Raw genomic sequence first — 122,805 nt, 5'->3', positions numbered from 1 at the left:
TGGCCAGCTGGGTTGTAACTTTAGGCTTTTTAATAGTTGAGAAAAGATCCTGAAGGTTCCTTGACTTTTTATCTACCAAATTATTTGGTTATGCTAAATTGCTTATCAAGACAGTTTAAGAATAGAACTTAATGGCAACAGATAATACAAAGAATCCAGTTGAAATAGAAACTGCCATTCTAGATCTCTGCTGTGAAGCTGGGCAGGAGAAAACTTAACTATAGCTAGCAGTTCAGATCACAGGATGTGCCAGACACCATGCTGAGTGTTTTATATACATTATAATTTTCATCTTGGCAGCATCCCAATGAGAGAAGTTATAGCTCTTCTCTTACAAATTAAGAAATTGAGGCTTAGAGAAGGTCAAGTAACTTGGCCAAAATGACTCACCTATTAAGTGGCAAAGTCAGAAATGAGACCCTGGCAGCCCAGGGTCATTGTTCCTAACTGCTGGCCACCCTTCATCCATGAGACAATTGGGCCAGTATTTGTTAGGTTGTGCACAGTTTTTTTTTGTTGTTGTTGTTGTTGTTTTGCGGTACGCGGGCCTCTCACTGCTGTGGCCTCTCGCGTTGCAGAGCACAGGCTCCGGATGCACAGGCTCAGCAGCCACGGCTCACGGGCCCAGCCGCTCCGCGGCATGCGGGATCCTCCCGTACCGGGGCAGAAGAGTCGGCAGGCGGACTCTTAACCACTGCGCCACCAGGGAAGCCCTGTGCACAGTTCTTGGACTTGAGGAATTCAGAGTCTCAGGAGAAAAACAGGAAAATAAACAGAGGGAACTGAAGGGAAAGCTTTATATATGCACACATATTATATTTATATACACACACCAATATATAGTGTATGTATTTATTTGTTTTATATATAGTGTATGTGTATCACAGAAGAATGGACAGAGTATATATACACGCACTATGTTTTTAAAGTTAATGAATAACCACAATAATAATAGCTAACCTATAGTGCTTACTATGTGATAGGCACTCTTCTAAACATTTTGCATATATTAACTCATTTAATCCTTGCAACAATCCTATTACTAACCCCATTTTACAGATGAGGAAACAAGTTTAGAGAAATCCAATGACTTGCCAAGGTTAAAGTGCTAGTAAGTAGCTGCAGCTAGACTCCAGTGCATATAGCCTGGCTCCGGTGTCTGTTCTAACCCCCTTTCTGTTTTGTCTCTTAGAGAAGCTCACCAAGTGGAAGGTAGGTTACAGGGCATGCTGACCACAGGACCCATGTGTGCAAAGCATAATAGTAGGAAAGTCTGAGAAGTGTGATGGGCTTGGATTTAGGACACAAGCAGGGCTGGTGAGAAGAGTTTTTCTAGAGCTAGAGATGGCGATGCTCTGCACAGAGCATGGGCTTTCCAGTGGGGAGCCATGAAGAGGCTCGTGCATTTTAGCAGGTATGAATTAGAGGCAGACTGGCTCCTGAAATTAAAATACTGGGATCACTGAAGAAAGCAGGTAGAGGTGCTGGTTTAGAACATTACAGCTTAGAAGCTACCTTAAACGAGCCAGCAGGTAAGAAATGGGATGAAAACAGTTGGGTCAGTGACAAGGGGAAGATTCTAGAAACCCGTAAGGAGACCTCTAGGAAGAATTCACTCAGTGCAGCAGAGCTTTATGAGTGCATTTATGCTGACTCAGAGTACAGCTCAGAGAGGAGTTTTGAAATTGTCTTGGGGAAATACTTTCTTTACTGAGGAGTCAGAAAGCAGGTATAAATAACAGGAGCTAGGGTAGCAGCTAAACCTGAGTTTGACCTGAGCATAAGAAAGGGTAATGGCAAACCCAGGTGATGAAAAGATGCCCAAGATGGGTGAGCTATACTGGTGGCAACAGCCTGGCCATTCTTTGATGAGGCTTCAAAAAACTGAGAAGAAATCTAGTAAATCTTAAAATTATCCAGTTCCTTTTTCATGAAAGTTCCTTTTGAGGAAAGTGTCAGTCAGTCTTTCCTAATCAAGGGAAAAGGGGTTTTTTCACCCTGGGTGAGGAAGCTGAGGCACCATTGCCCTCTGCCTTAAGGGGGTGCCTCTTCCTGCTCAGGCTGCCCCAAAGCTCAGGGCGAAGTTGGGCACTTGGCCAGAGGTGGACCTGACCTGACCCTTCCTCTGGGAGGCTTCTTGCCTCATGACCTCCATACACACACGCTACCACACGTGACTAAAACAAGAACAGCCTACACACGTGGGCAACGAAGAATTGTTCAGAATTCAAGGCACAAATGACTTAATTTCTGTCCCAGAAAAGGGAGTTCTCCAGGATTTTGCTTTTGGTCACAGGCATATCATAACTATAGTGTAGGGAAGTTGTGTCTTAGCAGGTAGGGGTAGTTTATAAAGGCAAAAGACAAAGTGTAGCCCAAATTACATTTGAAAAATCCCTCAAATCCCAGTGAAATGCTGACAGGGGGTATACAGGAGACTGCAACTTACTGAAGAAACGTCAGAGTCATGTACTCCTGTCACTCTTCTAGCAGGGCAGATACTCCTGGTATGGGGTGACAGGCAGACTCACCCCCACTATTTAAATGTTCTCTCTCTCACCCTCCTCTTCCACCTTTCTCTCCTGGCATTTATTGTTGAGTGGGTATAAATGTACATTGAAACTCAGGCTCCCACTCTAAACCGGGCTGGAATCCTCATCAACAGAAGTATTCATGTGCAGCCTAAGACAGACATAAAAGTTCACAGCAGCAGAGCATAGTATTTAGGTTCCTGTCAAGGCCAGCACTGCTAAGCTTTGGGAGAAGCAAATTGAATTTTTATTGACCCTCTGAGTACTTCACCTACACAGCCAGCTAAGTTAACTGAAACAACAAAGCAGCATCTCTTTGGTGCTGTAGACCGATGTGATCCACACATTCGAACATGTAGTCAGGTGACAGAGGTATGAGTCCCAGACCAGCCCCTTCCTGACTCGGTCAGTCACTTACCCTCTCACAACCTCAGTTTCTCAGCAGTGGAATGAAAGTTACAATAATAGCCACACAGGGCTGTGAGAAATAGATGATTTGTGAAGGTGCCTGGCATATAGTGTTACCCAATAATGTTTGTTCCTTCCTTGTATGGAAAGATGGACTGACCTATAAAAGTCCTTCCTAGTGTTGATAATAGGAAAGCCTTGCTCGGGCATCCTTCGGACCAGGAAAGGCTCCACACTGCTGAGGTTTTACAACTGGTCTTCTATTCCATGCTTGGGTCCATTGGGCACCACTGCCTCTCCCTCATGTCTACCCATGCTCATCTTCATCAAGGAACAGGGGTCCTGGGTCCAGGTGAGAACTCATGAAGCCCTTTGAAAGGTCTCTTGGAAAAGCTGTCTCACCTCCAACCACGATCCCTGTTTTACATGAGGAAAGCTTATGTGAAAATTCTGGTCATTTATCACTTTTCAACAGGTGCAACCACCATTAAACCTAAAGCTTTGCTGCTTGTGAGCAAATATTTGCATCTGATCTAGAAATGGGGCCCACAGGCTAGAAATGACGCAAAGAAAATAGGAGGAAAGGGGACTAGGAAGGGGGGTGTAGTAGCCCCCATTCACAGAGCTAAGCACCGTCACCCCTGGAGCCTCACTCCAAGTGAACTCTTGATTCCTCAGGGTAAAGAAGACTTGAACATTGTCTAATTTCTTTAAGAAGACACAAGATAAAGATTTGTAGATTACATTGTTACATTAATTATAGGAATGCAAGGTTTCCATAATGAAAGTAATTCTTAAAATTTGCTGAAAACTTGTGTCTTCACTTATGTTCTATTTTTTTAATTTCTTGAAAAGAAAGAGAAGTAGTAGCAACATTGTATTTTTTTTTTTTTTTTTTTTTGGCTGCGTTGGATTTTCGTTGCTGCGCACGGGCTTTCTCTGTTTGCGGCGAGCAGGGGCTACTCTTCGTTGCGGTGTGTGGGCTTCTCATTGCAGTGGCTTCTCTTGTTGCGGAGCACAGGCTCTAGGCACGCGGGCTTCAGTAGTTGTGGCACACATGCTCAGTAGTTGTGGCTTGCAGGCTCTAGAGCACAGGCTCAGTAGTTGTGGCGCACGGGGCTTAGTTGCTCCACGGCATGTGGGATCTTCCTGGACCAGGGCTCGAACCCGTGTCCCCTGCATTGGCAGGCGGATTCTTAACCACTGCACCCCCAGGGAAGCCCAACATTGTATTTTTTAAATCCAAGTTGTTACCAGGACTTTTGTAAAGTCCTTGGGAAGTTTTTGAAGTTTAATTAAATTTTGATTGCCTCAGAAAAAGTATACCTTCTTATTCACTATTGCCATTTCTTACGCAGCATAAGAAACAAATCAGTTAATGGTGTTGCAACTAGGGTGTTTTAAATTATCATTAAACGTTTTTTGCAGTTTGATCATAACTGTAATCCAAGTTACTTATGTTTTAAGAGTACAAAACTGAAAGATAACTTAAGTTTTGGATTCAGATTTACCAGGATTCAACTTCTAGCTTTATGATCTTGAGCAAGTTTTTTAATCTCTCTGAGCCTTAGTTTCCTCTCTGTGAAATAAGAATAACTTTTCTATCTTATGGGATTGTTGTGAAATTGTATATAAATGTTAAGTTTTCCTGGGACTTCCCTGGTAGTCCAGTGGCTAAGACTCTGTGCTCCCAGTGCAGGGGACCCAGGTTCAATACCTGGTCAGGGAACTAGATCCCACATGCTGCAACTAAGAGTGTGCATGCCACAGCTAAAAACCCGCATGCCACAACGAAGATCCTGCACTCGGCGACGAAGATCTCGCATGCTGCAACTAAAACCCGATGCAGCCAAATAAATAAATAAATAAATATTTTAAAAATAAATGTTAAGTTTTTCCCTTTTATCCCCTTTTTCTTGTACTTAGAAATCATTTTAAATTATTTTTCTGAATAAATAATGTATGTACATGATTTTTTAAAAAGTCAAAATAGTACAGAAGGGTGTAAGGTGAAAAGTACATCTCCCTGTCACCCTGACCCAGTGCCCCAAGCCTCATCCAGCAGTCTCTGTTGCCTACATGTACAGTTCCAGAGAGATTTCATGCAGAGAGAAGCATATTCTTTCACACGCACCTTTTTAAAACAGTTACTAGCATCATATATGATGCTTCCCCCCAACAAAATCTCTCCTACACATAGTTTTAAACATATTATCTATTGGTCACTGATCTATTAATTTTCCTTTATCCCCAAAGGAAAAAAAAGAAAGACATTTCTGAGGCTTTCTGCCAAACCAAAGAATTCCTACCTTACTTATATCCACAGAAAACAGTTAGATGACAAGTTAGCCTAGGGTGTTTCAAGAATTAAATGTTAACATCCCTGAAGAAAACTTTACACCTTTGAAGTAAAGAAATCTCAGAAAGAGACTCACAAATACTGTCACAAGATGCTCTAATGGTTACATTTGTAAACAATTAGGACTTATACTTTTGTGAATGTTTCCTGTCTTCATGTTAACCTTACAAGTGTCCCCTAAATGGCTCTACAGGATTCTCTTTCGTTTTTACATCTGCATCAACTATCCCCTTAACTGTCTAAATTCCTTTTTACAAAAGCTTGCAATGTCAAGGCATAGACAGGCTTCCATTTTCTCTTTGCTAGAACTGAGTCAGAAAACATATACTTAAAACTTGAGACCAAGAATTTAGGAAACAATAGGTTATCCAGAAAAGAATATGCAGACCATTATATTCTTCTCCCCCAATATTTGGAGATTTTCCCACATCAGTGCATACAGATCTGTCTGCCTCATTTTCTTTAATATTAACAAATGCATTGTGTATTGAATCAGTTCTCAATTGATGGACATTTCAGTTACTTAAAATCTTCATAATCTTTATGATAGTCATATAGCTGCCAAAAATCAATGATATACAGAAGTAGCAAGTGGTGGTTAATTACTGGCTTTTTGATTGTATCTTACTGTGAAAGCCCTTTTTATTTCATGCTGAGAGAGTTCCAAGTTAAAACTATTTAAACACTAATTAGTGGTTGCTAATTGGGATAGTATACATCCCAGTCAGCTCAATTTTATGGAGTATTTACTGGCCCAATGTGAAGACACTGAAATAAAATATATCTGAGTTGTATCCATGAGTAGTTTTTGGTCTAATTGGGGAAGGAAGATTAAAAAAAAAAAAAAACAGCAAGTAGGACAACACACATAATCAGGTACTTATATTTTGCAGAGAATTGCAAAATCTTCTCTTTTATCTTTTTAAATTGCATTCATCAATTTCAGGATTTGAAGGTCTAGAAGGGACTTTAAGCCACACTAAGAGAACTCTAAGCCATTGATAATAAATTGATCAGGTTTCCACTCTTGGAAATGTGGTTATGTCATTACTAGCTTGTTGCAGTTCAACCATCATACCAAACACAACCAGCAAATATGGAAAAAGCATTTTTTCAAACATTCTATCTTAAGACATTGAAGAGCTATCAATGCAGTGAGGACTTCAGGAGCCACAAGCCCAGAGAAAAGGAAAGTTCAACAATGAGCATTTGAGGCATTTGCTAATTCATAAACAATAGCCGTGAAGTGACCAAAATGTGGTGGCTGACAGACGGAGATGAGGAGAGCTCAGGCAGTCCTGTTGGGCTCATGAGACAAAACTTAGAGTTCAGGGCCCACCAAGGAGAACAAACCCTGATAAACACCCTAGGCTTTCCATTGGAATCCCCAAAGGGCTACACTCTGCAACTAGAGGATGAACTAGAATTTGACTAGCCTTCTCAAAAACTGAAGTGCAACTCTGAATTTGCTTAATTTCTGATTGGATTAACGTGACATACCCATACCCTAAAAGTGGTATGTTTCCACCCAAGGCAATAGGAAATCCTCTGGAGGAAGGTACCACCATCAGCAGCCTCAGATTATCACTTTTCATATATAATGTCTAGCAATCCATCAAAAGTACCACGCATACCAGATGACCAAATGACCAAAAAAGAGAAAAAGCAAAGAATAGAACTAGATCCACAAGAAATACAAATATTGGAAATATAAGACAGAATTTAAAATAACTTTAAGTATTTTTAGGAAACCAATGACAAGATGGATAATTTCAGCAACTAAATAGAAACAACAAAGAATTATATGGAATGTGAGGACTGAAGAATATACTAGTTGAAAGTAATAACTCAATAGAAGGTTTAACATCAACTTAAACATCACTGAAGAAAGGATTTATGACCTGGAAAGGAGAAAATATGCAACCTGAAACACAAAAAGAAAAAGAGGAGAAAAATACAGAAAAAGGCATAAGAGAGTTTAGATTGTGATGAAAAAAATCTAATTTACATGTAATTCAAGTCATAGAAGGCAAGGAGATAAATTGAGGCAGAGCAATATTTGGATAGATAATGGCTGGGAATTTTCCAGAAGTAACAAAAGACATCAAACCACTGATTCAAGGAAACCACACCAATAGTAAAAGTGAAAAAAAGAAGGGCAAAGAAAAATTTTAAAGCAGGAATAAAAGATACTTCCTTAACTGAGAAGAAATTCACATAACAAAAAATTAGCCATTTTAAAGTGAACAATGGCATTTAGTATATTCACAATATTGTGTAACCACCGCTTCTATCTAGTTTTTTAAAGTTTTCAACATCCCAAAAGGAAATCCCCTACCCATTAAGTCATTGCTCCCTATTCCACTCTCCCCAGCCCCTGGTAACCACCTCATCTGTGTTCTGTCTCCATGGGTATGCCTGTTCTGGATATTTCTAATAATTGAATCATATGGAATACGTGACCTTTTTTGTCTACCTTCTTTCACTTAGCATGTTTCAAGGATCATCCACATCATAGTATGCATGTATCTGTGCTTCATGCCCTTTTATGGTTGAATAATAGTATAATAATTTGTTGTATCTATATATGTGCCACAATTTGTTCATCCATTCATCTATTGATGAACATTTGGTCTACTTCCACCTTTTGGCTGCTGTAAATAATACTGCTATGAATTGGTGTACAAGAATTTGTTTGCATCCCTCTTTTTTTTTTTTTTCGTAGTACACGGGCCTCTCACTGTTGTGGCCTCTCCCGTTGTGGAGCACAGGCTCCAGACTTGCAGGTTCAGCGGCCATGGCTCATGGGCCTAGCCACTCCACGGCATGTGGGATCTTCCCAGACCGGGGCACGAACCCGTGTCCCCTGCATCGGCAGGCAGACTCTCAACCACTGCGCCACCAGGGAAGCCCCTGCATCCCTCTTTTTAATTCTTTTAGGTATATACCTAGGAGTGGAATAGCTGAGTCATATGGTAATTAATTCTACGTTTAACTTTCTGAGGAACCTCCAAACTGTTTTCTACAGTGGCTGAACCATTTTGTATTCCCACCAGCAATGTACAAGGATTCAAATTTCTGTTTTCAAAAACAGTGGGTGTGAAGTAGCACCTCATCATGGTTTTGATTTGACTTTCCTAATGACTAATGACATTGAGCATCTTTTCTTGTGCTTGTTGACCACTTATATGTTCTTTAGAGAAATGTATATTCAAGTCCTTTGCCCATTTTTTATAAATTGATTTATTTTATTTATTTATTTTTGACTACATTGGGTCTTCATTGCTGCATGTGGGCTTTCTCTAGTTACAGCGAGCGGGGGGCTCCGCTTTGTGGCAGTGTACGGGCTTCTCATTGTGGTGGCTTCTCTTGTTGCAGAGCACAGGCTCTAGGCGCGTGGGCTTCAGTAGTTGTGGTGTGCGGGCTCAGTAGTTGTGACTTGTGGGCTCTAGAGTGCAGGCTCAGTAGTCGTGGCGAACAGGCTTAGTTGCTCTGCAGCATGTGGCATCTTCCCAGACCAGGGCTCAAACCCGTGTCCCCTGCATTGGCAAACAGATTCCTAACCACTCTCCCACCAGGAAAGCCCTGCCCATTTTTAAATTGGATTGTTTGTCTTTTTGTTACTGAGTTGTAAGAGTTCCTTATATATTTCAGATACTACACCCTTATCAGATATATGATTTTCAAAGAGTTTCTTTCATTCTTTGTCTATTCACTTTCTTGATAATGTCTTTCAAGCACAAAGTTTTAATTTTGAAGGAGTCTTTTTTTTCTTTCATTGTTTGTGTTTTTAGGTGTCATATCTGAGAGACCATTGCCTAATTCAAAGTCACAAAAACTTCCAGAGTTTTGTAGTTTTAGCTCTTATGTTTAGATCTTCATCCATTTTGAGTCAACATATGTATGTGATGTGAGGTAGAGATGCAAATTCTTTTGCATGTAAATATCCATTTGTCCCAGTACCATTTGTTGAAGAGATTATTCATTTTTCCCTGTTGAATAGTCTTGGTACCCTTGTCAAAATTCAGTTGAGCATAATATATGAGTTTATTCATGGACTCTCAATTCTATTTTATTGACTCTATGTCTGTCCTTGTGCCAGGATCACATGGTATTGATTACTGTTGCTTTGTAGTAACTTTGAAATTGGGAAGTGTGAGTCTTCCAACTCTGTTTTTCCTCCTTCAATATGAACTATATTACTTTCTTAATTTTAATTTTATTGGAGTATCATTGATTTACAATGTTGTGTTAGTTTCAGGTGTACAGCAAAGTGATTCAGTTATACATATAATATATTCATTATTCTTTAGATTCTTTTCTCTTATAGGTTATCCTAGAACATTGAGTACAGTTCCCTGTGCTATACAGTTGGACCTTGCTGGTTATCTATCTTATATGAAATATATTACTTTTAAAGTAGCAACAGAGGACTGACAGTTGGTGTCTTGACAGAAACAATGGAAACCAGAAAACAGTGGAATGAAGTGTTACGGGAAAAACATGCCAACCTAAAAACCTAGGGAAAAAAATTCATCAAAAATAAAGATGAGGGGACTTCCCTGGTGGTCCAGTGGTTAAGAATCCATAGTGCAATGCAGGGGACACCGGTTCAATCCCCGGTCAGGGAACTAAGATCCCACATGCCGCGGGGCAACTAAACCCTCATGCCATAACTACAGAGCCCACTCTGGAGCCTGCACACCACAACTAGAGAGAATCCCTCACACCACAACAAAGAGCCCACAGGCTGCAACTAAGACCCAATACAGCCAATAAATAAATAAATAAATATTTTTTAAAAATTATGATACTTTTAAAAGTTTTTTTAAAAATAAAGATGAAACAAGACATTTTCCAACAAACAGAAACACTGAAAGGGAGTTCTTCAGGCAGAAGAAAATTATTCCAGATAAAAACATTGAGATGCAGGAAAATTCAAGAGCAACATCAAGGGTAAATATTCAGGTAAAATGACAATCGATGTAATATAAAAAACTAATAATAATGTCTTGTGGAAATTAGTTGACATTAATTGCACAAAGATGGGAGAGGATAAATGGAATAAAAGTATTCTTAAGACACTTGTATTTACAGTAATAATTAAAAACACCAATTTATATTAGATGTTAATAAATCAAAGATACATGTTGTGATCCAGGGTAACAACTAAAAAAATAATGGTCTCTAGGTTAGCAAAACCACTAAAAGAATAATAAATAATATATAATAAACTTATGAGGGAGAATGGAATAATAAAGTCATCTTTAAGAAGAGTTAAAAATAAAAAGGAGGAAAATAATATGGAACAGGTCGGATAAATACAAAACAATATAATGATAAATTTAAATCCCAATATGTCAGTAATGAATGTAAATGGATGCTTAAATACTCAAAGATAAATATAGACTAGATTTAAAATTTATATACATATACATCAATGAATGTGTAATAGTTCTTTAATATGAGACAGAAATGTTGAAAGTAAAATGATAGAAAAATATATACCATGTAAATATTAACCAAAAGAAAATTCTTATATAAATATAACAAAATATGCTTTAAGGTAAAGAGAGACACTTCATAATGATGAAGGAGTTAATCCATCATGAAGAAAACAGTTCTAAATTTTTGTACCTAATATAGCTTCAAAATATATGAAGGAAAAATTGACAGATCTAAAATAAGACAGTTCCACTATCACAGTGGGAATTTTATTTTTTTAATTAATTAATTATATTTATTTATTTTTGGCTGTGTTGGGTCTTTGCTGCTGCACTCAGGCTTTCTCTAGTTGCGGCGAGCGGGGGCTACTCTTCATTGTGGTGCACGGGCTTCTCATTGCAGTGGCGCCTCTTGTTCTCTTGTTGAGCACAGGCTCTAGTTACCTGGGCTTCAGTAGTTGTGGCACACGGGCTCAGTAGTTGTGGTTCACGGGCTCTAGAGCGCAGGCTCTGTGTTGTGGCATACAGGCTTAGTTGCTCCGCGGCATGTGAGATCTTCCCAGGCCAGGGATTGAACCCGTGTCCCCTGCATTGGCAGGCAGATTCTTAACCACTGTGCCACCACCAGGGAAGTCCCAGTAGGAATTTTAAACACACCTCTTGGTAACAAGCAGAGAAATACTCATTAAGGATCTAGATTTGAACAACATAATTAATAGACAAAATGTAATTGACATATATATGGCACTCGTCAACTACGGGATATATATTATTTTCAAGTGTACATAGATCATTTACTAGAATAGACCATATTCTGGGTGATAAAGCAAATGTCAACAAATATATAAGGATTGATGTCATACAGAGTATGTTTTCTGACCACTGGAATTAAGTTAGAAATCAATAACAAAAAGATATTGGAATGATAGGAATCAAGTAATAAACTTCTAAAAATAACCTCATGAATCAAGAAATTGCAGTTGTAATTATAAAAAAAATTTTAATTGAATGCCAATAAAATCACAGCATATCAAAACTTGTGTGATGCAGCTAAAGCCATGTTAGAGGGAAATCTGTGGCTTTAAATGCATATATAAGAACAGAAGAAAGGCTAAAAATCAGTTTTGTAAGCATTCCTCTCAGTTAAAGAACAGCAAACTGAATCAAAGGAAATAATAAAAATCATAAATTAATTTACTAGAAAACAAATATACAGTAGAAAAAAAATCAACCAAGTAAAAGTTGTTTCTTTGAAAAGACTAATAAAATTGACAACCTCTGCTGATCAAGAAAAAAGACCCAAATGACCCATAAGAAGAACAAAAAAGAGGACATCAGTACAGAGCTTACATACATTAAAAATAAGAATAATAAAGTTCATAAAAGCAGAAAGTAAAATGTTAGTCACCAGGGATCAGAAGGAGGGGGAAAAATGGAAATTGTTGTTTAATGGGTATAGATTTCAGATCTGCAAGATGAAAAAGTTCTTCAGATGTTTCGCAACAATGTGAATATACTTAACACTACTCAACCATACACTTAAAAATGGTTAAGATGGCAAATTTTATGTTATGTTTTTTACTATAATAAAAAAATTAATAATAAGAGTATTATGACAACTTTGTGTTAAGAATCTCTGAAATTTAAATGAAAATGGACAAATTCCTTGAAAAATACTAATTACCAAAATTGACACAGAAGAAACAGGAAATCTGAATTCTCCTACATCTAAGTAATAAATTAAAGTCATATTTTAAAATCTTCCCTCAAAGAAAAACTCTAGGGGTAGGAGATTAACAGGTACAAACTACTATGTATAAAATAAGCAAGATACAAGGATATAGTATACAGCACAGGGAATATAGCCAAATTTTATAATAACTTTAAATGGAGTATAATCTATAAAAATATTGAATCACTATGCTGTATACCTGAAACTAATGTAACATTATAGATATTATATTATTAATGTTATAACATCAACTATACTTTAATTTTTTAAATAATTAATTAATTTAAAAAAAATTTTTAAACTCTAGGCCTAGGTGGTTTCACTGATGAATTGTTTATAACATCTAAGGAAGAAATAAAACAGTCTTACACAAATTTGTCCAGAGAGTAGAAAAAGAGGAATACTTCCAAGTCCTTCACTGAGACCAGCATAACACTAACACCAAATCATGACAAAGACATTACAAAAAGGAAAATTACAAGTTAATTTACTATATGAATATAGATACAAATATTCTAAATAAAATATTAGCTAAATGAATCTGACAATATATAAGTAGGAAAAATTACAGCCAAGTTAGATTTGTTAAAAAATGCAAGGTTGAAAATCAGTGCGATTCAACACATTAACAGAATGAAAGTGAAAAGTCATATTTTTATCTTAATAGATACAGAAAAGACATTTGCTGTAATTCAGCACCCATTCTTCCTTATCTAATAGTGAGTATTTTCAAAACTACAGCAAACATCATACTAAATAATGAAATATTTAAAACTTTTCCCTAAGATTGGAAATCAAGATACCTCCTGTGATTTCTCCAACATTTTATTGGCAGTCTTAGCCAATATGATAAGGCAAGAAAAAGAAATAGATGTGAGGATTGGAAAGGAATAAATAAAACTGTCACTATTTACAAACAACATAGTAGTATATGTAAAAACTCCAAAAGACTCCACAAATCAGCTCTTAAAATGAGTAAGTAAATTTAGCAAGGTCAATTTTCTTTCTATATGCCAACAATAATCAATTAAAAATTAAATTTTTTAAAAGATACCATTTACAAAAGCATCAAATATACATTAAATACTGAGGAATAAATCTAAAAGAATATGTGCAAGATTTCTACACAGAGAACTATAAAGCATTATTGAGAGAAATTAAAGATGACTGAAATAAATGAATATACCAGGTTGATAGGTTATAAGACTCAATATTATAAAGATGTTAATTCTCCCCAAATTGACCACTGCAGTTTCAAACAGACCCCAGTAGGGGTGTGTGTGTGTGTGTGTGTGTGTGTGTGTGTAAAATTTGACAAGCTGATTGTAAAATTTACATGGAAATTTAAAAGGCCAAAAATAACAAGACAATCTTGAAGAATGATGAAGTGGAGGAATTACTGAACTCGATATTAAGACTTTTTACAAAGGTATAGTAATTAAGATTGTGAGGTATTGATACAAGGATGGACAAATAGCTTAATAGAACAGAATATGGTCCTAAAACGACCATGCATTTATGAACACTTGAATCATGCAAAGGTATCACTGTACCGTAGTGAGTATAAGGATGGTCTTTTCAATAAGTGGTGCTGCATCAACTGAATATCTATAAAGAAAGAATGAATCTTGATTCCTACTTCACACCATACTCAAAAATGAATTTGAAGTGGAGCATAGACCTAAATATGAATGGTAGAACAATGAAGCTTCTGAAAGATAAAGTAGAATATCTTCAAAACCTTGGGATAGGCAGTTTCTTAAACAGGACTCAGAAGAGCACTAACCATAAAATAAAAGATAGATAAATTGGTCCACACTAAAATTAAGAAATTCTGTTCATCACAATATACTATTTTAGAAGAAAACCTATAATATTTATAGCAAAGTAATAACTAATACATATATTACTTACATAATGTCATAAGTAATACTTACGACAAAGGACTCATACTCAGAATAAAGAAGGAAAAGACTGACAACCTGATAGAAAAATGAGCAAAAGAAATAAATACATGTTTCAGGATGAGCAAGATGTACAAATAGCCTAAAAACATATTAAAAAGTGCTCATCCTTTTTAGTCATCAGGGGATGTAAGTTAAAACCACAATGAAATACCATTATATACCCACCAGAAGTGCAAAAATTTAAAAGTCAGAAAATATCAACAATTAGTGTAGATATAGAACAACTGGAATTCTTATCCACTGGTGGGGGTAAAAATTGTTACAGCCACTTTGGAAAACTGCCAGTATCTGCCAAAACTGCCAGTATATGCATACCCTAAGACCCAACAATTTCACCCCTAGTTTACCTAAGAGAATTGCATACACATGTACAAAAAAAAGAAACACAAGAATATTCCTAACAGCAATATTCATAATAGCTCCAAAATGGAAACAAAGCAAACGTCCATCAATAGAAGATTGGATAAATAAATTGTGGGGTAGTCGTACAATGGAATATCATGCAGCAGTGAAAATGAACAAACTACTGCTATATTCAATGACATGGATGAATGTCACAACATAATATTGTCTGAAAGAATCCAGACACAAAAGAAGATATACTCTGTTTCTATTTATGTAAAATTGAAAATAGACAAAACTAAACCATGGTCTGAAAAGTCTGGATTGTGGTTTCCTTTGGAGGAAAAGAGAGGGCCTAGTGACGGATCAATAGAGGTCCTTGTGGGGTGCTTGTAGGGTTCTAGTTCTTGATCCAGTGATTTCATGGGTGTGTTCTCTTTGTAAAAATTCACTGAGCTGTATACTTATACTTTGTGCACATCTGTATATAGGTTATACCTCAAGAGTTTACTTAATAACATTACATAGCCAATAACAAAAATAATAATAATCAGTTAATCAGTAAATAGGATGTTTCCAGGTGTTGAAAAATATGCTGTGCTTTCTTGGCAAAGCCAGCATCATGCCTTTCTCTGAAATTCAGCTGCTTGTGTGTTCCTCTCTTGATATTATATTTTTCTCAAGTAAACTGGTTAATAGCTGGGTAGATTACTGAGTAAATTCTGACCCATTATTTATTACCAAAGATTTAGTGTCAGCTGATCAGTACACTAACACAAAAACTTAGGTCATTTCCACTTCTGGCAGCTTTAGTTCTTCCTGCAGAGCAGGAAGCCTCTTCTTTTGCTGGATTTCTTTTGTTTGTTTGGTTTGGTTTTTAAATCTTTAACCCTGGGACTTCCCTGATGGCACAGTAGATAAGACTCTGAGCTCCCAATTCAGGGGGCCCGGGTTGGATCCCTGGTCAGGGAACTAGATCCCACATGCGTGCCGCAACTAAGAGTTCACATGCCACAACTAAGGAGCCCACATGCCACAACTAAGGAGCCCTGGAGCCACAACTAAGGAGCCTGCCTGCTGCAACTAAGACCCTGTGCAACCAAACTAAAAAAAAAAAATCTTTAACCCTTTAGCCCTGTTGGACTATGCAGATTCCACTGAGGGTTGAGACTCAGCTGTCAGAGATCAAAGATCCCATCTTTTACTTGGGACTCCTCTAAGAGGTCTGCTTATACAGATGGTAAGCATCTTTGAATTCATCCCAGTTTTTTAAATGCAGAAGTTTTTAATATAGGAAAGTTAAACAAGAAAATAGAAATGGTCCTACTACTCATACTAGTGCATGAAATGCTTTCATTTAATACTTGTCTATACTCCTTATAACAGCCTTCCTCTCCTCCCTGCCCATCATATCATTTGAACAATAAGAACAAAGTTACAGAACTTATAATACCTGATTTCAAGATTTAAAAGGCTGTAGTAATCAAGAGAGTGTTATATTAGTGTAAAGATAGACAAACGAATTGCTGGAATAATGCCCAGAAAAAGACCATACACATTGATGAATGGATTTTCAACCAAAGTGCCAAGGCAATTCTATTGGGAAAGGATAATCTTATAAACAAATGATGCTGGAACAATTAAATATCCATAGGCAAAAGCTGAACTTCAACCTTTATTTCTCACCGTATACAAAAATGTATTTGAAGTGGATCATCTAAATGTAAGAGCTAAAAATATAAAACATGAACACATAGGAGAAAATCTTAATGACCTTGGATTTGGCAAATATTTTTTTATTCAGACACAAAAAGCACAAACTATAAAAGGAAAAATCAATAAATTGGATTTTATCAAAATTCAAAACTTTTTGCTTCTCAAAGGGCATTGTTATAAAAATTAAAAGGCAAGCTACAGACCAGGAGAAAATATTTGCAAAACATATATCTGACAAAGGACTTGTTTCTAGAATTTTTTTTAAAAAACTCTTACAAGTCAATAATAGGAAGACAACTAAATTTTTTTAGTGGGCAAAAGATTTGAACAAAAGGCTTCACAAAAGAAGATATACAGTTGGCTAATAAGACAGGAAAAGATGCCAAATATCAGAGAAATGCAAACTAAAACCACAATGAGATACTACTACACTCCTACTAGAATGACTGAAATGTAAAAAATTGACCATGTAAATGCCGACGAGGAGCCAAGGAACTGGAGTTCTCATTCACTGCTGGTGGGGTACAACCATTTTTGAAAAGTAAACATACTTTTCCAGTGATTCCACTCCTAGGTACCTACCAGAGAGAAAGGAAGGCACATGTCCACACTCAGACTTGTACACAGATGTTCATAGCAGCTTTTTATTTGTAAAAGCCAATAAATTACCATATGATTCCACTTAAATCAAATTCTAGAAAGATGCAAACTAATCTGTGGTCTACCTGGAGAGATAGAAGTAGAGTTGGAGAAGTGCAAAAATTATCAGAGACACCAGGAAACTTTTGAAGGTGATGGAGGTGTCCACTATCTTGATTCAGGTGATGGCTTCAGGGGTGCATACATATGTCCAAACTTGTCAAACTGTACACCTTAAATATGTGCATTTTGTTGTATTTTGTTGTATTTCACATATACTTCAATAAGGCTGTAAAAACAAACAGTTGTTCAGAAAAGGAAGGACCAAAGTAAGCATGGCTCAGCTCTGAATAGCACAAATAGTCAAATAATGTAGACACAATCTTTTAAATCTTTTTTTTTAATTAATTAACTTATTTATTTGGCTGTGTTGTGTCTTCGTTGCTGCCTGCGGGCTTCCTCTTGTTGCAGCAAGCAGGGGCTACTCTTCGTTGCAGTGCAAGGGCTTCTCATTGTGGTGGCTTCTCTGGTTGCGGAGCACGGGCTCTAAGTGCGCGGGCTTCAGTAGTTGTGGCACGTGGGCTCAGTAGTTGTGGCTTGCCGGCTCTAGAGCACAGGCTCAGTAGTTGTGGTGCACGGGCTTAGTTGCTCCACAGCATGTGGGATCTTCCCGGACCAGGGCTCGAACCCGTGTCCCCTGCATTGGCAGGCAGATTCTTAACCACTGCGCCACAAGGGAAGCCCTAAATCTTTTTTTAAATTGAAGTATAGTTGATTTACAATGTTGTGTTAGTTTCTGGTATGATTCAGATATATATATGGATATATAGGTATGTATCTATATATATACTTTTTTATATTCTTTTCCATTATAGTTTATTATAAGATATTGAATGTAGTTCCCTGTGCTATACAGTAGGACCTTGTTGTTAACACTGAATTTTTTCATCAAAATATAGTTATATTGGGGCAATGGAAAATATGTGTGGATGTGGTAGAGGGGAGGGGAAAAATCCTCATTTTCCATAGGAGGAGTGCAGTAGATAAAGTCTAAGACTGAAACAATTAGGAAGGATCAACACAGGCATGTTATTTAGGGACATGGATCAGCTCAAAGGGGCTGTCTGAGAAAGGAGGACTGGAGATTACTGGTCTTAACATGTGTAGAATTAACCATGTAAATGAACTTTGATATAAATAAAAACTTCTTAATGCATTATCAGAGCTTCAAAGTCACATCTGTCAGTCTGCTCAGCTGATGACTCTGTGCCCACCCTACCCCCACCATCGGGCTCAGCCCAGAACAGGTGCTCAAACAGGAGGTTTGACAGTTCTCCACGTGACTGTGTGTCCCCAGACAGAAGTCTTCAAATGTATAAGTGGAATCTTTTTCTCTTAAGAAAAAGACAGGCAGCTTTTGCTTGAAGAACTCCAGTGGTTAATCTCTTGGGGATCCAAGCACTGGAATTTACGTGTTTAAAGTGTGCTTACACTGAGGGATGCCTGTATTCTTTTCATGATAAGAGCCCAAAATGGAGATATTTGAGAAAATGTGATCATTTGAAGTAGCCTGTGTTCTTTCCTTCAAGCCATGTGGGGAGTATAGGCCTGACGACCTATTAAGTCTGTTTTTCTTGTTCCTTTTTTAGGCGGTCACTTCTTTCATCGGAACTCTCTGTCCCCTCGGAGCCTGGTGTATGAAAGTGAATTCTCCACAATCGAACCTTCTTTGGACATGTATGATGAGAACAAAACCTGATTTTTAAAAATGGGCTGTCACCTCTTTTGTGATTTGATTTATGATCACCTTTCTTATTTTGTATTCTTCTGTCAGTGTCCATTTTGGAAGAATGGCAGTGCTTTCCAAGCACAGGTTGGGGCTCAGGGTTAAATTGCCAAGTTCCCCCAAGGTGAGGCTTTGAGGACAACGTTATTGCCCAGGTAGCCTCATGGCACCGAAAACCTACCCAAAAAGCTAGCCACTGAATATGGGCCCCAGCAAGCCTGGCTGTTTCCAGAGAAGAGGCGGGGCCCAGGGGTTAATATTGCATTGCCAACATGCTATTCTGTGTTGGGGTGCCGCTGGGGGTTTTTAAATACCTTTTGTGCCCCCCACTTATAATGAATACTAAAGCCTGCAGGCACTGCTTCTTACTGATGTAGGGCACAAGTTGCTGCTCCTTGGCCCCTTCTGTATTTTCCTGTCTCTTACTTTACTTCCTGTTAAAGGACCTCTTTCTAAAGGTTCCTAAGAGAAAGCCTTGCCTTTTGTCCCTCCTCTGAGACTGACCCAGCGCACTGCAGTGGAGCTGCAGGCTGTGCAGGATGGGCAGTTGTCTGTGTTGTTGCCAGCGTCCCTCATAGAGCATGACATAAGGTGACAAGTGCTTATGTGACCACTGAAACACTGAAGGCCCTGTCCCTGAGACCAGTGGACTTGTCTTCTTGGCAATTGCTGAGGTGTATGGGGAGATAGTGCCCAGGAGGCCAGCTGGGCATGGTGATCCCCAGGTGACGGCCAGTGGTTGTCAAAATCAGAATGTTCTGAGTGCTTTCTTGAGAAAACCAAACCACCTCCTTGCTGTTAGATACCATATAAGCACCCGTCTTCAGTCTTCACACATCCAGCCCAGTCCCCTCCCACCAGCCTCAGCTTCAGCATGAAGCAGGCACAGGAGCTTACAGGAAAGCCTTGGTAGCCAGTGTGGCAGACATGAGGGACACACATGCTCTTCCCACATGCCTGGGATGACGTCAAGTTAACATCGCAAGAAACATGTATCTTAAGAGTAATCCCAACACAGAACCACAGTGAGTAAATTTATAAAAATTACTCATCCTTTTTGCTTAAGGACACATCATAGTTCAGCCTGTTTCTCCCATCGATATAAGTAAGCTATGGAGAGATGTAAATGTAAATCCTCACATCCTTGTATGAGAGTGGAAACTTCAGTTCCATATGCCTAGATCCAGCAGCAAGCCATGCAGAGTTGCCCTGTGATTTGTATTGACTCTGTAGGACTTGCCATTTTTCGTGTGCAGCTGGCTTCTCCTCTTGTGATGTGTTGCTAAGATGCCTCAGACACAGTTGTGCCTGGAACAAAACCCCTCAGAGAACCAGGGAGTGACGTCACCTCCGAGTGACCAGCAGCATGTTATTATCATTTGAGGCTGGAACAGTGCAGAGTTTTAAGGTTGTAGCAGCTTTTTCTTTTTACCTTTAACCAAGGGCTTTTGTTTGGTTTTCCTTTGTACTATAGTCTTTATACTGTAAAAATATTTTTGATAAACAGTTCCAAGAGAACACTATTCAGAAAGACAGGTTTGCCCCACTGGCTTTACAGTGAGAGAATATGTCTCAAGGAGATTAGAACTCATTCTGCCAGAGGTTCCAGACACTCAGCTGCGTTTATATTTGGTTTGGCTCACCTGACAGAGAAAATGGCTCAGTTCTGACTATGTCGACCCTACCATGACCTTGTTTTCCTGAACCAGAACTCAGATCCGAATGGAGTGTTTTCTTCTGATTAGTATAATCTTATAAAAGCATATACAGGGGCTTCCCTGGTGGTGCAGTGGTTAAGAATGCACCCGCCAATGCAGGGGGCACGGGTTCGAGCCCTGGGCTGGGGAGATCCCACATGCCACAGAGCAACTAAGCCCGTGCGCCACAACTACTGAGCCCACGCACCTAGAGCCCGCAAGCCACAACTACTTAGCCCACTTGCCACAACTACTGAAGCCCGCGTGCCTAGAGCCCATGCTCCACAACAAGAGAAGCCACTGCAATGAGAAGCCTGCACACCACAATGAAGAGTAGCCCCCGCTCGCCGCAACTAGAGAAAGCCCAGGCACAGCAACGAAGACCCAAGGCAGCCATAAATAAATAAATAAATAAATAAAACAACTACTACATTTCATATATATTAAAAAAAAAAGCATACACATTAAATTTCACTCCAGACATTACTGAAAAGAAATGGAATTACTTGAGATGAAATTAAATATTCAGGTGCCTAAAAGTCCACCTATTAATATAATATTTGAATTTCTGGTAAATCTAGGCACACATTCACTGTCAAATAACCAAGGAGGCATTTCTGACAGGGGAATTCAGATCCCAGCTCAACACCCTTTTCCTAAAAATTGGGGCCACTTTCCTGCTCAGCTAGAGAATGTCCTGCCTTTGTCAGGAGAGGCAGTAACTTCTCCGGGGAGGTCATATACTCCAGGAATAGCGAGGGTAGCATTTTTCATCCCAAACAACAGAGCTTTGCTGTCTGCTGGGCCGAGGGGAAAGCCTTGGCCCAGCCACCCCCAGGACCCTGGCAGGGGATAGGGCACCAGGGCTGCTTGCCCTGTGAGCTTTGTGAGAAGGCACTTCTCAGCGTGGGCAGTCCTGCCTGTGAGAAGCTTGCAGTGCAGGGAACCGAGTGCCTTGGCCATGTGGCAAAGTTGGGGTGTGGAGAGGTGCTTCTGTCCTGTATGAGTATCTCAGTTGTTGCAAGTCTTCCGGCTGCAGTGATCATTAGCCAGGAATAATATGATAACCTCTGATTGTTTTTTGTAGGCTTTGGGGGGAAGGGGGTGGGCAGTACTATTTGAAGAGTGGAAGGGGCAGAGGAGTGAGCTTCTTACACCATAAACCCTCTGTCCCTCCAGTGGACTGCTCTGGGCTGGGCCTGGCTCCAGCCTCTTCCTCCTGGCAAGGCCTCTACCTTGTCTCCAAGCTGAGCTGGGTACAGAACCAGCAGGCACCACAGGACAAGGGTGGGGCAGGGTCCGGAGCAGCCAGAACCATCAGCTGATCTGCGAGGAATTCGGTTGTGACAGTTAAAATGCAAACGCTTACAATTTGGTGATTTTTAACTTCCTAAGGGAAGAACTGCCCATAGCCCTCCTTTCCTGTTATTTTCAGGAGAGCAGAGAGGCGGCTGGCCAGATAACAGCCAAACTGTCCGCAGTACAAGGGTCGGGCTTGGTGGTGTGAGTGGGCAGCATGTCTGTCCAGGGCTGCCTGCCTCTACCCCCTCAGGGATGAAGCACTTCCCTGAACACCAGTTTGAACTGATGCATGCAACAGCCTAGCTTCCGAAAGATGCGGCCGCAAAGGGTTTGAGCAAAATAGGATTACTAAATTTGACTAACTTGATATTTCCTATGGACTTCATAAGCTCTTCTCCTATTTTTATTATCCCTCACATCCAGTTCTTTCCTTGATCTACATGTTAAATGAAACTGGTTTTAATTGAAGAAAAATCAAAATGTTATCTTGCTTGCTGCTCACCTTTATTATCTAGGCAGTGGTTCTGCTGTAGGAAAACAAGGAGATGGTGTTAATGTCAGGTCACCTTGACAATAGTTGCTGCTCATAAATGTCGTGAAACAAAAGCACTATTTCCAGGAAGCAGCATTTAGAAGGAGGAAAGGTAGTAAGTTCTCACTATGTACCAAACACACATACAGGGAGTTAAGTTGAATCCAGTGATTATTAAAATTTTAGCTGTTATGGGAACTGGCACATTAACAACCAACTGGGATATAAGCCCAAATGAAATGATGGTGAATGGTGAAGAGGGGGTTTCAGGGCATAGATGGAAGGGCACGGTGCAGCACAGGGACCCCACCAACAGGACCTGTGGTTGCCGAGGATGCTACACCCCCAGTGAAGACAGGCCAAGAGAAGCTGAGACCAGCAAGGCCGTGCGTTTCACCTCCTGGGCAGGGACAGCTTTGCTATGGGGAGGGCCCAAACCTCTGTTTTGGAAAGAGAGGGAGATGGGGTCAGGGTGAGCCGGGTAGGCCCTGCAATGCCTGAATGCTGGGGTCTGACAGTGGGAAAGGAGGGAGCCATGAGATTGAAGAGGAAGCCCAGGTGCCAGTCTTGGTGACCCAGTGGTTGTTGGTGGGACACAGGGAGAGAGAGCCCTTGTGGGGACACTTTAGATCTCGGGGCTGGCAGGACCTCTAGGGGAGGCACGAAGATGTAACCTTGGATCTCAGGCAGTGGTTTGGTGAGGCCCCTCTGTGCCTCAGAATCCTGGGAAGCTGTGTTTTAAATGTACATGTCACCTACACCTACCAAAGTAGTCTCCATGTAATCCAGTCCCTCAGGTGCCCCAAATCTCTCCCTCTCCCCCCTCCCACACACACTCACTGGAGTTAGAATCTCCCAGAGTGGGTGTCCAGCCAGGCCTGGGGTTCCTAAGCTAAGTTCAGATGATGATGGAAATCAGAATGGGGTGAAAACTGCCCAGTGATTTGAGAAACAGGCTTGGGATAAAGCCCTGGGTACACTGATATTTAAGGACAGAAGGGGCTATAGATAGCAACTGATTTAGAAAAACCACTGAGTGTAACTTCCCTATTCAAGAAAAGTGGTGTTCACCTCACTGCCATGCCAGGAGCAGCCTCACTTATGCCCAGAGATGGGGTTTGGAGTTATTAAACTCAGCATTCACTCCCAACTCCACATACGGGAGTCGACACCCACAGCTTAAAATAAGTGTCTCTTCCCTGTTAAAGGCAGTTGTTACAAGTGGGATGCATCTAGTGTTGCCTTTTCTTTTGGCTTTGTTGGTAAATCATTCCAAAGTCCATTTGGAAAAGGATGAAATGAATGTCGAGTATACAGGTTCATTTGACATCTGTAGATGGTTAAGATCCTTTCAGCAGGACTGGAAAACGCCTTAAAGATTTTGTTTCATAACATCAGAGAAAACTCAGAAAGAAGGATACAGAAGTAAGGTGCCTGTGTTTCCTTCGTGAAACTGTGCTTTTTTTTTTTACTGTCCTGCAAAGCAGCAGGAAAAGCAAAGCATGCCAGTTCCCACAACCAGGGAGAAGGGTTTCTCCCACAGGGGCCATGTCCCCAACTGGCCAGCTTCTATCACTCCTCTGGGAGTCAAGTCAGGAGGTTTGCCCTCTTTCTTAGGGGTGCCCTGAAAGATCCCAAAAGACTGAGCCTTGAAGAAGAGAGTCCAGTGGGTCCTCACCAGACATAGGGTAAAAGCAGTCACCTGTGTTCTCCAGAGCTGCATCCCACCAGCCTTCAGTGACCACGGAGGGGAGGCGATGCTCGACTGCTAAAAGGACATGTCTGCCCAAGACTTGGTTCTAATGGTCTCACAAGGCCCTGGTGGGGGGGCCCAGTCCGTAACCTGGGACTTATCTGGGGTTTTGCCTCTTGCATTTCCACCATAGCTCAAGCCATTTTTTTCTTCACTCTGACTTGGGGAAGAGGGAAGATAATTTATGACAAACAAAAAACAGAGAAACGTTGAACTTCATACAAACTTGAGAATTAAAGTTTCATAAGGATTCAGTGAAGTTGGAGTCACTCAGACCTGTCCCAGGCTTTCCTGGTCCCTCCCACTGACTCTTCCACATACACATACACAAAAAGATGGAGGTTTGAGGTGACACAGACCCAGTTTGGCAGCCTGAAAGGAGTGACTTTCTCAGAAACAACAGGCCTGGGGAAGCATTGCTGGTGGCTCAGAGGCAGCTGCCAGAGCGTGCATGCTCAAGCCAAGGGTGGCATCCAGCTCAGCTGTAAACACCTTTACAAACCACACACATTCTTCTGTGGAAAAGCCAAGAGCTGGAGGATGTCATTAGCACATTTTTCTCAGCTGCAGGGGGCCCTTGATCCCCTGGGACACAGCTTCTAGGGTCCCCCCCTCGTTTAATGCTGGGCTGAAACGGCTTATTTGTCACCAGTCCATTTGGGCAGGCGTGTGTGTAAGGAAGGGTCATGCCGGTCATCTGGCAAGTCTGACTGGCCTTCATCAGCTCCTTATCCCTCAGCTGATTATCACCCTCTCTCTCCAGCTCTCTTTACAGCTATTAGTTACAGATGAATGTTCTGAGCTATTTTTTACAAATTTAACCCAACACAAAGTGAACTCTAATTTGCTCTTAGAATTATCCTTCATCCATAATTTGGTCCAAGGATATTTACACTATGTGATATTAAAGGAGTTTTCTAGTGACTGGGCGGTACTGAGCCAAGATGTTTGTGGAATACAAAAGATGTGGGGTAGGTAGACTATCACACCTCAGGCCATATCTTTCCCAGGTGAGTAAGCTGTTCCTAAGCAGAAAGGCTAACTGCCTACTGCTTACTGCCACTGCATCCCACGTGGACCAGGTCAGTAGGTGCGGCCAGTGCCAGAGTCCCAGCTCCTTTGCTGGGTGCCCGGCCTGAGATGACATGTGCCATCCCAGAGAGAAGTGGAGAGGGCACTATGTCTGTTCATCCCCTAGAAGCCCAGGCCTGTCTTGCTGACCCAGCTGGATGAGGGGTACCCTTGGACTATGCTTGGGGCCAGAATCTGGTGTCTTAAGCTGAGAATGGAAAGCAGGGTCTACTTCTGAGCAGCAATGGCTCTGGCTAAGGAAACTTGACCAGTGTGATTACAGAAACAGGAAAAGACTCCAAGCTAGGACATGCTATTTGGAATATGGGGAACACCATCACCTAATAGAACAATCCTGTTCCTGTATAAGAGAAGGAGTTGGTCCAAGTCCTAGGCCACATATGTCACAATTGTTTTTTTACCTTCAGTAGCTTTTATACTCATATCAAAGTTACTGCTTTCATATTTAGGTCACTCAAAGAGTTCCTCTTACTCTGGGTTCCTGCTAACTATGCACAACACCTCAGAGGGTGAGTTACAAAATTATTTTTCTAACTGTAGCAAAGGTAATTTGGGGTGGGGGAGGCTTGGGATATACCTAAATGTAGCTAATGACATTGTCCACCTTGAGGGATGAAAGGGAAACTGCACTTAAATTTAATTCACCATTGGATAGCTCGTGCCGTAAAGAACACACATCAAATATCCAAGAAGCAAAATTGATCATTAGCTTAATTTGGGGGTTCACTATAGGGGGGTTACTTTGTCTAGAACACAGGCACCTGCAAGTAGAATGTGAGCTGACTTCTTGGCAATCAGATCTTAGCCCTTTGAAATGTATGGTTGATGTAAGTATAATTAAGTAGTAAACTTGTATGGTATATACCTATATTCCAATAGTGTATACCTGTATGTGTGGGATTTGCTAATATAACCATTTCAATAAAAACCTATTGAAAAAGATGCATTGGCCACATGGAGTACTGTTGGTGGTAACCTGTATCAGTGAAGACTCTTGGTTGCAAATGTCAGAAACCCCAACCCAAACTGGCTTAAGCCAAAGAGAAGTATGGTGTCTCACAAAAGCTTAAATGCCATGGGTATGCTTACATCACTTATAGCATGGCTTGGCCCTCAGACACTGACACCAGGACACATTTGCTAGCCTTGCTTCCTCCAAGTAAACTGCATTCTCAGGCTCAGAGAGGTCATAGCCCCATCAGCACAAGAGCTGGTTTACTTCCCCAAGAGACCAGAATGGCATCTCCTTGACCCTGATTGGTTTGGTTGGAAGCACATGGACATCACCAAACCACTATGGTCACAGAGGTAGAATGTGCCATTAGCTAAGGCCAACATGGGCTCTACTTCTGCAGCCCAGGAGTGCATTCAGCTTCACCTGAAAGATAGGAGCTGAGAGTTGTAAGGTGTGGTTGCCACAGCAAAATCATGATGCTGCACAGGAAGAAAAGGATGTTGGGGCAAAAACAGCCAATGTCCAATACATGTAGAATAGAGTTGGAACCTTAAAGGTCTGGACATTAATATTACCTCTGCCACTTATTAGTATGAAATTGGCAAATCACTTCACCTGTCTGGATTTCAGTTTTATCTCTTTAATATGGATCTTAAAATATCTAACTCGTAGGGTAAATGAGTGGGGATTGGATTTAAAATAATGAAAGTAGGCTTAATATCATATATACAATAACAGTCTAGTATCTGGAATATAAAAATAACTCTTACAGCTCAACAATCAAAAAGACAACCGGGGTTTCCTTGGTGGTGCAGTGGTTAAGAATCTGCCTGCCAATGCAGGGAACACGGGTTCGAGCCCTGGTCCAGGAAGATCCCACATGCAGCGGAGCAACTAAGCCCGTGTGCCACAACTACTGCGCCTGTGCTCTAGAGCCCACGAGCCACAACTACTGAGCCCACGTGCCACAAGTACTGAAGCCCGCTCTCCTACAGCCCGTGCTCCGCAACCAGAGAAGCCACCACAATGAGAAGCCCGCGCACTGCAGCGGAGTAGCCCCCACTCAACGCAATTAGAGATAAGCCCATGCAGCAACAAAGACCCAACCAGCCAAAAATAAATAAATTTATTTAAAAAACAAAACACCTTAAGCCTCCAGGGATGATTCTAAAGTGCCCACTTCCCTCTGGCCTCCTTCCGGATTCTGGCGGCCTCAGGCCAGATCCTGCAACCCAATTAGCCCTGGATATTCTGGATTTATGCCTATTGCCCCAGACGGCATTTAACCGCTCTCTCATTCACTCAAAAGGGTCAATGTTTGGACTGTGAGGCGGTCGACCCCTACAGGCCAGCACTGGGAGAGCAGGGATCCACATCCCCAGCCTCCCTTTGCTGCCCGCCCCATACCCGTTCAGAAGCCCCTGCTGGCCCCAGGGCAGGCCCTGCCCCCGACCCCAAGACCACTCAGCCTCAGTGATCCCATCTATAAAGTGAGGGACTGCACTGGTTTCTGAGGACCCTGCCAGCCTCAGAGCTTCCTGACAACCTGTCCTGGACTCCCGGAGGTTCTCTTTGTCTTAGGCCCAAGTGCCAAAATTGAGTTACCAAAATCGACTAACCCTTTTCCAGCCACCCTTTCCAATGTTAACACGCACTGGCTTGCCCTGCACAATCAGCCAAAACTGTATCTCCAAATGCTGTTTCTCTACATTTTCCCCGCAAACCCTGGATGGGTTTTTACAAAAGGCCAGAAGCCCTGCTATCTGTGGACCGTGGACTCAACCATTCCGGCCAAAGGCGCGTGGCCCCGGCATCTGGCCGCTCCTGCTAGATGAGGCTGCAGCGCAGAGGCCTGCAGCGAGAAGGGCGAAAGTGAAGCGGACACGGCCGGGCTAAGCCGGCCTGTGGCCCGAAGACTGGGCGGGTGGGCGGGGCCGGGTGGCGAGAGCGAAGGGCCCGCTGGTCCCGGCGGCCGCAAGGGGGCGCCGCCCGCTCGCCTCGCCCCGCCCCGCCCTCTCGGCTCCGCGCGGCGACTACCGCGGCGCTTCCGCCTGGCTGGCCACGGCCCGGTGTGAACGGCGCCGCGATGTGGCTGGGCCCGGAGGAGGTGCTGGTGGCCAACGCGCTGTGGGTGACGGAGCGGGCCAACCCCTTCTTCGTGCTGCAGCGGCGCCGGGGCCACGGCAAGGGCGGCGGCCTCACGGGTGAGAGGCGCGCGGCGACCGGGCCTGTGGGCGCCGCCGCGGGGCGGGCGAGGAGGGGGCGCCGGGCGGCGGGGCCCAGGACTAGCGGCCCAGGACAGGCCCAGCCTCGGCGCGTCACTGCGGACGCGCACGTCAGCGCGTGCGGCGGGGTCCTGGGGGCGCGAGGCCGGCACTGAGTGGGGGGTGGGAGGTAGGAACGCGAGCCGCCCGTGGGAGGCAGGGACGGGGTGGGGTGGTGCGAGGTGAGGACGGGGCCAGGGACTCGAGGAAGACAGATGCGCTCGCGTTAGGAGGCGGTTGGGGAGACTTCGGTCAACCAGGGCAGCCAGGAGAAGGCTGGAGGCGGCCTCTGCCCGGACTCGCTGCCCGTGAGCTTCCCGGTGCTTAGCGGAGGCGTGTACCGCTTCCTGGAAGGGGATTTCACAGCTGAAAGTCCGCGAGATCTTCTGGTCTTCTGCTTCAGTTTCTCCAAGTGCCTCCAAGGAGGGGTCAAGTGATACAAGCATTCGTTTTCTTTTGCCTCCTTCATTCCCAACTTACCAAAGAATTGCCTTTTCAGCAAGATCAGAGTTCTCCCAGCTAATGCTGGCCTCAGCCCCCATCCCTCCAGCTTCTCCTCACCCACCTTTCCTGCTTCTTGGTGCGTTGGAGCTGCAGACCGAGGCTTAGCCGAATCACCAGTATATGTGTTCCGGTGAACCAGCCAAGGTGCCTCTTTGCCCGTCTGGATACTACACAGGACTAGACTAGACCGGCACCTCCTGGAGTGTGTGGCATTTGGGATCCAGGGGATGCCTACTGGGCATTCCCTCTACAGGGGTTGTCCAAGGTCCCGCCTGCTCCAGGACCTGCCCCAGGCACTCCCAAGCAGACCTGGGTCAGTCTTAGGGCCAGACCAGTGCCTGCGCTCCTCGGGTGGCCCATTGTTGCCATTTAGGACCTCAGGCCCAATGTTGACAGGTCTTCCAGTTATCAAGAGAATTTTCTGTGAAATGTCCTAATTTTAAACATTAGCAGCTAATGCAGTCCTACCAGATGCATATAGAAGCTTCCCATAGGAGACCTCTTCCGTCAGTCTTTCCTGGGCCACACCTCCTGATGTGGAAGAGACTGTACCATTCCCAAGAAACCTGTTCCTTTGGTGCCTTGAGCTCTTTCCCAAAGGCCTCTAGAATCACAGGAGCCAGTGCTGGACCTGCCTCCTGGACGAGACTGTTCAGTGGAAGTTAGACAGCAGCCCCTCTGGAGAGACTGACCAGTGGTCAACCTTGAAGCCCAAGTAGAAAAGCAATGCTTGGGCGACCAGTATCTTTGGTTGCAGCAGCATACCATTGTGTCAGATTTCAGGGCTTGTTCTGTGCTCTGTTTCTCCACAGATCATCTCAGCAGGTGGGTGGGTCCCTCTGTGCTCTGCTTTCCTGTACAGAGAAGGCCCTTTCTACCACACTCATCTCTCCATGTCCCCCAAGGCAGAGCTCCCCAGGTCCCCCCTGATAACCACACCTTGAACTCTCTGCTCCAGCTAGGTTTGGTGAGTCCTGGCATAGCCTCTGGCATGGCCTTCCCTGTGCCATCATGGACATAATGGCTTCCTGACCACTGTCTCCCTGGGGGAGGAACAGTTAGTGATGTGGTTTTATTCAAGCTGTCTTTTAAAAACAGATACCAACCTAGATTCTTCATTGAAGAATGTGATGAGATGGCCTGCCCATTAAAAAGTTTTCAAGTCTTGCAGTATGGATATGCCAACAGTATAGGAATTAAAATAAAATTTCTGAGACCAGAAGAGAAACCTCAACACAAACAGTAAAAAGCAGTTTATTCCAAACACTGATAAGGCTTGAATATGCCGCTTTAACTGCAATTTAGAGAAGCATTTTAGAACATTTCAGTAAAACAAGTGAGAGATTACAGACTCCTGACTTGGATGTATGTGAAGAGTACCTTCTTTTGTAACTGGTTATTTTATTTATTAGAGACTGGAGGGGGAAAAAAATCAAATTAAAAATGGAATATGAAACAAGTGTTAAAATCGAGCAATAAAATCAATAGAAATTATTCTGATATCAACAGGAAAATGGTAACAAAATATTTTCAGATCATACCAAAAGTAGCTCTTCATGAAAAGGAAAAAATAAGTTTCAAATAGGAACAATGGACAGGCTTTTATGTAGTTGGATAATTCTATAAATGGAGAAGAATGAATCGAATAGTGGTAAAAGGTAGACGTTTTCTCTAATTTATTGGGGAAATAGTGACATTGACAAATGTCGATGACATTGTGATGAGAAGGAAAACTTGAAATGCCCTAAAATGCTTCAGTTCAGAGGTGGAAAAACAAAACAAAACAGAATCGGTGTTTTCCTAAATTGGACAGTTCTAAAAATTTGCATGTTCTTTTTATTCATGACTTTTGAGGCTACATTATCTTCCTGTTGTTGATGGGGAAAATGATGTTACAAAATCATTGTCTTATGAAGAAGGCATCAGAGTACACAGCCAAAAAGGCCACACATGTCAGAGAAACATGTCTTAAGAGATGTGTCTGGCAGTTAATAAAACACTGTATTATTTTTCTGGATTTTGTGATATTTGTAGTATTGTTGTTTTTAATTGTCATTGTTGTACTTTCTCATTCTGAAGAAATACTTGTTTTCAAACCTGATTTTGTATTTTTCTTGAAGAGGGCCTCCCAGATCATCTAAGCTTTGGGCCCCATAAAACCTGAATCTGCCCCTGCCTGCAAGTATTTCTGAGTCAGGAGGACAAGCAGAAGCTTCCAAGAAGAAGTGGGAGGGGATTTTTTGATAGGGATCAGACACTGGCTGAAGGCCTTTGAGGAAAAAGAAGTAATTTAACGGACCAGGGTAATGTAAGGTGTTTCACCCTCTTGGCTGGGGCTTTGGGGGCACTGCTACCCTCATGGCTGCCTCCAGCCAGGCCCAGCTCTCAGCCCAGCCTTCCCTCACCCTCCCCTCTCTCTGCCCTGTTACCAGGTCTTCTCGTGGGCACCCTGGATGTGGTGCTGGACTCCAGCGCCCGGGTGGCCCCTTACCGCATCCTGCACCAGACCCAGGACTCGCAGGTCTACTGGACAGTGGCGTGCGGTAGGTGCCCTGAATCACAATGGGTGCTGGGCAGGGCCTGCCCCAGAGAGGGAGGGGACGCAGCCTGCATTCCTGCATTGGACATGGCCCACTGAGAACCTGATGCTGCCCCTTGTTCAGGCAGCACAGCCCAGGCCAGCATCCAGCTTAGGAAGGCAGCTCAGCTGTGCACAGATGCAGGGCAAGCGGACATGGGCCCCATGAAGCCCTGCGTGCCTCTCTGAGGGCTTGGCCTTGGGCAGTGTCCATGTTCTCCTGCTAACCTTTTCTCAAGGCGGATACAGCTTATCAGTATTCATGGACTACATATTTTTTTAATTCACCTACTCACGAAAAGTTATCTATAAACCCCAAAATCAATACTTGTGGTACTTTTGGGGTCATTTGTGGACATCTGTGGAAATGTGTGTCTGCAGAGCAATGAAAAATTTGAGTCACCGGACACACAGGTTCCCAGCTGAGGTGGAACAAGGCATCCTTCTGCCTTCTTGTTTCAGCTCTCAAACCATAAACATGTCTCCTTTTAGAAGTCTAAGCACCATGCTTCTCACATTTTGTGTTATCTGTTGGTGACTTTGCTGTTTAAAATGGCCCCAGGTATAATGCTGAAGTGCTGTGTGGTGTTTTTAAGTGCGGGAAGCTGTGATGTGCCTTATGGAGAAAATACAAGTTAGATGAGCTTCCTTCAGGCATGAGTTACAGTGCTTCTGGCTGTCAGTTCAATGCTAGGGTATTAAAAATATATATTAAATGAGGTGTCTTTAAGCAGAAAGACATATAAGACAAAGTGGTGTATTGATTGGTTGGTGAAAATGTTGTGACCAGAGGCTCACACGAACTTAGCCCTGTAGCTCCCCTGGTTTGTAGAACATAACCACTGTGAATAACGAGAATCGCTGGTAGTTGTCCTTCTCGGAGGACACACCCACCCTCCCAAGAGTCCAGGGGGAAGTCCCCTTTCAGCCTGGCTGAGGTCCCTGGGATAAAACAGCAGTCATAGCTGGCACTCAGACAGCACTTCCTGCATGCCAGACATGTGAACCTCCCAACAACTCCAGAAGGTGGAACTTTGATTTTCCCCATTTTGAAGATGAGGAAACTGTGGCCCAGAGGGGTTAAGTAACTCTCCCAAAGTCACACAGAACCACAGATCAGACCCAGAGCACCTGTTCGTGTCCACTGTGCTGAATATCTCTCTCTGCTAGAAGCCACAGTGTCACTGTCCCCCAGGATAGTGGTTTTCCTTGGAGACCTGAGAAGTGATGGGAGTGTTCACAGCTGGACTCCAGCTTGGGGGGGTGGGGGGAGAGAGGTCAAGGGGTGAAGGCACCAGGGTGCCCAGAGTGGGGCACTGGCAGGAGAGAGGCTTCCTATGTGGTAGGGCCCAGGGCAGTTGGTGTGTGCCTGGGCTAAGATGAGACGCTTCACTCTAAAATGGGCCCTTGAGATGTTCATCTTTGTCTCAAGGTGTTCCTTCTCAGGAGAAGGGCAGTGGTAGTGAGAGCAGCCTCTTTGTGGGGAGAGAGGGGTATGGCTACTCCGTGGGGCCTTGTGGGAACCCCATTGGTGGCATCAGGGCCTGCTGCTGGGGAGGGACCCAGATGCACTGTGGAGCCCCTGCCCTGGTCAGGCCCCTGTGCTCATCTGCTCATGCCTCTCTGTTTTTACCCACCACCTCTCTTCAGCTCTCCAAAAGCAGACACCTACTGACACCTGCCACTGAATCTCCACTCCTTAGACTGCCATTAAAGGACTTTTCAGGGTCTGCCTGCCTCCATTTCTGTCTTCCTCCCCCAACCAGCTCACACCTGGCCTTTGCCACTTGCAGGGCCTGAAGTTCTTAACTGTACCTGTCCTGGCTGGTGTACCTACAGTGTCGCCCCATGTCTACTTTACTTCCTCCTGCTCTGTTGAGTACCTACGCAGATGTCACATCCAATGGAAAACCTTCCCAGATTCCCTGGACTCATGTACCTACCCTTCTCCCTCCTCTAGACTTGCCGTGTCTCCACCAGCACTTTTGCATTGAAGGCTCACTGGCTCTCCCACTAGGCCAGCAATTCCTTGAGGGTGTGGGCAGGTTCTGCAGCTGGGCAGCCTGGATTAGCGTTACGGTGTGGTCACTTCCCAGCTAGGTGACCTTGGGCAACATACTCAACCTCTCTGTGCCTCAGCTTCATCCTATAAAATGAAAATAACTGTACCTGTCTCCAAGGTGCTCTTAAGAATCAAATAAGATAATCCATAAAAAGTTCTGGAAAACAGAAATAGCACTTAATAATTTAATTAGCTATTATATTTTTTATTCCCAGTACCTAGCATAGAGATGGCATAGTTTCAGTGTTTACTTAGTGCTAAATGAAGATTGAGTTGCTTTTAACTAATAATTCTTTTAAGTGAATATATGTAAATATTTATAATTAAAGTGCAGACAGATCCACACAGGCTTTGTGGACAAAATTCCTGTTTTAGGCTGCCGGGAACATGTGTGTAAGAGGGTTGCATCACATGCAAACTCAACTTTCAAATTCAAATGTGGGTTCTTAGCAAAAAGAGCAAGAAAGAACGAACTCACTTCACCTAACAACTAGACCTTGGCCTCTGTGCACTAGGGAAAGGAGGCCATAATAGATATACAAAGAAAAATGAAAAAGAAATAATTTATGGATGATTTAGGAACTTCCAGAGGTAATTTCTATTTATAGTTACCTATTGTTATGATTATCACTGTTGTATGATTCTGGGTTTAATCATTTTCACATGGGCATCCTCCCACAGACCATGGGAGGGGGTCTTTCTGTGGAATTGCTTGTTAGGGTGGTGAGCCTCTTGGGTAAATGTAAAGAAACAAATCAACCCTAACCAAGTCAGGCTGGACTGTGACATGTGACAGAGCAATGAGCAGATGCCTGGGCCAGAGGAGATGACAGGGACAAACTCAGCCTGGCCAGGGCGGGGTCAGAGCTGAGTCTTCAGCTGATGGAAAAGTTGTAGCCAGGTAGTGAAGGATGGGGTGACCAGGGATCGGGCGCCCAGCAAAAAACGTCTGTGGTCCACAGTCATGTCGGACTCACGTCTTTGCTAACGCTCCCTCCATGCCGAGTGTGTGGGCCTGCCGTGGTCACAGAAGCAACTGGGCCTTCTGGGTGCTTACAGTCCACAGACTGTCCCACCCTAGGCTGCTGAAAAGGAAGCAGAGCCTTCACTCCTTTTCTTATTCTTGTGTTAATTCATTCAGAGAAGAGTTCTTAAGTGCAAAAACCCCATGCCAGACACATGAAAAACCCCAAAAAGTGGGGTGCCAGAGGGGCAGGGGAAGCCAGGCCTGGAAGGGACTTCCCTCATCCCTTCAATTTTCCTCCTGGGGCCCCTTTTCCCAATTCCCTGATGGAGGCAGAGAAAACAGCTGCCTCACTCTTTGGGAGTGGCGATGGGCCGCCTCTCTGAGTTCTCCCATTTCCACTGGGCCTACAGTGCCCACAAGGACCCCTCCCTAAGGAGGGCAGGGACCCTCTCCTAGGTGGGGCAGACACTGGGGGCCAGCCAGACGCTGAAAGATCAGACAGTGGTTCCTGGAAGAGACGGGATCCAGGTTGGGATGTGAACTGGGATGAGGAGGAGGAGGCAAAGACCTGGGTGGGGCTTCTGGCTTCAGAGAGAGGGATGAGCACCTCTGGCCCAGCAGGAGACCAGCCAGCCAGGGGCCTGGAGTCCTACAGGAAGCTCCAGCTGCCATCTGTGGATGCCTACATTCTCAAGAGAGCCACAGTCACCTATACCAAGTCTGACTGTGTCTGGCTAATCAGCTGTACATGGAAGACCACATTAAGTCCTTTTATCTCGAAGAAAAGTAAGTAAGCAAACCTGCAAATGTATAGACTATTTCTGGTAGGACACAGAGGAAACTAGCAGTCACTCTTACTCTGGGCATTAGAGGGAAGTTGAGGCTTTATTTTCCTCATGACTCTGTAATTCTATTGGAATTTTTTTATTTTGTGTTTTTTTTATCAGGACCATTTATGACTTTTGTCATATACATGAAGAAGGAAAGAGTAAGCAGCTCAAAGATTGTAGTCACTTTGGTATAGCAAATTAGGTCAGCCATTTTAATCTCTCTTGAGTTTATATTTAAGGCCTGGTGATTTTATGATTTTCCTTTTCTTTATGCCACCAAACCTCTCCTAGGTTCTTCCCGCAAAGAGATCACAAAACACTGGGAATGGCTGGAAAATAACTTACTCCAGACACTGTCCATCTTTGACACTGAGGAAGACATCACCACCTTCGTCAAGGGCAAGATACATGTAAGATTCACTTTCCACTACTGGTTCTCACTCTCTTCTCTGGGCTACCAGTGTTCACCTTTGTCATCTTCTATAACTTTCAGACAACACCGTGTAGTTCTTTCCCCCATTAAACAGAGATGGAAACGAAGGGTCTGATCTTTTAGTGTTGAAAGGGGCAGTTGAACTCATTGTATGCAGGCCCCATCTACTGGCCAGCCACCGGAGTTTAAGCTTAGCTGGGAGTTTCCATTCCCTGCAAAGGGCCTCAGAGCAAATATGCAGATACACAACTCTGATAGCCAGTTCCTTGGCCAACAGAGGAAGAAGTTGGAAATGACAGGATAATTTTAGGTATATTTCTATTATAAAACTAACATTACTTCAAAATGCACAGACACTTTGACCCAGCAAGTCCATTCCTTGGAATTTACCCTACAGTGTATTCATATGTCCAGAATGACGTATGTATCAGGATGTTCCCTGCAACACTGTTAGCAAAAAGGCTGGAAACAATGCCTCCCAGTCCCATGGTAAGAGGGGAAGCAGCTGTTCTTTCCTCTGCAAATTGAGAGGGCTCATACTTGCTAACATAGCATTTATTGAGTATTTTCTTTATGAGTACTGTGCTGAGCACTATATATTCAGGGGACTTGGTCAGTCATATGTGGTATTCTTAGTGGAATATTTTACAGCTAGCAAAATAATTATGAAGATTGTAGCAATGTGTGAAAACATCACAGTGATGTTTAGATTGTTTCCTCTTTAGGGAATAATTACATAATGAGCATTTATCTGAGTTATGTGTGTGTGTGTGTGTGTGTGTGTGTGTGTGTGTGTGTGTGTGTGTGTCTTTTTCTTTCTGTTGGATTATTGCCTTGGATTAGATTCCTCAGAGAGGTGTTACCAGGTCAAAGTTTCATGATGCAAACTTACTTTGGGCAAGCCCTTGTGACTTCATCATACCAGAACCTCCTAGACCTGGGCAGATGGCACCAAGAGTTCCTCAGCAGTTCTCTGTGTACCCTGGGGTTCAGGGTGGGACCTGTGTTGCCTTTCTAGTTCCAGGAAAATAGACAAAGAGAGCAGAGGCAAGTCTTCACTCTCCTAATGAGCCAGCTGGGCAATAATAATAATAACAGCAACATTATGGAATGTTTCCCTTATGCCAGGCCCAAACAAACTAACCAACAGAACAGAATAAAGTTCTAGATGAGTCCAAGGAAAAAATGGAAATTAGAAAATATTGAGGGAATCCCCAGGCCATCCAGTGGTTAGGACTTGGCACTTTCACTGCTGGGGCCCAGGTTCAATCCCTGGTCAGGGAACTAAGATCCTGTAAGATGCGAGGCCACAAAAAAAAAAAAAACAAACTGAGAACTGGGCAATTATGGAAATACTACTGTTTATCAGAATTTGTGAGATGTAGCAAAAGCAGGACACAGGAGGAAATTTAAAGCCTTACATTTTCTGTTTTATAATGTGAGGAAAAGAAGAAAGGGTGGAAATTAATGAGCCAGGTGTCCAATTCAGTAAGTTAGAATGTCAGAGAAACCAGGAAATTAGAAAGAAGGAAATATAGTTATCACAAAAAAATTACTATTCGCTGAAGATTCAGATTATAGTTAGCATTTTTTTAGCAATAAAGTATTTTTTAATTAAGATAGGTACCTTATTTTTTTAGACATAACGCTATTGCGTATTTAATATACCACAGTATAGTGTAGACTTAAGTTCTATATGCACTGGGAAACCAAAAAATTTGTGTGACTTGCTTTAGTGCGACATTTGCATTATTGCTATGGTTCAGAACCAAACCTGCAGTATCTTCAGGGTATGCCTGTAACAAAGGGAAGAAGTTAATTCCTTAGAAAATAAAGGAATGATACAGAAGAGCAACAGGTCCAAAAACAGATGTAAAATATAAACAAACCTGTGGCAAAAGTGATCCAGGACAAAAGAGAGAAACCTCAAATAAGTAATGTTGGGAATGAAATATGATAGCATCTATTTAAAATGCAAAGTTAGGGGCTTCCCTGGTGGACCAGTGGTTAAGAATCCACCTGACAATGCAGGGGACACGGGTTCAAGCCCTGGTCCGGAATGATCCCACACGCTGCAGAGCAGCTAAGCCTGTGTGCCACAACTACTGAGCCTGTGCTCTAGAGCACATGAGCCACAACTACTGAGTCCACATGCCACAGTACTGAAGCCCGTGCGCCTAGACCCCGTGCTCTGCAACAAGAGAAGCCACTGCAATGAGAAGCCTGTGCACCGCAACAAAGAGAGTAGCCCCCGCTCGCCACGACTGGAGAAAGCCCACGTGCAGCAACGAAGGCCCAATGCAGCCAAAAATAAGTAAAATTTTAAAATAAAAATAAATAAATAAATAAAAGCAGGGTTAAAAAAAAAAGAGAGTAAGGGGACTTCCCTGGTGGTCCAGTGGTTAAGACTTCACCTTCCAATGCAGTGAGTGTGGGTTCGATCCCTGGTCCAGGAGCTAAGATCCCACATGCCTCGTGGCCACAAAACCAAAACATAAAACAGAAGCAATATTGTAACAAATTCAATAAAGACTTTAAAAATGGTCCACATCAAAAAAATCTTTAAAAAAAAGAGAGAGAAAGAGAATGCCATAAACAGCTTTAAGCCCATAAATTGTAAGAAGTGAGACAAGATGGACACTCTTAAAATAATATGTTTTAGTTTCCAGTTGCTACTGTAACAAGTTACCATAAACTTAGTGGTTTAAAACAACACAAGTTCCTTTTCTTACAGTTCTGGAGGTCAGAAGTCTGAAATGAATCTCACAGGCTAAAATCAAGGAATTGGCAAGGCTGACTCCTGGAGGCTCTAAGGGGAGAATCTGTTTCCTTGCCTTTTCCAGCTTTCAGAAGCTTCATATCCGTGATTCTTGGCCCTTACCTTTCTGTTGAATGCCAGCAGCATGGCCTCTTCAGTCAACCAGTCAGTCTCTCAACCCTTCTGGGGATTGGGATGTAAACATCTTTGGGGGGGCTATTATTTGGTCTACCACATAATAGAACTTAAACTGAGACTCACAAAGAAATAACAAACTTGAATATGCTTAAAACTATTAAAGAAATTGAATCAGTAATTTAAAATCTGCCCAGTGATTTTTACAGTCCAGTTGTATCAGCAAACAAACAAAATCCCAGTCCTGTGTGCCAGGCCGTTTATTCCCATTGGTGAGGACCATTACTCCTGAGTAGAGGCCAGCGGACAATGCAGAGGAAAATGCAAAGCAGAGTGTCAGCCCCTCTGCTTTCTGCTTGGGGGTCTCCCAGGTGCAGCTGAAGGAGTGGGGAAAGGGGACTGCCAACTGAGACCCAGGAAGGTAACCTGAGGGACAGGGTGCCGTGATGGCCCACAGGCTGTCTGGGGCCCACCTTTCCACTGGTGGGGTCCCTTCCCCAACCTCCCAGTAGGTGCATTTGAGGGAAGCAGAAGACAAGGGCAGGGCCTTAGTAACAAGAAGGGTGCTTTGCCAGAGCCTCTTTCCCAGACGTAGAGCTAGTTCCTGCAGTAGTGTTCTGGGGAGGCACCAGAGGCAGCTTGAGAGAGAGAAGAGGTTGGAGTTGCAGCTACAGTGGTACTGGCTATACTGAGATGGAGGTACATCTTACCTTTGGGTCTTCACCCAAACTCCTGGCTGTTCTCCCTGCTCATGGTTACAGGAATTCGAGGCTGCCAGGAGGCTCAGCAGAAGCAGCAATCTGGGCCACAGCAGTTGCCTTGAATTACTTTAGCTTATCAAGTCATCATCCTCCTGGAAAATCTGCATGTACATTTTGAGCCAAATGCGCTAAGAACCTGTTTTACCCCAGGAGGTTTGGGGTTGGCTTTGTGGCCCAGGGTGATGTCTCTGGGCACCCTGAGCCCAGTGAAGTTGCTGGTGGGATACAGCATAGATATGCCCTGAGTTGGTTGGCCCTGTGGCTGATCTCTGGACCCTGAACTGGGTAGGTCCTGAGCTGGGTGGGTCCTGCAGCTGGTCTGTGGGCCTTGAGCTGGGGCAAGAGGCAGGAGTCCCCTGGTATGTGGGGGGGGGAGTATCAAGTACAGAAGATCCTCCAAGACATTGTCACAAGAAATGCACGTCACAGAACAGTGCCACAGCAAGTTCCCATTTGGGCAAAGAAAGAGGGGAAAGAGCAGATTGCATGTATTTGCTTAAAGGTGCATCAGTGCCAGCCTGTCTGGGAGGAAACCAACAAAGTGCCTACAACAGCAGAGGAGATGGAGGCTCCCTTCTCACTGAACACACTTTTTTACTACTTGCATGTTTTTACCATGTTTATGTATTATATTTTTCAGATATTTACATTAAAATAACTAAAATGTAAATTTAAAAATTCCCTTCTCTGATCCAGTAGAGATAATAGCTCAGGGAGTTAGGGGAAATTGCCCAGCATCTGTCTGGCCAGAGCAGGCGACAGGCCTACCTGCTTGTGGCCCTTGGGCCAGCAACCAAGAGTCCTGGGTCCCACCACTTGAGTTCCCTGCGGGAACCAGTCCCCTTGTCCTCCTACAGGGCATCATCGCAGAAGAGAACAAGAACCTGCAGCCCCAGGGAGATGAGGACCCTGGGAAATTCAAGGAGGCCGAGTTGAAAATGCGGAAGCAGTTTGGGATGCCCGAGGGAGAGAAGCTGGTCAACTATTACTCCTGCAGCTACTGGAAGGGCCGCGTGCCCCGGCAGGGCTGGCTCTACCTGACCGTCAACCACCTGTGTTTCTACTCCTTCCTGCTGGGCAAGGAGGGTAAGTGCAGGCAGCAGGAGTGCCCCCTGTGTCCCCCCTAGCCCCAGTCCCCCAGCTGGCCCCGTCATCCTCAGGGCATCCTCCTCTGCCCTCACCCTTGACCTCGCCTCTAGAAAGTGTACTGCCTCCCCAGACTGTCGAAGTTCCTGAGGGCTGTCCCTCCTCGGCCCCTGGATATTCTGTCCCCACATACCCACCAGAGAGTCTCCCCAGAACCTAGTGGCCCACGACCAGAACTCCAGACTTGAACCAGGCGTCACCGGGCTCTTGGGGGCTCCTGTCATGTATACATCAACTAGCACAGTTCTTCACATAGTGACTTTCTGCACAGGGCCTCCCCTCTTTCAAGTAGAGTGCCAGGGCACCCATCATCCCTGAGCGGCTCCAGGTTACGTGGTGCCTTGGACGTGTGCCCCTGCAGCCACCTGCTGCAGGTCCCTCCCCACAGGAAGCCCTGGCCTCAGGACAAAAGGCAGACTCCCAGCCAGTGCACTCTGCTGCATGTCGCCCCCAGGGCTTTAGCTGCTCTCAGTGTGGCCTTTCCTGGGCCCAGCAAGGCCGGCTCCCAGCCATGCACACACACCTGTCACAACCTCCCCTGCCTTTCTCCCACCTTTGCATCTTCTCATCAGGCAGGGGCCAGCGTCCTCTCTGTGCTGGTCACACCATGTCGTGACTTGTTCCCACATCAGTGCACTCCCACTAGGTGGGGCTTCTCAAGTCCAGGATCTCAGCTAGCTCACCTCTGTTTGTTCATTCATCTCATCCTTTAGCCGTTTGGTGGGCAAACCCAGGAGATTCTCGGGGCTGGGCACTGGGTTAGCCCGGGACGGCCCAGTCCCTCCTCATGGAGCTGGTGTCCCAGCGTAGCTAGGCTCAGGCATGGGGCCTGGGGGTGGGGAACGGGCAGGCAGTAGATGCTGCCCGCTCCCCCACATGGGTTCCAGGCCCAGGCAGGAGTCAGGAGCCTGCCTGCCCAGCCCTCCAGCTGGTTTGACCTGATGGTGTGTCTGTCCCCTCTGGTGTCCAGTGAGCCTGGTGGTGCAGTGGGTGGACGTCACACGGCTGGAGAAGAACGCCACGCTGCTCTTCCCTGAGAGCATCCGTGTGGACACCCGGGACCAGGAGCTCTTCTTCTCCATGTTCCTCAACATCAGCGAGACCTTCAAGCTCATGGAGCAGCTGGCCAACCTTGCCATGCGGCAGCTACTGGACAGCGAGGGCTTCCTGGAAAACAAAGCACTGCCCAGGCCCCCCCGGCCACACAGCAACATCTCGGCTCTGAAGCGGTGCGTTGTGCCTCCCCCACCCCCAGCAGGGACCTGCCCTCCTCACCCTTCACAGGCTCCCTGCGTGTAAAGGGGGCCAGGTGAAGGGGTGGTTTTCAATAGTGGGGAGGGCACCAGGAGATTCACAGAGGCGTCGTCCTGAAAAACCTACCGCTGATGCTGATGTGGAGGGAGTTCTTCATGTATTACTTCTCAAAACCCTGGGGTGGGGAGGCTCTCACAGGCTCCTTGGTCTCAGACAGGAAGCTGAGGCACAGGGAGGTAGAGCAGCTTGCCCCAGACCCCAGAGCCTTAGCTCTAAGTGAGCAGTGGAGCCCAGGACAGGCGCCCCACCACGTCAGCCAGGGTATCCCCAGAGGCCTCTTCGGGAAGGCTTCAGAATCCCAGCTCGGTACACCACCTCCATCCCGCCATGATTGACAGCTCTTCTCAGGACCCCTGGGCCCTGACCCCAGGCCCCAGGAGACAGCCCTGCACAGGTCTGAGGTCTCTGCCACCCTGTCTGTGGGAATTGGTAGACAGAGGAACAATTCACTAGGGCTGGCCCCTCCAGAGCACTCTGTTCTCGCTCTTCCGTTGCAGCTTAGAGGAAACCTGTAGGCCAGCCGGGAGCTCAGATATTCCCTGAGCCCCTGGGTCCCACAGCCAGATTCACACCTGTGTATGCAGAGACTGTGGCCTAGGCCCAGACTCTTGGGTGCACCATCAGGACCAGAATGCTGTCCAAGGATATTACTTTCCTGATGCGAGTGACACAGTGGCTTTCAGAACCTTCCAGAAAGAAAATGAGTAGGGCCGGACTTGATATCGTCTCTGGCATTGTCCATCGAGGTGTGCCTGCCAGGCCGAGCTCAGGCTGCTAGCGGCCCCCATGGGGCTGGGAAGAGAGAGATGTATACGAGGACAGGGCCACCGCGGGGGTGAGGAACAGGCTACCGGGCCCCTGCCTCACACAGCCATCGGACTGGCGAGTGTGCATTTCCGTTAAGCAACAGCACCCTGTGTTTTTTTCTTTTGGCTGCACCACGTGACATATGGAATCTTAGTTCCCCTACCAGGGATCAAACCCATGCCCCCCGCAGTGGAAGCATGGAGTCTTAACCACTGGACCGCTGGGGAAATCCCAGCACCCTGTGTTTTAGACTTGACTCCACACCTGCCTGTCGGGAGGCCTTGTCTGAGTTTCTAGGTGGGGCTGGTCTTCCTAGTGAGAAGCGGCAGGGCGGGTGCAGGCACCCTCTGGGCACCACCCACCCTCAGTACCGAGCATGCTGTTTGTTGACCACTCCTCTGCTGGTCATACGGATGTCCACGTTTTACTACTTGACCGTTCAGTGTACATGTGTTATTGAACTCTGAGATCCCTGGGCACAACTTGCTCACAGGAGGACCCCCACGAGCCTGAGTCCAACGTGGAAACAGAGGGCATGAGGCCGCCTTGTGAGTGTGCTAGCCCCAACTCTTGTCTGCTTTTCTATCTCCCCCACCTTGGTTTCACCAGAGACCTGGACGCTCGAGCCAAGAACGAGTGCTACTGTGCCACGTTCCGGCTGCCCGGGGACGAGCGCCTAGACGGCCACACAGGCTGCACCCTGTGGACCCCATTCAACAAGCTGCACATCCCTGGCCAGATGTTTATCTCCAGCAACTACATCTGCTTTGCCAGCAAGGAAGAGGATGCTTGCCACCTCATCATACCCCTGCGGGAGGTGAGCCCTAGGTCCTTGCCAGCTCTTCCCTCTCTTACCAGGGCACGTGGCCAGGTCCCCAGCCCAGGAATCCCCTCAGGATTTAGTGATGTGAGTACAGAGGGCACATGGTGGTTCATGTGCTCCCCAAGCACCTGTCCTGTACCAGGCCCTGGAGGGAGTGGGTGCACTGGATGCCCCCTCAGGGATCAACCTCACCTGGTGGGGAGATACGGTGGGCTTTGGCCTGCCAGCAGAGCTCACAGTGGGACATACGAAAACCTCAACAAGGACCCACACGTCCCTGGTCAGAGCCCAGTGGCCTCCTGCAGGTGAGTGTCCCCTAGTCCTTCCTCCTTGGGCCTTGCAGTTAGACTTTGGCAAAGCCCTGCTTTGGCTGGGCTTGGAGGACTCTGATCCCACCCCAGCCCCATGTTACTCTCAGGGGCCACCTCACTGTTCCTCTCCTGACACCTGCCTTGGCTGTGGCTCAGGCTCTAGCAGAGTCATCGGAAGTCAGCTCTTACCTTTCAGGAGTGGGGTCAACTATCACCTGTCAAGGGTAGGGTTAGCTCTCACCTGTCAGAGTTATTTTTTCTCCAGTTTCTTGGGCTTCCACAGTGACTCTGGTAGAAACAAGGCCATTTGTCCTGTGCTGCCGTGAAGGTGTAGACAGTGAGGGAGAGCCGTCCACCCCTCCAAGGCCTCCTTTTCCTCATGGCCCAACAGGGCATACTGGCTGTTTAATTGAGGTTTAAGTGAGCTTCTTAAGCTATAAGCTAAAACACAGTATTTTGTTTCTATTTAAAATGTAGAGCAGTGGGACCTCCCTGGCCTTTGTACAAAACCCTGAAGTTGCAGGTATTGTTGCGAACAGGTGTGAGGTAGTGTGCTGCCTCAGTTTCCCCAAGGGAAGTCAGAGGCAAAGGACTTAAAGGAGCCACAGCTCCAGGCTCAGGGGCTCAGAGCCGGCCCCTGACCCCTCGCTCTCCTTTGGCACTAGGTCTGTGGATTTGTCCTGGGTGCTGTACTGATCTGACCCTGAGCCCTGGGGGCTGGCTACAGGGGCATCTTAGGCCCAGCTCCATTTCTCCTGATGGGTCCTGACATTCCTGATGGCAGAGAGCTCTGGCTGAGCCAGGAAGCTCTTGGGATGGGGCTCTGCAGCTGGTCCTGATGGAGGCCCCTGCCCAGCACTGACCTCAGTATCCTAGCCAGGGGGCTTCACAGGAGCTCCTCACTCATGCCAGCCACACTCATGTGTCCACTGGGCTCTTGAATTTGCACTCCCAAATCTCATCCTCGCCTCTGGAAGTGACACCCCTTCCATCCGTTTGCTGAGGTGGAAAGCGGGAGCCATCCTTGATTCTGACCTGGCCTCGTTCCCACATCCTAACCATGGCATGTCCTGTCAGCTTGCTCTCCAGAGCATGTCCCTTCCTCTCTACAGCCACCATCTAAGACAAGCTGTCTGCTTGGCTCACCTCAGCAGTACCTTGTCTGCACCTAAGGCTTGAGGACCTATCCTTTAGATCCCATCCTTCCACAGCAGCCAACATAATTTAAAAATCTGCCCACCCTGGGTAGAATCCTCCGGTATCTTCTGTGATTAGAAGAATCTCCAGTTGCCACACACAGACATGCAGGCGCGCACACACACACAGAGACACAGACACACACACACACACAGACAGACACACACACACACACACACACTGCCCACCCCTTCTCACTCTGGCCCAGCTTCTCCGGTCTTTCTTTGTCCATCACGCCAGTCCAGCCCCCTCCTCAGGGTGGTTGCTGGCCTCTCCCCTAGCTCTTCGTCTGGCTGCACCGGGTCTCAGCTCAGTTACTACCTCCCCAGAGGTGCCTTCAACAGGAAGCAGCCCAGCGGCCTCCCAGCTTGCCCTGTGGCCCCCACCAGCCCTGGTGACCGTGTTCATTAGCCTGCATGTCCATTGTTTGTACCCATCCCAGACTGCAGGCCCTGCCCCCTAAAAGCCCATCCTGTGCCCTGCACACTTGTACTGCTCTGTTCACACACCACACAGTCAGAACTGGGCCCAGGACGCACATCAGGAAGTGCTGAGGGAATGAGTGCTCAGGAGGGCTTGCAGGCAGGGCTGCTCACTGTGCTTTAGGGCAGGGACATGACTGTCCATCTTGGGGAAGCTGATCAGGGCCAGCAGCTGGGCTCAGGCTTTACATTCTGTGTCACCATCCTGATGATGGTCCTGCAAGGCTGATATGTTCACACCCATCAACAGCTGAAAAAATGAGGCTCAGACATGCATGTAACTCACACAGCAGCAAGCAGCAGAGTCAGAATACGACTCGGCCAGGCCTGGAGAGCCCCTTGTCCACTCCCTGCCGCATGCCTGAGAGAAGACAACCTAAGCCCACCATGCTCTCAGCTTCACAAAACCATCTGGCTTTACATCCCAAGATACAGACCCCCAAATGGTGTTTTTGTCTTCTCAGGTGACCATTGTGGAAAAAGCTGATAGCTCCAGTGTCCTGCCCAGCCCTCTGTCCATTAGCACTAAGAGCAAAATGACCTTCCTGTTTGCCAACCTGAAAGACCGCGATTTCTTGGTTCAGAGGATCTCTGACTTTCTCCAGAAAATGCCATCCAAGCCGCCAGGCAACAGCAGAGCGGGGAGGAAAGCCAGCATTGTGGACTCAGCCCCAGAGGTGAGAGGGCCTTTCAGAGCAGTGGGGTGGGGGTCAGGGCCAGGAGAAGAGCCCAGGCAGCCCTGTGGTACCTGCCTTGGGCCTTGGGTGGGGAGGGTCCCCGCTTGGTGCAGGGTAGAAAACCTAACCCAGCCCCAGTCTCAGGTGTCCTGGCCACACGCGCGATGCCTAGGGTCACAGCCCTGTCTGTACACCAAGACGTGCCCCAGTCCTCCTGAGCGTCACCCCTGCCTGCCTTAAGTCCTATTCCACATAAGAAGCCTTCTCTGCCTGGCCCAGCCACCCTCATCTCTGTCCCTTATGAACTCTGCTGCACTGAGAGCCACTCTGTTTAGGCCTGTCCAGCTTGTGTTTATTTACCTGTTGGGAGATTGATTTCTCCCATCAATCTTTCTTACAGGGTTACCTTTTACTGCAATCTTTTTACTATACCAACAATATTAATAATTCTTTAACATCAAAAACTTGTATTTACATTTCCCCAGATGCACATGTTCTTTTTACAATTTAGTCATTTGGATTGAGGTACACATAGGTCATACACATGTTACAGTGGGTTGGTATAATCCCTTTTTATCTATAGGTTTCTACTCCTCCCTCTCTCTCTTTCTCTCTTTCTCTCTCTCTCTCTCTCTCTCTCTCTCTCTCTCTTTCTCTCTTTCTCTCTCTCTCTCTCTCTCTCTCTCTCTTTCTCTTTTCTTTTCTTTTCTTGCAGTATTTTGTTGAAGGAATTGGGTCATTTGTGCTATAGAGTTTCTCGCAGTCTGGTGTTTGCTGATTGCATCTCTTGGAAACACTTAACGGATTCTATTGTGCCCTGGTTCTTGTAAGTTGGTGGTTTAGTAATGAGATCCAGCTCAGATTTGGATTCAATTGTTTGTGTTGGGGAGTGGGGGGCAGATCCACTTGTAGGCAGGATTGAGGTGCTGTGTACTTCCACCAACAGGTATGTAATACCTGGTTATGTGCTGTTACCAGTCATTGACAAGCATTGCCTAGATAATTCATTAGGTAACTCATTAGGATTGCAAATGGGGGCACTCTAATTCTATCATTCCTTCTGTTCATTAGCTGGAATATTTCCATATAGAGAAATTTACCCTCAACAACTATTTGGTTACCGTGAGGCACAGTTCATATAGAAAAGGCAGAATAAATCTTTTTTTTATTTACCAGTTGTTAAAATGATGAATTTGGTTTTCAAATATCCTCAAAATATGACCAATTCAGTTCTTTATGTTTACTTTTTAGTATAATTATGAACTTACAGATTTAAGCAACTTGATGTGTTTCAGTCCATGACAGTTATTATCCTCATTCCATCTGTGACCAGAGGAAGCTTATTCAGGTGACATCTGAGTCCTTTTGACATCACCCTGGCCATGTTTGATCACTCCCTTGCTTCTTGGTATCTTGGACAAGATGTGTGTGCTAGTAACAATCTGGATTTGTGAAAACACTTCATGATTAGAAGAGTCCATATAAAAATCCACATATCTGGCTGCTCTGGAAAAATCAGGGGCCCTGACATTACAGGGCCCACATTCCCACTGAGTGGCATTGGAGCTGAGTGGTGGCACGTACACTTCAGCTCCCCAGAACCCCACCTGGTCTGGCCCATGAAAGCCTTTAAATTTTTCACCCCTGTAATCGATGCTCAGTCAACTATTAAATAGATAAGGAATGGAAGGGAAGGGAGTGGGCAGAATCAGTGTGCAGTGGAGACATTAAGAAAGGTTTCTTAGAGGAGGTTGGGCTTGATCTGGGATTTCAAGAAACAGTGAGGTTGGATTGGATGAAAAGGGATGTGAGCAGGAATGTCGAGCTGCCTTCTCAAGGCACAGTGCAACAAATGACAGGGCCTGACCAGCCAGTGTAAGATTGGCCCAGTGACCCCTTCCAAGCACCTGCCCTTCGTTCACCCAACACATTTTGTTGCATTCCCAGTAGGTGCCAGGTACTCTTCTAGGCACTAGGAATAGAGCAGATTAGACAAAATTCATGCCCTCTTAGAGCTTATATTCTAGTGAGAGAGACTGTCCGTAAATAAATAAACATACTATATGTCAGGTGGCAATAAGGGCCAAGGATAAAAATAAAACAGGGTGAAAGGATCAGGATTGCTAGGGGAAGCGGGGGGCTCTGATCAAGTGGTACTTGAAGGAAGTAAGGGAACAGCCCTAAGGTATCTGGGGAAAGGGTATTCGAGGCAGAGGGAATGGCAGGTGCTAAGGCCTGGAGGCAGGATTGAGCTTGGCACAGGCTGCTGAGATGAGTGGAGACAGGGCGCAGGTAATGAAATTAGAGAGAGAGTGGGAAGCCAGGTCATGTAGTGCCTGTAGGCCCTTGGGAGTACTTAGCTTTGACTCTGAGTGAGATGGGAGCCAGTGGAGAGTTTGACCAGAGTAGGGACACAATCTGTTTATGTTTTAGTAGAATTGCTATGGCTGTCATATTGAGAATGGAATAGAGGTGTAGCTGCCCAGTACAGTAGCCACACGTGACTATTGAGCACTTGAAAGGCAACCACACTGAAATGTGCTGTAAGCATAAACTACACACCAGAGGTGGAAGATTCAGTGTGAAAAAGAGAATGTAAAATATCTTGATTTTTTTTAATATTGATTCCATGTTGAAATGATAATATTTTTACTATATTAAATAAAATACATTATTAAAGTTAACCTCACAATTTCTTTTATGTTTTTTAATGTGGCTACTAGAAAATTTTAAATTACGTGTGTGGCTCTCATTATGTTTCTCTAGAACAGAGCTGGACTAGAGAGTGACGAGAATAGAAGCAGAAATGAGTTGGAAGGCTCTAACAGTTTTCAGGACACAAGATGATAGAGCCTTGGTCAAGGGTGGTAGCAGTGGAGTTGGTGAGAAGTGGTCAAATTCAGGATACATACATATATTTGTGTGTTTGTGTGTGTGTGTGTGTGTGTGTGTGTGTGGTAAAATACATATAACATAAAATTTACCATCTTAACCATTTGTAAGTATACAGTTCAGTAGTATCAAGTATATTCACACTGTTATGCAGCCATTACCACCATCCATCTCCAAAGCTTTTTTCATCTTGGAAACTGAAACTCTGTACTCATTAAGTACTAACTCCTCATTTCCCACCCTCAAGCCCCTACCCCCAGGCCCCAGCAATCACCGTTCTACTTTCTGTCTCTATGAATTTGACTACCCCAGGTACCTCATATAAGGGGAGTCATACAGTAATGTGATCGGCTTTTGTGATCGGCTTATTTCACTTAGCATAATGTCCTCAAGGTTCATCTTCATTATAGAATCTGTCAGAATTTCCTTCCTTTTTAAGGCTGAATACATACTAGTGAGTGTGTGTGTGTGTGTGTGTGTGTGTGTATACATATGCCACATTTTGTGTTCATGGATTGGAAAACTTCATATTGTTAAGATGTTAATATTACCCAAAGTGATCTATAGATTCAGGGCAATCCATTCATCTTTTAATGGACGTTTCAGTTACTGTCACCTTTTGGCTGTTGTGAATAATGCTGCTATGAACATGGGTGTTCAAATATCTCTTCAGACCCTACTTTCAGTTATTTGGGGTATGTACCCAGAAGTGGAATTGCTGCGTCATATGGTAAATCAGTGTTTAATATTTTGAGGAATTGCCATAACATCTTCCACAGTGGCTAGACCATTGTACACTCCTATCAGCAATGCATAAGGGTTCCAGTTTTTCCCCATCCATTCCAACACTGTTATTTTCTGTTATTTTTTACAATAACCATTCTAATGGATATGAAGTGGTATCTCATTGTAGTTTTGATTTGCATTTCCCCAGTGATTAGTGACGTTGGACATCTTTTCACATCTTATTGGCCATTTGTATATCTTCTTTGGAGAAATGTCTATTCAAGTCCTTTGCCTATTTCTTTTAATCGGGTTGTTTGTTTTTGTTGTCACATTGTAGAACTTCTGGATATTAACCTCTTATCAGATACATGATTTGTAAATATTTTCCCCCATTCCATGGATTGCCTTCTCATTCTGATTGAGGATGATTGTGTCCTTTGATGCACATAAGTTTTAAATTTTTATGTAGTCCAATTTATTTTTCTTTTATTGTGCTTTTGATGTCATATCAAAGAAATAGTTGCCATACGCTTTTCTTCTATGTTTCGTTCTAAGAATTTTGTAGTTTTAGCTCTTACATTTAGGTCTTTGATCCATTTTGAGTTAATTTTATAAATGGTATGAGATAGGTGTCCAAACTTATCATTTTACATGTGGATATCCAGTTTTCCAATGCCATTTGTTGTACAAAAAACTATCTGTTCCCCATTGAATGGTCTTGGCACCCTTGTCAAAAATCAGTTGAACATATGTATTGCAAGATTTATTTCTGGACTCTCAATTCTATTCCATTGGTCTGTATCCTTATGCTAGTACTATACTGTTTTAACTACTCTAGCTTTATAGTAAATTTTTAAATCAGGAAATTTGAGACCTCCAACTATGTTCTTTTTCCAAGCTTGTTTTGGCTATTTGGGGTCCCTTGAAATTCCATCTGAATTTTAGGATAGATTTTTTTATTTCTGCAAAAATGTCATTGGGATTTTAATAGCAATTGCCCTGAATCTATAGATCACTTTGGGTAATATTAACATCTTAACAATATGAAGTTTTCCAATTCATGAACACAAAATGTCTTTCCATTTGTTTGCATCTTTAATTTCTTTCATCAGCGTTTTCTAGTTTCCAGTATACAGCATCTGGTCTTTCACCTACTTGGCTAAGTTTATCCCTAAGTATTTTATTCTTTTTGATGCTGTTGTAAATAAAATCATTTTCGTAATTTCCTTTTCGGATTGTTCAGTGTTAGTGTACAGGATATAATTCGAAGGTAGATCTGAGAGAACTGACGAATTAGATGGAGGGTATGGGATAAAGAAGGGTTTACAAAAAGATGACCCTATAGTTTTTGGCCTGAGCAGCTTAGAGAATAGAATCACCATTTAATGACATGAGGAAGAGCAGTTTTGGAAGGAGCAGTCAAGAGTTCAGTTTGGATCTGAGGTCAAGTATCATAAGAACTAAGAATTGACTACTGGAGATGGCAAGTAGAAGTCACGGTTGCCTTTTCAAGAGTTGTTCAGTGGAAGAACAGGAAGAAAAGCCCGGTGGAGTGGCCTTCAACTGGGATAAGCTGTTGGTTATTGGGGTAGCTTTTTAAACCTTACCAAATTTTCTGTTAAAATGCACAAAGGAACTTTAAGAGTAAAAATAAAAGCCCACAGACAACAGCTTTAACAAAGCCAGGTGAAAGGGTATCTTACAAACCACAGACTTCAAGTAGGTGAGGCCAGACCACCAACTGCAGCATTATTCTACAGATACAGAATCAGCAGCTGTGCTGTGGTAGTGGAGGGAAGAGAAAAAGGGTTCTGACAGTCCCAAGAGCCAAGGAATCCAGAAATCACCAAAAATACTTCCCCACACACACCCTCCTCAAAAGAGACTACCCACTGAACAGAAACCTCAGCAAGTGACTAAGAGAAACCACCGGTGAAACTGCAGGCATATTTCTCAGGCTCCAGCTCACAGATGAGTTAACCAACAACACAAAACATGGGAATCCACTGACGAGCTAAGGGAAGATCAGAGAATGCTAGGACATATCTGAAACACCCAACAAAAACTCCCTTCCAAAAGGAAAGAGCCCTCCCTGAGGAAAAAAGAGCTGGAACTGAGCAGGGCAGGAATACTGAGGAGTAAAGAGAGAGAAGCTTCTGACACTAGAGGAGACAGATCAGGAAGTCCTGGAGGGGGGCTCCATAGAGAGACTGCACCAGAAGACAGACCCCCAACTGTACAGTGCAAACAGCTACCCCATACATACAACATCCTCCTGTAAGTACAGAAAAAAAAAATTTGGGGGGGGGCAACCAGTCAAGAAGGACCAAGTCATTTATGAAGGAATGAAAATCAGAGAGGCATCAGGCGTTTTGTTTTTTTTTTTTGCGGTACGCAGGCCTCTCACTGTTGTGGCCTCTCCCGTTGCAGAGCACAGGCTCCGGACGCGCAAGCTCAGTGGCCATGGCTCACGGGCCCAGCCGCTCCGCAGCATGTGGGATCTTCCAGGACCGGGGCACGAACCCGTGTCCCCTGCATCGGCAGGCAGACTCAACCACTGTGCCACCAGGGAAGCCCAGGCATCAGACATTTTGATAGCAAAATTTTATACAAATAGAGTAACATTTTGTAAGATATACAGTAAAAAAGCTGTGACCCTAGGATTTTCTGTCTGGCAAACTGATGTTCAGGTATCAAAACCACAGACCGTCAGGAACATGCAGGAATTCACAGAAGCTATCAGCTTTTGAGGCATCTAGTAGTGAACGACCTCAGACAACCAAGAAATGACGGAAGAGGCTTTGGCAGAAGGTCTGGTGGGAGCATTGAATGTATCTAGCTGTAGAAATAGGACTAGATAACAAGGATAAAGGTGACAAGTCATGTGTAATTTTATATGCTCTGAATACATAGAGTACAATGAAAACATGAGAAAAGAAGGTATGGAAAGTAGAATAAGCTCACTGACTGCCTTATTAAGTAAGAGCAAGGTATATCACTTTCAATTATATGTCGGCAGGGAAAGGAGTGGAGGGGGAAGATCAAGGCTACTTGCTAATTTTAGTATTGCCCCTAGGAGGGAGTCCAGTGTATTAAAAAGAGGGGACCCAGGGTACTATGTAAAGACATTAGTATAAAGGTAACTGTTAGAACATAAACATACATTTTCTGACACTTTCTCAAGAAAAAACTGGAAAGAGACGGAAAGGATACAGTGAGTTTAGGCAGCTCTTTCCAGAAACTTTGTAGAAAGGCCAGCTGAGAATCACAGGGGTCCCTTCAGGGTGTGACTTTGTAATTGGAGTGTGACGTATATACTCTAAAGTACATGGATCCTAAGTGCACAACTTGATGCACTTTCGCAAAAGTGGACATAACATGTGAGCACCACCCAGTGGAAGAACGGGGAGGGCTTGTAGGGACAACAGCATGATTCTATGCTGATGGTAATTAATCCAGTGGAGAGGGGGCAGTTGACAGAAGGTCCTAGAGGCGAGAGTGGTGGGATCTTGGGCTCGAGTCGGCGGAGAGTTGGGCCTGGCATGCGTGGCCACAGTTGTGGGAAGGTGGGCCGGTGGGGGCGACCGTGGATGGCTGTCAGATTGCTCCTGCTTCTGCTTGCTCAGTTCAGTAGTTGGCAGTAGGAAGTGAGGAAGATGGATGGTTTGGGAGGTTTGCACTGGAAAAATGTGTGAGACAGTTACCAAGAGGAAGGAGAGAGAGGCTGGATTCCCAGGCAGTATGGGTCTGTGAGCTCACCATCACCCCAGGAACCTGTCTGTCACAAAGGATGGTTATTGCTGGGGTCACATCCTCGAGTCAGTCTCCTTTCCGGCGCTGAGATTTTTGATTCTCTGCAGTGCTCTGTGGCCTGCAAGTCCATCTGTGTCCTTATTCCTGCAGGGAACCTCGAGCCAGAAGCAGACTCTCTGCATCAGGATGCTTGGGGTCTGGACTGGAGTCATGTCCCTGGATTCGGGCAGTTTGTCATGAAAATGTATTTTAGTTGATCTAAAATCCATTTTGAAAACACCAGCCAGGGGCAGAGGGGCAGGCTGTGGATATGAACCTAGCAGAGTTCTCTTTTTTTTTTTTCCTTTTTATTAAAAACAGTTCTACTGAGGTAAATTTGATATACAATATGCTGTACATATTGAAATAGCACAGCTTGATGAGTTTAGCATGTGAAGCCACATGCTAAACTGTGAAGCCATCACAGCTGTGGTACAGGTTCTCATGTGGAACACAGGGTGAAAGTCTCGGGGGAGGCGTCCAGCACCGCTGCTTGACCACAGCCAGTGGGATCAGAGCTGACAGGCACAAGGGCAGAAACTCAGCTCAGACTGGAGCACGCAGAAGGGGAGCTCACTGGCCCACGAAGCCAAGAAGTCCACACAGTTAGCCGCCTATTATCAGAGCTGGGCTGTCTCCACTGGATGAGTGTCATCCCCGGGGCGTGTGTGGCACCAGCATGGTGGTGCAGCCCCCTGCACCCTCCGTGGCTCATCCTGACATTCCCTGCAGAGTGGCTGACACAGTACCCGAAGTCCCCGCAGGCATGGGAAATGCTAATTAGCTTGTGGCCACCACCGCAAACCTCAGTGGATTCCACAAAGTGTGGGTCCAAGAGTGGAGAGAGATGTGTTGCGCCCAAAAAAAATTGGAAGCCACTGCTGGCAGAAGGAGAAGTGGATTCAAGGGAGCCAGTGACCAGCGTCCACCCAAGAGTGGTGTTGTTCCTGCTGGTGGGCACTTGGGGAGGGAGCTGAGAGGAGGACAGACAGGGTGGGCACTGACTCTGTTCCACCTGACCCCCGGGCTAGGGAACAAGCTCCCTGCCCAGGCCATTGCCCACAGCAGTGAGCTCACCTTGAAGTCAGGTGCCTGCAGGTAGAACACAATCCACAAGCAGGGGCAGTTGCCTGGTGTCACCCACACTGTACCTGAAGGGTACTAAGGTTCCAGAAAGCCAGGGGAAGAACCCTGATAGGGCTTCCTTTTAGACCTTTGTCCTTGATGCCCCCCTTTTCTTCTCCCAGCCCCATATTGCCCCCCAGTATGTTCCCAGAACCACCCAGGATCCATTTCTCTTGCTGTTTGGCCATCCGTGCAACGGGAAAGCAGATTCCCAGGTTCCTACACTGGAGAAGGGCCTATAGCCCTACCAGAGCCCTGTTTATGGTTAGAGATGGCCCACAGGTGGGGACCCCCTCCCCACACACCTAGTTCTAGGCCTGTGTCTTTATTTTCGCCTCCCAAAGCCCCACAGCCTTGTTGCAAGTGTGGTGGACTGCTAAGGAGAACCCGGTTTTGAGCTGCACAAGTGTCCGGAAAGAGGTGGTGCGGCCCAAAAGATGTGTGCCACTGTAGACCACACCACACACCAGGCAAGTGGCCCAGAGAGAGGGAGCCTTGTGGACAGCCACCAGCCCTCAGAGGGCCTGGGGGCCCCTTCTTCTTTGAGGGACCCTTGAGGGTGCAGTGGACAGGTAGCCTGAGGGAGGGAGGAGAGGAAAGAGGACTCCTTCCCTCACTCAGCTGTCACTGAGGGCACCCGCAGGAGGCATGCCCTCAATTAGGACTCTGTCAGTCTGAAAAGGGTGAGGCAAGCTGTCAGCCTCAGGACGTACTGGGTGAGCAGGCCTGATGTCACCCTGCCTCTGCTCCGCTTTCCCCTCCATGCTTGGGCTCCAGTGGGGGCCCCCGTGCTCTTTCCCAGCACTCCTCACTTGAGCCAATCACTGTGTCCAGGGGCCCCATGGGGCAGCGCTACAATGGTGGGACCCAAGAACAGTCCAGGCAGACGCCACCAGCAGCTGTCCCCTACAGGGCTCGGCAGGGTCTGCACCCCAGAGGCTGGAACAAGAAAGGCATCCCAGGGAGCACCCATGAGTGCTGCCAGTCAAGCCCTTGTAGGGGACACAGAGTGCAGGAAGGGGCACGTGGAGCTGTCTCCTTGTGGTTTCTTCTCTCCTGGCCCTGACCTCACAGAGAGGGCCTGACAGGATGAGCACCAGAACCTGTCCCTGGTGAAGGAGGACAACACAGTTGTGTGTCTGGCCAGAGAGGATGTAGGGCTGAGCCACAGCATGGCCTCCTGCTCTTTCCCGCACGGCCACCCGCAGGCAGTGGGGCAGTTCACTCGCTCAGTGCTTTCCTTCCCATGTTGTATTTCCCAGTCTTCCCCAGCTCTTCAGGAGGTGTCAGAACAGCCTGCCAGCCCGACCTCACCCCTCGGTGGCCTCCAGGGGTCCCATGCACAGGAGGCTCCAACCGCTTCCCAGGGCCTGCTCAAACTCTTCCAGAGAAACACGTCCATGGAGGACCTGGGAGCCAAGGGGGTAAGCCCAGACTCGGGGCTCCACCACCATGCAGGCCAGATAGATAGGGGGAAGGGCAGGGCCAGCCTGCGGCCCTTGGGTGACGATGTGCAGTGCCCAGGGACACCCTGAGTGACCTGTTCAGAAGTGCTGGTCATGGGCTTCAGGCCTCTGCAGGGGGTCCCGTGTCCCTGACGCCCGAGGGTGATGCCGTGCACAGCCCAGCCTGGGCTCGTGGCATTTTCGCCACAAGCCCTTGGAGGAGAGGTGGAGGGCCTGACACCTGCCTCAGCACTCAGGTCGCATCCACAGGCCCCTGTCTGCTGTTCCCCCAGGCCAAGGAGAAGATGAAAGAGGAGTCGTGGCACATCCACTTTTTTGAGTATGGGCGCGGTATGTGCATGTACCGCACCGCCATGACGCGGGAGCTGGTGCTGAAGGGCATCCCCGAGAGCCTCCGGGGGGAGCTGTGGCTCCTCTTCTCTGGTAAGCTGCCCTGGCCTCATGGCCCCACAGCCTCAGCCTCCATGACCCCCAGTTGGCCTCCTGAGTCGGCCAGGCAGGAACCACCAGCCTTTAGAGGGCGAGAACAGGTCTCTCAGCTGTAATGAAGCTCATGTGTGCCAGGAGGGGCGTTCCGGGGAGCAGAAACCAGTGAGGCGGTGCCTTCCCACCCGCAGTGGAAGGCAAACAGGCCTCCTGAGGCCTTCTTTCCTTGGGTCATGCTCTGACAACATTCACACCCTTGGCCACTTGGATGGTTTCAGGAGGGCAAGTCAGCCATTTGAACTTGGGTGGGGTGACTCCTCTCAGAAGCAATCATGAGGGAAACTCTGCCTGGCACCTCTTAGTTGGCCCCAAAGTGCCACTACTCTTCTGCAGTGCATTGACGTCTCCACCCTGCCCTGTTGCCCTCGAAGTCCCGGGAGGGGAGGAGGAGGGAGACAGCTACCAGCTGTGTCTCCACAGGGGCCTGGAATGAGATGGTGACTCACCCTGGCTACTATGCTGAGCTGGTGGAGAAGTCCACAGGGAAGTACAGCCTGGCCACAGAGGAGATCGAGCGAGACCTCCACCGCTCCATGCCTGAGCACCCTGCCTTCCAGAATGAGCTTGGGATCGCTGCACTCCGCCGGGTGCTGACTGCCTACGCTTTCCGAAACCCCACCATTGGCTACTGCCAGGTACAGGGGCTTAGCAGGGTCCAGAGACAGCATCTCCCACCAGAAGCTCACAGGAGCACCTCCGCATGGCTCTGGGCCTAAGTGATGGGCCCACACACCTGTGACTGTGCCCTGTCCTCCCCCAGGAAGATCCTAATCACAGAAAAAGATGAAATTAGAAGCAGTGTTCATCGCTCACCTTATCCCCTTGCCATGTATGTGCTTCTGGTCTGGGTCCTGAGGCGTTTGATTATTTTGTGTGTGTGGTAAAATACACATAACATAAAACTTACCATCTTAATCATTTTAAGTTTACAGTTCGGTGGCATTAGGTATATCATTGTACAACCATCACCACTGTCCATCTCCAGAGCTCTTTTTCATCTTGCAAAATGGAAACTGTACCCATTAAACAACTCCCCTGCTTACCCCTGGCAACCACCATTATCTTTTCTGTCTCTATGATTTTGACTAAGTACCTCATATAAGCATCATACAGTATTGTCTTTTTGTGACTAGCTTATTTCATTTGCATAATGTTCTCAAGTTTCATCTATGTTGTAGCATGTGTCAAAATTTCCTTCCTTTTTAAGGCTGAAGAATATTCCATTGTATGTATACACCGTGTTTTGTTTATCCATTCATCATCCATGGCCACTTGGGTGGCTTCCACATTTTGGCTGTTGTGAATAGTGCTGCTATGAGCATAGGTGTACAATATCCAAACCCAGTTCTTTTGGGCATTATACCCAGAAGTGGAATTGCTGGATCATATATTTAATTTTTTGAATTATGAGAGTTGTCATAGCATTTTCCACACGAGCTGCACCATTCTTCATTCCTACCCACAATACACAAAGGCTATAGTTTCTCGCCACCTTCACCAACACTGGTTATTTTCTGTTTTTTTTGATAGTAGCCATCCTAAAGGTATGAGGTGGCATCTCACTGCAGTTGGGTTTTTTTTGTTTTTTTTTTTTGCGGTACGCGGGCCTCTCACTGTTGTGGCCTCTCCCGTTGCGGAGCACAGGCTCCAGACGCGCAGGCTCAGCGGCCATGGCTTACGGGCCCAGCCGCTCCGCGGCATGTGGGATCTTCCCGGACCGGGGCACGAACCCGTGTCCCCTGCATCGGCAGGCGGAATCTCAACCACTGTGCCACCAGGAAAGCCCCTCACTGCAGTTTTGATTTGCATTTCCAGGGGCATTTGATTTTAAATCTAGTGGGCATTTTCATGGCCAGGTCAGATGGCTTGCTGTTTCCCTATGACTGCCTCTGGATTTCAGAGAAATCACTTTTCTGTAGGACCAGTGTTCTGCAGGACATATTGCCAGTGCATGGAAAACCAGTGTGCTGGCTCTAAATCATTTTTAAGATAATTTGCCACCATTGATGCTTTTTCTTACAAGCCTTAGTATCAGCTCAGGCTGTGCATGGCCACTACTTTGCCATGGCCTCCCTGCAGCCACGTGGCCATTGCATGCAGCTCACTCACACATCCTTCTGGCCCCGTGCCGCACCTGTGACACCAGACACCACCCCGAAGAAGGCCTCACCTTCTCGGGTGTCCAAATGCCTGCAGGCCCAATTTGAGGAACTTGGTTGACCGTTTTGGTCAAATTGATTTCCTGCAAATTGTCTTTTGGCAAATTGCCCAGAGTTGGTTGGAAGAGTTTGTTGTTGCCAGGCCTGCTGGTAGAGGAGGATGCATAGGCCACTTGGTGGGGGTGGGGGGGGACAGCTCCATGACACCCCCTACCTGTCTCTGTGCCCATAGGCCATGAACATCGTCACCTCAGTGCTCCTGCTCTATGGCAGCGAGGAGGAGGCATTCTGGCTGCTGGTGGCCCTCTGTGAACGCATGCTGCCCGACTACTACAACACCAGGGTGGTTGGTGAGTGCCTGAGACTGGCAGCTCCCTGTGGGGGTGGCAGGCCTCCCTGGGCCAGGTCTACATTCAGCACATCCCACAGGTGAGCTCTTGGAGGCCTCGCAGCCTTGCCCCAGGCTGCAGACAGTCACAGGTTCCGCTCCATAGATTAGGAAGCTGCTAAATCTTCACACAGCTGAAAAGTAGAGAGCCAAACACAGACCCCAACCGTCTCTCCCAGACTTTATGCGATTCCCTAGGAGTTGCTGGCAGTGAGAGAAGAAGTTAGCTTGGGGCCTAAATTCACATCCATCTAACTCTTCTTAAACATTTTTATTGTGGAAAATTTCCAGTATCACAGCTAGAGCATATAGTATACCCCCATGTCAACTGTTAGGAACTCACAGCCAGTAGAATCTGTGTTATTAAATGGAAGTGCACTTGTGAATATATTTAATTACATATATAATTAAGTTTGGTATTCTAAAATGTCCCTCCCTTACTGTTTGCTTTTGGGGTTTTCCACTCTTGGGGTCCTTTAGAATTGCATCTGTTCACAAGCTTCAGGTCAGGACACACACAAGCTACTGAGATCACTGTTTACTTCTTTTTTTGGTTTGGTTTGGTTTTTTTGTTTGTTTTTCATTTTTTAATTTTTCTTATTATTTTATTTATTTATTTTTAACATCTTTATTGGAGTATAATTGGTTTACAATTGTGTGTTAGTTTCTGCTTTATAACAAAGTGAATCGGTTATACATATACATGTATCCCCATATCTCTTCCCTCTTGCGTCTCCCTCCCTCCCACCCTCCCTATCCCAACCCTCTAGGTGGTCACAAAGCACCGAGCTGATCTCCCTGTGCTATGCAGCTGCTCACTGTTTACTTTTTTTTTTTTTTTTTGCGGTACGCGGGCCTCTCACTGCTGTGGCCTCTCCCGTTGCGGAGCACAGGCTCCGGACGCGCAGGCTCAGCGGCCATGGCTCACGGGCCCAGCCGCTCCGCAGCATGTGGGATCTTCCCGGACCGGGGCATGAACCCGTGTCCCCTGCATCGGCAGGCGGACTCTCAATCACTGCGCCACCAGGGAAGCCCGCTCACTGTTTACTTTTGATGCCCTAGAGAGAAATTAGTGTTTCCCAAAAATAAAATCCAAGTATACTGGAAGAAATTGTTCTTTTCACACAGCGATTTGGAAGTAGTGGAAAGGAAACTTACATAATTTTTTCCATTCTTGTTTTCTCCACCCCACCTGCCCCCCTCCAGCCCTCAGTTGTAAGCAGAGCTGGCTGGGGACCAGGTGAGCTTCTTGCAACTCAGACCCTGGGGTCCCACATGAGGGCCTGCCTGAGTCAGGGGTGTGAGCTCACCATTCAGACTCCTTCGTTCTCTCCCTAGGGGCCCTGGTGGACCAAGGCATTTTCGAAGAGCTCACAAGAGACTTCCTGCCCCAGCTCTCCGAGAAGATGCAGGACCTGGGGGTGATTCCCAGCATCTCGCTCTCCTGGTTCCTGACCCTCTTTCTCAGCGTCATGCCCTTTGAAAGCGCTGCGGTCATTGTTGACTGCTTCTTCTACGAGGGCATCAAGGTGATTCTGCAGGTGGCCTTGGCCATCCTGGATGCCAACATGGAGCAGCTACTGGGCTGCAGCGACGAGGGCGAGGCCATGACCGTCCTGGGCAGGTGACTGAGCTGGCCTCCCTCCTCCTGCTGGGGAGCTGGCCAGCACTGACTGCAGCACCCCACCCCTCCCCAGCCCTATGTGCTTCTTGGTCAGCATCCTGGGACTGTACCTACCAAGTGCCCAGACAGGGCTAGACCTGGGGATACTCCAGGGGGGCGGAGAGAGCCTCCTTTCTGGAAGGAGACAGAACAGTACTGGAGTAGTAATAAGTGCTGGGAGAAGGTAAAACAGGTAGTGGGCCAGAGCACACTGGACTGGACGGCTTGGTGGGCAGGAGGCAGCTGGAACAGCAGGGCCTCCCTCCTCTAGCGAAGGTTGGGTGTCTGTTATTCCCACAAAGCACTCCTGGTCGTGCCTTTCCCAGCTCAGTAGCATCACTGTCGCCCCGTCACCTAGACAAGGGCCCATGTTGGGCCTACTGTAGCTGCTGAATGAGCTGATATCCACCAGGCACACCTAAGGCCCAGGGTCATCCTGGCTGCCTTGTCCTCCGTCAGTCCACGCATCCCATCCTCATGGACTCTCTCTGGGGTCCAGCCCCTCCCCTCAACCCCTACAGCCTCAGGGCAGACCCATGACACCCCTGCCAAGGGCCCTGTGTCTGTATCGTCACAGTTTTCCTTGTTCCAGTCTCATCTACCAGCATCCCACAGGGCTCTTCCTGATCAGAATCTGACCCTGTTCCTCCCTTGGGATATGGGGACTCCCTGTGCCACTGGTGGTTTTCTGGACAAAGGATCTAAGTCCCCCAGCCTGGCCTTCAAGACCTTTATAACCAGGTGCCTTCCTAGGGGGTCCTCACTGTGGCCCAGGCCCTGAGCTCTATATATACAGCCTTGCCAGCCCACGTGCATGTACTTGCCCAGCCTGGAATGCTCCTGGCCACCCGGGACAGCCAAGGACGCTGCCACCTGCCTGCCGAGCCAGCCCAGTGCTGACTGGGAACCTGTAAGGGTCCCAGGCTGGCAGAGTTGTTGCTTCTCTGCTATGGACCATGCTAGCTCTTTGTCCTCAGTGATGACAAGATACTCAGCCCATGGCCAGAGTCGGCAAGTGGTTTTCATGCCCATTTCCCACACCAGACAGATGGGTCCCCTCCTCAGCAGCAGGGCCTGACCAGGAACGGTGCCAGAGCCAGTGGGTGTGTCCCACCTGAGTGTCAGGCCGAGCCAGAGAGCCTGGGAGAGTGTGAGGTCCTGGCTGGGCTAGTCCAGCCAAAGTCAGGCCCTGTCCCGAGGCTGTGTTCCTCGGACACCCCCACAGCAGGGCTCCTCCCTCGCCTTCCTCCTGGGACACTCCTTTGGTCCCTGATTCTTCCTGGCCAGGCAGGGAGTCCTCACATCTGGCCCAGTGACCCGCCAGATGGAGGAAGCATGTCATCCCTCCAGCTGGGACAAACCTCTCTCCTGGTTTGGTAGGGTCTGGACTTGTAAAGGTCCCCCCTGCCGTGAGACCCCAGTGGACAGCCTAGCTTTCTCAGAGTTAGTGCTCAAGCCTCTCAACTGCCTCCAGGGGGCATCCCTGATTTGCCAGGGTACCCATCCCTGATTTGCCTCTCCCCCTCCTCCCTGCAGTGGCTCATCTTTCTCTCTCCTGGAGGATGCCCGACCCTCAGCACACTCACTCATTGATTGGGAGTCTGGGCAAATTAGGTCTCTCCACATCACTTAGCCATGGGTAAGACACCCCTGTCACCTGTGGGTGATCTAGATTTCTGTCCTTTAATCCTTACAGATACCTGGATAATGTGGTCAATAAGCAGAGTGTCTCTCCTCCTATCCCACACCTCCATGCCCTGCTGACGAGTGGAGATGACCCTCCTGAAGAGGTGGACATCTTCAACCTCCTGAAAGTGTCATATGAGGTCAGCACTCACTGGGGGCTTCTTGCCCAGACCACTCCCTTGGGCCGTGTGGGTGCAGTTGGCCATGGTGGGTGGCTGTCCTCTGCTCTGTGGTTCCACCTTATCTCACTGAATCACCTCTGACTGGTAGAAATTCAGCAGCCTGAGGGCCGAGGACATTGAACAGATGCGGTTTAAACAGAGGCTGAAAGTGATCCAGTCCTTGGAGGATACGGCCAAGAGGAGTGTGGTACGGATGGGCCCGGGCTCCCATGGCCCCAGGGTGCAGGCTGGGAGCTAGGGTGGGGATGGTGACCAAGTGGGCTGCTCCTGCCGAGCCATCTCCAGACTTCCCTGAGGAGCAGGGTGCAGAGTCCCCTAGCACTGTCTTGTGTGGGACTGGAATTCAGGAGTGAAGGGGCAAATTTAGGGAAGTGGGGAGAGGGCTGGGTCACAATTTTCTGCTTGTGGATTGGTCACAGGGAAGCTTCTCTGATGCCTCAGTGCCTAAAGGCTAAGCATGATCCCACTCTGGACTGAGCCCTCAGGCCTGGCTTTAACCCCTGCCCCTGGGTAGCGACACTCAGCCACCCAGCCCTCCATCTACTCAGCCCGCTGACCTCTGCTGCAAGCCTTTGTCCTCCTGTCTCTGGAGGGAGAAGTAACTGCGAAGTTCTAGGTCACCTTCCAAAGTGCCAGTGCCGGGGCCTTTCGAGGGATCCAGATAGCAGTGTCTTGATCACCGCCCCTCACCCTGTGTCCCTGACTGGGTGTTCAGAACAGAAAGGCACCCCCAGTGCCCACCAGGAAGGAGCTCAGGGAGTGTGAATTGAGTGACAGGATGGGTGATGAGGGGTAGGAGTGTAGACCACACTGTCTTTCCTGAATGGACTACCCTCATGTGCTCGGCCAGCTGGCAACACCAAGAGGGCAGTTCGTGTCTTCGCCCTCATCCACATGGGGATTCTCTCAAAGAGCAGGAACTTGAGAATTCATTAATACATCCTGTTTCTCTTTCCTTCTAGGTCCGAGCTATACCTGGGGACATTGGTTTCTCAATTGAAGAGCTGGAGGACCTTTACATGGTGTTTAAGGTGACAGCCAAGAGCAAGGGAGGACCACTATCCCATCCTAGTCCCCTAAATTCATCCTCAGGGTAGCAGCCTCCTGCCAGGAGAGAAATAGGTTTAAAAGCATCCTCAGATGCAGTTACTACAAAGTTCACATGGTAGAATTTAATCCTTCTTGGAGTTTAGGCAGAACACTCTTTTAAGTGGAAGAAAATCCACTCAAGTCAGCTTATATAAAAGGGAATGCATTGGCTCATGAAACTGAAAAGTCTAGGAATGTACAGCTTCAGGCATGACTGAATCTAGGTGTTCCAACATCCTGTCAAGCTCCCCTACCTCAGATATCACTTGGACTGCTCTTCCTACAGAGTGGCAGGACTGTTGTCAGCATCTCCAAGGTCATCCTGTCCACTCAGTAACCCCAGTGAAAAGAAAATTTTTCTTTCCAAGTGGTTTTAGCAAAAAGCCTAGGGTTAATTGTTGGAATGACTCAAGTTAGGTGCTGTGGCTACAGGAGGGTGTTTGCTGCTGACCCAAAACTGGGCCACGTGCCCACCCCATGGCCTGAGGGTGGGACAAGAGGGGCTCTCCAGGAAAAGTTCAGGTGCTGTTAACAGAAGAAGGGGAAAGGGTGTGAAGAGCAAGCAGAAACAGCCATGTCTACAATGCCTTTCTGATCTCATTGTCGGGTCCCATCTGCCCCTCCAGCTGCCTCTGGTTCAGCCCCCAAGATAACCACCCTGCTATGGCCTTAAGGTCAGAGCAGTCCAGCCAGTGCCACCTCTCACTCGCTGTGGCCGCCGTGGCTAGCAGTCCTAGGGCCCTGTCTTGACTCACACGGCTATAAACTAGGGACTGATGGTACCAACGCAGGAGGTTCTGCGAGATGCTCTGTGTAGCTCAGTGCTCACTATCCAGGGCTCTGCAGACTTGGATGGAGGAGGAGGGTGAACACACCAACCAGCCTGGTAATCCTAAGCGCCCAGGGGCCAGGAGGCCAGGCCATCACACCAGGCTATGCCCCCTGCAGGCCAAGCAGCTGGCGAGTCAGTACTGGGGGAGCAGCCGCCCTGCAGCTGTGCGTCGGGACCCCAGCCTGCCCTACCTGGAGCAGTACCGCATCGACACGAACCAGTTCCAGGAACTCTTTGCCAGCCTAACACCCTGGGCCTGTGGCTCCCACACATCCGTGCTGGCGGGGCGCATGTTTCGGCTCCTGGATGAAAATAAGGACTCGCTGATCAACTTCAAGGAGTTCGTGACAGGGATAAGTGAGTGGCTCCGGGGCCTGCAGGGGCCTTTCTGTGCCCACGCCCTTTCTGAGGAAGCCTCCAGATGCCAGCCCTGGCCAGTCTTCCCACTGCAGCGAGCTGAGGGCAGCCTGGAGCCCTTGACCCTCGATAAAAGAAGTGCAGTTTTCCCACTGGAGATACATGGAGGTCCAATGGGAGCCCTCCCTCCCCTCCCCTCCCTCAGTCCACTGCTGGAGGCCGGGTCTGCAGGTCCCAGAGAAGGGGCAAGCCAGAGGCCTGGTGCTCACCCCCAGGGTCCTCTCCAGGAGGGAGTCAGGTGGTGAGGAGGGTCCCACCAGAACCCATTGGAAGGGGAGGTATTCGAATATGGACTGGCCGTGGGACTCTTGTGCCCTTTTGCCAGCGTGCCTCCTTGCTGGCCTTCCTCCACAGGTAGGATGTACCATGGGGACCTGACAGAGAAGCTCAAGGTGCTCTACAAGCTGCACTTGCCTCCAGGTGAGAGCCTTCCGTCCCACTCCCCAGCAGGGGCTTCTCATGTGTCCAGAGCTGGAGGTGCAGCATTCCATGGCACAGGCTTCTGTGGAGTTCTGGGCCTTGCGGCAGCTAGGGTCCCAACATAGTGGAGGCTCGCCCGTCCTGACAGAGAGAGTGGAGGAGCCAGAGCATGGGGGCTGAGGCCCAGCCCAATCTTGGTCTGAGAGCAGGGCCATGACCTGAGTGACCTGGGAGGGAATGTGCGGGAGTCTCAGGGAGGAGTCTGCCCACAGGCAAAGGCCCAGATGGAGCACTATGCCACTCAACTAGAACACCCCCTCGTGAGGGGGACTCACAGGAGTGGATATTCAGGTTTGAATCTCTTGTGTTCATTAGCTTATCCTTAAGTCTCTCAAGGGTTCCTGTTTCTCACCAGAGGAGTGGCCTGGGGGTGCCAAGGCCAGGGAGCCCTGTTGTATGGCTGCTCTCCTCTGGTTTCTCTAGCAGTGCCGGGCCTGCTGGGACACTGACAGTGGATTGTCCGCAGTAGCTGGTCCCAAAGCAGGGGCTCTTGCTGCTTCATGAGCCTAGCTCACCTGGCTCAGCAGGGGTGGCCACTCAGAGTTGTCCAAGTGCAGTGGGGGAGGGCTTCCCCATTTTCACAGGAGGGAATTGAGATGGGCTGGTGAAAATTTGGCCCCAGGGGTTCTGCTCTGGGGTGGAGCTGTCCTGGGTTCCTGCTGTTGTTCATGACCTGCCCCTAGGAGTCAGCAGCTGCCTCAGAGTTAGCCTGAGTGATTTTTCATCCCAGAGGCTCTCACTTGATTGGCCTGGGGCGGGGTCCAGACTGTAGTTTTAAAGCTTCCCCCAGGGTTGTTCTCTGCATCCAGAGTTGGAGAAACAACTGCTCCTGACACAGATATTCTCACCTTTGGCTGGTTGTTCCCTGTAACGCAACAAGGAACACTTCCATGGAAAGACTGGTATAGGCCACCTCTCATTCTGCTGAGAGAGAGGCCTGGGCTGGGCAGACCCCACTGTGCCGAGAGCCTGTCCATGAGGGCACATGTGGCCAGCGCTGCCACTTCCAAGCCGCCTCTGCCCGCCTTGCTTCATCTAGGGCTCTAGTGGCGACCCACACCTGCCACCTCCCCTCGTGCCACACACTGTTAAAACTCACTCACTTCCTCCCCCTCTGTACAATGGGGAATAAGCCCCCTGCACAGAACCAAGTGGATCCGACACCCCAGAGACTACTTTATCGCAAAATGAGGCAGGCCAGTATGTGCTGGTGTGGAACAATGCCCAAGTGTATAAAGTGAGAACAAGTCACTTGTGCCTGGCCTGTCCCTGCATATGTACCTGCAGGAGCATAAAACATCCCAAAAGAATCCTCTGGGCTGCATCATCGTGGTGTAGGAGAAAGGATGGCCGCTCAACCATCTCCCAGCTGCACTGACTGGATTTTTATCTGGGATATGTATATATTACATTTTCAAACACAATGCACGAGTCAACCAGAATCAGTCGTCAGCTGTTACCACTATGACCATCCACCATATTGGTGGGGCTGGGAACTGTGGAGCACACAGTGGCAGGTGCAGCGAGGGCCCTTGTCCAGGACTCAGGGAGGTTTCGTTTGGTGAGAATCATGTTGTTCCCTCCTGCCCTCACTCTTCTTTTGCTCCGAGCACAGCCCTGAGCCCAGAGGAGGCTGAGTCAGCCCTGGAAGCGACCCATTATTTCACTGAGAACAGCTCCTCAGAAGGTGAGCGCTCTGTATACCACTGGCCTCGGACCCTGTGCCAAGCAACACTGCTGTGGGGCGCATGCAGGTGGCCTACGGCCCTCCATGGGCTCGGGGAGTGTGCTGCGTGGGGAGGTGCAGAGTGAGAGCCAGGGGAAGCTGCCTCTCTCTCTAGGGCCAGGCCCCCTTGTGGTGTTCTCACTCCTGTTTCTCTTGTCTCTGCCATCCCGAACCCGGGCTTCTCCCTCCCTCTGCCTCTGCTCCTCCTCTGCTGTCCCTTCCAGCATCTCCTCTGGCCTCCGACCTGGATCTTTTCCTGCCCTGGGAGGCTCAAGGTCAGTGCCTGGGGGGCAGGGGCGCCCCCTTTGCACTTGGCTTCCCCAGGGCCTTGGGTTTTATCTCCTGAACGCTCCCCTGCATGGTCAGGAGGCCTGGAAGCATTTAGTTCCAGAGACGCCTCCTGCGTGGCTAAGTTCCGAGGAGGACCCAGAGCCAGCTGTGGACTGGGGTGGAGAGAGGCAGCTGCTGTGCTTGCGTGTGGGCAGTAAATGAGGACACACAGTATAGTGGGTGTTGCACAGGCACTAGGGTGTCACCTCCCCAGGCACGTGCAGAAAGTATTCTGTCATCATGGTCATAGGAAAAACACAAAATGCTATCATTGCAAAGCTGTCATTGTGAAACAGACAAAGCACAGATGAGCAGAGGTGGAGGAGAGTGGTAGATGCTTTCTTTGGAAACATTTTCATGTTCCACACAACTTTTTTGTTGGGGAAAAATACGTATGTTGAGTGCCTATTAGAAGTCATCCCTGTGCTACACTTAAAACCTGTTGGGAGTACTGGGTACAGGGTGATGGGGCATTCTGGGCCTGGGATTTGACAATCAAGCTGGTGGTATGTAATACACCTAGAAAACCAACCAAAACACCACCCTATAATTTCTCATGGGGGATAGGTAATAACACACCAAGGATAATACACACTCAAAAGTGAAAGTAAAAGGTACTGTCAAGGTATTATCGGGCTTCCCTGGTGGCGCAGTGGTTGGGAGTCCGCCTGCTGATGCAGGGGACACAGGTTCGTGCCCCGGTCCGGGAGGATCCCACGTGCCGTGAAGCGGCTGAGCCCATGGGCCATGGCTGCTGGGCCTGCGCGTCCGGAGCCTGTGCTCCGCAACGGGAGAGGCCACAGCAGTGAGAGGCCCACGTACTGCAAAAAAAAAAAAAGATATCAAGACACCCAAAGCAATCCTGTTGACAGTGCCAAAGTCTTACTTAACTTGACTATGAAGCTTGAGGACCTTGATTTCAAGTATACAAACTAAAGAAACAGATGTATCTTCTGTTTTATCAAGGATGCTTTAGGCTTGTCCCAGGCACTTCCAGGAGACGCCAGGGACTCGGGGTACAGATCCCTGTCCTCAGACCTCACATAGCCTCCAGGCAGCAGTCCGTTCCCTGGTGAGAAGCCTGAGCCTGGAGCGCTGCGCCCTTCCCTGCCACCACATAGCTGCCAAGGGCCATTCAGAGCTGGGACACTGCCTTTTCACCTGAGGTCCCCCCACCGGCCACATTCTCTCAGGGAACAGGTCTGCAAAAGCTGGGCAGCCTGCTTGCCCCAAGTTTATGGTCACCATAAGGAGCACGGTGTATGCAGACTCCAGCAAATATGTCACTTTAAGAAATACAGTGCTGAGTGCAGGATTCACGTACATAAAATTCCTCATCAGCTAGTGTGGCAGTTGCAGGTTGAATTGGTAATTAGGACTCCCCTGAGTTTGACCTTTATCAGCAGAAACTATAGAAATCATTGGTCTCAGACATCTTGCCCATAACGTGCGCCATCGTTCACTTAAGAACTGTATGGTATGACTTGTATTCTTTTGAAAAGAGGATGTGAGGGTTCAGTGGCTCTGTGGTTCAGGTGGAGTGAGACAGCCTTTCTCAGAGAAGGCAGAGAAGAAGCAGCATCCAGGGCCCAGGGCCAGGTCCGCTTCCGCAGGAGAGCACAGACTAGACCGACCACTCAAGGACCTTAGTGGTTTGGAGTCATAACAGAAGAATGTTCTTGTTCTTTTTATTCATCCCATTGTCCAGAAGCACTACAGCAGGAAGAGCAAGAGGGAGCTGGAAATGACGTCCAAGAAAAAAGAAGAGGTGTATATTTAGGCCAACATCTGCTGATGCTGGTAGAGGTCTCGGGGTGGGTGGGGTCTGGTTGCCCTGTCACTGCAGAAGAGCCCCGTACCCTGGGGAGATGGCAGATGCATGCCTGACACCACAGCTCTCCTTGAGGTGAATGCCCAGCCCATCAGCTGTCCAGCTGTCATCAGTCCCAGGCCCCCAGGCCTGAATCTCCTGTAGCTGTGAACACCCCCAGCCATCACCGCCTCCCTCTGGGGGTGCCTGCTTCCTGCCAGGACTCCTCTAGGTGCCCAGCTGGCCTCTCCTTCTCATGCCACCCTCTCTCCAGCCTCCACATGGTTCTGTCACCATCTTGGGGAAGACAGATTGGGGCCATCCTCATCAGCTTAGCTCAGACCTACTTCAGCATAACTTGGGAGACCCATGAGTATTCTAGGGTGTTTTTTCCATCACCACCTCCCCAAATGCTGGGGTGTTTTGTAATAGGGCCCAGGTAACTCCATGCCAGACAATACTTAAACCCACTTACCCCCTGCTACCAGCCCCCAGCCCTCTTTCTCTCATTTGACAGATGGAGATTAATTTTTTTCTCCCAACTCGCAGAGGAGAAGGGAACCAGCCCTCCTGACTATCGGCACTACCTTCGAATGTGGGCCAAGGAGAAAGAGGTTCAGAAGGAGACGATTAAGGATCTTCCCAAGATGAACCAGGTAGGCCCAATCAGAACACACAACAGATGTTTCTGGAAAATTCTGACCAAGGCTGAGCCCTCCCACCCGGCACCTCACCACCGTCCCAGCACCCCCTGGAATGTAGGGATTCTCCTGCCTACCTTTAGAACCTCTAGTCAGGCAGCAGTCAGGGACTATTCTAGTAGGACAAGGGGTCAGTTGCTTCAGGGCCTTGTCCAGAACACTCTGCTGGTGATGACTTGCTTTGGTTTAATTGGTATCCGTGAACCAGAGGAGCACTGGGGAAGGTTAACCTCAAAAGGCAGAGACTCACACCACCATTTATGAGACAACACCACAGCACTTCTGCTCCCTCCCATGCCCCACTCGGAGCTGTGCACACACAGGCCCACTCAACCCACCACCCAATGTTTGTTTGCTGGTCTCTGCATCAGGACCGTGGCATCTTGCCAAGGGTCTTACAGCCAGGACCACAGACATCTAACCAAAGGCAGTTGTTGAGCTGCAGCCTGACCACGGTCTGCTGTGCCCGAAGGAGAACCTTGCAATCTGGGTGATCTCTCATCCATAGCCTGAAGAATGGGGTGCCCGTGGAGGGAGGTTTCATCCCATTCTCAGGCCAGGAAGCCTAAATATGGTTTCAGGACCTGGAACCTGACCTCTTCACCCTTCTCAACCAACCCAAGTTACCTTACCTTGTCATCACTCTCTAAAGAGCTTCATAAAGGAGAATTGAAGGCGCTTCTGATTAAAGATATAAAAAATTCAGTGTGATTCTAAAACACAGTGAAGAAGTACCTGTAGTCACTGGATTTAGAAAGATATGATAGAAATAGGTCTGTCTCTGCTAACAGAATGGACGTAGAGACAGGGAGAGACTCCAAATGTTCCTATATGTGCTGAAAGAATGGCAGCTGGAAAAGAAAGCCCTTTCCCTCTCTGCACCTCAGTGTCCTAATCTGTGAAATGGACATATCAAGACACAGGTATACAGAGACAACTAATGGGACAACACCCTCACACCAATCATAATGGCCAGCACTGTGAGTCTGGATGATCTGAGGGCAATCTGACCCATTCTTTACCATCTCCCTGCCCTTTTTCTGTTTTTCCCCTTAAAAGGAGCAGTTCATAGAGCTGTGTAAGACGCTTTACAACATGTTCAGCGAAGACCCCATGGAGCAGGACTTGTACCATGCTATCGCCACGGTGGCCAGCCTGCTGCTCCGCATTGGGGAAGTGGGGAGGAGGTTCTCTGCATGGTCGGGCAGAGAGTCCAGGGACAGTGCCCCTGAGGAGGGCGAGCCGCCAGCCCCACACCCCCCTCAAGACGTGGCCCAGGAGCTTCAGCCGCCAGCTGCAGGGGACCCCCAGGCCAAAGCGGGTGGAGACACCCACCTTGGGAAAGCACCGCAGGAGAGCCAGGTGGTGGGCGAAGGGGGCGGCGGCGAGGGGCGGGGCTCCCCCCCCCAGCCTCTGTCTGACGATGAAACCAAAGATGACATGTCCATGTCCTCGTACTCAGTGGTCAGCACGGGCTCCCTGCAGTGTGAGGACCTGGCTGATGACACAGTGCTGGTGGGTGGGGAGGCCCACAGCCCTGTGGCCACCACTCACACTGGGGGTGCCGTTGATACAGACTGGTGCATCTCCTTCGAGCAGATCCTGGCCTCCATCCTGACGGAGTCCGTGCTGGTGAACTTCTTTGAGAAGAGGGTAGACATTGGACTCAAGATCAAGGACCAGAGGAAGGTGGAGAGACAGTTTAGCACCTCCAGTGACCATGAACAGTCTGCAGTTTTGGGCTGAGGGCTCCAAGGCCTGGGAGCTGGCCTCTCTCTCCTCCCTCCCTCCCATTCTGTTTTCTCTTGAAGGACACACCCCTCCAGTTCTCCCCAGAAGCAGTGAGTTGTAAATGGAAAAAAGGCTGAACAGTCGCAGTTGGGATCTAGGCAGGGGCTCCCCACCCCCTCGTTCTGCCTTGGACCTCCTGGCCCCTGCATAGTGTCAGGGGCTCTCTGATCTGCCTTTGCTTGCCCTGCACTGTGGCCAGGCCACACCCTGTCCTCCACCTCCTCTTCTGCAGCTGCGTGCTCTGGGGGCTTTCCTGCCACTTGGCGCCAGGTAGGGGGGTCGAGTGCCTATTGGGCACCAAAGTGGTGAGAACTTCGAGATGCTCTCCAGAAGCCCCTGAGCCTGCGCTTCTGGCTGGGGGACATGGGCAGAAAGCATCTGCTGCACCAGGGTGGGTGCCGCCTGCACAGGCGTTACTCTCAATTCTCTTTCAGCTCGTCATCCTCACCATTAACCTTAAAAGCATATCCCTCAGGTCCTGATATATTTCCTTGTATTCATTTCAGTTGGCTAAAAATCACACTATGCTCAATGCCTTAATAAATCCCTGAAAGAACTAAAAACTACACTGTGTATAGAGAATTAATGTGACCCTCAACCACTGCTTTGGCCTCCTGGCTTCTTCCCAGGCAGGTATGGGGCCCAGGCCATATTCCAGAGGTTCCCAACACTTAGTCTCTCACAGGAGGTGGGGGTTCAAGACCCCTAGGGAGGATGGGGACATGGAAGCTGCTGATGCAGGCTGGGCAGGGCCTGTGAAGACCTGCACCAGCAGAGGAAACCTGCTCAGCAGGTATAAACAGCCTGGGTCCAGGTGCAGGACATGTGTGCTCAGGCCTGGGCTGCAGCAAGCCTTTGGGTTCAGAAAGCAGACTGTGGGGACACGGGCAACAGGCTGAGCCATGAGGACCCCTTAGCTTTGCAACAGGAGCTGATCATCATGTCCAGCGTTTGCCCCCAACACAGGACCACTCTTATTTGTACTAAAAGATAACATCTCTGTGGCTGTTGTTTGGTTTTAAACTTAATAGCTTTATTGAGGCAAAACTTACATACCATAAAATTCACTTGTTTTAAGTTATAATTCAATGATTTTTTAGTAAACTTAGAGTTGTGCAAACATCACCACAATTCAACTTTAGAATATTTCCATCACCCCAGAAAGACCCCTCCTGCCCATGTGCTGCCAATCCGTGTACCTTCCCCCAGCTCCAGGGAACCACCAATCTATTTTCTATCTCTTTAGATTTTATGGATGGTTTTAAAATAATCTCCGTGATTTTACCTTGTTTACAGCTGCTGAATCTCTTCTCGATAAGTGCAGCAAAATAACATCAAGGAAACGGAACAGCTGTTTTCTTTCTTAATGACAACAACAACAAAAAGTAATTTCCTTTCTAGTATTTACACAAACTGACTACATGCTTTCTCATAAATTAATTTCAAAGAATTTATTGCTAGAAAGCCTACATTCTTGGGACTTCCCTGGTGGTCCAGAGGTAAAGATTCCGCCTTACAATGCAAGAGATGTGGGTTCGATCCCCAGTCAGGGAGCTAAGATCCTACATGCTGCGGGGCAACTAAGCCTGCCACCACAACTACTGAGCTTGCATACCTCAACTAGTGAGCCTGTGTGCTGCAAACTACAGAGCCCACGTGCTCTGAAGCCCGCGCATCCTGGAGCCTGCGGGCCACAACAAGAGAAGAGAAAACCCACAGGCCATACTAGAGAGATGCCAACGCGCCGCAACGAGAGATCCCGCATACCTCAACAAAGATCCTGTGCTCCACAACTAAGACCTGATGCAGCCAAAAAAAAGACTATGTTCTTGGTCATAATAAAATTAAGTAAAGATATACATAAAAATTACACAAAACTGGCAGAGTCAAATTGATTGTAATCAATTAGAAAGATTTAAATGACTTGGAATTTTTAAATATTTATTTGGCTGCATCGGGTCTTAGTTGTGGCACGCGGGATCTTCTTTGGGACATGCGGAATCTTTCGTTACAGAGCGCGGGCTGTTCGTCGCGGTGCACGGGCTCAGTAATTGCAGCATGCAGACTTAGTTGCCCCATGGCATGTGCGATCTTAGTTCCCTGACCAGGGATCAAACCCTTGTCCCCTGCATTGGAAGGCAGATTCTTAACCACTGGACCACCACCAGGGAAGTCCTGGAATTTAAATAAATGTTTTATATGCCATGTAGAAGTATAAATTTGAGAATATACCAAAGAAAGTAAACAACATAAAAGAGGACATTATCCTTTTTAGTGATAAAAGAAAGTACAAAAATGTACAATAAAATAGTACTTTCATCCATTAATTATTTAACCTCGCATGATAAAATGTTTAACAAGAGCAGTAACACTAAATAATAAATGGATAATAAAAATAAAGTTTTAAATATATTTGTGTTCTGTAGTAAACATAATTGTATATTTTAAAACTCCTTACCAAGTGATATGTTGTACCAAACCATTCAAGTCATTCTTATAATTTCCAAGAAAAAAAATACGTATATGAATTTTTAAAGGATTACAGAAAGGAGGAAAAAAACAGAAAATAGAAAAACAATTTTTCCTTGTATTTAAGACTACTAATTATTTTGGTGTTTTTTCCCTATATTTGTCTTTTTCAAAGTTGAACTCATACCACGTGTGAAATTTTTATTCTTCTCTTTTCATTAACCACAAAACATTCTTTGTAGTTGCCAGAAGCTCAGCCACAATGAGACACGTAGAGATAAACAAAAACCACCCAAATGAGAACAGGGACCATTTATCCAGAGCTTGCTATAGAAAAGAAGTCAGCCACCATTACTTGCGTTTGGCAGAGACTAAAATGTAGTCAGAAGAGTGGGAAGGCCTTATGGTGAAAGCAAGGGAAGGCTTCAGGTGTGCTCTGATTAGAGGCTGCTAGGGGGGATACAGGCTGGCTAACCTGAAGCAGGATGTTTTCTGTAATTGGTTTGGGGAGCATAATTGGCGTTCTCTTGGTTGGTCCTGAGATGAAGTGGGCAGGTGCAAAAGGGAGGGCAACTGGCAGTCATTGCCCAAGTCCTGACTGCTGCAGAAGTTGTGGTTTGGGGTGTGATGAGGGAGTCTGGTCACTCTCTGTTTGCATATTCAGTCTCAAACATAATTTTTTAAATTAATTTGGTTTTTTCTAATATATGCTATTGTGCAAAATTTGGAAAATATTAAAAATTTTAAACCATTTATAACCCTTGCCCGTGCACATCTGGAAATAAATAATGCCTGGTTTTACCTGATATCATGTACACTTTGTAACCTCCTTGCTTCCCAACAATACACATGCCAACATTTTCACTCCAAACTCTTTGTAATGGACCTGCATAATGGTCCATTCTTTAGAATACTTATTTCCATTTTTTCCTGTTATACTTAACACTACTGCATAAACAATAAATCTGCGTGATTCAGATTATTAGGATAGAGATAACTGCCAGATTGTTTTTTCCTTTTACCGTTCTATCAGCATCCTTGTCAGGATTGGGCGTTTTAAATTTTCTTTTAACAAGATTATTTATGTTGTCAGGCACGTGGGAATGTCTTGGCGGGCTGGCGTTAAGGTGAGGTTGGGACATGAGGGGTGCAATATTTTTCCTCTATGCCCAGACTGGGACTTGGGCTCCACCTTTTAGAGCGGGTCTTCCTCGGGACTGCAGTAAGGACTGATTTCGTTTTCAACCACCAGGCGTCTCCGTTTCCCTCTCTGAGAAGCGTACGGTTGGTGAACTGCCTATTTTCCCAGGATTCTCGGTGCTCCGGCTCAAACGTTAACTAACCACCTCTGACCAGAGGTCCTGAAAATGCCTACCGTGGGCCCCAAGGAGTGGGCCCGAGCAGGGAGGCGTCCTCCGGCTCCCTCTCCCCGACTTGAAGAAGCAGAAGAAACTGCGCCAGCAAAGGCCGGACCCCCAGCGGCGGCTGGAGACCCAGCCCTTGCAACTTCAATCTTCCCAGGGAGCCCAGGCAGAAACGCTGGTTTAGATAGAGGCGGGAACTGCTTCGGGCTGAGACAGACAGCCAGTGACCTGACTGACGCAAAGCCCAAACAACGCCCGACTCAGCAGCAGTGATACGGCCCGAGTCCTGAGGTGGCCCGGGGTCCCAGCTGACAGCCAACTAACGCTAAGCTTTCCGGTGGCCCAAGAGCGCATTAGGGGCGAAGCTCGAGTGGGCCGGAGCGCAAGGCGCACGCTCTCCTCAGGCCAGAGGGTCCCGAGCGCCTGAAGCGGGCGGAGCCAGGGCGGACAGGGTAGCGCGGCGCACGCGCGGCGCACGCGCGGCGGCGACGGCCGTCGCAATGGCGCCTCCGCAGCGGGTTAGGGTGTTGCGGTGCTCCTGTTGCCGCCTCTTCCAGGCGCACCAGGTGGGGCCTCCTCCTCCTCAGAGCACGGGGATGGCGGGCAGGACGAGGTGGGGTCGCTGGGGGGGCCAGACCTCCTCCCCCAGGCTGGGCGGGGTCTCGTGCGGTTGCGGGGTGTATCTGGGTCCCGGACAAATGACGATGTCTGTCCTGAGAACTAGGTTTTATTGATGTCGCTTCTCGATAACGTTGTTCTGGGCTTTTTTCGTTTTTTGCTTGGTGGTTGTAAGATTCGCAGAAACCAGCCAATGGTTTCTGCCGAGGCGGCCTCGTGAATTCTATCTGGCCGGTGGTCGGGCACACCAGGTTGAGGGTAGAGGATAGCCTCCTTTATGCAGAGCCTAGCCCCCAGAATGGCTCCTTCTTCATTTAAATACAAGGGAAATGATAGTTTTAAAAGCTGAGGCACGACTGGGCACCCCTGCTGGCACTCTTTGGCTCTGACCGTAGTGAGGGCCTCGACGCCTATTCAGAGTGTAAATAATCTCGCACCTTTAAACAGGATAATCGAAGTTTCTAAAACATAATGTTTCCCTGACTCAAAACGTAAAATAGGGGATGTCACTTAACCTGTTCTTTCCTGAATCACGTTCCGTCTCCCTGCTTGATGCCGTCAAGGTTGTCATTGTATCCGCTTCTGGTAGTCCCCTGCTAATCTGCTGTGCCCTGAAGAAGGGTAGCATCAAATTGCATACAAAATGTATGTACAAACATACAAAATATATGTTTAAAAGCCAGTAAGAGGCTGGGTATGCACCTGTAAGTTCGCTGTGACTTTGTAAGGGTCATTTTAGGGGCTTAGAAACTTTTTACTTCATTTTTTTGGTTCTAGGAGTTGAGAATAAATGGGAATCATTTCCACTTTTAAATTATTATATATATAATGTAGTTCGTGTTCTCATGGTCACTTTCAACTCTGAAAAGTGATTTGAAGCCAAGTGGGAAAAGAGGGTTAACAGTTTAATTCCAAGTCGGCTGTGTATCAGGCAGTTTCACACATCTCATTTAATTTCAACAGCTTCTGAATTCTGTATCTTCATTCCCCAGAGCTAGCCAGTTACTGTGTGTCCTTCCAGAGCTTTTATTATTTTTTAATGCATTTCTTACTTGCCTATGTACCTGTAGAAGATACACAGTATTTTTATGGTGTTTGAAGGTAGATGCTGAGAAGTAGAATCTTAGGATATACCCACTTAAATTTGTAATAGATGCTGCTTGTCCTCCTTAGAATCCTTTTAGGTACTTCCCCAAAAGCCCTGATGGTTTTTGTATTAGGATCATATTAATCATGTTAATTTTTATGAATCAACCGAAACATCTTTGTGATGTTAAGCATGGCATTTCATTCCGTCTCTTAAAACAGTTTTGGTGCCCCTTGATAACATTTTCTTTGTTGCCTTTACAAATGGATTTATTTCTTTAATTATCTCTTCTAAGTAGATGTTTGCTTATAAGCTATATTAATTTTTGAAGATATATTAATTTTCTACCTAGCCCCTATATTAGATTGTCTTACTGGTTTTAGTAGTTTTTCATTTAGTTATCTTGAGTTTTTTTTTTTTTTTTTTTTTTTTTGGTACACGGGCCTCTCACTGCTGTGGCCTCTTCCGTTAAGGAGCACAGGCTTAGGACGCTCAGGCCCAGCGGGCATGGCTCACGGGCCCAGCTGCTCCGGGGCACGTGGGATCTTCCCGGTCCAGGGCACGAACCCGTGTCCCCTGCATCGGCAGGCGGATTCTCAACCACTGCGCCACCAGGGAAGCCCCTATCTTGAGTTTTAAAGAAAGAAATCATATCATCCATAAATAAGGATAGTTTTTTTTCCTTTCCATTTTCATACCTCTTGCTATGTCCTCTTTTCCAATTCCATCAGTTAGTACATCCAGAAAAAAGTGGTAAATAATAGTGCAGATCCTTGACTTGTTCTTGACCTTCATGGGAATGCTGGTGGTGATTCTGCAGCTTTAGAGCTAGATATAAGGCATTTTATTATGTTAAGAGAGAATCCATCTAGTCAGATTTATCAAGAGTTGAAATATCATGGAATTTCTTTTTGAGAATCACATATAGTAGAGATCTAATTTGATTTTGTTTCATATGGATAGCCAGTTTTCCAGAACCACTTATTAAATAGTCTCTTCTTTCTTCACCTTTATAATATACTAAATTTTCATACATGTGTTGGTTTGTTTCTGGACTCTTTATTCTTTTCCACTGATCTCTTTATTATTTCTGATCTAGTTCCACCTGTTTCAAATAATTACTTTAGCTATAATTCTGAAATTTCATTGTAGGTGAAAAAGAGTCTCAAATGGACATGCAAAGCTTGTGGAGAGAAGCAGTCATTTTTGCGGGTGAGTCCCAAGCAGCAAAGTGTCTAATACCCATACCAGGAAGCAGGTGGGACCCAGCCCTGCGGAAACATATTTCTCACGGAACCCAGTGTTCCATTATTGGCTCAAGTTCATTGGATATAGCGCTCCTGCTCCCTAAGATCATCTTCCTTCAGGAAGCGAAATGAATGGAGCAGTGCCTGGAAAGTTACCTTCCTTTTTTTATTCAGTCAGTAAGTATTTACTGAGTAACTTCTGCATGCAGGCATGGGACACAATGGAAGGTAAGACCATGTTGTTAATTGCCTTCACCGATCTGCTGTTGTGGAACAGGATGAGAAACTAAAACACACACATGTAATTTAAAACTAGACTGAGCAAAATGAGAGGAAAGTACAGGGGTCTGTAAGAAGATAACTGAGTAATCAGACCTAACTGGGGACGGGCAGACAGCTGTTGGTAGATGTAGGGGTATGAGAGGGGCCAGGCAGGTTGTGAAGGTAGTCAGGAGATGAAAGAGCATGTGGACTGAGGGGAGCATGTTGTAAATGCTCTTATTAGCCCAGTTTTTTCACCCAGCATCACAGTTCTTTTCAAGTCCATACTTAGCGACCCACTTGATCTCTATCACAGGGTCCTCATTGAGCCCCTTGTTCACCTGCTCCAGCCCTTGATGCCACCTCTCCAGCCTCATCTCATCATTCTCCTCTTTCAGCCATAGGGGCTTTTCCTTCTGACATTGAAACAATCCAAATCTGCTTCCCTCTTAGGGCCTTTGTGCTCATTGTTGGGGCTTCCCCTAGTTAATCTCATTACCCTGATCAGAAATATAGGCAAGTATGTTTATGTGAGTATTGTCCATCTGAGACTGTAAATTCCATGGGAAGAGAGGGTTTGCCTATTTTACTTATATACCCTTTTTTAAAAAATTGAAGTATAGTTGATTTACAATATTATGTTAGTATCAGGTGTATAGCAAAGTGATTCAGTTATACATATTTTTTTTCTTATTTTCCATTATAGTTTATTATAAGAAATGGAATGTAGTTCCCTGTGCTATACAGTAAATCCTTGTTGTTAATCTATTTTATATAGTGTGTATCTGTTAATCCCATACTCCTAATTTTTTTTTTTTTTTCCATACTCCTAATTTATTCCTCTCTCCCTCTTCCCCTTTTGGTAACCATAAGTTTATTTTCTATGTCTGTGTGTTTCTGTTTTGTAAATAAATTCACCTGTATTATTTTTTTAGATTCCACATATAAGTGATATCATATAATATTTGTCTTTGTCTGACTTGCTTCACTTAATACGATACACTCTGGGTCCATCCTTGTTGTTGCAAATGGCAATATTTCATTCTTTTTTATGGCTAATATTCCATTATATATGTGTGTGTGTGTGTGTGTGTCTATACACACACACACACATACATACACCCCATATCTTCTTTATCCACTCATCTGTTGATGGACACTTATATACCCTTTTTTGTATGTTTTGCTGATGTACTCTTGGCACCTAGCACAGTGCCTGTCACATAGTCATTGCTTGCTCAAGTAATGTTTGTTGAATGAGTTAAGTGACAAACCCCACACTGATGGGCATTTAGGTTGATTTTAGTTTTCATTGTTATGAACAACTCTGCAATGAAGCTTCTTAAAAATACCTCTTTCTTCACTTGACCAATTATTTCCTTAGGACAAATTCCTAGAAGTTAAATCAGAGGAATTCTTTTGACCAAGGTTCTTCTAGTTACAAATAATAGGAAAAAAACACTTCAGTAAAATTTAAAATGTACTGGCAAGGTAATGGGGTATCTTGGGGGGATCCAAGGAAGGAGCTTCATTCTTGACCCCTTGAAGAACCAACCCCAAGAACTGAAAAGCTGCCAACAACACAAGCATCATCTTTCCCCTCCCTTCTCCTCCCTTCACCCAGTTTCTCCCTATACCTTCCTCCCTCTCTCCCTATCTCCTCTCCTTCCCTTCCTCTCTGTTCCCAGTTCAAAGTAACATACTCCACTCACAGACCACAGAATCTCATTTCAAACCAACTGGAATAGCTGAGTCCCAATTATAAACTCCTGGGAGAAACAATCTGATTGACCTGGTTGATTCAGATGTCCACCACTGGTCCAGTCAGTTGGGATGGGTGGGAGTGGGGACAGTTTGGTCATCTGTCAGTAAGTGTAGCTGCTGAGGCCTACCTTGAGATTGGGTCTCAGAAGGCAGGGGCTGGCTCATAGCTAGTGACTTCTGCTTGTTTTAGATGTCAGCATGTATTTCTGAATTCCTGAGGAAGCTTTGCCTTCCTCTCAGCACCCCCATGCTTGTGCAGTGGTATATGGCTTATGACTGACTAGGCCACAGTAATGAACAGACACCAAAATTGTGGTGGCTTAACGCAACAGAAGTTGTTTCTCTTGCTCTTGTAACACTCCTGGGAGAGATTGAGATCAGCAGGACAGCTGTCCTCGGTATGGTCATCCGGGGACCGAGGCACCTGTAATCTTGAGGTTCTGTTATTCCCTGAGGCTTGTCTCCCACTGCCTCTTGCCCCGCAAAGGAGCAAGATCAGGGAGGAGCTACCCAGGAAGGATCTGGAAGTGGCTTACATTCCACTGGGAAGAACCTAGTCTCATGGCCACACCTGACTGCAAGGAAGGCTGGAAAATGTAGTCTAGTCTGCTCCCAGATGAGGGGAGAATGCATTTCAGTATTCAGGCAGCAGTCTCTGCTATGCAGGAGAGCATGCACCCTACCAGTTATGCCAGACATAAGTTGTCAGTCATTTTAGAATTTTGTTTTTCAATTTATTGTGTGGATGTATAGTTGAGTTACAATGTTGTGCTAATTTCTGTTGTGCAGCAAAGTGATTCAGTTTTTTATTTACATATATGTGTGTGTGTGTGTGTGTGTGTATATATATATATATATATATATACACACACACACACACACATACACATCCTTTTTCATATTTTTTTCCATTATGGTTTATCACAGAATATTGAATGTAGTTCCCTATGCTATACAGTAAGGCCTTGTTGTTTATCCATTCTATATATAATAGTTTGCATCGCTAATCCCAAACTCCCAATCCATCCCTCCCCCAGCCCACTCCCTCTTGGCAACCATAAGTCAGTTATCAGTCTTTTTAAACTTTGCCTTTCCCCTCTCCAGTTCCTTTCCTCCCATTCTCACTTGAACTTTCCCCAGACGGGATTTCACTCCCCACCAGTCCGCTAAAATTGCTCATGTCAAAGTCAGCAGTGGTCTCTGTGTTGCTAAAAATAATGGTTGGTTCTCAATCCTCAAGTGACTTGACTTATTGGTGGCATTTGTCAGAGTTTGTCACTTCCTCCTCCTTGAAGCATTGTCTTCACTTGTACTTCTAGTCATCCTGCTCCTGGTTTTCCTCCTATCTTCCTGGCTGTGTTTCAATCCTCTTTGCTAGTTTTTTCCCATCTCCTCATCTTCTAAACCTTAGAGTGCTCTGGCACTCAGTTTTTGGACCTCTTGTCTAGCTACACTCATTCCCTTGGTCATCTGAGATGAGACAATCTGACAATTCTCAAATGTCCATCTCAGACCCCAGACCTGCCCCTGAACTTGTGTATGCTTCCAACCACTTACCGCTCTCCTGGATATCTAAGAGGCATCCCAAACCTGTATCCCAAAACGAAGCCCTCACCTTACCCTCACCAACCTGCTCTTCCCACAGTCATCCCCAACTCTTAAGTGCCAAGTCCCTCTTTCTAGTTGTTTGGACTAAAAACCTTGAACTCATCCCTGACTTCTCTTTTTCTTTTACACTCTTCATCTGACCCATCAGCAAATTTTGTCAGCCCTACCTTCAGGATATACCCAGACTGTGCCCACTTGCTACCACAGTGGTCTGAGTTGCCTCAGTATTTGCTGCAACCTCCTGACTGGTCACCTGCTTCTGCCATACAGTCTTAGCACCACAGCTGCAGGGTCCTACTGAAACATATGCAAGATCATGTCAGACCTCCCAGGTTAGAGCAACATTCATGCTCCTACAGACAGGGCCAGGTTGGGGCAGGGGACCCCTTTTCAAAAGCAGGGAAAAAAATGCTATTAAAGGTACTAGAATATTAAGCTTTTCCTTTCTTTCATGGTCTCCTGACTTTTCCTGATGTCTTTTATTTACTAGTTTTAAAATTTACTATTTAATATCTTCCTGTGTCAAGAAAAACTAACATTTAAAATTGTGCAACACCATTTATATTGTGCAACACCAGTTATAAATGCAAAGAGCATTTAGTACATATGTGGAACATATGCAGAATAATATAAGAGCATTTGGTGTATACGTAGAATCATCAAAATTGCACAATTTGTATTTTGTAGCTCATACATGCCTACATATTTCATTCCTACCAGAACAGTGGAGATGTTGCACAAAATTAACTATTTTTACCTCACTGCTTGATACACGCACATTCTACCCATACTCTCAACCTTTAGCTCACTGATGAGTAAGGAAGTACTGAGAGGAAAAGGAACTGGGAAAGATTGCCCTATCTTTCACTTTTTTTTCTGTGTTATTATTTTCAGCATAGGCTATTCCAGGGAGGTAACAGGAGTAAGAAAAGATATGACACGTTTCCTTGGTTGTTCATGTTTTTTAGAATACCCTTGCCTCCTTTCTGCAACTGAAGCAAGTTCTGATTCCAGTGGAAAGCCTGGCCTCTCAGGCTGAGGTTGCCCCCCACGTACTTTTGTTGTACTTTACTTTGTGTTGCTGTAAAGAAAGTTCTAATGAGGAAAAAAATAAGTAATATATGTTCTCTTTTTGGGGAAAAAAAAAAGACTTGTACACACCATCTGAACTTGGAGTCTCACTGAACTTCCACACCTTGTGAGTTCACTGCAATTCTGTGCTCCTCAGTCATCAGGCATGCTGTATGTAAAAGCAGTGATGAGAAACAGTGGACACATTTGGTGTCCACGACTCACAAACATGCTTCATTATCTCATCAGACTTTACTTACACAATACAAGTTCAATGATTATTAAGAATTTCAAGATGGAGACAGCAGAGCAGATCTCATGCCTATAAGGCTGACTCTGCCGGTAACGGGGCCTACACTCTCAAACCTCATCTCCTACCATCTTCCCCCTAGACCATTCAGCTCCAGCCACTTGGCCTCCTCACCGTTCCTCCAAAATGCCAGGCTCAGGGTCTTTGCACTCCTTTCCGTTTCATTGCTTCTGCTGAATGTTCTTCCCCTATGTATCTACATGGCTTGTTTCTGCCTATCTTCCTCTTTTGTGCTCAGATGTCACCCTCTCAGTGATCCACTCCTTGACTTCTTGAACACACATATAAAATTGTCTACTGTGTCCACACTCTGCCCCACCCCGCTTCATTGCCTTACTTTCCTCAGAAGCACTTCTCACCATCTGATGGACATATAGGTGACTTATGTGCTTATTATCTGTCTATTCTCACTACAGTGTGAGCTCCATAATGACAGTAGTGTTTGTCCATTCCTGTATTGTGTTGTCCTTACCTAGTTCAGGGCCTGGCACATAATAGGTGCTTAATAAATATTTATTGAACAAATGAGTGACTGCTAAGTGAAAAAATGTATCTCATCTATTTTATATTATTTTGATTATGAATGAGTGAGGTGTATCATTTCATATGTTTATTGGCAATTTGCGTTACTTCTCTTCTGAATTTCTTATGTTCATTAACCAATTTGTGTGGGATTTTGGGTTGAGTTTAGCTTTGATATATAAAGTTCAGGGTGATGGTGGGCAGCCAGATAGACTGAAACTATTAGTCCCTGAGACTGTTAGTTTGTAAATCACTGCAGAAACAGCAATCATTGTTTGGGTTCCTGCATGGTGCTTTGGGCCTTGCGAAGTACAGTTTTATCCTCCCTGGGTTGCAGCTCTAATGGATCTATTTCTCAGCATTCTATCAACACTTTTTAAACTTGATATTTTTGTTTGTTTCTCAGGCTTACGGTGAGGGCTCTGGTGCTGACTGTAGACACCATGTCCAAAAATTAAATCTGCTGCAGGGACAGATTTCAGAGATGTCACTCAGGTATAGTAATTTGAGGGAGGCATGGTTATCTTGCCCTGTTTTTATCTTGATTGGATGGTGGAAGTCTATGATGGAGAAATTCCTTAGAGTTCCATGTCTTACAATATGGCAATTAGATATTGAACAATCTTCCCACTGAAATTAATTTAAAATGCCAGCCACCATTTTTTGTTTTTTGGTGTTTTTTTTTTGCGGTACGCAGGCCTCTCACTGCTGTGGCCTCTCCCGTTGCGGAGCACAGGCTCCGGACGTGCATGCTCAGCGGCCATGACTCACGGGCCCAGCCGCTCCGTGGCATGTGGGATCCTCCCGGACCGGGGCACGAACCCGTGTCCCCTGCATCGGCAGGCGGACTCTCAGCCACTGCGCCACCAGGGAAGCCCCCAGCCACAATATTTTAAGTGCACTGAAGAGATGACAAGAAGGTAAGTAACCATCAGAGGCCAAAAATGAAGCAAAAGCCAAAATCCAGAGAATAAGCAGCTGGGCTGCTGAGGCGATTGAAACCTGTTGCCCTTCAGCTTCCATGCATCTGGGAGGGAAGCAGGAGACAAAGACAAAGCCGAGGGTCTGTTCACTGTGGGAAGGTCCATAGGAGACCACCACATAAAGCTGAGTCCCCAAAGGACTACACCCTCAGCATTCAAATGAACTAGAAATGCACCCCCTCCATAGCAGGGACCCAGCCTGTGTTGACCTTGGCACTGACTGAAGAAGGGAAATACTGCTCCAGGATTTTATAAGCACAAGGAATCTGTCACATGGCCTTTAAGCCTTTTACACGTGCTGTGTGAAAAGTCTCAAGCGGAGAGCTTATTTTTAAATTGTCCCAGGAACAGAGGTAAATGCAGCTCCTTTTTGGAGCAATACATCTTCAACCCAGGTATCAAAGAATTCCCACATATAAAGTTCCAAGGAGCATATACCCAAAGTTAAAAATCATTTAACTTAAGGAAGTATGTCACCATGAGCAAAAGACAGCAGAAATGACAGAAAAGTCAGACCCAAAAAGAGTTCAGAATACATAATATTTCATGTTTAATATATTTAATGAAATTAAAAGAGGGGGGTTGCTAATATGAGGAGCAAGAGACTTTTAAAAATAACCAGTTTTTTAAAAAAAACAAAAAGTTTGTAGAAATGAAAAGTATAGTCATTGAAATTAAAAGTTTAGTGGACCATTAAACAGATCAAGTGCAACTGAAGAGAGAATTAGTGAAATGGAAGACCAATCTGAAGAAATTAATCACAGTGCAGCACAGAAAGACAAAAAGGTGGAAAATATAAGTTCAGAGACATGAAGGATACAGAGAAGAGTTCCAGCAGGAGATAATAAAGAGAAGGGGACAAAGGCAATATTTGCAGGGAAATGAACAGAACATTTTCCAGAATCAAAGGGCTTACATTCTTAGATTAAGGAAACACAGTAAATCCCAATCTAGATGAAAACATTGTGTATGTAGGAAATCCTAATGAGCCTATCTATACAAAAGCTACTAGAACTAATAAGTTAATTTAGTAAGATCACAAGGATACATGGTCAACATACAAAACTAAATTTTATTTTTATATAAATGCAGTGAACAGTTGGAAAATAATTTTAAAAATCAAATACCATTTATAATACCATCAAAAAATAAAGGGGCTTCCCTGGTGGCGCAGTGGTTGAGAGTCTGCCTGCCAATGCAGGGGACACAGGTTCGTGCCCCGGTCCGGGAAGATCCCACATGCCGCGGAGCAGCTGGGCCTGTGAGCCATGGCTGCTGAGCCTGCGCGTCCGGAGCCTGTGCTCCACAATGGGAGAGGCCACAACAGTGAGAGGCCTGCATACCGCAAAAGAAATAAAAAATAAAAAAATAATAAAATGAAATAAAATACATAGGGATAAACATAACCCAAAAATGTGCAAGAAATTTTCAGTAAAAACTATAAAACATTGCTGAGAGAAATTAAAGAAGATCTAAATGAAGAAATATGACACGTTCATGGATTGGAAAACTCAATATTGTTAAGATGTCAGTTCATCCTAAATTGATCTGTAGAGTCTGCCATTAGGTTCCAATCAAAATTCCAGCAGTTTTGGGTTTTTTTTTTAAGAAATTGACAAACTGATCCTAAAATTTATATAGAAATGCAATTGCCAAAACAATGCTGATAAAGAACAAAACTGGAGGACTTCTACAGCCTGATTTCAAGATTCACTATAACACTATAGCAATCAAGATTATAGTGTGATTTTGGTGAAAGACTAGATATATAGATAACATCAGAAGGCAAATGAAGGAACTTCCCTGGTGGTCCAGTGGTAAAGAATCCGCCTTATGCAGGGGACATGGGTTCGATCCCTGGTCAGGGAACTAAGATCCCACATGCCGTGGGACAGCTGAGCCTGTGCACCACAACTACTGAGCTCACACGCCTCAACTAGAGAGCCTGTGTGCTGCAAACTACAGAGCCTACATGCCCTTGAACCTGCGCGCCACAGCTAGAGAAGAGAAAACACACACACCACAACTAGAGAGAAGCCCACGTGCCACAACTGAGACCCAACACAGCCAAAAATAAATAAAATAAATAGATTCAATGAAGGATGAAAGAAAAGGCAAGTGAATAAACAAATAGTGGTATTTCCGTACAATAGAATACTACTCAGCAACAAAAACAGCATGGGCAAACCTCAAAAACATTGCTAAGTGAAAGAAATCAGACACAAAAGACCACATACTATAGGGATGAGTGGTATTCTGGGGAGGGGGAATCACCTACAAAGGCATATAAGGGAACCTTGGGGTGATGACAATTTTCTATATCTTGCTAATTATATCTCAATAAATTTTTTTTCTATATCTTGATGGGAGTAATAGATTCAAAGATAAAATTTACCAAACTCATCTAATTGTACACTTAAATTGTTACATTTTAGTGTATATTAATTATAAATTATACCTCAATAAGTTAATTTTAAAAGACAAAAAAAATCTGCCCTTAGACACAACAACATAATGAAATTGCAGAACATGGAAGACAAAGGGAAGAGTTGAAAAGTAGCTGGAGAGAAGAGAGATCACCTACACAAGAACAGTAGACACCCAGCTTCTCAGGGGTAACATTAGAAGTGAGAAGACAGACCATTAACCTTCATATTGCTGAGAGATGTTCTGGAGTTGATGGAGTTGAGTTCCTGAATCATAGTACGGTGAGCAGAGTTCTGGCTAGTAGCTGGTAGGACACTGCTCAACTGGACATTGGAGTATCGACCATGTGGCACGGTAGGCAGTTCATATGCGTGATCTTATTTCATCTTCCTCATCACCCTGTGAGGATAATTGGCTTCTGTTTACAGATGAAGAAACTGAAGTAGAGGTGCCCACATTTGGTAGAGTTGGGGTTCTCATTGTAGTTCTCTAGAGAGAGCTCCAATCTGATCATGTGATGTAACAACCCTGTCTGACATGGGTGGATGTGGCTTTGGTGCTAACCTTCAGTCCTTGCACTATGAATGTTTTCACTGGCCATCCAGCCCTACTCGAGGCTGCAAAGGTTCCAGCTCCTCAGTCTGCTTTATGTGGTAAAAGAGCCCTGCTGTCCCTGGGAGGCTGGATGAAGTCACTATGACACATCAAGCTCAGTAAAATGCCTTCTCTTGTAGTGTTTGAGATATAATACAACTGTAAAGACACTCATATGACCCTATGCAATGGGGACATCTCCATTGCTAATGGGAGGGACTCTGTGCTGTCAGAGTTCAGCTGACATTAGTCTCTGTGTTCAGGCACTGAGCAGGGCACATGCACACGTATTGTCTTATTTATCTTCACAGTGACCCTTGCAATATTATCCCCATTTGTAAATAAGGAAACTGGGATACAGTGATATACCCAGAATCACAGTCAGTGACAGCCAGTCATTGGCAAAGCCATGATGCAAACTCTGGTCCTCTGGGTTAAGAGTGCCACTTCTGCCCTGTGTCACTTTTCCTCTTGCTCCAAGTAACAGATGGTCCCTCTGCCTTCTGAACTGCTGGAAGATTACAAATCACATCAAAACAACAGAGATAAGTTCTAAGTTCCCCTAAACAGGCTTTGATATCCACATCAAGTTCGTGCATCTTGCCGTTCCCATCTTCATTGTCCTTCATCTTCCTGGTCATTTTACAAAAGACAACTGTACAATCTTTCCCTAAGGTCTCTGGAAGAATCCATAAATGCCGATGAGGAGGAAAATGCATGTCCTCGGCAGGCTGTGCCTGCAAGCCTGCAGGTAAGCCAGCAGCACCATCTCGGCCCAGATGCCTGAGCCAGCTCTGTCACAGAGGGGGGTTCCATTTATTCATTCATTCCTCATTTCTTCAGCAAACGCTTGTTGGTGTTACCGAATGATGAGCACTTGGCTTAAAGCTACAGGGAACTCAAAAATGAATAAACCTATCCCTTTCATATGTGTGGAGACAGCAGTGTAAAATAATTACAATACTGTGAAAAGAGCTTTTTCTTCTGGCCGCTTGGTGAATTCTTCTGAACTTAGCTTGAACTTCACCTCCTGTGCTTCTCCCCTTGTCCCACAGCACTCTCAGCGCACTTGTGGTAGGGAAGGCATGCTGTTGTAAAGTGCCTGGGTTTCCATGTTCCCTTTCTCCAGACTGAGCCCCACAGCAGGGCTCACATCCAGTTGTTCATTCCCAGGGCCTGGTTAAAGTAGGTACTCAAACAGTGTTTGGATGGGCAGTTGCATGTAAGAGCTTGAGTGACTGAGTAGGTGACGCCATTGGTACATCCAAGATGCCATGGGTACACGGAACACTGTGTCCTGCCAGGGACGGGGGGGAGTGGGAACAACTGACAGGCTCCCTGGCAGAGCCCCACCTCTGCTCACAGAATCACACTGGCAACGCCCGCTTTCCAGGTGCTCTTCATATTTTTATTACATCAATAAATAGGGGAGATGCTGGTAAGCACACTAACACATCAGCTCTTGCGCATTTGGGTCTATACTTCCAGTTTCTTTACTTACAGACTTAATCTTTCATCATTCCTTCTGTAAGAAACACTTGTTTGCATCCTGGAATTTTCACTTACATCATATCTTCTATGTTGCTATATAGCTTTCAATTCTTTTCATTTCTAAAAAGTACCTACAGAATATAGTGGATATGACAATATTTATTCCCTTCTTATTGGGCATTTAGGATGTTCGCAAACTTTTGCTACTATAAATATTTGCTATTATTTGTAACACTTTGAACATCTTTATGCCTTTGTCTTCATTTGGAACTACTGGGCCAGGGAGTGTGGACATTTGCAAAGTTCTTGGTAAAGTTCTTGTGACCTGCAGCTTTCCCAAAGTGTGTGCCAGTGTGCTCCAGTCAAGATATCTGTCTCCCATTACCTTCCAATCAAATTCCCTTGCTGGTGACAGTGTAGACATGGGTCCTGAGGCCCTTAGGCCTCACAGTTGCACTGGAGATTTTCAGTAAAGGTGTCTGCTTTCCAACTCTGAGAATAAACTTACTTCCCAATCCTGTAGGAAAAACTCCAGCCCTCAAAGAACCGCTGGCTGAAGTATCTGGAAAGGGACTCCAAAGAACTGCAGCTGGAAGAAGGAGGAGTGTGTTTCAACAGACAGCCCTCATCCAAGAGAGAGAAGCCAGACCCTCCCTTCAGTACAGGCCTGCCTAGAAAAAGGTGCCAAGCTAGTAGCTAATCCAGCCCTCACCCATGCCCACCTTGCTGACCTATGGTTGGGGGTACTGACAAGCAGCTTCCTGTGGTCAGCAGGAAGCCTGACGGATGTGAGCCAGCAGGCGCCATCACCGCAGGCCCTCTGGCGTGGCCAGGTACCAGGTGCAGCCAGTGCAGAGGTGAGGGCTAGGCAGGATTCCAGTGGGGGTGCCTTTTATGATGCTCACTGAATTCTGAACATCTAGACTGCACTGACCTCAGGGAAGAGCTTAAGGGCAAGGTTGAGAAAGTGAAGTGGGGCCAGAGAAGCCGACAGGCCTGGGAACCTTTAGCTGAGAGCAGGAAAGACCTGACTTTCATGGGTCTCTTCTCCAGTCTTAATCTGCATTTCAGTGAGCTTTCTTTTTTTTTTTTTTTTGAAGATTTATTTATTTATTTTTGGCTGCATCTGGTCTTGGTTGCAGCACTCGGGATCTTCACTGAGGCATGCAGGATCTTTCATTGTGGCATCCAGGCCCTTCATTGTGGTGCACGGGCTTCTCTCTAGTTGTGGCATGTGGGTTTTCTCTTCTTTATTTGCAGCATGCAGGTTTTCTCTCTGTAGTTGTGGCGCGCAGGCTCCAGGGTGTGTGGTCTCTGTAGTTGTGGCGTGCGGGTTCCAGAGTGCGTGGGCTCTGTAGTTTGCAGCGTGTGAGCTCAGTACTTGTGGCGTGCGGGCCTACTTGCCCCATGGCACATGGGGTCCTAATTCCTGTGTCCCCTGCATTGGAAGGCGGATTCTTTACCACTGGACCACCAGGGAAGTCCCTCAGTGAGTTTTCTGAGAGACTGCCTCATCTAGATTAGGATGGCTCTTCCAGGGCAGATGCTATTGGGAGGTAGATTCCAGTTCAGAATAAGAACTTTCTAGCAACTACAAGCTATAGAGCAGAGAAATTGACTGCCTTAGATGTCATTAGACAACCTGTTGTTGGCAGTGGGACAGAAGCTGAGCAGCCAGTTGGGAAGCTATAAGGGATGGCAAGGTCCCTACCTGTGCTAGGTGTCAGACCAGGTGACCACCAAGTCAGACTAAGGGTCACTGCTCAATGGTAGAACTAGGTTTTTTTTTTTAATTTTTATTGAAATATAGTTGATTTACAATGTTGTGTTAATTTCAGGTGTACAGCAAAGTGATTCCGTTTATTTATATATATATATCTCTTTTTGAGATTCTTTTCCATTGTAATTACAAGACTGGATTCTTGACAGCACTTTTCCTCTGCCAGGAAATGGAGCCAGAGCACAGTCCAGCCTCCATGCAGCCCTAATATGCAGGACTCCAGAAACTGTGAGGTCACCTTGAAGTCCCTGAAGGTCAGTGATTGAGGACAGTGTCCCAGTGGCCATTGAGCAGACGCAGGATTTTTAAATTGTTTTGTGGACAATTAAAGTATCAGACTTATATCCCCTAAAAGCCCAACTTCCCGCATGGGTGTCTTGTTTTCTGTGTCTTAAGCCAACTCCTTTCTCTGGCCTGCACTGTTTCCCTGCCACGCTCCTCCTGTCACTGATGTTAACTCGGGGTCAGAAGGGCAGCTTGATGCCTTGGAGGCAATCAAGGTTGATCAGTAGGGCTTTTCTGCATCAGGACCGTTCCCTTCATTCTGCATGGAGTACCGGGTCTTTGTCAGACTGTTCAGCTTGGGACCTGCCCTGGGTTTCTGAGGAACTGTCACCTTCATTTATCCAGGTGGGTTCTTGTGCATTTGAGGCACTCTCTTCACCTAGGACCTGCTCTTGTTCCTGATGCTTCAAACCTAGACCTTCCAGGCCGCAGAATGCAGGTTTTGCTTTATGCCACAGGCACCCAGGCAGAGGAACTCTGCCAAGCATTTGTCACTGCCATGCCCCAACATAGGCCAGGGTCGTCCTGGCCGGCTTCAGACAGTAGTGGAGAGTGCCCGTCCAAAGCCAAGAGGCAGTGATCAAACCCTGGTGTTGCTACTAACTAGCTATGTGACCCCCAGGTAAGGATGTGGCCCTGAATCTCTAAATTATAATGAGTGTGACAGTTACTGATGTACCAGTCCCAGGGCTAAACATTTTTTATGCACTAATTCTTACCACAAGCCTGTTTTGTTTTGAAGGTGAAGAACTAAGGCTGGTGAAGGTTCAGTTGAGGTCACAGCAAATCAGTGGCAGAGCTGGCAGTCTCGAATCACTAACAACTGCCCACAGAGCCTCTTCCATACTGCCTGGGGGTGGTGATGCAGGGTCCCTCCTGTCATTGCTTGCAAATTCCTTTGTAGGCAGTGAAATCCAATTTTTTTTTTTTTTAACTTTAGAATTTTTTTATACATCAGGTTCTTATTAGTCATCCATTTTATACACATCAGTGTATAAATGTCAATCCCAATCGCCCAATTCATCACACCACCACCCCACCCCCCGCCACTTTCCCCCCTTGGTGTCTACACATTTGTTCTCTACATCTGTGTCTCTATTTCTGCCCTGCAAACCAGTTCATCTGTACCATTTTTCTAGGAGTGAAACCCAATTTTCAATGCATCCTCGTTTTCTGAGGTAGAAGGGAGAAGCCAGGCCTCTGTCACTGTCATGTCCCCTGGGGTATTCTGTGCAGCCACTTGTACAGCTTCAAAACCCTGAACATGGTTCTAGAGAGACCTTCCCAGCTGCCTGGCAATAAGCACATGGTCTTTCCAGGTGGTCTCTAGGGCCCTTCCTGCTTGCACCCCTCAGGCACTCCCTCACCTGATGCTAAGGTCCCCATGACATACCCTGATTACAGGAGAACATCTTCCTTTTTTGGGAAGCCTGGTCATGGAATTTGGCAGAGGATTTGGAGTGACGGAGAGGGCATTTATTTGCTGTGCTTTGCTAAACCTCAAAATCAAGGCATGTCCCTAGCCTGCCAGGCTACAGAATAGTAGACAGCACAGAGCAGAAAGTGTCAGCACCCAGAGGTACAGTCAAGGACTAGTACAGGCACAGGACCTCCTCTCCTTGTCCCTTGAGCCTGCTGGGCATTCTTCTGAATGGAGAACATGGCCATCATCTTGTGTTTCCACCTCAGGACCACACTGGCCTGACAGGGAAGGTCAAAGAAGGAAGCAGTCGTGAGGACTGGGACACCAGGGAGCTCGTCGTTCCTCGGGGGGAACCACCGTGTCCTGCCCAGCAGGTCAGGACCGTGTCTCCTAAGTGGGAACAATTTCTTCCGCCACTTGGAAACAGCTCACATTTGGACACGGAGCCCCTGACCCCCCTGCAAAGAGGCCCCAGGCCAGCTCGAGCAGCACAGACTGAGCAGGGGACCCCCAGGACCCAGACCCCAAGGGAAGGCCTCTGCAGGACCCTTGGTGCCCTCCAGCTTCCTCAGGCTACACACACTCCCACGCCTGGGCCCAAGAGGCTCTGCGGAAAAAGCCCCGAGCAGTCAGGGGGCACAGGCCCTTGGGCAGAGGGTGGGGCCTTGGTCAAAGGGATGCAGGAGCCTTCTTCACTCCTGCGGCTGTGTGACCTCTTTAAAACCGGAGAGGACTTTGATGACCATCTGTGAATTGAAACTAATGTGTTACTAATGTAGACATATTTGTTAAGTGAGCCCTTCTCCACTTGATCTCTGTGCCACTGGAAACAGGGCTCCCCAAGTTGCTTTTAAATAGTAGGACTAAGGATGACTTATGGGAACTACCAAGAACCAACAATAAACATGACTATCAAACAGATCATCTCTCATCTCACCATCTCTGATTAAAGTGCTTATACCATTTAATTAAGATTGTTTACAAATATAACAGAATGGCTACAAAGCGATTTTCTTACTTTAAAAGCAGTTGACACATTGGGAAATGAGAGAATTACAGTAGTTGTGAAACAGGCAGTACTCAGTGAACAACATCAGTTCCCCTGTCAGCCCTTCTTTATTCCCAGATGTTTAGCCAAAGTCCTGAGCTGTCCTACCCTCTAGTAATCACTACAGCACAGCCTCATCCGCCCCAACAGAATGTTGGCTATACTCTAGCCAAATTCGGAGTATATCAGATTTCTAGCAGAAAATCAGTTACATGTCAGGGTACTATAGTCATTTTAAAAAAAGCAAAAAAGCAGAAGGCCATTAGGCAAGGTCTATTCTGGACTGCTGGTGTAATCCTGCAGGGAGAGAGTGGGAATATGATGCAGTGTGGCCTCCGCGTCCTCTCCAGCAAGGAGTCTCTCACTCTGCCCCGGGGGGGCACCCCCGGCTGCAAGGAGCCAGGCACCCCCAGCTGCAAGGAGCCAGGCGCCCACAGGAAGCTGGTTGGAATTACCCCCTCGTGTCACTTGTTCTACTGCCCTAAATGGCTTTGTGCGTCCCCACCCCCCAGATTCTGGAAGAAGAATGCAGAGAAACTGGCCCTTACAGAGGCATTGGGGTTCTATACTAGCTTAACACAACTATGAGAGAAGAAAGGGGACACAGAATGGGTGAGCAGACTTTGTCACAACGGTGGTGGGTGTTTTGAATACTGGATGGTGTCTAGGGCAGCCCCGATGTCATAATCCTTGGTCTGTAGGAGCCTGGTGAGCCAGCCGCCTTCATCAGAGAACCCCATGGATAGCATCTGGGAGAGGGACTCAATCAGCCGGGGGTCAGCTTCTGCCAGAGAGAGTAATGACAGCCATAAGGAAGAGTCACTGGGCCCCAAATGTGACCTGTTATGTGGCAGCATCCTGTCCAGCCAGCAAGTATCCAGGGCCTGCAGGGCCTGGCCCTTTTACAAGGTCTTAACCCTCACAGGGACCCTCCAAAGCAGGAACTGGCAACCTTTTTCTATACAAGGTCAGAGAATAAATATTTTAAGCTGCTTTGCAGGCTATTTGTCCCTGTCACAACTGCTCAACTCTGCTGTTACAAGCATAAAAGCAGCCAAACAAAATGTAAACAAATGATCATGGCTGTGTTCCAGTAAAACTTACATTTATGAACACAAATTTGAATTTCATCTAATTTTCCCATCTTGACTTTTTTCCAACCATTATAAAAATGAAAAAATCATTCTTGGCCCATAGGGCATAGTTTGCCACTCCCTGCTTTAAGGCAGAGAAGATAAATACTGGTAGCCCAAGGGCTAAATCTGGCCCATAGAATGGATTTCCACTTGAATACTGTTTTAAAAGTCATTGCCATGTGACAGTGATGAACCAGAGCAGGGTGTGAGTGGCCTCTTTTATTCAGTGTGAGTTCTCCAGGCTGGCACACTCTCCACCCGATCCTACTGCTTCCATGCCACCTACTTTACACGGTGGCTTCCTGCCTGGCTCCTACCGGAGCCTTGGCTAGGACCCCTGCTCCAAGGTCAGCACTTTCCATGAGGAAACAGTGAAGATGGACCCCGAGTCCACTTTTAGTAGGGCCAAAGCGAGCGCCACCACCACATCACATCTGCCTTCGTAATTCTGGGTCTGGATGTTAAGTTTTAGAAAGCTGAGCTTACTAAGGCTCAGTATAGACACAGAGGACAAAACCAACTCCCAATTTTCTCTTACGTCAACAGACAAGCCATGCAGTACAGAACATGATGTCTTTCTGTGTTGCTAAAAGCAAGTGATAGGATGCTCTGAACGGAAAAGATAGAAATACAAAATACTTGAAATCTCTTGCCTGGTGGCAAATGTGGGTACAATGCAGCTTCCTTCAGCCCTGTGGGTCCTTCCTGGGAAGGGTCCAGAGAGCTTGGCCCTTCAGATTCAGGCATCTGTAAAGACTGGAGTTCACCTGTAGATGGGTCCACCTCTTTTGAAGACAAATGAGTCCAGTCATCATCTCCTCCTGAACAGTTATCAGACTCCATCTGTTCCTGGAACAAAACCCCCCATGAGCACAAGGACAAGGACAACAGGCCACCTGACCACAGCCTGGGAGAGTCAGGGCATGGAGGACTGGAAAGAGGCTTTTGCTTTACAAAGTTCTAGTGGAGGGTTCACAGAACAACTTAAATGCCACCGACACTCTGCAACAGAAATGGGTCCCTCTGGCTGTGTGAGTGCCAGGGAAGGGCTGTGCCTGGGGTGCTGGGATAAGCTCTGGGCGGCCACAACCTGGGGATGGCGTGGGAGGGTGCTTGCCTCAGGCTGACCCCCTGACTCCAGGGCGATCTTGTTCACTTGCTCCACCAGAGACTGTGCCATGCCCTCCACGTCCCCGTCTGGCTTGCTGGGGTTGGAACAGCAGCTGCTTGTCTGAGAGCTACACTTCTCCTCTGGGGTGGAGCTGCCTGGGAAGGTGGGTGTCAGGCGGCTTCTCTTTCCTCCATGTTCCACGTCAATATCGACTTCAATGCCTGGAAGCCAAGGAGAAAACAAAAACTTGATTAATAGCTAGCATCCCAGGTGAGCTTCAGAGCCAGAAAGTCCATAAACAGACCTCCTTTTCCCCTAACCATGTAGGACAGCGGCTGCACAGCAGGCAGGGCCAGGCCCTTGGAACAGGGTGAGAGCCAAATACCGCATGTGGCCAGTACCACCTGTGCCACAGTGGTGAGGACCACATAAAGCATCGCACTTGTGCGCAGGGGCCTAGTGATGTGAAAAACATGCACACTGAACACACGAATTTTGTTTAGGCAGGCAGACAGCCCGTGCAAGCTCTGTGCAAGGCCCATGAGGCTGCAAGCACTGGCTGGTGTGTCTACCTCCAGTCTCTCACACTCTGGGGCACATGCTCACTGAGGGGAAGGGAGGGGACAATCACCAGGGCTATGTTTTTAATTATTTTTAATTTCTCAAAGGGCATGCCCATAGCTTAGAGTCAAACAATTCTAAAAGACTATAGAATGGATAAACAACAAGGTCCTACTGTATAACACATGGAACCATATTCAATATCCTGTGATAAACCGTAATGGAAAAGAATATGAAAAAGAATATATATATGTATTACTGAGTCACTTTGCTGTACAGCAGAAATTAACACAACACTGTAAATCAACTACACTGCAATAAAATTTTTAAAAAAGACTACAGTCTTCTATAGAAGATTCCCTGCCCCTCGCCACACAGCCTGGCCCACTCCCCAGAGACAGCTGTCAACCCACAAATGCTCTTTCTTTCTTGACTGCTCAAGTTTACTGCTTATTTTTTACTCTGGAAGATCAACACTTTACCACCCCTTCCCCTGTCCTTTCACAAACTCAAGTTTTGGTAAAAACAGCATTCAGTGTTTACATTAGTGCCACTACATAAATACTGTTCTTTGCTGGGCCAAGTACTGGCCTTATTTACTCTACAGTCTGTTTCTGTAGCAGTAACGATGTCCTCCTTTATCATTTGCTAACTTCCCCCTTATTCTCCCACAGCTTCTCTATAGTGTTTTCTACAACACAGGTTAAGTGTATCAGATACCGCATCCGTTCTGTTTTTTTCCCTGAAGACCACCCCTGGTGGGCATGGAGCTTCCAGCTCCAGCCTGGACAGGCAGCTCTCGGGGCCAGAGGCACAGCTACACCTTTCCTTCCATCCTGGCGACTCCTCTTGTCACTCTTTCATGTGTTGGGTACCATTTTCAAGCACCTCTTTCTTCATTCTGGGCTTATTTCTTCATTTTGGCCAGAGAAAGGGAGTTCAAGCCCAGGTAAGATGATTAAGACCCTTGCATTCCTGACAACTTTGTTCTGCTCCCACACGATCATTTTAGTTGGGTACAGAATTCGAGGTTGAAAAACCATTTTAGATGAGCCTTTTGAAGTCACTTGTCTTCCAGCTCTTGCTGTGCTCCTTGAATTCCCAAGCTTTTATAGCAACCTGGAGAGTTTCCAGAGTCTCTGTCCCAAGGGTTCTGACACTTGACAATAACCTTTGGTGTGGGGTCTTTTTTTAGTCATTGTCCAAGGCATTTGGGGTCCCTTTCGATCCAGAGGTTAATGTCCTTAGTGCCAAGAGACTGTCTTGTATTCGTTGTTCATTCCGTCCCTACAGTATGTTCTCCTGGAATTCCTTCATCCTATATTGGACCTCCAGGATTAATCCTCAAATTATCCCGTCTTTTCTCTCCTTCTGCCTCTATTTGTTTTGCTTCTAGAATATTTCCTTGAGATGATCTTAAAATCTGAGACTTCTTTTGAAGTTGTCTTTTTTCTATTTTTTAATTTCCAAGAACATTCTTATTCTGTTCCTTTATGTTATCATTTTTATGGTATCCTGTTTTTCATGGATACAAATACTTTTTTGTATCTCACTGAGGATGTTACCATTCTCTTCCCTATTAAGTCCTTCCTCAAGTTCCTTCTTTCCCGTGCATGGAGGTTTTCCCCAAACTGTTGGTGATCCATAGCTGTCTGATCCTAACGAGGCACTAAGGAAAAGATGATGGGAAGCACTCTCCATGGGGCCAGGGCTGTCATTATCTTCCAACTGCAGGCTGACAGGGTGCCCAGCCAGATACTGGGATCCTAGGTGGCAGAGCTGTCAGATGCTCCTCTGGTGCATTCAGCCTCTCCTGAGCAGGGACTCCCCAGCTTCTGCTGGACTCTCTCATTCATGATGCCCAGTTTCAGGCTGGTGCCTCACCCTGCCCTGTGTCCCTAGTGTCCCCACCTCTGAAGCTTCCCTGGGTCAAGTGCTCCAGCAATTAAATTAAACACCAGGTCTCCTGCAAGGGTTGGCAAGGGCCAGCATCTGGCTGACTGGGACTTTGAAGTCTCTACATGATCCTTAATAGGCGTCTTCAACCCCTCCCCTGGTTCCCTGGCCTTCTCTGGTCCCTGCACAGCCAGTCTTGCTTCTCAGTGGCATCTCTATGCAGGTGCATAGGTTTCTGATGCCTCCACTCCGTTGGTTACTGTTCTCCATCCACTTCCCATCTTCCAAAGTTTGATAACTTCATTTTATCTTGTCCTCTATTACTTTTTTCTCTTGTTCTTTATCCATGATGCTTTATATTTTTTCGTTTAATCCCTTCACTATTATTTTAGTGGAGTTTGAGGAGCAAGCAGAGATGAAAGCAGGCTTAGCTACTGGTACCCCATCTGCAAAATTTAAATTGTTCTTCTTCCATTTCCCCCACAGCTTTTCATTAGGAAAAGGTTCAAGCAGTCAGAAAAGCTGGAAGAACAGTACAATGAATACCCATATACTTTCTCACTTTTCTAAATGGGTGAATGATGTGACACTTCTGTAAATGGATCATTGAGATTTTTGAACTAGGGTTTCTCCAACTTAATGATAATCTGAGACTTCAGGGCTTACAAGACTGTACCAGTCTCTGCCATGCTGTCCCCAAAGCCTCTGTGTGGGGGCATTTATGGAAGACCCCATGACGAGGAAGGGCCCTGCTATTTTACATCCTAGGTGTCGGTGACTGTGACCTCCACCCTGGGCCTCACGATGTTGCTCAGCTGGCTCTCACAGCACCTACCAAAAAAAGGCCTCAGGTTTGCACTTTAAAGCCACCGACTCTCTGCACACATTGCCCTCTGGGAGGTGTCAGTGGTTACATCCCCTCTGGGCCCATGCTCTGGGAACAAATGGTCCCTTGTAGGCAGTTAGCAGAGTAAGTCATCCTGTTAGTTCCTCATAAGAAAGGAAAATGCCCATAACTCCAACAACAGAGTTTAACCCATTCCTCGAATGGCTCTTGTCAATGGAAATTACTCAAAAATTATTTTACTGGGGCTTCCCTGGTGGCGCAGTGGTTGAGAGTCCACCTGCCAATGCAGGGGACACGGGTTCATGCCCTGGTCCAGGAGGATCCCACATGCCGTGGAGCGGCTGGGCCCATGAGCCATGGCCGCTGAGCCTGCGCCTCCGGAGCCTGTGCTCCAAAACGGGAGAGGCCACGGCAGTGAGAGGCCCGCGTACCGCAAAAAAAAAAAAAAAAAAAATATTTTACTGAAACTTTTCTTGTACTGTAGGGTTCCAGGCTCCTCCCTAGTTAGTAGAAACCAACTCCATCCACTTCGAAAGATCTGAGAAGGCCTTAATCCTTATCCCAAAAGACCTCTGAGCACTTGTGTCCTGAGTGGGGAATCCAGGTCAAGTTCTGAAACACTTCACAAGCTCAGATGGGTCTCGGGATGGAGAGCAAGCGTGACGCAGAGTCTCCTGGGAAGCCTTCAGAACACACAGACCCCAGGCCCTACCCAAGACCCACTTACCGAATCAAGGGACCTGGGACTCCGCACTCTTTTAAAGTCCCCTGCCTGAACCTAGACTTGGTATTGTGACTTCCCAGGTCATCTCATTCATTCTTTTAGTGAAAAACTTTGTTCTTCAGAATAGTTTTAATAGTTTCCATACACCAAATTATATACCAAAAAACCAAAAAAAAAAAAAACCCCAACCCTTTGTTGGTGATTCTGATACTCAGCCAGAACCACTGTCCATTTACTATCTTCCAGAGAAAAACTTCCCATGGCCCCTAAGTAGCAACCCATTAGTTGGAATTTCTTAAAATTCTACTATGTCTTTCACTTATGTCTTAAGTGAGTGGCAGGGTTTAGGGATAACCTATCTCCCAATTATTTCATCACTACTCCACTGTTACCCTCCTTAGAAAGCATTAAATATAGCAATTCTTTTTCCTCACTCTCTCAAGAACCTTTAACTCCAGTACAGAAACCATGTGTGAATTGAGCTATTTCATATAGCAGCAATACCAAGATGTCACTGTTGCTTCAGAGCTACTTCAATGAGTGTGAACAGAAATGGTCTCAGTTTGGAAGCAATGGCAGTCATGCTCTGTGAGCCACAAGGTGGGTGGCGGGTGGGGTTGGGCACCCTCCTACAGCATTCTTTCAGACATGGACACAACTTTTGGACAGACCAGGTGGGCACTTTCTGCCACTGCAGTCACAAAGATGAGCTCTCTTCTAGTCCAAGATCATGGATTCATCATAATCACCTTCATCAACTGATTCTTGCTGCCAAAACACAGCAAGTGCTTTCTAAATTCTTGGAGCTTTTGGCCTCAGGCCGGGCACACTATGGAGGCTCATCCACCCAGACACCTACCCTGGGCCTGCGCACTGGGAACCTGGCGGCACACAGAGAACCTTCCTCCCTTACTCCTTTCTCTCCGGCACTGGCACAAGACCAGCACTCAGGAAGCACCAGGAAAGGTTGGGGGTTGCAAAAAGGGAGGAAAGGCAATATGGCATCTCAACTAACTACTCACCCAAGTCCTTGAAGAAACCCCAAGACTCACACTAGGAGAAATACAGACTGGTCTTCTCCCAAAGGACAAACAGGCAGAAGATGACAGGCCAGCCCTGCAACTGAGCCTGGGCACCCTCCCTAGTGGGATTACTCCAACCAAACGTTGGCTGATTCCACACTCCATGTGGAAAGCTCAAGAATCTGTCAGGGAATGCAACTTCAAGTGGCCTGTGGTGCAGCACTTGGCAAAGTTTGATATGTGGCAACAAATCTTTACTGGTCTCAAGCACACATCAGCTGCCGCTCCTCTGCAGTATCCCAAGTGAAAGCCACAAAACAGCCACCTACACACTGGTTACCAAAATGCTCTGCTGATATCAAAGGACGGACAAGGCAACCACTTACCCAGAGGGCTGAGGGCAGCTGCCACACTCTCCCCTACATTCTTGAGGAAATTCACACTGGGATCCTCCGATGGACCAGAAGCTTTGATTTTAAAAAACAAAAACAAAGATACACTTAATTCAAAGCATGTCTCTCAATGACTGATACCTGTTGCAGTCCTGTCACCTTCATCCCAGGAGCCCTCCCCCGGGGCCTTGTCCCAGCAGCCTACACTCCAGTGCTTCCCTCTCTCCCTCCCTCTCTAGGCCACCTCCTGGGCCCCTTCGTCCTTCAAACCACTTCCCCTTCTGCTCCCCCTTCATCTGTGTTCCTGGTGCCTAGGTACTCCGCAGGGGGCTCAGTACATACAGTATAAAATATTATTTACTTGAATCAAACATCCCCATCTTTGTCTCTAAAGATAAAGTGAATCAAAGGACACAGTAAGATTAATAAAATCAGAATAAAACCAGAATCCAAAAGTTCAGAATGCAAGCTATATGTAAGTTTTTGACTTGGGGACTGTTTTAAAAGACTCGTGCAAATTTGGCTCTGACTTTCCTGACAGCTAGCATAAAAGAGAAGGGAGTACACTGCGGAGATGCAGGTGCTGGAGGGGGCCTCCCGTCTATATGTGAGGACCACCTCAGAGGGCAGCATGAGGAGATGGGCAAGGGCAGATGCATTAGTGGCCTTGGGCACTTAGGCGCCTCAGTTTTCCCACCTGTACAATGGAGATAATGCTCCACACTTTGCTGGGTTTTGTGAGGATTAAATGCCAGGAATGGCCATGAAGTGCCCAGCCCAGCCATAGGCACACAGGATTTCAGGACACAGGGAAGGCCCTCCAGCTCTGCCAGCCCTCACATCTCGCCCTTCCAAGGCCAGCAGACACAAGCCTCACCTGATTCTGCAGCGGGGCCAGGGTGGGCATCCCCCGCTCGAGGAGGACGTGGGCTCCAGTTCCCCGGTGGGCCCATCTCCCAGCCAGGCCACCCAAAGTGCCCGTGTTTCAGCTTCCGCAGCCAGCGGCTGTGAGAGAAGCCCTGGGGAGGGGTAGACAGAGGGGCAGGGTGGTGCCAGGTCAGGGGGCTCCTGCCACCCTGCACCCACCCCGAGCCCACAGGGAGGCCCCGCTCACCTCAGAAGGGCGCCCGAAGGGGCTGGGGAAGGCAAGCTTGCTGTGCTCCCTGTGCATGCCCTTCCCCTCGCAGACAGAGCATAGGTCGTAGTCAGGACAGACGCTGCACTTGTAGCGGGTCCCCACCACTGGCCCGTTGCAACCATCACAGATAACGTTGGGGTGCACCATGTTTCGGGGCACCTCCTGAGCACACGGGGGTCGGTGGTCCCGCCGGCACTCCTTCTTCTCTGCAGGCAGGGCAGAAAGCCATGACACTCTTTGTGAGCCACGGAAGACTCCTGCTTGTCAGCACTATGGGGCCATCACAGTCAGCAGGTCCCTCATGCCACCCTTCAGACACCGAATCCAGGCGAATTCACTTACTCAAGTGACAACAACAACACAACCTCAGAGCCTGCTAGGAGGTTCTCAATCCCTGCGCCTGTGACCTGGGGATGAGTGGCCCAGGCAAGAGCAAAGCAACAGAGAGTTGTATCTGCATGGCTTTGGCCTTGCCCCCCACTAAAATAAACCCTCAGCTCGTGAGCACAATCAAGAGTGAACCCAGGGACTTCCCTGGTGGCGCAGTGGTTAAGAATCCGCTTGCCAATGCAGGGGACACGGGTTCAAGCCCTGGTCCGGGAAGATCCCACATGCCATGGAGCAACTAAGCCCGTGCGCCACAACTACTGAGCCTGCGCTCTAGAGCCCGCGAGCCACAAAGACTGAAGCCCGCATGTCTAGAGCCAGTGCTCTGCAACAAGAGAAGCCAGCGCACCGCAACGAAGAGCAGCCCCCGTCGCTGCAACAAGAAGAAGCCTGTGCACAGCAACGAAGACCCAATGCAACTAAAATGAAAAATAAATTTATTAAATTTATTTTATATATATATATTTTTAAGTGAACCCAGAGACCCTCCAACCTCACCCCCTGTGGTGGGCATGTACTCCTTTTTCAGGCCAAGCACAGCGATGACTATGGCCCTGTCTTAAACAGCCTTCAGTCTCCTCTCCCCTTCTTTAGGGGAACGTCTCCATAACCTCAAGCCAGTTGTACTCAGCAGGAACACCTGGCTTCAGGCTGCCCCTTACCTTTAATGTAAATACGGAAGATGTCATCCTTCACATATGACATTGCCATCTTCAGTTCCTCGTCACTGGAAAAGGCAACCAAGTCCCCGTCCTCATCTAGATTGTTTAAAAGACAGCAAGTGAGCACCCAGGGCCTCTCAGTTGGACACAAGCTGCTGAAAAGGGCTGAGGTCAGTGCAAAAGGGGCACTTGCAGGGCTATAAACTGAAGCCCACTTGTCTGAGCCAGGGGAAAGTAGGGCTGAGGCCAAACTGCCCATTCACTCTGCCACTGCCTGGAGAGCAAGTACTCCAACCTGGACCCGGGGCACACACGAGAGGCAGAGTACGTGTGTGCAGACGCAGCAATGGTAGCACCTGGCCACCTGCCACTCTGCCTCTGCACTAGCTGCCCCATCAGAAAGGTGCTGTCTCCATCCACATCCAACCAGACCCAGCCCCTCATCAACTGTGGGAGATCCCCATCTGTGACCTGCTCGTCAGGGGTCCAGCACCTCCAAAGGCCTTGGATCTCTTGTGTCTTAGGAGAGTAAAGTAGAATGCATCTGCCTGCTTCCTCCCCCAACAAAGCTAAAATTACGTATTTATATGTAGTCTCTAGTTGTTAGATGTTGGCTCAAATGGTTTAAAGCATCACCATGCAAGACAAACCACACCATACATCTGCAGGCTGGTTCAGGTCTATGGGTCACCAGATACAACATCTACCATAAAAACAGGGGCTGTGTCAAAAGGTGGAAACAACCCAAATGTCCATCAACTAATACACAGCACAACAAAATGTACTGTGTCCATAAAATTGAAACTTTCCCAGTCCCAAAAAGGAATGAAATACTGATACATACTACAACATAGGTGAACCTTGAAAACATTATGCTAAGTAAAAGAAGCCAGTTACAATAGACTACATATTTTTATAGGAAATGTTCAGAATAGGGAAATCCATAAACAAAGTAGATTAGTGGTAGTTTAGGGCTGGGGGTATGGGATAATGGGAATGGGAGGATAGCTAAAGCGCAGTTTCCTCATAAGGTGATGGAAAGGTTCCAAGATGACTGTGATAACGGCTGCACAAATCCGTAAATATGCCAAAAACTGTACACTTTAAATGGATGAATTCTACAGTATGTGAACTGTAGCTCAATAAAACTGTCATTTTAAAAACAGGTGGAAGAAATCCAAAAAAGAGGGTATATATGTGTATGTATGCCTGGTTTACTTTGCTGTACAGCAGAAACTAACACAACATTGTAAAGCAACTACACTCCGGTAAAATTTTTAAAAATAAACAAACAACGATCTACTCTGAAAATAAATAAATTTTAAAATTTGGGGCCCTGGCAAGATGGCAGCAGTCCTGAGGAAGGTCCTAGCACGGATCCACCTACCAGCAGGCCCGCCTCCGTCCCACTCACAACAACCTCCCCCAACCCCACCCCCAGCAGCCACCAGTCTTGCCAGCGCAGCTAGAAACTGAGCTGGCTCCTGGGCTCTGTCCCTACACCAACACTTCTCAAGAACGTTTTCATCTGGTCCCTCTATCCACTGCCAATGGGATAACGTCTGGACTCCGCCTGGTCTTGGGCGTTCTGTGGTCTGTCCCCGATCTCCCCTCCCAGCCGCCGGCCCGGAACTCGCGGGCCAGGCCGCACAGCTGAGTCCTCCTCCCCAGCCAGCCCTTCCTCCTAGTCTGCCGGCCCAGGCTCTTCCGGGTTATTATCACAACCCCCACCTGGCACTAGCAGGCCCAGACTCGGCAGCAACAAGATGTCACTGTAACCTGAGTGCCCCTCTGACCACCCTGTGCCTGCTCGCGAGCCGGTGAGGACGCCCCGGTGAGCCTTCGCCAAGATCTGCAACATCATGGCGGGCGGGGGTGGGGGTGGGGGAGGAAGTCTCTTACGCCGCCAGGCCTGAGATCCGCCCGGAGAGCCTGGCAGCGCCTGACCCTACTAGGGCCGGCTGTAGTCACCACTCCTCGTCACCAGGATGGCACCCGAAGCCGAACTAGGGACCCACGCGGGCCGCCGTCCACCCAGCGAGCAGCCAGAGCAAACCCCCGCAGACGCCACCAGGCCCGACGAGAAAAAAGAGACAGCCACCCCGCCAGCAGGGCAGGACTGCGTCACCACCCCGCGCCGCTGCCTTAGGGCGCCCGGCCGCTCACCGCGGTAGTGAGCCTGGAAGCCGCCGGGCCGTAGTACGGGGAACAGGGCGGCCACCCGGCTCAGCAGCCGCTCGCAGGGCCGCGGGCCAGCTGTGGACTCAGCTTCCGCTTCAGGCTCCGGGCTAAAACAGAAGCTGAAGCGGCGGATCTCGCGGGCTGCGTCCTCCTTGCCCAGAAGGTAGGCCTTCACGGTGAGCGACGCCATCACCGCCGGTTGGGAAGCAGGAGTGGAGCCGCTGGGGAACCGCTCAGGCGTGCGGCTTTTGTAGGGCACTCTGGGAGCCCCGCCCTCCCCACTTCCTGGGGGCGGGGTCTGAGCGCGCCCGGTCCAACCCTTGTCGCCAGGCCGTCGCGCGCGAGCCACCCTGCGGGAGCCCCAGACTCACTACAGCCTCCTCGCCGCCGGGCCCCCTCATTGCCGACCCCTTTCCTCATTGCCCCTAATGCATCAGGGACCCCAAGAGGCCGGCCCCGCAGTCCGACATCTCGGTCTGGCGCCCGCCTCTGCACCTAGGGAAAGGGACCGGCCAGGGTCCCGCCCCAGATCCCTCGCAGGTCTGGTCCTGGCCGTGACTCAGCAGAGCAGAGCCCAGGCCGCCCGGAGATGGCCAGTGCAGGAGGGAGGTGGACAACAGAGGCCGGAATCCAGGAAGTTCCTAGGCGCTCAGCGAGCACCGCCAGCTAGAACAAATTGGCTCCCGAGGTGCTGTCCTGACCTTGTCACTCTTGGCAGCCGACCCCATTCGAAGCCATCGGCTTTTCAGGTGGCAGCCCACTCCGCCATCCCCAGCATCCTCCATGACTGTCCCTTACTGAGTTGAGGGACAGACCCCCAACTGAAACCTGAGCACCAGAGGAGCTCCCAGTTTGATAGGGGGTAGGGTTGAGAAGTGCCAGAAGGGTGCAGGATCTTCCCATCCCCACCTGACTGGAGGGCCTGCTAAGGCTTCCTGGAGTCTCAGTGGCCACCAAGTGTTCACTGCAGCCCAAGAGACTCCCCATTGGTGCCTGGACACCCACTAGACACCCGGTGGTGCCCAAGGGCCTGAGGGGTCTCAGGTCTGTTGGCCTCATGGCTAGCCCAGTATTTAGCTCAACAGCCCCCAGCTAGGGACCAAGAAACAGAGGCTTTGGGCCTCTGTTGCCCACCTCCCTCCTGCGCTGGACATCTCCGGCTTTATGTGACAAAAGTGACCTGTTCAAATGGCCTGGGGGAAGGGGGTTGTTGCGGGTGGGTGTCTTAGAAGAAGGTAGGCAGGAAGGTTATGTCACCCTGTGAATCCTCCCAGATATGGTTCTGTGAGTAGAAAGTCAAACCTACTGAGTCAAATTCATGCTTTTTCATGGTAGGGTTTGTGGAAGCAGGTAAAACTCAAGGGATGGGAAACCTGGAGACCACAGGAAAGTAGGTTGGATTTGGTTAATCAGGTGCAAGGGGGACTTGGTTGTGGAAGCACAGCAGGGACCTGTCCACAGGTGTGGCTTGTCCTTCGCAGAGAGCTCCAGAGCAGCCCTGTAGAGAGGACAGTCCCCTCTCAGGCTTCTCTCTGCATCCCTGCTGTAAGCCTGTGAAAGTGACCCTATCTGCCTGCTGCCCTACAGACAGGGTCAGGGGACAAAGAGGGAACAGCCTCCACTGGGTGGAGGCTGCAGTGGCCCACAGGTGCCCCATTGTGACTCAGCAGCTTGGGAGCCACTCAGCCCTGGGCAGGCCAGGCCAAGAGCCCAGCTTCCTGACCCCAGAACTACATCATCCCCATCTGAGAGCCTGGGGGGTGCACAAGGAAAGTCCTGTGGCTCTAGGGAACCTCAGGTTTCAGGAAGGACTCCAGGCACAGCCTCTGTCTAAACAGGCAGCTGAGACGGAGGCTGCCCCTAGGAACACATTTGCTTTCTTGCCTTTTGGCTCTGTTTGGGACCATGGTGGGTTTGCAGGGAGGGATGGAAAGCTCAGGGAGAAAGGGGTTGGAAGGAAATGGGGCCCTGGGAAGCAGGGAGACCCCTGCCCCTGGAGAGCCCAGGTTCTGGCCTTCCCAGCATGCCCCACTGCTGAGCCCTGCCCTCCCCCAAGGCTTGCTAGAGGTAAACAAGGCTGCAGCTGGGGAACTCCCTTGCAGGGCCCTCTCCGCCTGCACTTGTGGTCAGATGGTCTGGCCAGCAGTGAGTCAGCGTCCCATGACCAGCTGTCATAACCAGGGGATCCCCGGCCCCCTTGCTGCCACCCATCTCAATGACATCAGGCAGCCAGGCAGCCGAGGTGAGGAGCTGTTGCATGGGTCTCTTCAGGACGCAGGGGCCAAAAGAGCAAGTAGAGGCCAGGGTGGCAGGGAGCTGGCCACCAGACCCTGTCCCTATGATCCAAGACCTCCTTCCCACATCTGATTTCCTTACCCTCCCAGGGCTGCAGGGAGCTCCCTGCCCACTGACTCCCCTCCCTACCCTCCAGGACATAGCATGCACACTCCGCCAATGGGAAAGCTTGGTGCCTGAATCAGGAGACCCACTATCCACCAGCCCTGCCACTGTTGGGCAAATGACCAGCCTCTCAGTTTCCTCACCTTTGAAATGGAACGAGTGGGACAATCTGAGTCACCGTTCCCTGGTGATGCCCCCTAGGTATGTTAGTTGTTGTTTGATTGCCTTTGGGGGTGTCAGCTGGAAGGGGGGGTGTCAAGCAGGAGACTACAGCCAAGATTGAGGTGAAAGAGTGGGGAGCACAGAAGAGACCTTGAGTCAAAAGGTTCTGGAAGATGAGAGGAGCAGGGGTGCCTGGAAAGCCTTCTGCTTTTATTGCTCTCTGGTGTGTTGTAACCACCTCCTCAGTTCTCCCTTCCAAAAATAATCCTGATACCCACCAGGGTTCTGGGCCTTCCCCAATCAACAGAAATTGACTAGAGGCCAGACAAGAAATTCAGGTAAGCCTTTCTTGGGACGCCTGCTGCAGCAGGGGGTAGCAAAAACACATCATAGGTTTCCTTACTCACTCTGTCTCTGGGGGGTGGGGGACAGTGAGCTTGTTTCTTATATGGGGTGAGGGTAGGGGCGTGTCCAGGGGCCAGGCCAGAGGGGTGGCTTAGGGGGTGTGCCCACCCCTCTGGTGGTGGTGCGTGTAGCGGGCACGTGCAGTACCCTGCTTTTGCTGCCAACACCCTGTTTTTGCTCCCGGCTCTTCAGAAGTGGCAGTTGCGTTTTTTTTGGTCTTTTTGTATCTTGTTGTCCATAATTTGCCCCAAATGCATATGTGAGCAGTTATTTTTAGTCCCTTATAGTTTCTTTGTGTTTCCTTGCTGAAGAAGTTTGTCCAGGTGCAGAAGAAGTTTGTCCAGGTGCAAGCACTGCAGCAAAGAGTCACAGGTCCCAGCCTGTCTCAATCCCATTCCTTGACAATGGTTTCCTGAAGTTCCCTTTAGTTTATTTTCTTTGGGGTGTGGAGCCAAGCCTAGAGGTAGGTGGTGGGGCAGCCAGAGACAAGGCCACCACAGGTCATAGGCTGAGCTGCTCTGGGCCACCATTTAGATTGAAGATCACAGGGGATCAAGCCTCTCCCCACCCCAACCCCAGGCTCAAGGTTTGAGTTTGTTTCTCCATGGGGAACAGTGTCATGGGTAGGGTGCCTTCAGGACACACTGCCCAAGGACCTGTCTGCTATTCTCTTCCTCTCCCTAAGGAAGAAGGCACATACCCTCTCCTTGGTTCCTAACCAGTCAAATCATTCCACCAGGTGACTTTTTCCTGGCTCCTCCCCTTGCCTGGACCACTTTCCCCACTGCCTCCAGTCGCTGCTTCCAGTGGCAACCTCCCACCCTAAATGCCATCTTCTCAGTGGGGCCTTCCCTGAGCACCCCCTCAGGAAAATCCCCAGGCACTGGACATCACCTCATTTTAGCCCTTCCTGCAAAAGCCCACAGCCCAGCCCAGAAGGCTGAGGGCCTTCTGAAAGGGGGGCTTCTGAAAGAAAAGGAGCTCAAAGAGTCACTGGTCCTGGGGATATAAAGCTATGGAGGAGACATGGTTGGAGAGTTAGGTAATGCCAAGTTGTGGGCTACCTGGGAGACCCGGGGCCCTCCTGCATGGCTGCTGGAGGGCATGATTGGCCTTTCTGGGCTGGGCTGCTCGCACTAGAAGGGGGAGGGGGGACACGGCAGGCCCTGCGGGGGTCATCGAGGGGGCGCGGGCTGAGTTGGACGTTACCATGCTGTGCGCAGGGGACCGTGGAGATGGCTCTCACCTAAGCTGAACGGGGAAAGGGAGGCCAAGGGAGGCCCAATGCCGGGCCACGTTTGTAAATACGTATCCGAAAGCTCGGCGCCCAAGATCAAAAGAAGCATGAGGGCTTCCCTGGTGGTGCAGTGGTTAAGAGTCTGCCTGCTAATGCAGGGGACACGGGTTCGAGCCCTGGTCTGGGAGGATCCCACATGCCACGGAGCAACTGGGCCCGTGGGCCGCAACTACTGAACCTGCGCGTCTGGAGCCTGTGCTCGGCAACAAGAGAGGCCCGCGCACCGCGATGAAGAGTGGCCCCCACTTGACACAACTAGAGAAAGCCCTCGCACAGAAATGAAGACCCAACACAGCAAAAATAAATTAATTAATTAATAAAACTCCTACCCCCAACATCTTAAAAAATAATAATAATCATCATGAGATCAGACGGGCGGCGCCAGGGACCTCTCCCGTTGAGACCCCTGGCCTGCGCGCCTGCCCGGAAGGAACCTGCGACCCGGAGCGGAAGCGGCCGGGGTTCGGGCCAAGGTGGGGGCGAGGGGCGCCGCGGGCCGCCTGGGGGAAGGCTGATCCGACCCCGGCAGTGTCCGCCAGCCAGCGCCTTCCCCTCCAACATGTGTCCTTGGGCTCCCGGCGCCGGGCGGTGTCCTTGCCTGACTGAAAAGCCGGCAGGGGCTTCGGTTTTCCCGCACGATAGAGAGCGCACACCTCGCTCTATGCGTCAGATCCGCTGGTCAGAAGTGGTCTGACCAGGCCGCCGGGTCGCAGGCCCCCTAAGACACTTAACGAAGTTAAGTAGAACCTGCCTGCTCCTGCCTGGGGTGGGGGGTGTAGCGGGGCTCGGACAAGGGTCACGGCTGAGATCCGAAAGCCCCGGCCCTTACCGGCCTCTCCGGTCGGTGGAGACCTACCCCTGGGCGCACAGGGCCCGGGGCCCCCAAAGCAGAGGACCAGCCTGACTGCGTAAGGTTCTGGAAAAATCAAGGGAGGAGCCATGAGGTGTGGGGGGGGGAGAGGAGCTGTGAGGAAACCACGTGGCGACCCCTGCCGGGAACTGGTGCCCCCAGCGGGTCCAGGCCGGAGACCCGCAGGGGTGCCTGGTCCTTCAGGACGGGTGGACAACGGCTCAAGGCAGAGGGGGAGGAGGAGGCGCGGGAGAAGGTGCGGGGGCTCCCAACTGGGCTCGGGGCAGCAGAGGTCAGCGTAGCAGTCTCCCAGGAGCGTCACACCCAGGCCCAGCAGTGAGAGGGTGCCCGGGGGACGGGAGCCGCTTTCCCGACCTGGTTGGGAGTTTAGGATCACATGGAACGGGCGGCCGCTGCCGGTCAGGCACAGGGTCCTTTCCCTCCTCTCTCCGTCGAAAACTTTATGGAAAGTTATCTGGCGTTCTCTCGTGCTCCGAAGTCCTGGCGCACGGCCCCTACGGCCAGGCTCCCGGCACCCACCAGTGCTTCTCTGGGAGTGGTACTTAAACGGTCGCCACCGCCCCCGGCCCTACACGCCCCGAGCACGCTCTTCTCTCTTGCCGCTCGGCCTCATGGCCGCGGCTGGCTCTCGCCACGGCCCTGCACGCCCTCTGCTAATGGCGCGGGCTCTGGGCACCTCCTTTGCTCAGCCTGGGTGCCCGCGCCTGGCATTTGAGGGAGCTCAGGTAGCGTTTGCGGGGTGCGTGGGGGTCATGCGAGTGTTGGACGTAGCGTGTATTCCTTATCGTGTAACCCTGACTCTGGAGAGGCGGCGGCGCGGTCCCCCTCTGACCTCTTGTAAAACCGTATCCCGGGTGCCCCCTTCCCATGACGGCCGCGTCGCGCAGGAGCCACCAGACCTGCCCACAAAAAGAAGGGGCCACGAGCACGGGCTCTGCGGGGGCCGCGGTGTGGGGCTGCATTGTTCCAGTCGCCCTGTCATGGTGGCAAAAGGGTGTGTCCCGGGGCTTCCCTGGTGGTGCAGTGGTTGGGAATCCGCCTGCCGAGGCAGGGTACACGGGTTCGTGCCCCAGTCCGGAAGGATCCCACATGCCGCAGAGCGGCTGGGCCCATGAGCCATGGCCGCTGGGCCTGCGCGTCCGGAGCCTGTGCTCCGCAACAGGAGAGGCCACAACAGTGAGAGGCCCGCGTACCAAAAAAAAAAAAAAAAGGTTGTGCCCGGGCTTCGCGGAAGCGACTGGGCAAGGGGAAGGCGTGCCCTGGCCCTGGCGGCTGAGGCAGGGTCCTCAGCAGCCACGCTGCCTGGCGCCCAGTAGTTACTGTCTGGCAGGCCCTGAGCGGAGGAGAGAGTAGAGGACTGGAGAGCCCCAGAGTCTGAGCTTCTCGGGGTTGTGCTAAAGTTGGCAGGATGGCAGCCACTGCGACCTGGTTAAAAGCATGTCAGGTAGGGAGAAGTCCGCAGGGCATGGGTCACAGCTGCTGAGAAGGGCACCCCCAGGGACCCACACTCTTCCACCCTCAGACTGCAGTTCTAGAGGAGGAGCTGAGGTTCCCTTAGACAAGACTTCTGGAGAGAGAAGGAGGCTAAAGCCCCTCCCCACCCCTGGATTTTGCATTCCCTAGTCCCCTTGTTAACACCTGGGCTTATGGACTCTTTAATCAATAGAAATTGATAAGAGGCCAGGCCAGAAATTCAGGCAAGGCTTTATTGGGACTCCTGCTGCAGCAGAAAGGAGCGAAAACAAGTAAAAGGTTCTCTTGCTCCCTCTCTCAGGGGAGGGGGGGAGGGGGCATGCAAACTGGTTCCTTAAATGGGGTGACAGTAGGGGCAGATTGGTGTGTCACTCTGGAGGGGTGGCTTAGGTGTCTGCCCATTCCCTTGGTGGTGCTGTGTGCAGGGATCATGCCTGGTACCCTGTTTTTGCTCCAGGCACCTCAGAAGTGGCAGTTGGGTTTTGGCCTTTTTGTATCTTATTGTTCATAATTTGCCCCAATTGTGCAAGCATGCAGTTTCTTTTAATCCCTTATATTTTGTATTTTGTTGCTAGAGAAGATATTTGTCCAGGTGCAAGCACTGCTGTAAAGGGTCCCAGTTCCCAAGTCCCAGCCTATCTCACCCTCACCCTGCTCAATTTCCATCCCTTTTCTAGATGGAAATTTTCCTTTGGGGAGTCATTTCTCCCCTGCCATTGTGGGTAGGGTGGGGTATGCACGTGACCCAGGCTTGGCCAGACAGAGGATTTGTAGCCCCCTGGGTCAGGGATGGTCATGGAAATGCCCACTGGGGCCACCTGAAAGCAGGAGCTTGCCTGTAAGCTTCTGAGTCCCTGCAGGCTCAGTGCCTGGAGCCTGGGCAGGAACTACCAGACCCTCAGGCTTTGAAAAATATACCTTTATTAAGTCATAGAGACTTGGGGTTTTTGCAGCAGCATAATTAAACCCATCCAGACTGATTATTATCCCCAGTTTACATGTCGATGAAATGTGCACAGAAAGGATAAAGTAACTTGCCCAAGGTCACACAGCTTGTGTCAAGTGGAGCCAGTATTATGAACCCAGGCAGGCTGTCTTTCTAGTCCACGCTCTTGACCTCAGTGATTAAAAATCTTCTAAAGAATGTCCTGAACCCATCTATTATTTATTTATTTATTTATTTGCGGTATGCGGGCCTCTCACCACTGTGGCCTCTCCCGTTGCTGAGCACAGGCTCTGGACGCGCAGGCCCAGCAGCCATGGCCCACAGGCCCAGGCACGCGGGATCCTCCCGGACCGGGGCACGAACCTGCGCCCCCTGCATCGGCAGGCAGACTCTCAACCACTGCGCCACCAGGGAAGCCCCCCATTTACTTTTCATTTCCAATCCCTGTCCCCCATTCCAGACAATGTCTCTCCTAGCTGCCTATGTCAGGGCAGAAAACCTTTTCCTCTACCCTCTTAGATTCAGTACTTGGGGGCTGTGAATTAAACCAACAAAAGACCAATGAGCAAGAAAATGTTTTTATTCATGTACTAGAAAGTTATAATTTGGGGCTTATATACCAATTTAATGGGGGTAGCAGAGAGGGAAGAGGGGGAGAAAGGTACTTATGTGGAAAACACATGACTTTTAGGAAGGACAAATGGGTCCTTAGGAGAATATCTGGGAGTTTTGTGACAACGTCTATTTGGGTTATCAGGTGAAAAGAGTCAATCTGTTGCTGAATGCAAGTTTGTGTGCCTGATGCACAGTGAGGCCAAACAAACCAAAACGTTGGGGTCCAGAGCAGAGAAAGGTTTATTGCAGGGCCACACAAGGAGAACACATGGCTCCTGCCGAAAAAACCTGGAACTCCCCAAAGGGTTTCAGCAAAGCATTTTTAAAGGCAAGGTGAGGGAGGGGCGTGGTTGGTTGTTGCAAACTTCTTGGTGCAGGAATCCTTTGTTCTTGTACCTGTCCACATAGGTCAGGTCACAACGTTCCTGTAAACCTCCAGCAAGACAAATGTTATTCTCTGTTCTGCAACTTTTTATCTCTATATGAATGGAAAAGTGTTATACCCTTAAAGGTCAGAGCCTTGAGAATGGGCTATCTTGTATATTTCAGGCTATAGGCAACATTCTTTACTCAAACGTTAAAGTAAAAGAAACATCTAATATAGAGTCAGATTTGTTCTTTCCTATTACAAATCTTTCCCTACCTAGTTGCTCCCAGGGAGGGGATTTAGGATACTGGAATTCTTTGGGGAGGCTCTGCTTTTAGGCAGATAAGGGAGTTCCAGGAGAAAAAAAACAAAAACAAAAACTATTCTCCAATGCCTTCAGCTCAAAATAATTTTTATGTCACAGTGGCACATCCTGGACCCCCTTCTCTACCACAGCCCTGGCTGGTCTTCCTGCTTCCTCTTACTTTCTCCAGTTCCTTCTCCATGCCTGCCAAAGCAATCATTTCAGAATGCAAATATGACTCACTCCCACCACAGCCCCCACTCCTCTCCCTGCTTTGGATGGATCCCACAGTTCCAAGGGTAAAAACCCAAATCCCTGACGAGGTGTGCTAGATGCTAGTGCTCTGCTCTGCCCCTGCCGGTTCCAGGCCTCTTCTCTCACTGAGCTCTACCCAGGCTGGCACTGACTGCTTATGCTAATCAATCCTGTACTGAGGCAACTCCTTTTCTCCCCTGGGTCATACAGCTAACCTCACTTTCCCAGGGAAGCCCTCTGTCCTTGTGTGGTAATTCCCCACATTATAAGCTTTCTGAGCCCCATGGACCTTACCTTCCCAGCACTGGGCACAGTGGCTGCAGATGGGACTCTGGCAGGGTAGGGACTAGGTCGATGTCCGTGCACAGTGCTTCTATGTCACCAGTGACTCAAGCATGATCTGGCACAGGTGGACGCTCAGAATATTTGTTATGAATGAATAAGGAAATACCGTTGAGACAGGCTGGGACCTGAAACCTGGGATCCTTTGCTGCAGTGCTTGAATCTGGACAGACATTTCCTCCAGCAACAAAATACAAAGAAACTGTAAGGGACTAAAAATAACTGCCTGTGCATGCAAGTTGGGGCAAGTTATGAATAACAAGATACAAAAACCCAGCTGCCACTTCTGAGGAGCCAGGAGCAAAAGCAGGGTACCACACATGACCCCTGCACACAGCACCACCCAGGGAGTGGCAGACCACCTAAGCCACCCCTCAGGCCTGACTCCTGGACCCGCCCCTACCCTCACCCCATATAAGGAACCAGCTTGCCCCGGCCTCGGGAGCAAGCAACAGAAACTGTTAACTTGTTTTCACTCCCTCCTGCTGCAACACAGGTCCCAGTAAAGTCTTGCCTGGATTTCTTGTCTGGCCTCTTACCAGTTTCTATTAATTAAGGAGTCTAAGAACCCTGGTCAGTAACAGACTTTGTGGAGACTCCACAAAGGGACATTGTCTCCCTCCTGGGAGAGGATGTGGGCACCTCCAGGACCACTGAATGCAGCTGTCACCACACCTGGTAAGTCTCCCTTCCTGGTCCCTGAGGACCTCAGGACCCTCACTCAAGCAACGTTTTGCCCCTCCCCTTTGTCCTTTTACCCTCACTGCTTTCCCCCTCCCCTTTGTCCCTTTCCTCTCCTGATATCTACTTCTCTCTCCGTCTTCTCCTCTCTCTGTCCTCTCCTACTCCTGGCCTATCCTTCTGAGTGGATGTTGCACAGCTACAGCATCACTCCTCTCAGCTCGTGAGACCTGCTTCCTCTGGCTGGCAATGGTTCACCTTGACTGGTGACAGAGGTCGGAGAGGCTCCCCTCACACCATGCAGATCTTGGTCCAGCAGGCTCTCCCTGAATGGGAGATTTATGAGAGTGATAGAAGTTCAAATCATATCCTGTAGTGGCTAGAAGTCTTATCGTCGCAATATGCTCACCTTTATTTTCCTGCTGCCAAGAGAAGTCCTGTTGGGAGGGAACAGGCTGAAGCAGCAGATTTCTATATACTGGTGTATGTGTGGGTGAGAGTCTCACCTGTGGGTTGGAGTCCCACAGACGACTTACAACTGACTGGTTTCCAGGCTTGATCACCCTGGTGGGCAATGGACAGGGTGCTCCCTCCTTCACTGGTCCTTTCTGGAAGCACACAGTCTGGTGCCTGAATAGACACCCACAGGGGGCAGGTTGAAATGGCAATCCCTCTCTTTTTTTCATTCTTTTCTGTCCCTCCTCCCTTTACCTCTCCCTTGGTCCTCATACCTATACTCCCATCCCTTCCATCTTGGAGACTCCCTGTTGGCTCACCTTTTTCATGACCCCCCCCCCCCATACTTTTCTGTTTTGTGTTCCTAACTCTGGCTGGCAGAAGGGCCAGTTGAGAGAGGAGCTGGGCTGGACAAAGTCCTCCAGAGGCCACCTCGCCATAACACCATGTCTTTGTTTCTTGTTTGTGTCTTTAAGTTTCTGTCATTGGTACATGTTGACTCTCAGTCAGTAAATGTAAAAGGATCTTTGTCTTATGTAGTTTTGTCTGTGCAACCACTCCTGCAAGTCTCTGCCTCATTGTGGGCATGGGTCAAGCACTTAAGCCTTGAAATACAAACACAGCTCACATTGCCTGAGACTCCAGCCTTGGATTACTTAGTAGGACTTTAAAGAAGGGAGAGGGGGAGAAGGGAGCTTGCATTTCTCTCCCCTGCTTTTAAAATGTAACTGTTCTGCCTGAGCTCTCAGGAACTATCTGATCCATCTGTAGTCCCCAAGACTGAGGAGGAAAAAAAAAAAAGAGGCCTTTTTAAACTCAAGCAGGAAAACTGTGGTCTCTGGTGCTGTCTGTCTTTATGAAAAATCAACCTGTAAATGAGCTATATTTAATTGGCTTAAAGGAAATTAAGCACTTATATAAATTCTCAGAAATATAAAAGAAACTCACCAGAATACATTTCAGGTTCAGGTTCGTGTGATCTGGGAAATACTCAGTATTGAATTATTATCTGGATTAAAGTTAGCTTAAACTTGTAGGTTTAATTAATATAGACCTGTCTTTAGAGTCATCAACATTAAGTATAATACTTTTATTGTACCTAGGGTTACTGAAAGTCAATAAGTGCATATTGTTTCTGTTATAAAATTTGTCAACACGGAAGATAACCGGATATGATTAAACTTTTAAGTAAATGTAACTGAGATAAGAGCTTTTTGGTAAACTCCATAGAAATAATTATATTTTGGAAATGTGCATCTAAAATAGTTTCTCCAAATTTTGATAACTTGAAACTAAATTAAGTTAAATAATAGGAATTCATTGAATATCCAGGCCATTTCAAATAAGATAAAATATTGGAACATTAATTGCTATACAGGTCTAAATTTACCTATTTTTCTCTTCCAAGAGGGAAATTAAATGTTTGGGTTTATTAGACACATGTCTTGTACCACAATGAGGAAAGAAATAGTGCTTTGGGAAGATGCATGTTTCTAGAGGTTACGGGATATTCCAATGAGAAAATGCTGGTATGACAAACAGTTTACAATTACTTGCTTCTTAGTTTTTTCTAGAGATTAAGACTTTAGGGCTTCCCTGGTGGCACAGTGGTTAAGAATCCACCTGCCAATGCAGGGGGACACGGTTTGAGCCCTGGTCTGGGAAGATCCCACATACCGTGAAGCAACTAAGCTTGTGCGCTGCAACTACTGAGCCTGTGCTCTAGAGCATGCAAGCCACAACTACTGAGCCCACGTGCCACAACTACTGAAGCCCATGCGCCTAGAGCCCGTGCTCCGCAACAAGAGAAGCCACCACAATGAGAAGCCTGTGCACCACAACTAAGAGTAGCCCCCGCTCACCACAACTAGAGAAAGCCTGTGCGCACAACAACGAAGACCCGACGCAGCCAAAAATAAATTAAATAAATTTAAATATAAAAGAAAAAGACTTTAAGGTTAAGAATTATAAGGAAAACATTTCAGTATGCAAGGAAAATGGGAAACATGTTTTCAGTAAATGAAGGTATGAGGAATGGAAATGCATTTTGTTAAAAGGAAAAAAACGTGATTTTGTCCTAGAGCTGGTTGTTTCTAAATGAAAAAGAAAATGAGGGACAGAATAATATATGATACATAAAGTTGGAAAAGGTTTGCTGGAAAAGGAACATTGGGAAAAGAATTTTGTATGTGGTCAGGATTTTCTAAGATTGGATTCAATTTAATTAGGTAAACGGATTTTAAGAGTAGACTGGTACAGGATTTGGTTTCCCTCTCTCCTAAGAGAACAAAGTTTTCTTGGAACCCTGCTTTTGATAACAGACTGTGAGAATTTCTTTGCCTTTAAATAATTTGTTCCCTGTTTGCCCTTTGAAATCTTTTGTCACTTTGGTTAAATGAGTATTAAAGTGACCTGTGATCCTATCTGACCAAGTGTTTTAAAACTTTTTGATATTTTTGACAGACTTTCCAAATAGCAAATTCTAATTAAAGTTCTTTTGACCTCCAGCTAACTTTGGGATGCTTCAAGGGCCCCTGGAGCATCCCAAAGATGGACTTCCTAAAAATCTCGTATGTTCTGATAAAGTGTTATCAGTCATAATTCTAGTTGTTATGACCAAGTTTCTTTGTCAATTGCATTGTGAACAGGTGTTCAACTGTGCCTTAATTTTAAGTCTTTTGCCATTCATAGACAGTTAAGCTGATGGTTCGCAAAAATGCTTCATCTTCAAGAAGATTCACAGAAAGAGCTTTTTGACAAGTACAGGTTTCTCATAACTTTCATATCATACCACTAAATTGGGTAAATGTGATGGCCTTATAAAACTGCTAAATGGGATTGCGTGAACTGATGGATATGGTTACAATTTTTCAGTTTTGTCTGAGATATTACTGGCTTTTATTCTGTGTTTTCCAGATATAAGGAAATGCTTCCCCTCAAGCTAATTATAATTTACAGCAGTTTGGTAATTTACACCCCAAAGTAGAATTGAAACATTTATCCTTCCCTCTACCTGATCCCTCCAGAAATGGGAAACTCAGAGGTTCCCAGCAGCTTTATCAGGTAAATAAGAAAGGCCAGCTTCTAACAGATGCAAGAATCTCAAAGTATTTGGGGGAGACCTCAAAAAGGGAGGAATTCATCCAAATCTGTAAGGCAAAATCTGTGATAAGTACTTGGCATTGCTTTCCTGGCACTGAGCGGCCTTTTAAAGGTTTAGTCTGAGATTCCTTATGAAAAGTTCCAGCACAATCAATTTAAAATAACCTATATGATCAATTACACTTACATAAGTAATCAAGTTTATTGAAATCAGACTTAATTTGCAATCAAATAAATTGTAATTTGGCTGTATTTGGGAAAAACAAGGGTAATTTTAGAGAGAAAAAGATTGTGTTTCAGTGGACATCAAATTCTGATTCTGTTTTGAGGTCTGTATTTACTAAGACGACTTCCCAGATAGTTCTTTGTTGTCATGCAACATAATTGTAAGGTTTAATTGAACTATTATTTTTTAAATTGGGTTATAGTTGCTTTACAATGTTCTTAGTTTCTGCCGTACAGCGAAGTGAATCAGCTATATGTATACATATATCCCCTCATTTTTGGATTTCCTTCCCACTTAGGTCACCACAAAGCATTGAGTAGAGTTCCCTGTGCAATACAGCAGGTTCTCATTAGTTGTCTATTTTATATATAGTAGTGTATATATGTCAATCCCAATCTCCCAATTCATCCCACCCTCCCTTTCACCCCTTGGTGTTCATACAATTGTTCTCTACATCTGTGTCTCTATTTTTGCTTTGCAGATAGGTTCATCTGTACCATTTTTCTAGATTCCACATATGTGTTAATATACGATATTTGTTTTTCTTTCTGACTTACTTCACTCTGTATGACAGTCTCTAGATCCATCCACGTCTCTACAAATGACCCAATTTCATTCCTTTTTATGGCTAAGATTCCATTGTATATGTGTACCACATCTTCTTTATCCATTCATCTGTTGATGGACATTTAGGTTGCTTCCATGTCCTGGCTATTGTAATTTTTTTAAATAAATTTATTTATTTTTGGCTGCATTGGGTCTTTGTTGCTGCGTGGGCTCTCTCTAGTTGCAGCGAGCAGGGGCTACTCTCGGTTGCAGTGCATCGGCTTCTCATTGCGGTGGCTTCTCTTGTTGCAGAGCACAGGCTCTAGGCACACAGGCTTCAGTAGTTGTAGCGTGCAGGCTCAGTAGTTGTGGCACACAGGCTTAGTTGCTCCATGGCATGTGGGATCTTCCCAGACCAGGGCTCACACTGTATCCCCTGCATTGGCAGGCGGATTCTTAACCACTGTGCCACCAGGGAAGCCCTAAAGTCTTAATCTCTAGAAAAAACTAATTAAAAAAAAAAGAAATAATTCCTTAGTTTGGACTTCCAAAGTCCCCGTAGAGTGATAATGGGCCCTCTTTTATACCTAAAATCACACAGGGGCTCACAATAGCCCTAGGGATAGACTATAAGCTACACACTTCTTGGGACCCCCAATCTTCAGGGAAAGTAGAGAAAATGAACCATACTTTAAAGAAACCTTAGCAAAACTCTACCAAAAGACTCATGCACCCTGGACCTACTTGCTTCCTATTGCACTCCTCAGGGTCCATGTAGCCCCCAGGAGTAGTCTGAGTCTTAGCCCATTTGAAATGACCTATAGGAGGCCTTTTCTTACTACTGACATTCTGCTAGATAAGAAAGTGAACCAGACCCTGAGATATATATTTTTTTAATATATTTATTTATTTTATTTATTTTTGGCTGCGTTGGGTCTTCGTTGCTGCACGTGGGCTTTCTCTAGTTGTGGCGAGCGGGGGCTACTCTTCGTTGCGGTGCGTGGGCTTCTCATTGCGGTGGCTCCTCTTGTTGCGGAGCACGGGCTCTAGGTGCACGGGCTTCAGTAGTTGCAGCACGTGGGCTCAGTAGTTAAGGCTCACGGGCTCTAGAGTGCAGGCTCAGTAGTTACGGCACACAGGCTTACCTGCTCTGCGGCATGTGGGATCTTCCCGGACCAGGGCTCGAGCCCGTGTCCCCTGCACTGGCAGGTGGATTCTTAACCACTGTGCCACCAGGGAAGTCCCGAGATATATTATTAATCTAGGACAAGTTCAGAAAGCAGTAGAGGACTATGCCAACAGGCACTGCCAGCTCCCACTAAAAATACAGTGGAAGGGACAGTTCCTTCAAAAGTAAACCCCGGGGACCAAGTTCTTCTTAAAACCTGGAAAGAAGTGTCCCCAAAGACCAACTATGGCTAAAATGGAAGGGCCTCTATAAAGTAATTTTAGCCACGCCCACTGCTGTCAGACTTCAAGGGATAGCTAGTTGGGTACATTTGTCCAGACTAAAGCTTACCTCCAAAAACCCCAAAGGTCACAACAGAAGGACACTACACCTGTGAGCAGTGGAAAATCGGAGATACCTCTTCAGAAGACAGGCACCATCGACAGATAAGTAAAATGATGTGGCAGTTTGGACTCCTATGTGCCATCCTTGCTATTGTAACTCTGGCTTGCCTTCTACCACTTTGCTCAGCCACCCCCACCAGGGAAGCAGCTCCTTTGTCTGCCCTGGGTTTAAGGGAAACAGTCCACTACAGAAATGCTCCTCCTATTGACTGTCTACCTTACTAGTCCCTGTAACTAGGGGATAATGGCAAGAAAACTCACTTACCAACATTTCCAGAATCATATCCTAAGGAGAGCATTTCAAAGAATGCTGGATGTGCCATCAACACCC

General features: G+C 47.2%; 3 protein-coding genes across 14 annotated transcripts; 2 read left to right on the top strand and 1 right to left on the bottom strand.

Moving 5' to 3' along the window:
* The first annotated feature begins 28,271 nt into the window (after window positions 1-28,271).
* On the top strand, window positions 28,272-72,611 carry TBC1D9B (TBC1 domain family member 9B). 7 transcript variants are annotated; one of them, XM_032626351.1, is made up of 23 exons: window positions 28,272-28,459; window positions 31,456-31,566; window positions 35,752-35,870; window positions 40,405-40,633; window positions 41,664-41,922; window positions 43,424-43,631; window positions 46,092-46,304; window positions 56,102-56,263; window positions 56,578-56,728; window positions 57,212-57,426; window positions 59,183-59,300; window positions 60,677-60,962; window positions 62,698-62,827; window positions 62,958-63,056; window positions 63,832-63,900; window positions 64,907-65,147; window positions 65,562-65,627; window positions 67,303-67,374; window positions 67,638-67,688; window positions 69,452-69,511; window positions 70,103-70,209; window positions 71,314-71,616; window positions 71,854-72,611. In XM_032626351.1, the coding sequence occupies exons 1-23, from the start codon at window positions 28,342-28,344 to the stop codon at window positions 71,998-72,000; spliced, it is 3,534 nt and encodes a 1,177-aa protein (XP_032482242.1). In that variant the 5' UTR covers window positions 28,272-28,341; the 3' UTR covers window positions 72,001-72,611. The 7 variants fall into 7 exon arrangements, with proteins under 7 accessions (XP_032482242.1, XP_032482243.1, XP_032482244.1 ...); XM_032626352.1 differs by lacking the exon at window positions 67,638-67,688; XM_032626353.1 differs by lacking the exon at window positions 67,638-67,688 and having other exon boundaries at window positions 71,831-72,611.
* Window positions 72,612-75,886: 3,275 nt separating this feature from the next.
* On the top strand, window positions 75,887-94,347 carry MRNIP (MRN complex interacting protein). 5 transcript variants are annotated; one of them, XM_032626096.1, is made up of 8 exons: window positions 75,887-76,444; window positions 78,736-78,795; window positions 84,773-84,861; window positions 89,046-89,121; window positions 90,385-90,542; window positions 91,808-91,895; window positions 92,170-92,271; window positions 93,616-94,347. In XM_032626096.1, exons 1-8 carry the CDS (start codon window positions 76,379-76,381, stop codon window positions 94,099-94,101), a joined length of 1,125 nt encoding a protein of 374 aa, XP_032481987.1. In that variant the 5' UTR covers window positions 75,887-76,378; the 3' UTR covers window positions 94,102-94,347. The 5 variants fall into 5 exon arrangements, with proteins under 5 accessions (XP_032481987.1, XP_032481990.1, XP_032481989.1 ...); XM_032626097.1 differs by having other exon boundaries at window positions 76,364-76,444; window positions 78,736-79,007; window positions 93,616-94,270; XM_032626100.1 differs by having other exon boundaries at window positions 76,364-76,444; window positions 78,736-79,058; window positions 93,616-94,270.
* On the bottom strand, window positions 94,291-106,697 carry SQSTM1 (sequestosome 1). Of its 2 annotated transcripts, none has more exons than XM_032626094.1 (8): window positions 106,440-106,697; window positions 104,274-104,369; window positions 103,201-103,430; window positions 102,964-103,105; window positions 102,081-102,161; window positions 96,651-96,865; window positions 96,187-96,382; window positions 94,291-95,181 (listed from the first exon to the last, which is right to left on the bottom strand). In XM_032626094.1, the coding sequence occupies exons 1-8, from the start codon at window positions 106,642-106,644 to the stop codon at window positions 95,024-95,026; spliced, it is 1,323 nt and encodes a 440-aa protein (XP_032481985.1). In that variant the 5' UTR covers window positions 106,645-106,697; the 3' UTR covers window positions 94,291-95,023. The 2 variants fall into 2 exon arrangements, with proteins under 2 accessions (XP_032481985.1, XP_032481986.1); XM_032626095.1 differs by lacking the exon at window positions 106,440-106,697 and adding an exon at window positions 106,176-106,364.
* Window positions 106,698-122,805: the final 16,108 nt, after the last annotated feature.

The sequence above is a fragment of the Phocoena sinus genome, chromosome 3 (assembly GCF_008692025.1).
Source record: "Phocoena sinus isolate mPhoSin1 chromosome 3, mPhoSin1.pri, whole genome shotgun sequence".
Lineage (NCBI taxonomy): Eukaryota > Metazoa > Chordata > Mammalia > Artiodactyla > Phocoenidae > Phocoena > Phocoena sinus.
Note: the sequence above shows the minus strand (reverse complement) of the source record. Positions and strands in the feature narration are given on the sequence as shown.

What these genes read in the sequence shown, in the direction of transcription:
- TBC1D9B (XM_032626349.1), top strand. Translation starts at nt 28,342, where the DNA reads ATGTGGCTGGGCCCGGAGGAGGTGCTGGTGGCCAACGCGCTGTGGGTG. An exon ending in CTACAACACCAGGGTGGTTG is followed by an intron (nt 59,301 to 60,676) that starts GTGAGTGCCTGA and finishes TTCTCTCCCTAG; the next exon opens with GGGCCCTGGTGGACCAAGGC. An exon ending in CAAGCTGCACTTGCCTCCAG is followed by an intron (nt 65,628 to 67,302) that starts GTGAGAGCCTTC and finishes CTCCGAGCACAG; the next exon opens with CCCTGAGCCCAGAGGAGGCT.
- MRNIP (XM_032626096.1), top strand. Translation starts at nt 76,379, where the DNA reads ATGGCGCCTCCGCAGCGGGTTAGGGTGTTGCGGTGCTCCTGTTGCCGC. An exon ending in ATTTCAGAGATGTCACTCAG is followed by an intron (nt 84,862 to 89,045) that starts GTATAGTAATTT and finishes TCTTTCCCTAAG; the next exon opens with GTCTCTGGAAGAATCCATAA. An exon ending in CTGTGCCTGCAAGCCTGCAG is followed by an intron (nt 89,122 to 90,384) that starts GTAAGCCAGCAG and finishes CCAATCCTGTAG; the next exon opens with GAAAAACTCCAGCCCTCAAA.
- SQSTM1 (XM_032626094.1), bottom strand. Translation starts at nt 106,644, where the DNA reads ATGGCGTCGCTCACCGTGAAGGCCTACCTTCTGGGCAAGGAGGACGCA. An exon ending in AGTCAGGGGGTCAGCCTGAG is followed by an intron (nt 96,383 to 96,650) that starts GCAAGCACCCTC and finishes GTTTTGTTCCAG; the next exon opens with GAACAGATGGAGTCTGATAA. An exon ending in GTACCCACATTTGCCACCAG is followed by an intron (nt 95,182 to 96,186) that starts GCAAGAGATTTC and finishes TCTCTCTGGCAG; the next exon opens with AAGCTGACCCCCGGCTGATT.